We start from the raw sequence: 144179 nt of genomic DNA, 5'->3' as shown, positions 1-144179 counted from the left end.
AAATCGTTCCACTAAAGTATCTGCTTGTGTGTCACCATCTGAAAAACTTGGTGTCACCAGTGTCAACAGTGAGAGGAGTTCTTCTGTTCAATCCAAACTTTAGTTTACCTTTAAGGAGTTTGCTTTTGGTTATAAAAGAGTCTCATCTTTTCTTGCCGGTCCAAGAATTTAACCGTGCGCGCGGAGGCTCATGGGAAATGTAGTGTGAAAACACTTCACTTTCTGAAAGTCCTCATAGTCACTTTAACTATGGTTTAGATTTCATGTCAAATTATCTTTTCTTTTTAGCTGAGGAATAATATCAATATCAATATCAAGCCACATGTTAATTATGAGTATTGGTACTGAATACAGTAATGGTTTTGAAAATGGTCTCGCTTTGGTTTAGTCTTGGTCTTGACTTGGTCTCGGGTTAGGTGGTCTTGACCACAACACTACAGGTCAGTATCTATCAAAAGTTGGTCCAAGGAAGGAATAAACAGTGGCTGACCACATTGATACATGCTGGTTCTGATAGAAAGGTGTCACAATACACAGAGCATCACAGTTTGTTGTGTATTTGGCTGCAAAAGAGGAACAAACATAATATGAGGCAGGTGGTTATAATGTTAGGCCTGATCGCTGTATAGCCTATGTATTTTCATAAATGCATCATATATAAATAGGCTAACACTACAATAAATGTAATCTATTATCCACATTAATGTCATGTTATAGGCTTATATTGTGACATATATGGCTCTAATTTCTGTTGGATGGAGTGAATGAAGTGAAGCAGGACAGGAAAGGAGTTTCTCTCTTCTCTTCCTCTGTGCGTTTCCTCTCGTTCACTCTTTTCACTGCGACCTCTCCACTGTCATGAGCAGAGTCTCCCTTATCTGAACTCTGCTCTTCCCCCCCGACACATCCCTGCTGTCAGCGAGGCATCATCACAGCCCTTCCCCTTGCAGCAGCCTCTTGTCTCTGCCAACCTGCCCCCCGTGACACACACACACACACACACACACACACACACACACACACACACACACACACACACACACACACACACACACACACACACTAAACGCCTGGCTCCCTCTCTTAATGTGGCGACCTCTGAACCGTCACGAGCGAAATATCCTTCACGTGAACTTTCCTCCCTGCTTAAACGTTTCTCTGCTGTCACTGAACGCTGATCCGTCTCCTCCCTACACACACACACACACACACACACACACACACACACACACACACACACACACACACACACACACACGGACACACACACACACATACACATACACACACACACACACACACACACACATTCCTGAACCAGCTGCTTCATAGCTGCCATTAATTTTCTGGTATTTTGTAAATGAATCTGAGACCTATCGCTCGTCATTGTTAATCACGTACAAATTCTACCAGTGACCTTATGTAGCTAAGTAAACATGGCTCTTCTCTCTCTGTGTCTCTCTCTCCACAGTGGTCATCATCAAGGAGCTTGTTGCCATAGCTACGGTGCTCATATTGAGTGTGTGTGTGTGTGGTGTCCCTCTGTTGTTGCAGGATACAGACATTCATATCAGCAGCTCAGCTCATTCTCACACAGTAGAGGTGAACACATGAGCTAACGGCCGATTGCATGTAGACAACAGTATAGCCTATTATTATTTAAGACTCTTCCTGCTTCAGCTCCATAAAAAGAATATGAGTCAGAATTTCCCCAAATTGCCGTCCTCCCCCTTTTTTTTTTCTTTTTTGCCAGTGCAGTTTTTCTTTAGCATGGATTACCTCACTGCCTGAGGAGCAGAGAGAGAGAGATGTGAGGCTGCTGCTGTGGTGGAAACGCCTCTGACCACAATAAAGTCTGCAAGGTATAAAAAAAAAAATGTATAATGTGGAACCAACTAGAAATTAAAGAAGGACAGTGAGATGTTTGGGGAAGTTTTTCTGGGGGAAGTCCCTGAATCTAATCTGTTTTCTTTGTAAACTGAGCAGCAGTGACCACACCAGAGCTGAGATCTGCTGCGTGCATTATTATTACGATGTAGATACACAGCTATGGATACGGTATATGTTATTTACGATGATGCATTTAGTTCCATTATGGTCTAAAACTAAAGTGTGTCCATTACGACCATCAATGTGGTGAGCTATCATATTTATTTCCTGACAGATGTACTCATCAGCCGAGTGTTTCCTGGCATCTGACAGATGAAACATTGATCCCACAGGAGTTCTATCTATCTATCTATCTATCTATCTATCTATCTATCTATCTATCTATCTATCTATCTATCTATCTATCTATCTATCTATCTATCTATCTATCTATCTATCTATCTATCTATCTATCTATCTATCTATCTAACGTTCGCTCTATCTATCTATCTATCTATCTATCTATCTATCTATCTATCTATCTATCTATCTATCTATCTATCTATCTATCTATCTATCTATCTATCTATCTATCTATCTATCTATCTATCTATCTATCTATCTATCTATCTATCATTCGCTCTTTCTATCTATCTATCTATCTATCTATCTATCTATCTATCTATCTATCTATCTATCTATCTATCTATCTATCTATCTATCTATCTATCTATCTATCTATCTATCTATCTATCTATCTATCTATCTATCGTTCTATCTATCTATCTATCTATCTATCTATCGTTCTATCTATCGTTCTATCTATCGTTCTATCTATCTATCTATCTATCTATCTATAGTAGCAATAGTACTGTATGGGGAGTGTTTCATTGAGAGAAGCTGTCAGAGTGTGAGTCTGAACTCGGCCACTAGGTGGAGCCACTTCTCTGTGTAAACTAGTGAAGTTCAGTGTGACTGCTCATGTTGGATTGAATCAGATTCCTCCACTTCTTCTGACTCACACACTGTGTCAGGTGAGTGATGTGTGTTACACTCTGACAGGTGTCCATCCATCCACAGCGTTTCGAGCTCTTCTCACGCTGTCAAACTGTTCACACTCGTCTCTCTGATCTGTGTTTGTGTTTCTCTCCCCCGTCCGTCAGACTGCAGCTACACCTGTCACCTGGAGTGTCAGAGCCAGGTGCAGCTGGACTGCAACCAGAGGGACAGACAGCCTGAAAAGACTCCATCTCCCAGAAGCACCGGCGGCTCCTCCTCCTCCTCCTCCGCCTCCTCCTCCTCTACAGCTCGGCTTCGGCACAAGGTGAGCAGCACTTCAAAGACATAAAATAAATAACGAGAGGTTATTTCAGGAAAAAAAGCAAGCAAGCACATGAGTCAGGATTGGGTGATGTCAGGGTTCGTTCCGCAGCATCTCTTGAAGCCTACAGTACACTTTTACATAACCGTCCTCCTCTTTCACAACAAGCTGCCCCAACTCCTCAGCTGTCTGCTTATAAATTTATACATGCGCTCATTTTTGCTTTTTGTGGTCACAGAACGTTCTGAGGACCGAATCTGCTCAGTCACATTACCGTCTCGTGTCTCTCCCTCCCTCCCTCCTGCTCTCCACCTCCTCTCCTCTCCTCTCATCTCTCTGACTGTAGATCTGAAGCCTTTATTACGACATAGTAGCTGCATCGAGCCATTATCTGTTCCCCTAGTGTTTTGTTTGCAAGCGGAATATATTTAGTTATCCATGATTGTAATGTTAAACTCTAAAATCTATCATTTTGGCTTTCAGACTCACTCACTGTACCGAGCTATTGGATTTCCAGTGATACAGTATAATTATATGCACCCACTCTTTATGTGTTTGTGTTTGTGTTTGTGTGTGTAGGAATCAGATAGAGTGCAAGCCTGCATACTGTTCTTGGCATCCAAGCCTCAGTCACTCATGCAATGCAGTGCACACACACACACACACACACAAATACAAATACATTTGTACAGAATCCCGTGTCATGCACGAGAGAAATCCGGATAACCCTGCCGGCCTGCAGCAGCGCGTTGGCAGCGACTTTATACTCAGGGGGGCGTATAACACAAAATTAGACCCCTGGTTGTTTGCCAGGTATTACTCCTCTTCTAGAGAGTGTGAACACATAATACACAATCCTGCTGCTCTGATGGGGATGGCGAGAAATGAAGCAAGCGAAGAGGAAGAGGAGGAGGAGGATAAATAGCAGAGATTTGAACCAAATGTGTTTGATGCTCTGAGACATTGCCCCTTTCTTTTAATGTAGAAAATGTACTGGAACAAAAATAATGAGTCTTTTTTTTTATTTTATTTTTTTTTAGCTTTGTTAGAGTTAAGTGAGCGTTGATGATGTCTGTCTCGGAGGTACATATGAACTCTGTGACTAAGCGCCTCCTCCCTCCACACTCGAATTTGTTTCATGGAGTGCACTCGTGCTGCAGACAAGAGGAGACATGACAGTTCATTTCCTGCAGAACCCCTTTTCTTCCCCTCTGTTTTCTAGCTGCAGCTCTGTGTGTGTACTTGTGTGCATGTGTGTGTACCTGTGTGTAGTTGTGTCTTTCCAAGTCCTTATTGTCTGTGCATCAGCAGAAATTGATCCCCCCCCCCCCCCCCACCTCAATACGCTGCAGTCACAATACACACGCAGGCAGCAAACTGTCCATGCTTCATCGACTTACAACCAGCAGGAGTGTCGTTCAGTATGCATGTGTGTGTGTGTGTGTTTGTGTGTGTGTGTGTGTGTTTGTGTAGCATCCCACCCCCTTGCACACTGCCTCCTCCCCATAGTGATTACACTGATGGAAGGGGGCAAAGCTGCAGGTGATCAGTCTTCAGCCGACTCCAACCTGACAGAGAGAAAGACACTGGCTGAAAAAAGGTGATACAGTGTCTGTTTGTGTGTGTGCTGCAGCGTTTAGACTTCCATATAATCACGTCCGAGTAGATTATAAAATCAACTCGGGAAATATATTGAGGAGCAACCTCATTTACAATATAGCCGAGACAAAACACAAAACATTTGAGGACAAGGCATAACACAAATAATGCTTGAAATATACAAACATATCCATGGACAAGACACAACACAAAACGTTTGAAGCATACAAGCATATATCCGAAATCCGAAATACCAAAAAGTAAAGTGACAAAGATAAAGTGAAAACAGAGAAGTCTAGTTAAAAACAGGAGCAGTTGGAGGTCAAATAAGATGCAGTTATGGATTTAAATGGTCCTACTGATAGAAGTGTGGTAAGTTTCAGATGGTTTTGCAGATCTATAACACACATACACAAAGAACCGGCGTGTGCAGAGAGACGCACACATGCACATGCATCAATCTCACCAGTAGCAGCGGCATTAGCTGCTTTTTGACAAGGGGGGGTCACTGCCAGAGTTAGAGGGCAGAGCGTAGGGTCAGTGTGGGGTTAGAGGTCACGCTAATCTCTATCGTCATGGTAATTATTCATTATTTTTTTAATCTCACCTTCACCAACAACCCAGCAGCTGCCTCTCAGTTTTATTACCCCTCTATCTGTCCCTGAGTGATTTTAATGTTGATTACTAAGCACCAATTATGTTGTGTTCCTCTATAAAAGTACATAAAAGTGCGACATGTTTACAACAGCAGGTTGTAATATAATGGGCTCTGGTTCCTTCGCACGCTGCAGCATAATGTCAGCGGCAAAGCAAAGCAAAGCAGCCATCTTCTTCAGCCTGCGAGCTGCTTCCTGTCACTGCTGCTCTTACGTATGTAAAACAGGAGCTGTGAGGCTTCATATCTCTCACTCAGCATCGTTTCTCTCTGTCTCTCTCTAGCTCTCTCTCGCTCTGTGTAAGAGGAAGTGGCCGTGCTCTGCAGGGTGCAGTTGCTCGCAGGAAGAGAGAGAGAGAGAGAGAGAGAGAGAGAGAGGAGGGAGAGAAAAAGGGGGAGGGTGCTCGCAGGCTGATAACACACTCAACCACAGATGGTTGAGCAAGGCGGCGAGAGGAGAGTGAGGGTGCGTTGACGGACAGAGAGAGAAACAGAGAGAAACAGAGAGGGAGGAGAAGGAGAGTGTAAGAAACAGCGGGAGGCTGAGTGGGAGGCATCTGTAGTATTTTTGCCAAAGCAACGGAGAGAAGAGGAAGAAGAGGAAGACGGAAGAAGGAGAGGAGTGAGGAAACGGTGCAGCGTCTGTGAGCGTCTTGCAGCTGCAGCCAAGAGATCTGCTGCTACTGTTGACGCCGCAGACTCAAGGAAGGAAGGGACGGACGGACGGATAGATAGATAGAGAGATGGACGGACGGATGCTCGTGCACACTAACGACAGGATAACTGAGCGTCTCGCTGCTGCTGCTGCTGCTGCTGCTGCAACCAGGACTTGAACTATATAAACCGAGCAGAGCAGGATGTTGTGTGTGTGTGTGTGTGTTGTGTGTGGGTAAACAGGTGCTCTCAGGTGAGCGGGGTTAACCTGAAACCAAACTGTAAACTGACTCCAGCGCGTGTCTATGTGTATGTGTGTGTTTGTGTGACACATTGACAAGTTGTGTGGTGTGCACTTCTGCGTGTGTTTAGCTACACATGACCAGGTGCGTATATACTGTATATGGTGTGTGCGTGCCATACACTACACACTCTCTCACACACGTCAGGAGGAGGAAGTGACACATCTGTGCGCTCGCTTGCTCGCTCTCGGATTTCCTGGTCTCCTCTCCGGTGGCAGGCGAAGCTGCCGAATCTGAGCCGGGTTCACCTGTCTCCCCCCCCACCCCCCTCTCAGGTGGGACTTCACCTCTCTGGATGAATCGGCAGCAGATGACGAGGAGCGTTGACGTTTCCCGGATGAAGTGACGGACGCTCAGATGCTCGTAGACTCTGATTGTGGCTGAGGATCACACATACATCAGCCCTGCCTTTTTTTCTTTTTTTTTTCTTCTTTTTTGTGTTTCGAGATACAAAAAACCCCCCAGCACTTCCTCAATCCATCTCTGGACCTCTCCATGACTGTCAACACAGTGCTGACCCCCTCCATGACCAGCAGTAACAGCATGAGCAGCGGGTACTGCAGCCTGGACGATGAGAGCGAAGACTTCACTTTCTTCACCGCCAAGACATCGTTCTTCCGCAAGCCCAGGCCTGCTGCAGCGAAGGTACAGACCAGCGAACAGAGCTGGACTCAGGAGCTTCTTTCTTCTTGATCTAGATTCTGATGTTGTTGTTGAATGTGTTGAGTGTGTTGTTGAGGGATGATGATGATGAAGACGAAGGTTGTCGGAGCGTCGGTGTTTCAGTTGGGGGCTGGGAACCAAACTGCCATTTATATCAAAAACATGCTGTCAGAAAAGCAGAAGTGTGGAGAGGAAGTGGTAGTGTTTGCTTTAGTAGGCCTCTAGGTGTGTGTATGTGTGTGTGTGTGTGTGTGTGTGTGTGTGTGTGTGTGTGTGTGTGTGTGTGTGTGTGTGTGTGTGTGTGTGTGTGTGTGTGTGTGTGTGTGTGTGTGTGTGTGTGTGTGTGTGTGTGTGTGTGTGTGTGAATATGTATGTGAGAGTGTAGAAAGAGGTTACAGTCAGTCATGTTTTGTCTTGTGCAACGTCGATGTGTCGTCCCCGGCGACCTTTGACGCCTCCCGGCAGCTCGTTGATCATGAGAAGAGCCGTTAGCATCACAGCAGGAGCGCAGGCCGGTTTCATCCTCACAGATCATGTGTCAGCCGAGCTAACGGTGTTAGCCTACAGATTCCACGGAGGCATCTTCTCTCTACGCTGCGTGGGAGAGGTTTCCGTAGAAACACAGCTAATAGTTTTTGCACTGACTGGAACGAGAGAGAGAGAGAGAGTGTGCATGTATGTGTGATAGAAATAGAGAGAGGGTGTGTGTGTGTGTGCGCGTGTGTGCAGGGCAACTACTTACTCACTGTACCAAAACCATTTTCCTAGTTACCATAGCAACTCATGGTTTTGTTGGCTCCCCCGTGTGCACTTCCTGAGATTCTGTTTTGGTCCAACTGTACATTCAATTACTTAACTCACAAACTGTGTCATCGTCGTCAGACACAGAAGCTGTAACTGGAGATAAGAGCGCTGCAGGGTGTCAGCACATTATAGGTGATTGATTGATTGTTTTTTATTTTAAAGGGATAGTTCAACATTTTGGCAAGTTGGCTCATTGCCATAATCCCTATAGTCATAGCAGTAGGTTCGTTACCTTTAATTGTCGGTGCAAGCTATTTTTAGAACGGAGGAGCAGAGCCGCGAGCTGCTCAGAGCTACGCTAAGGAGGTTCATGGGATTTCTTGGTTTCCCTCATCAAACTCATCAAATACACAATCCAACAACTCCAAAACGCTCTGGTGGTCAAGTTGTGACCTGCACATTCACCACGCTATGAGATAATAACACAACGTTACCAGACAGAATTGTTTTCGAGGTAAATTCATGCAAAGCCGCTGATGCGCGTTGCCTTCAGGGACAGTTTTTCAGCAAGCAGTCTCTGCATTTACCTCTAAAACAACTCTGTCTCTTAATGTTCCGTTATTATCTCATAGTGTGGTGAATGTGCAGGTCACAACTTGTCCACCAGAGCGTTTTGGAGTTGTTGGATTGTGTATTTGATGAGTTTGATGAGGGAAACCAAGAAATCCCATGAGCCTCCGTAGCGCAGCTCTGAGCAGCTCACGGCTCTGCTCCGCCGTTCTAAAAATAGCTTGCACTGACAATTAAAGGTAACTAACCTACTGCTAAAACTATAGGGATTATGGCAATGGGCCAATTTGCCAAAATGTTGAACTATCCCTTTAACATTTTATTGACCAAACAAATCGACAGATTAATTGATAATAAAAAATAATCGTTAGTTGCAGCGCTCAAGCAGAAAGGTGACCCCGGTGATGCTGCTTGCACCATAAACCTTTAGATGTTATTCTTGAAACTACAAAGACATTTTCATCCATGCAAAACATTTCCAGGCCCAGTTATATTCTCCCTGTCCTTGTCCTGGCTGTGTGCCGCTGGTGTCTGACTTGGAGAAGGTCTAATCTCTGAATAATTGACCAGCTGTGTTTGTCAGCGCGAGGAGTTAGGATAGCTGCCACCACGCTGCCCACACACCAGAGTATTGGGGTTAGTTTGTCTGGACTGGAGCTGGAGCTGCCAGCTGATAGAGACTGATTTCTCTGGCACCACGCAGGCACAGAAATGTGGCGTGAAATATAATATAGCTGCATTATGAACTGGTGAACACGGAAAGGGGAATTGCTCTTCATCCTCCGCAGTAATTGCACTAAAAGTGGCCTAACCCTGCAGTGGGATGCTTTTTTTCCCAGAAAGCGTCCTCGTGTTTCCCGTGTTTGAATATGGAAATGAGGATATGCAAAGATCTGTGTGGCGTCCTGTGAATACAGACATGATGCTGCTGTTTATTTCTAAAGGCTTTTACAGTAAATATGTGTCACTGTGTTAAGTCTTTTTCCATCCATGCGTTGATGTACAGTACACGGACACATAGGGGAGAGACTTCCATTCATCAGACAGTGGAAGAGGAGGTCACATCCTCTTTTCTTTATGAATTATTTCCAGAGCTGAGCCCTTTTGCTCCAGATTAAGCCAGCCAGCTTTAATGTGTTTTGTATGCATGTGTATGTGTGTGTGGACCTGTGTGTATGTGCGTGGGAGTACCACTGTAGAGCAGTGTGGGGTTTGTGCAATTTCTCCTCTGGTCTGCCTTTTGATGCAAGTTACATCGCTGTCTTATTACTCACAGTCGTCATCATGTACTCTGTGGTTTTGAAGAACAGATAGCCTACTTAACCTGAGTGTTTGTATTTTACACAAGTTTCCACCTCATTTTTAATGTCACAGATGAAGATTGTTTGCAGAAAACAAATAATAATCTATAAGATATGCATGCATAGTTTTACATTTCACTTTAAATAGCTTAGTAGTTGAACTGGGACCAGATACAACGAATCCAGTAAGATGGATCAAATGCAGTGAACTTGCATTTGTACAGTGTAATGTTCTCGTTTTAAAGAGTCAAAGGGTTAAAATATTTGTACTGTTGTGTATTTGCATGTGTGTGTGTGTGTGTGTGTGTCCTGCTGTCAGTGCTGGCCTGTAGCAGTCTCTGAGCTGTGAAATAGAATCAGCGTGCGTTTTCTCAATTGTGCTTCTTCTCTTCGACACTTGACCCAGTAAAGGCGTCGTTATGCGAGTGCAGGCTGTTACTGTAGCAGTGTGTGTGTGTATATTTGTGTAAATGTGTTTGTGTGTATCATCATATTGATGTGTGACTGTTTAATTCTTTTCGGCTTTTATTCTGTGACTGTTGTTGGATGAACTCTGGCAGAACCAATCATGTCCTCAGACTCACAGGCCACTTGTAATAGATCCCGGAGTCTAGTGTTCGCTGGAGATCATGATGTCAGTGGCACACACACACACACACACACACACACACACACACACACACACACACATAGACACGCACACGCGCACACACACACTTACAGCTTTGACCGACAAAGTCAAGAGTAGTTTCAGGTTAAGGAGGAGGAGATCGGATTAAAGTCGTGTGTCACAGGTTTTGGCTGAATGTTGTAGTTTAAACTTTTCCAGGGACATTTCCAGCCGTCATGTGACCTCTCCTGTCTGATCTCATCACTGTGAGAGCAGCAACACCGACCCATGATGTCACCCCGAGGCTTGTGTGTATCTGGATGGCATGTATTGTATAGATGTGTGTGTGTGCATGAGTATGTGTGTGTGTGTGACCCTTATGTAACAGTCCGAGATATCTTACACATCTCGGCTGCCTCGCATCTTCCTGAATTACGAACATTTAACTGGAAAACCTGTGTTTTTATCAGACAGTATCATCAGAATGACCTTTTATTGTCATATTCACTCAGCATGAACAACATATTTCTAGTTTAAGTCACATTGTTTGTGTGGAGTTCAGTGTTTGCAGGGTAAAGTAACACAATGAATACAACAAATTCTGCAAAAACAAGAACTTGCAAGAGAGCTGGCTTCCAGATAAATAGCAGCAAACAGATAAAATGTTAAATGCTTTTCCGTGAAATGTGACAGTTTTGTGCAGATTGTGTTGGACGAACTGTCAGAAAATAAACACATGAACAGTCGAGGACGATACAAGAAGCACCAAGAATATGACCCCGGCTGCATCACTGCATCAATGATATGATATGATTATTATTATTATTATTATCTGTAGGTGAGGTCGGTCGTGTTACTGTGCACATTCGTAGCTTCTGTATCACTTTAGTTTATTCTGTGAAAAGCGAAGAAGAAAACAAAGGAAGTCCCCTCGGTCCTCCGGTCGTTTCCTCAGTGCAACCACAGAGCAGACAGTTTCAGCTCTATCACTCCTCACATCTCTCTGTGTCTGTGTCTCGTCGGTCGTTGCCTCTCAACACACACGCACACACACACACACATCACCCCACCATCCTAACCCCGTCGCCCCGGCACCCCCAGGTCCAGGTCCAGGTCCAGGACCGGTCAGTCGGGCCTCTGTCCCAGGACTTTGTGGAACTCTCAGGGGCGGAAACTGAACTATTGTCCGTCTCTATTGTCCTGTGACCACTCTCACTGGTATGCAGAAAGGGAGGGCAGGGCACTGCCTCGGATACATTTAGAAACTCGCATACAAACACAGGAATTCCTGCATGGTTCTTTTCACTTTGTTGATTTTAGACTGGGGGGGGGGGGGGGGGACTTTCAGATACAAGTCCTCCGCTCCTCCGTGTCCCTCCGGTTCTCCTCCTATAACCCCAGACTTCCACCGTTTACATTTGGTTGTTGGTTATTTATTTTATTTCATTTATTTGAAAGGGACAATACACATTAATGAACATCAGAGTTAGCAAACCCTGCTAGTTTACACCCGCAGTCCCTTGGCAGGTAATAAACAAACAGACAGAGGAATAAGAGGTAGAGTTCAGAATAAATAAAAAATACACATAGAGTTAAACAGTGATTCACATCATATAAACATTCATACGAATACATAAAGTGCAGTAATGTCAGCATGAGTTCTATAAAGTGCCGGGTATAAAGTGCAAGTGCAAGTTTAAATAGATTGGCCTAAGGTGCATGAATAAATGGATGGATCCAAATGTAATGGACTGGACCAAGACATTGGAGACTTAGCAGCGGGTATAAGTCCCATTCTCACACACATACATACAAAGACAATGTCCACAGTGCAATATAGAAAAATATTGTTATTATCCAACAGTTTTGTGTTTTCTTGCAGAACCACAACCAACCAGGCTTCTTATATCCATCTTGATTTATTTGTGACGTGCACTGATCATCGTAGCAGATCAGTTGCACAGAGGAGTGGCTGCTGATAAGAGCTGATGTAGTGATATAAAGGCAGTTATCAAAATGAACTGAGATACGTGGGCGGAAAAATCCCCCCAGTTCCCACTCCAAACACCGACCTTCAGTTTCTAACGTTGTATCGTTATCTCCTCTTCTTATTTTTCTTTTATTTTTTATTGCTGACTGTTCAGCAGCAGGAGGAGCTGAGCTACACTTGTGCTCTGTGTGTGAATGTGAATGTGTCATTCAATCTATAGCGCACAGAGAAACACATGCACTTACACACATACACACACATGCACACACTGCATCTGTGTTGAATGAAGCGGTGACTTCATCACACAACCTGAGGACTCCCCTACAGAAACCATCCTGCCCTCTATTCTCTCTCTCTCTCTCTATCTGTCAAACACACACACACACATACACACACACTCTTACTCTCTCTCTCTTTGCCCCAGAAATTGCACATAAACAGGAGAACGGGGGAGAAAGAAAAAAAAGCAGCTATTGTGAGATAGAGAGGATGCATCCCACTGTACTATAAATAACCTCATCAAACTCTGTGTTGCTAAGGCTGGCTCAGCAGCCGCTCTTTCATCACTCCTTACCCCTTTCTCACATCTTTCTCTGCCTCCCCCTCCTTGACACCCTCCGCCCCCACCTCCTCCTCACATTATTCCCTCCCTTCCTCCTTCCTTTCATTGCTTTTCCATCTCTCCTCTCTCTCTCTCTCTGATTCCTGAGTAACAGCGAAAAACCAGAGGCTGTGATGCTGAATGTGTGATTCGCTCCATTCACAACAATTTCCTTTCCCCCCTCCTCCTCCCGTGTGTAGAGCTGCAGAGTTGAGGAGGAGAAAAAAAAGGAGGGGAAGGGGGGTTAGTGAAGAGTCTTTGAGGAGCTTCATTAGATAAAATCAGGGCAGCTGAGATGGAGGACAGGAAGAGGAAGTGCCATCATCATCAAGTTGTTAATGAGAGAGGCCACACAGAGCTCAGAGTTCAGTCTCTTTATCGACCGAATGTGAAGCTTGAAAATCAGATTTTTGTTTTTAATGCTTCAGAATCAGATCAGTCTTATTCAGAGATCAGTTCATAAACTTGAGCCAAACAGAGACATTTGGTCATGTTGTTATTCTACAGGACTTCTGCAGGAGGATGTAGCGCCATCTGCTGGTAAAACATCCATGCTATAATACTAAACTACTTCCTCTGATACTGACGCTTTATCTCTTTCTTTCTTTGATGCTACAGCAGAATGAGACGAAGGAGGAAGAGGTGGGAGGGACAAAAGACCTGTCCGAGGAAGAGGTGCGGGCCAGGATAGAAGAGTACAACGCTCAAATCACTGAAAACGGCATGACACCGGTGAGTGCTCGGTCTAATGTCAAGCTCACAATGAAAGTGGACTTTCTGAGCTTCCTTGCTTTCTTACTTCACACAATAGGAACAGGAAGTTCAGACATAATATAGCAAACAAGCTTAGAACAAAATGTAGGATATTAGTTTAAAGGAGATGAAGATGAGAAGATCAGTTTTAGTTTCATGAAAGTGAGTTTGTTTATTTTGCAAGATGTCAAATTATTTCTATATTAAAGGGATAGTTCACCCAAAATTCAAATGTCGACTAAGGGCTGGGAGAAGTTTCAGAGTCCTCCGTGCCTTCTCTGAGTTACAGCGGGGCTCCGTGCAGCACTGCATGTCTATATGACGGTTGCGAACGGAGCTCACTTTTCTTTGTCCAAAAAGACACACCAAAAAACATCCAAATACCTCCATGCTGCTCGTCTGTAATGTCCCTCTTGTATTGAAGCCCCGACATGAGAAATTGTTCAGAAAAAAATTAAATAAGTCTATATTTTAAGCTTGTTTGTAGCGGAAGCTCTCAGTGTTGCTCTGCCGAAATCTCGCGCGATTTGCGGAGCCGTGAACTGGGTGTCAATGCAAATTGCGCGAGATTTGCACAGACACAGGCAAAGCAGTGAACTGAGACACTGGGAGCTTCCGCTACAAACAAGCTTAAAATATAGACTTATTTAACTTTTTTCGGAACAATTTCTCATGTTGGGGCTTCAATACAAGACACAATCACAGACGAGCAGTATGGAGGTATTTGGATGTTTTTTGGTGTGTCTTTTTGGACGAAGAAAAGTGAGCTCCGTTCACAACCATCATATGGATATGCAGTACTGCACGGAGAAGGAACGGAGGATTCTGAAACTTCTCCCAGCCCTTAGTCGACATGAGGGTGAGTAGATAATGAGTGAAATTTGAATTTTGGGTGAACTATCCCTTTAAACCACAAACCGACCTCATATTTCTGCTTTGGTCCACATATCAACTCTCTGTCTTGTTGTCTCTGTGCTCTCCAGGCTTCAGATGGATTCACAGGTTTCATCAAGGTCCACCTGAGGCTCAGTCGGCCGGTCACGGTGGCCGCCGTGGAGCCCGTCGGCTCGGAGGGGGCGTCCAGGCTCGCGGCGTCGGGTCAGAGCCGAGCGCCGTCGGGAGGAGGAGCGGAGGAGGACCAGGAGGGGACGGACGGCGCGCAGGGCGAAAAGAAATCCTCCTTCTACCTGCCGTGCGACTGCGTGAAGCAGCTCCACATCAGCTCTCTGACCACCACCGGGGAGGTCATCCAGGGCCTGCTGAAGAAGTACATGGTGCTGGACAATCCCCGCAAGTTTGCACTGTACAGGCAGACGCACCGTGACGGCCAGGGTGAGGGCAGATGAGATGGTGCTCAGCATCAGCATGAATATAAAAAGATAATGATAATAATAATCTGTTTGGTTGTTTGTGCAGATCTGTTCCAGAAGCTTCCTCTGTGTGAGCGTCCTCTTCTCCTGAGGTTGATTGCAGGACCTGATCCACAGCAGCTCAGCTTCGTCCTCAAGGAGAATGAAACCGGAGAGGTGGAGGTGAGGCAGCTCAAAAAACACTAACACTAACACAAGCTTCTTTCATTGCCTTCACATTGCACAATCAATCTTTCCAATCTCTTTGCATCTTCGTGCGATTTTTTCAAGCATATACTCACAAAGTAAACAACAAATATTAATGAAAACGGACAAACAAACAGGCAACCTGAGGTACTACCCAAATTAGGGTCTCTAAAAGAGAAAGAAAAGGAAATATAATAAAATAAAATAAACAAAAGAGAGATAAATGAATGAATTCGATAACAAAACAAAAACACAACAGTCAACACACGCAGATATACGTACAACACAAGACATGATACACCACTTGTACAATACAATTAAGAATCCGTAAATATATGCATGCAAGGGGAAAACAATATATATTATACATATTTATGGCTTGGTAATAAAATAATTATATATCTTGCATTGTTATACGATGCGATACGATGCGATGCGATACGATACGATACAATGCGATACGATACGATATGATATGATACAATGGGATACGATACGATATAATACGATATTATACTATGCGATGCGATACAATGCGATGCGATGCGATGCGATACGATACAATGTGATACGATACAATGCGATATGATACGATGCGATGCGATACGATGTGATGCGATACGATGTGATGCGATACGATGTGATGCGATACGATGTGATGTGATGCGATGTGATGTGATGCGATAAAGTTAGATTAACCCGTTCCTCTTGTTTCTTCACTCTTATCACAACAGTGGCATGCGTTCTCTGTCCCCGAGCTGCAAAACTTCCTGGTGATCCTGGCGAAGGAGGAGGCGGAGCGCGTCCGGACGGTGCAGCACAAATACTCCATGTACCGACAGAAACTACAACAGGCTCTACAGAAACAGGACCCCTGACCCCCTCACCCCCCACCCCCCACCACCTGCTACCTTACCACCTCAACCCAGGGAGAGAGACTGATGATGATGACGATGGTGATGATGATGATGATGATGATGATGATGACCCTCTGAACACTGACCCCTGCAGACTCCGCCCCCCCCGCGATCTATTCAGAGACTGGAGCTGAACTTGCCTCCACACACACAAACACACACACATATATATATATATATATACAGTATAAACACACATGCACACACATAAACACCCACACACAGATGCATAACCTTTCTCAGGACGCATATACAGTAAGAAGCCCCGCCCCCACCCACCCTCACCCCCACCCCCTACCATCCATACGTCCACTCCCTGCAGAGAGAATCAGGGGTCATGAAAGACTACAGGGTGTGTGGCTGCTGGCTCACTGGACAAGTTGTGTTTTCATTTGCCAAGGACACACACACACACATACACATTTACACACACATTTACACACAGAGAAAGATCCAAAATCTCGACAACTCATTTGGGACCTGGTGTGAATCAGTGGTGTTTTTTAAAGACTCTTCTGTCTTCTTCTGCTACTGCTGCTGCTGCTGCTACTGCAAGTGTTACTTATGCATGAGTCTCTTTCAGCTCATCCCTCTCCTGCACATAGAGTTTAGAATAGAAACAGAAGGCATGATTTACTTTTTCTGCATCTCTTTGGGATGGAAGGACAATCATACTGTGCGTTTCTTTTCTTTTTTTTCAAAAAAAAAAAAACTTTTCCATGGAAGAAAATAGAATGATGTATAAGGGGGTTATCATCAAGGCATGGGGTGTTTTTATTACTGTGTGAGCTGGTGTGTGAGAGGCGTTCAGGGACAGGAAGAAGGAAGCATGTGTTTGGAAAAAGGACAAGAAAGTGAGATCCATTCTCTGATTTTTCTCAGGGAGCAAAGAGAAGACTTAAAAGGAGGAACAATCACCCACTTCCACCTTAAAGGGATAGTTCAACATTTTGGCAAATTGGCCGAGTAGCTCCGAGCAGCTCGCGGCTCTGCTCCGCCATTCTAAAAATAGCTTGCATCGACAATTAAAGGTAACGAACCTACTGCTAAGAGTATAGGGATTATAGCAATGGGCAAATTTGAACTATCCCTTTAACTCCATCCTATTTCAGAACACACGTCTGTTCTTATTTGCCTCCATTTAGACTACCAGGCTTCAATCCGACCCAGTTACCACCTCCCTCCTCCTCCAAACATACACACACACACACACACACACACACACTCCTCAGCTCTTCTCAAATGATGATAACTGTGACTTCATTTCCACTGTCCCACCTCAAATCCCTCATCCAACCAACCGTGCATGAACGCCACTAAAGCCCACTGAGGGAAGCTAATTTCACCTTTACATTTAGCAGATTTTCCACTTTCACACACACACACACATACACAACACACAACACACACACTGGTATGGTATATAGGTTGCATTTGAATGTGAGAGGGGTTTACACCAAAGCTTTTACGAGGGACAGATCTGCTTTTAAAGATGATTTTAAAGGGAAGAGAGACATTTGAAAGTTTTTGAATTAGAGGTGGTGTATGTAAAAAAAGAAAGAAAGAAAGAAAATGACTGAACCAGCTTCTGTTTTGCACATATTGATGCAGGTCACTGGATGGCCCACGACTCCTGGGGCTGGGCATGCATTTCTGTTTTTGTTTTTTTGTTCTTTTTTTTTTGTTTTGTCCTCCCCTACCCCTCCCCCTCCACCTTCCACCCAAAAAAAGAAACAGAAAATATATTAAATTCATGATAATCGCTATGATGTACCAATGATGTGTTTGCAATGCATATGTATTATGTAGACACTGGAAAAAGAGTGACAAGGTTTAACTTTGTTGTTATAACAGATATTAATATTCTTTTGGTTTTATTCCTACTGGTTTGTGTGTGTGTGAGTGCGTGCGTGAGTGCGTGTGTGTGTGCACGGTCTACTACGGTGGTGAGGAAACTGTGAAAAGTGTTTTATATAACGAGTGTGCGTGTGTGTCATCAGAGCTCCCTCAGTGGTTCTCACTTATCAAGTATCCACTTAGTGCACATGTAATATAATATAACAACTGCAAATTAGGTCAAATTTTGGAAATGAATGCATTTAATCATTTAAAAACCACATCAATGCATTTATTCCACATGCATACTGATAAATGAGATCCACTGTCCATAAGCACATGCTTCTCAGTGAACCCAGACCTGTTCTTTTATTTTTTATTTTTTAATCGTCACCACCCAAAGCCCAAGCTGTTCCTGCTGGCAGTGCCTTTTGTTTCGCGTGCCCCCATGTATCTATGTAAGGTGTGTTTCACGCACACACGGTGCCTGAGCGTATACGCATGGGTGTTTTTTTTAATGCATGCGTTTCATGGGTGGTGGTGTGTTGTTTTGTTTTTCTTCTGTACCCTCATCCTTAACGTTCATGTGTCGGTCCATCAAACCCTCTGCGTGTGTATGTGAGTGAGTGAGTGAGTGAGTATGTATGTATGGGCGTGTGTGTGTGTGAGCGAGCAAGCGAGCGTGTTATTTATTTCATGGTTCACATCATCCACATGAAATTATGTGAAGGGTGTTGAGACTTTATGCTATTTTTTTTGGCAATTTATTTTGTTTTATTTGAAGAGGTGTGTAAAAAAAATATATCAATAGAACTGTACAGATCTTAAAAATGAAATAAAAAGGTCGTCCCTTTATCGAAATGGTCTTTATTTCCTCGTGTGTTTCACAAAAGTCCTTAAATAACTAGAAAATATTACTTGAAATGATGGTAATGAGAGCTAATCTTCATGTTTTAGTTGTCTCAGATTCCAGCATTTGTCCACAGAATTACTCCCAGTGTGTACGTCTTAAGTCTTACAGAACAATTTGAGAAAATAAATGAAGCTGAAATGACTATAATTAGTTCTGTTTGTTTGCCCTGCTTAGAGAAACAGATGTGCACCTCTGTCTGGGTGTTGTCCACATGACCAGAGCAGGAAGTGCTGCAGCTTCTCATCTTATTTTTTTTTTTATTATTTCTCCACCACCTTGTGTTGCTTCAAACTCACCAGCAGGTGGCAGCACATCATCTGAACTGCAAGTGCCATCTTCACTATGCAGATGGTAGCACATACTATACTGTATGTGTGTACGTGTGTGAGTGTTAACACCCAAATAGAGGTGTTTGTGGTTTGTTTTCATATGCTGTGATACATTTCACACGATAAAAAGCTTCTAGGTTTTTGTTTTGTTTCACAGTTCTTGTCCAAATACGGCTGTTGTTGTTTTTTCAAAGGGGCGTGCAACATCAGGTGTTCAGACCAATAAACCCACAGGTGTCAGTGTCCGTCACACACACACTCTCAGACCAAATACAGCCAGAACCCCCCAGCCAACCCAACCTCCTCTGGGACCTATAGGTAGCTTTGCACCTGGTCCCCATCTCTTGCTGTGATTAGAGTTCACACACTTATACTACCTTGAACTCTTTGAAAGGAAAGTGCAATAAGCAGATCAATTTATAGGCATTGTCACCCTACTCTCTTTATGCAGCACCGTCTAAGAATAATCTTGCACGGCCGAGCTGGCCTTAAGAGCTGGCTGCCGCCCAGAGGACCACCTAAAACTGTGTCAGTATGCTTATTTATGGCAGCAAATATAGACAGGCCCCTCTTCTCACCTCTGAGAAAGAGCTAAGATTAGCATCACCCTCTGCCCAGCATGTATCACTGTCTGAATTTAGCCTGTTCCCCTGCCTGGTCTCACTTCGTCTGTCCTCTGCCCTGCCCCTAACTATATCTAGACCTGTATAGATCGGCAAATCCTCTCCAGTTTCAATCTACAGGCTCAGCTTTCCTCACAGGGTATGCAAAGTGAAAGACCAACAGCCTTGGTTTAAGGGCCTGAGGAGAGGTCCTCTTAGTGCTCTAGGGCTGCTGTTTTCATCATCACTTAATCTGCAGATTATTCTCTAAATTCTTTGTCTAGTTTATAATACATGTCAGAAAATTGGATGAAAATTGTCCATCACAACACCCCTCAAATCCAAATTGACACTTAAATTGTCAGTTTCTCTGACTAGATGCTCAGTTTACCACAACAAAGACTTAGGAACACCAGCAAATATTTATATTTAAGATGTCAGAACTGGTGATGTGTTGGCACTTTTGCACAAGAATGATAGCAATTACGTAAATAACTATCAAAAAAAGTTGCACATACCCGAATTTAGATAGATAGATAGACAGACAGATAGATAAATAGATATAGATAGATAGATATGGAATTGTATAGTAAATATGACAAAAAAGTGTTACCTGCCTAATCCCAATTGAAATGGTTTGGGATGAGTTGGACCGCAGAGGAAAACCATTGCAGGTGACGACGGTCCGTGCATGAACTATAATTCAATTGCGTTGTTCACTTTGTGCCATGAAAAATGCAATTTTTACGACCTCATGGAATCAAAAGTGTGCAAAAAGCTGCCATCAAAGCAGAAAGGTGGCTGCTTCGAACAATCTAATAGCCTATACAAAATATTAAGCTTTGTTTACTGCGTAACTCCATATGTATTCCTTCATAGTTTTGATGTCTTCTACAATGTAGAAAGTCAATAAAAATAAAGATGTGTCCAAAAAATGTTTACTGCTAGTGTTTGTGTATAATTCATGCTTTATAACAGTCAGTTTTGTGGCTGTGTGAGTAAACTTTTACACTGTGTTATTCTCTGCAGCTCCTGCAGTTCCCCTGTCGGCCGCAGAGGGGGCGCTGCGCCGCCTGTTCTGCTGGCCGCTAAGCCCCGCCCCCTCCTGTGTGCGCCGCTGCTGACTCCGGGCTTAGTGAAGACGCCCTTAGCAACAACACACAGCTGAGTCGAATAAGATAGTCGGACGGCAGAGAAGGAAGGATTTAAACACTGCCGCTTGCTTTACCACCGCCGCACCGATACAGGTGAAGAAGCTTTCCTTCCAGCAAAGAAAAAAACAAGGAAAAGGAAAGAAAAGATGCTTCGGTTGTTTCTTTTACTCTCTCAACATGGGGCAGACTACTACTAGCTAGCGAGCTAGCCTCTCTCGGCTAGCCCCACATCCCCATCCATCCCCCCTTGCGAGCGAAGACGAGCGAGCGAAACCCCCGGAGGAGGACGCGATCCTGCGGGGTTTTCTTTCCTTTTTTTTTTTTTTCTCTTCTCCACACAGCACCGTTCGTCTGTCCGTTCCGCTACGAAGCTACAAAGTCAGCTAACTTAACCGGGAATGGTGCTCTGGATTGGGATCGACTCCACCGAGCAGCAGCACCACCACCGACAGAGAAAGGAGGCGAGGGGCAACCGGGTCAGACCACCACCGAGCTGCTGCTGCTGTAACATTTGGACTCAGACTATTTTTAACAGAGGGAGCGGCGACTGTTTTTGTGGCTGTGGCTGTGGCTGCTGGGCGAAGCTAGCTGGGCTAAGCTAAAGGGAAACGACCCCCCAACCGCCTGCTCAGGTTTTTTTTTTTTGTCTTTTTTTTTCTTCCCAAGGCTCATGCCAACAAGGGCGAGTGTGTAATAATAAAACTACGGATAAAATAACACACAAAGCCAAGAAAGAAAAGAAAGTAACTGGAGTTTAGTTGAGGTACTGGGACTCTCCTTCTGTTGTAACTAAATGCTGTGAGCAAAAGTTTGCAACGTGACTTTTTAGTTTGAACCTTTTGCTTTTTTTTTGTTTGTTTTAGTTTTGCACTTTCTTTGCTCGGGATCTTTCTTTTTTCTTTTTTTTCCCCTGCTTCGGATGCTGGCATCACACATTATTATTCTTATTATTATTAATAGCAATCATGATGATAATAAGCAGAAAACCAGAGGGCCCAATCACAACAGGTAACCACAACAAAGAAGAGTCGCATTCTTTTGTTGTTTTATGTTTCCCTTCGTTGTTACAGTGCTTTTTATTTTGTCTTTTGTTTTAATGCAGACCTGTTTGAACTATATGCAAATCAGTCATGGCATTAGTGTCATCTCCCCCACCCCCACCCCCACCTCTACCCCTACAAGCAACAGCAGCTTGGCATTTACAGAAATACTTTGAATCCTTAATGTCTGTCTGATTGACACATATTTTTTTTTTAACTCGTCTTAAATGTCACTTCGTGTCAGTGTAATGACTGAAAACAGACAGGTGGAGCAGATGTCACAATGGGGATTTCACAAGAAGCCGACTGTAAACATGTTTTTTTTTTTTCCTTTTCCTTTTTTCTTGTGCTTTGCAGCTCCTTATCAATCACGAGACTTGTGCTTGTTTAGGCTATACGTTTTGGGGGGGTGGGGAAGGGGGATTTGATAAGCCTCCATGTCTGTCAGCTACTTTTACAACTAGTTTTTGGAGTTTGCACCGTGACTGTGATCACATCAGATGTTTATGGTTTTATTCTTCTTCTCCTTATCATTACATTTGAACTCTTGTCAGGTTCATTTGTTTGTCTGCAATGGCACGTGTTTTTATTTTTGGAAAAAACTTTACTCGTGCCTGTTACTGTACAATCAATGTACATATTGTCTATAGAGACACTTTGTCTAGGACAGCAGGAAGAGGAGGACAAAAAGCTGTGTCTTTACCCCCACCGACACGTTTTATGACACATGATTAGCTGTGTGTGTGTGTTGTGTTTGCTTGAACCTTGTTCTCTACTCTTTGCTGTTGCAGAAGAGGGGGGAGACCTCAACACCAGCTGCATGTAGTGAAGTCTGACTCTGGACTGGATGTTTGGTTACATAGAAGTTTGGACCCTTGTTGAATTTTTCAACACTCTCCCCTCTCCCCAACTTGGAAAAGTTTGCTTGGACAACAAAGTCAGACGCTGTTGCACCGAGAGTCGCTGCTGAGCCCCCACTGCGTGATTACAAGTTTGCAGAGGGCTAATGGGGTCTGTGCTTGCCTAATATTGTGTGTGTAGAGCCCTAATGCCTCTGTTTGCTGTGCTGTGCAGGTCTAATGCGTCTGTATCCAGGCAGCAGGTCTAATCTGTCCCGGAGCTGCTCTGTTGACGAGCTAACGCAAAGGGACACGGGCTCTGACGCACACCTGCAGCACATGGCTACAGCGCCGCTCTCATGGGGGAGGGTGGGGTGAGGTGGGGGGGAGGAGAACACCAACCCTGTTGCAGTCTGGGGGTTTTGCTAATGAGCGAAACAAACTCACACACAATGGCTGTGTAAATGGCCTCATTTCAAGTTTTTATCAGAGATGATTCTGGCAGCTTTCACTGACAGCTTGTTTATGGAGTTAAACGCCTGCTGAGATGAAGAGCAAGGCTGATGGGAGTTTGTCATTTGAGTAACTCGAGGCTTCCTCCTCCTCTGCCTCCTCCTTCATTCCCAAATGCTCCTTCCCTCTCGTCCCCTCCTGTATCGTGTCACGTTGGGGGGGGGGGGCGTTTGGCGCGTTGCCCCTCAGAGGTGAACGCGCACACGCAGCACTATTGAATGGCAAGCGCCCCGCATCCTTCCCATATGAGCTCTATTTCTGAGCACACCTGGCGTGCGCACTACATGACTCGGCCTGAACGGACAGATGGGCAGACGGAAAGATGCTGTCGTCACAGAGGCATCTGTTACCCCCATTAGGCCAATAATACCACTTGCAGCGCTAGCGATCTGAGACCCTAAGCCCTATCTAAGCTGGTCAGGTCGGAGCCCTGGCCTTGGGTACAATGTATTGGACACAATGGATTCAATGGTGTAGCTGCTTAATAATGGGCTTTTCACAGTAAATGTGGGTTAGGATGTTGCTGCGGACAATGTGCGTCGTCCCCACGGGTCCAGGCAGAGCGGTGCAGTCGGGCCTGCTGTCCTGCTGAGGCGAGCTTCACTTCGCCCAATCGATTGTTTTGCGTCTCAAGGTATTTATCGCAGCAGATAGGTCGGTCGATTGATGAAATAATCAATCACACGTTGCCCGCTTTGGACAAATAAGGGATTTTCTGTCTCTGTGGAGGAGATTAGATAGCCGTTATCCCCCTTGAGTGCATCTTGTGCTGCAGGTTTTTTCTTTTTTTTTTACCATTCCTCGCTATCACTTTGATTAATTTTTATTATTTTTTCGTTTTTTGTCCCGTCAGCTCGCCACGGAGACGGCCTCTATGACTCCTACATGAGGACAGACCACATCCTTAAGGACGACGCGGACACAAACAGTCCGTCTGGGCTGCCCCCGATGCCCAAACACACAGTGAGTATACACAAAAACAACACAAACACACGCACACAAAGCCTGCAAAGCCCTATTTCCTGTGCCGAAGCACACTCTGTCTCCAGACATCCTGTTCCTCAGGAGAGATATTCCCCACTCAGCTCTCTCTCCCTCTCTCCTCCTCGGCCCTGCGTCAATAGCTAATCTCTTGTCTTATCTTTTTTTCCTCCGACCTGTGTAACTCAGTCAATGTTTTGTAGCATTCAGTGAGAATAATGTGATCATGTGAGTTGTATTGATAGGCTGCAGGAATGTGTGTTGGAGTCACACGTCTCTGTGACTGTATCACATCATAGCTGAAGCAAAGTTGCAGTTTCTGTGTCGCGCTTTAGTAAAAAAACCAAAAAAACCCCAACAGATCCAACAGAAGTAACAAGATCTGTAAACATTTGTTATTTAAATGTACAAATTATTCAGTAACTGTGCATTTTAAATCGCACATTATCTAACAGTGGAACTATCCTCATCTGATCAGAGCAGTAGCAGAAGAACCAGGTAGAAACAGTTTGTTGATCCATAGCTATACTGTAGTTACTGCATAGTCAGATGTGTTTATTTCTATATTTTTATTATTTTATTTGTAGCTTCTACCAACATCGTTATGTTATAGTGTGTTATCATCCCTGTTAAAAACCCCCCTGGCAGAAAAAGCACACACACTGCCAGTGATCCTCTCCGGCCTCTCACACCAGTAGAGCCTGGTTTGATAAATTGTAAAGATTTATTGGGCTTGAAAATGTGACCCACAAACAAAATCGCCAATCAACATTCCCCTCCCGTCCTCCCCCGTCCTCTGTCTCGTGTAGTCCTCCATCAGAGGTTAGGCCTAGTTTTTCTATTCTAGTCCCGTCCCTTCTTCTTCTTCTTCCTCTTCTTCTTCTCGCTCTTCTTCAGTTCTTCACCGAATGTGACCGACTGACGGGAACTTGTCCCAGTTCAGCGTTTTACAGGGTTCAGAGTTGGCGACTGTGAGCTATTAAAGTTATAAAATAAATGATTCATCGCTGTTCTGTGGAAGAGCAAATGGACAAACAATAATGTTATCATGGTTTTTTTTTATTTTTTATTATGATATAATAAAAAGAACAGTAGCAGGTTACTTCCTGCTGCAGATGACATCAGTTTGTTATGAACTTCTGTCCATGATTTGTCTGCATGTCTCCTGCATGTGTCGAGTTGTGCAAGTGTGTGTGTATCTGTGTGTGTGCTTGAGACTAGCAGAGCATACTTAGCTTCTCCCTGACAGCGAAGAGATTAGCTCTCCTCCATCTGTTGCACCACACAGATTTACACACAGAGGACTCTCCACCCCCAATATTACCTGTGTTAAAGACGACACACATACGTTTTTCACTCTTCTGTTTAAAGTTGTATTTCCCCTCCCCCGCCCTGTCGATCAATACTATGACATAGTTGGTGCTCCACATGTAGAAGGCTTTGATTTTTTCTTTTGTAACACGTGTGTGTGTGTGTGTGTGTTTGTGGGTTAAAGGGCTCAATCAATGACATTCAGTGTGTTTGTAGCACAGCCTTGGGTCAGCAGCTGCCTGTTGTAATGAGTTAAGACTATACGGTTTCACGTATGGAAACCCGTCGCTGCATTCCTGCTCTATTTTTAAAGGACTCAAACACACACACACACGGCCCCGATCCGAGTCCTCCTCTTTCAGTGGAACATGTCAGCACCTACTTTTTTTGTATGTATGTTTTCCTCGTTTGTGTTGTGTCTTAATCAGCTGACATCGCCTTCCCTCCCTCAGAAAATGAGACAGTGACACACAGACTAGGGATGTGCCAAAAAATCGATTCACATGAGAATCGCAATTCTCATTTAATACGATTCAGAATCGATATAAAATGTCCAAAAAATGTCGATTTAAAAAAATAAAACAATGAAACTAATTCTAAGGAAAATCCATTTCCTTAGCATTTAAAAGGCAGCATGTTTAATTGCACTACTCTTTAAAAATAAAGAGGCACTTTTAATTTTGATACTTATATGTGATATTGCTTTTATGCAACAGTTTCAACAATTCCATCTAAGCATGGATAAATGTTTAAAAAGACACTTTAGTCATTCTGTCTTGCAAAGCAGACTGGAGTAGATCATGAGAATCGTTTGCACACCGATAGACTGAAGCAGAAACATTATGAATCAAATCGTTTTGAATCGAAAATCTATTTTGAATCAAATCGTAGCCCCCAAAAATCAGAATCGAATCTAAATCGTGAGATAGTAAAAGATTGCCACCCCATCCCAACACGGACCCAGTGAAATGTCCACGCTGAGTTAATGTCAGTGTGTCTTATTAACAGCCACGCTGCTTCTACAGTTTAAGAGTGTAATCTAACTTTAATGACTGTCATTTCCCTCGCGCTCCATAATCTTGTGGAGGGTTCCTTTCCGCTGTGCGAGAAGGAGAGAAGGAGAGAGAGAGACGAGAGAAGGAGAGACAGAGAGACAGAGGAGGAATGAATTCCTGGGGTTGCTGAAGTAAAAGCTGTTTACTGGCAGCAGCAGCGAGGCTCCACAGCTTTCCATAAACTCTTCTAACCTTTCCGGGTCCTGCAACGCAAAAAGGTCCATCAGTCACTTTTTAAAGACCGGCGGGAGGACGATTGGTCCAACTTTTTTTTTTCCCCTCCCAACTTAATTCACAACAAATTAGTTGGTAGGGGTTTTTATTTTTAGTGACAATGGCGAGCTAGCCGCTGTTAAACCCTGGATTTAACAAAGCAAAGGATCTTTTTTTTTTTTTTTTTTTTTCCTCCGGTGCTGCCAAGGGTTGCGTGTGCCTCTTATCAAATTGTTAGCAACTATAACAAACAAACACGTAGGCAGGGGCATGGGATGTTTTGCATGTTATCGGTCCGGGCAGAGAGAGAGAGGGGGGGGGGGGGCGGGCCTGTTGTTCTCTTGAATTTCCGGTTGCGCTGGTTGATCCGCTGCTAGCTGCATCCAGCTAACTGTTGGTATCAGTGTAAACACAGAGGAAACCATGTGTTTTTATCTTGCGGTGCGTCTAGTTAGCTGCACATTTGAACTTATTGGTGAATCACCGCCAACGCTCTGTCTGTCTCTGATATCTTGTGTCTGTTCACATCCAAATCACTTCTCTTGGAGCTTCTGTGTGTGTGTGTGTGTGTTTGTGTGTTTGTGTGTGGTGCTGATATGTAAATAAACAGATCCGGAGGATGCCGTTGCCAGTTTTCACCGTCCCCTCCCCCTCCTCCTTCTCACTTTGCTTACAAAACAAGCATGACAATTGCAATCGCTCCATTTTCTGTTTTTGTTACATATGAAATATTGATACGGTTCACTCCAACAAAGGAGCGTTTTGTTGCCTCTCGGTTTTTAGCTCTCACAGACTTCAAGGAGTCGCTGTTTTTTACCCGATGAAACGCTGATTCATGGTCGCCGTCAGAGATCCTTCCTTCATAAAACATAATAAACCGTGTCCTCTCTACACAATAAAACACAACACACACCCTGTTCAAAGACTGGATCAGTGTTTACCAAGTGGATGTCCTAATGCCTCTCCATTGTCTCTCCTTCTTTCTCTTTCTTTTTCTTTAAATAGGTTGTCAGTAACAAGACTGTAATGCGGGATCAGGTGACCGTGCGCGGAGGCCAGCTGAAGGTCAAGTACCTGTACGAAGATGCCGCCAACAACCGCAAGATCAACGCCATCACTACGGCGACCACTCAGAACAGCGGGACCACCGGTCAGACGCCCAGCAAACCCGCCGTCGTCACCAGCCTGTCCAAGGAGCACAGCGTGGAGAGGTGAGTCTCAAAAAAAACAACACTCTGGCCGAGCTGCTTTCAACTAGGGATGTCATGATTATACATTTTCTTGGTACGATTATTGTCAGAGAAATAATCACGGTATACGATTATCACGATTATTATGCACAAATTAATTTCACAACACTATGAATGTGTAAAATCAAATATAGTCAAAATATAACTACATTACTCATTGTTTACACAAAATATTTCAAGTATCTATTAATATATGACCAATTCTTAATCCCCCAGGGGAAATGTTCAGGTCTTGAATTGTCATCTATACCAAATGTTTGCGTTTATTTTAATCGTTTTTTTTTTTTTTTTTAAATTTAACATTAAAATTCCTACCAATTCAATGTTAACGTTACTTAAATGGACCAGTATCTGTGCATTTACCTTTATTTTTGCTCACATCTGCCGATAAGGTTCCAACATAAAGTTTTTGTGAAAGTAATGGTATTTAGGAACCTTTACGATTAATTAATTGTGGCGTTTAATACCACGATTAATTGTGAAAACAAGTAATCGTGACATCCCTAGGCAGAGCTGCTTTCAACAAAACAAAATCCACATGCTAACTGGTTAACATTCACGCCACCCGCGCATTTTACCTCTGTGGTGGAAAATTGCTATGATTAGTATTTTCCTTGTAATGAGTAGTAACGTAGTCATGTCCTCAGTTGTCACTCGCGATTGTACTGCTATGAGTGATTCAGAAGGGGAAACATTAGCAGTGACATCAAGCATTGCATACAATTTGTCGGAGGATGCTGCTGCTTTTGCTGCTACATCTGCCCTTGCATTTTCCGCGACACCTCTTAACTGCTCCTGCTTTTAACTACACGTATGTTTCAATTTATCCTTGTCACCTTTAACTTCTGGTATTCTGATAATGCTTTTGTATGTTTCAAATGTCTTGTCTTCTGTCCTTCGGCTATATTGTAAATGAGGTTACTCCTCAATATATCTCCGAGTTTAAATAAAGGTTATGAAATGAAATGAAATGACCCGCTCGTTTCGCCCCCAGCAGCACTGAATCCAGCAAAGGCTCCTCCACCGAATCCTCCGGTACGCACGGCAGCGGCGGCAGCGGCAGCGGGAAGCTGTGCGGCCCGCTGACCCCCGACCAGGCGCTGAGGCTGTACCGGTCTCAGCTGACCACGCTGGAGCACACGGAGATCCACTCGTACCCCGACGTCTACTTCGTGGGACCCAACGCCAAGAAGAGGCCCGCCGTCGCCGGTGGCAACAACAACTGCGGCTACGACGACGAGCAGGGCGGTTACATCCACGTGCCCCACGACCACCTGGCGTACCGCTACGAGTTCCTCAAGGTGAGACAGCTGTTTATTCTCACCATGTAGACGTGTTTTGTCTGTTTATTTTAGCTCTTTTAAAATTCTTATTGTTTATTTGCACGATTATAAAAGCAACAATGAAATAGAAAATAAAATAAAAACATGTGCGGGTGAGGTAGAAACCCACTACAGGCTTATGTTTAAACCTCACCCATAAAAGCAACTGCACAAATAACAAAGCAAAACAAACGAAAGAAACATTGATATATCTTGAATAGCATTATAAACAAAATCATACAAAATAAGAATGAAATAATAATAATAAAACATATGTTTTGTGATCAGAGCATTTTTTTAGTCTTGATTTGAATCTGGGTAAAGACTGAGAATTAGTAATAATGATGATAATAATAAATAGGGACAGTGCATATTAATGAACATTGGTATACAATACTGCAGTAAATACGCGGATTGTAGCCGAGCCGCTAATTTATGTCCGTAGTCCCTAATTAATAAATAAATAAAATACAACTAAATAAATGCATATTTTTGTTCTATAACTGGGCTTCACGGTATCTTATTGAAAACTGTCCACGAGAATGTATGATTCAAAGTTAGGTATAGGTTATTGATTTGTCTAGTGGAATATTGATGAACCTGAGAAGTACAAATGAAATGTTTAGACTTAAATATAAAAGTACATATTTGAAAGATGTTAATATCAAAAATAGATAATACATTACATGTCAAGAAAAGTGGAGCGGGGGCGTCATAATGTTTGGAAAAAGTTGCCATTCTGACAAAACGTTTCTGCAGTAAAAATATTTTCTGGAGATCTCATCTTCCTTTTCTTTGTGTGGATTCCAGATCATCGGTAAAGGAAGCTTCGGCCAGGTGGCCAAGGTGTACGACCACAAGCTGCAGCAGCACCTGGCGCTGAAGATGGTGCGCAACGAGAAGCGCTTCCACCGGCAGGCGCAGGAGGAGATCCGCATCCTGGAGCACCTGCGCAAGCAGGACCGCAACGGCACCATGAACGTGGTGCACATGCTGGAGAACTTCACCTTCCGCAACCACATCTGCATGACCTTCGAGCTGCTGAGCATGAACCTGTACGAGCTCATCAAGCGCAACAAGTTCCAGGGCTTCAGCCTGCCGCTGGTCCGGAAGTTCGCACACTCGATCCTGCAGTGTCTGGAGGCGCTGAGCCGGCACCGGATCATCCACTGTGACCTGAAGCCGGAGAACATCCTGCTCAAGCAGCAGGGCCGCAGCGGCATCAAGGTAACGCACCCGGATCGCTCACTCACTTGAAAAAAACAAATTATGGCTTTAATCCGACTTTAACTGGACAACTGAAGTGAATGTAAACGCGTTAGTCCGACTAAAACCGGACTTCTCCAAACCCGGCTAAAACACCCAGATAATTCGATTGGAAACGGGTTTTCTTCACCTTAATCGGACTTAAAACTGGACAATGCATGTGTGCATGCTTCACAACAGATGAGACGGCACAAAGTGGAGCGTAGATGCAGACCTGAACCTGCCTGTGGTGATGCTTCAGCGCTAATTCTGTGCATTTCACACAGTGCAACCAGCGAGAAGATGTGTTTTATGAAAATAAACAAGGACAGAACTCCGACGAGACGCTCAAATCAAGCCATGAGCAAAAGCTCTACTAGGCCTGTTTGATTAATGGGTTTTCGAAATTTGATTATTTAGTTAGGACGATGTTAAAAACTATTTTTCACTTTAGACTAATGGCCAATGGTTACAGCTCTACTCGTCTCGGTTTAGGTCCGTTTCCATCACAGCTGAGTTCTTCATTGCGGGCAGGGTTGTCATATCACGGCGGCTACGACCGCATCGTCTCGCTCTCTTTTTTTCGATCCTTTCGTCAGCTCCAAACTCACTCGTCTGCACCTCGATTACGGACCACACAACGTGGTTTTCCACACAGCTGTCATTAAACTCAGGTGACAGAATAACAACAGTCTCAGATCAGCAGGCGTGGCTACCGCTGTGTTTTTAAAATTAGCGTTTTTGATTCTCGTGTCGGACGTCGCATTTGTGACTCTTCCAGTGGCGATGCTCTGGCCAATCAGTGGAAAGCAGTCGGTTGATGTCACAAAAAATTGTAATCGGAGAATCGGGTTTTGAGAGAAGAAAATCGTGTCTCTTAACGCTGACGTTCCCTCTCCGTTTCCTCCAGGTGATCGACTTCGGCTCCAGCTGCTTCGAGCACCAGCGGGTCTACACCTACATCCAGTCTCGCTTCTACCGGGCGCCGGAGGTGATCCTGGGCGCGCGCTACGGCCTCCCCATCGACATGTGGAGCTTCGGCTGCATCCTGGCGGAGCTGCTGACCGGCTACCCGCTGTTCCCCGGCGAGGACGAGGGCGACCAGCTGGCGTGCGTCATGGAGCTGCTGGGCATGCCGCCGCAGAAGGTGCTGGAGCAGGCCAAGCGCGCCAAGAACTTCATCAACTCCAAGGGCCACCCGCGCTACTGCGGCGCCAACACGCTGCCCACCGGCGCCACCGTGCTGACGGGGACGCGCTCCCGCCGCGGCAAGATGCGCGGCCCCCCCGGCAGCAAGGAGTGGAGCGCGGCGCTGAAGGGCTGCGAGGACCCCACCTTCACTGACTTCATAAAGAAGTGTCTGGACTGGGACCCGTCGTCCCGCCTCACGCCCAGCCAGGCGCTCCGGCACCCGTGGCTGTACCGCCGGCTGCCCAAGCCGCTGCCCGGCGGGACGGAGAAGACGAGCGCCGCCGCGGTCAAGCGGCTGCCCGAGCACCACGGCACCTCGTTCCCCTCCATCCTGGCCAAAGGGGGGGCCGGCCTGGGCGCCGCCGCGGCCGCCAACAACAAACTGAGGAGCAACATGATGGGAGACGCCGGCGACGCCATCCCTCTCCGCACAGTCCTCCCCAAACTGGTCTCTTAGGACGGACGGACGGAGACAGAGAGAGAGAGAGAGAGAGAGAGAGTCCTGTTATCTCCTCTCTCCCTCCTCCTCCTCCTCCTCCTCCTCTTCTAGACTCCTCGGGAGGAGTCGGAGCGATGGAGGAAGGAAGGAAGGAGGATCCTAGGTTTTAAAACTTTGTTTGGTTGTTTCTTTTATTTGTTTTCTACTGCGAGGTGTCGACACCTCCCAGTTGTTGTTCCTGGTTTTTAAATATTAGCTGAACACAGAGAGAGAGAGAAAAAGAGACAATAAAAGAAAAAAGAAGTGTAAAAAAAAAAAAAAAAGTTTTTATACAGAGGATTTCCTCGAGCGGCGGCGGCTGTGGAGTTTGTGTTCAACAGCCCCGCCCACCTCTCCCCCTCTCCCACGTGAAAAAAAACGAACTGATGAGGTTTTGATTTTAGATGATGATGCTTTTTAAAAGAAATCTTCCTCGTGTGAGTGGACAGCTTCGTAAACGAGCAAATGTTTTTAAAACCTGTGTGAGTGTGTGTGTGTTGACTTGAAAAAGGGCTACACAGATCATCATCATCAGTCGTATCGGGTCAGAGACGGAGAGGATTCACTCCGCTGACTTCAGGTCGTAGAAACACAAACCAACTGAGTCTGTCTGGTGTTGAGGTCCTGACACACTGACACTGAGTTTATCCCTCGTGTATTTATGTAACATGAGATGCCTTCACACAGGTTGATAACGGCGAGGGAGGGGGAGGGCAAGGGGGTGGGGGTGGGGGATGGGGAGGGGGGGAATCGGCATTACAAAGTCGATTATTATGAAAAAGAAAAACATTTCGTTAAGCAATAAGTCGTCACTTCCTCACGTTTCTGATCGCGTTTGTTCGTTCGTTTTTTTAATTTTTTAACCTTTCCTGAACCCTGGTGCTCGCACGTCGTCGCTGGTATGTGTGTGTGCGAGTGTGTGTGTGTGGGTGCGTGCTTCGGCTTCGCATGGAGGAGGACAACCTAGTTACATCCCCCATCCCCCCTTCTCCTTCTCCTCCTCGGGTTTGAGTGGAAAGAGCCGAGGAGGGGAGGAGGAGGAGTAGCTCCACTCACACTCGGCCTGTCCCAGGTGTCGCCGCCGCACATCGCCACATCTGGTCTGGAGTTTGACTGACAGGAAAAGTCGCATTGCAAAGTTTAAAAAAAAAGTCTGTTTGAGCGTCACCTGCCCCAGGTTCATGATTATTATTGGCTGCTGTGACTGTTTGGCTGAGGTGCGTTATCATTATAATAATTATAATTATTATTATTAATCCCTAAATGGAGGAATGGTAGGACGGATCATTGGGGGCAGTACGTTTTTAAAATGAGCCAAGATGTTTTATTTTATTCTTTCCTCTTGGATGGATGGACGGACGGATGGATGGACGGGTGGGGGACAGGACAGGCCAGTGATAAAGGAGGTGCAGGAGGTTGTTTTTTTTTTTTTTTACGGTACTGCAGAAAGTGGTGTTTTCTCAGGGAGACATACTTGATACATCCCTTAATCTTCTATGAACTGTGTGTGTGTCCACTTTACAGTCGTCTCTGTCCTCACTGTAGATGAACGTGCATGCAGTCGTGTCCACGCAGAACGAGCGAGTCTACGATGGGGCGGGTGGGTGGGATGGGTGGGATGGGGGTGGGGTGGGGGGGTCTGACTCTGACTCTGCTGCATGCTCCACAATCTGACCTAGATTCTCTCTCCTCCCCTCTCCACCACCACCACCACCGACCTCTTTCTCTCTCGGTTTTCTCACTCTGGTCTCATGTAGGGCAGGGAACCTCTTCAAACTTACACACACATATTATATATATATTTATATATATATAGTGAGTTATGGTGCTGCCCCCCCCTTCCCCCTCCCCCAACACACACACACACACACACACACAAAACAAACAAATGCGCACACACAAGACACGCCCCGGTGCATGTTGGTATGGACCACACCGCTCTCAAAGACGTCTTTTTCTCTTTTTCGTCCCGCCGCGTTTTCTCTGTGAAACTGTCAGGGATTTCTACTGTCTCCATTTTTGTTTTTTTTCTAAAAATAGAAATGGTTTCTATTCTAATTGCTACTACTACTACTACTCACTCCAGAATATCAAGAGAGGATGTACGATTTTGATGCAAAAGTGGAGGAAAAAAACGAAACAAAACAAAGAAGAAGAGAAAACTGTATAACTGTCATGTTGTTCTAGTGGTGTGTGTGCGTTTAGTAGGAGAGAGAGGGTGTTTGGTGTTCCAGCATGAAATGAAATCACAACCTGTTATCAGACTGAGTGACTATGAGAAGAGAAACTGTACAGTAACCAAAATGAAGTTGTGATAGTTTCTTTTTCTAAAGAAAAATAAAAATGATTATTAACTGAAACTGAGCTGCTGTCGGGGTGATGATTGATGTCTGCAGAGATGCATCACACTGCAAAAACTCAAAATCTCTCCAAGAATATTTGTCTTATTTCTTGTCAAAAATGTCTAATTTCTAGTCAAAACTAATCTATGTCTACATAAAGTAAGACTCATCACCTAAAAATGAACTTGTTTTTAGATAATTTTCACTTGTTTCAAACAAATATTCACTTGAAATAAGTAGAAAAACCTGCCAGTGAAAGCAAGTTTTTTGCGCTTGATCCACTATCAGATTTTTCTACTTATTTCAAGTGAAAATATCTTTGAAAGAGTTAAAAAGTGTCTAAAAACAAGCTATTTTTTATGTGACAAGTCTTATTTTGAGTATCATTACATTTGTTTTGACTAGAAATGACATTTTGACTAGAAATAAGACAAATATTCTCGGTAAGATTGTGAGTTTTTGCAGTGCATCAGAAGGATGAGAAGAGAGATCAGCCTCTCTCCTAACCTGAAGCTCCTGTAACCAGCGGTAACCGGTGTTTGCCAGCTGATACTAACCCTGTAGTGAATCAGTATAAAGTGAAATGGGGGTGAGGGTGGAGGAGGGGGGTTGTGGGCTGCTGCTGCAGTCGGGCGATAAGGTTTCAGATTCTGTCAACATTGGGACGCTGATGAGTCAGTGGCCTGTGACACGGCTTCCAGGCAGAGTGTGATACTGACACTGGCTTGTTATTATTCCTCCGTCCGTGATGAGAGTCAAGAATAAGGAGAAGGAGAAGAACACGGGACAAAGCGTGTAACGTGCGTCTGTAAAGATTTTTTCAGCCCTTAAAGTCACAAGATATTATCTAAGAGTGGTTACGTCAACAGCTGCAGGTCACTGTTTTCTTCCACTGATCACTTCAGATAAGTTACTGTTGTTGTAGTAGTGTGTTTATTTTAAGCTGTATTGGTTTTTAATGAAGGATATACACAGAAGGTTTGTTTAGGAAAGTTTTTTTGCTTTGCTTACCTCACTGTGATGTGTGAAAATGATGTGTTGCTGTCACTGACTGTGGGAAATTTCCACTCTGACACTGGTTTGATGCCCTGCAGCAGGTCACGAGGTCCACGTCTCACATTTTAAAGGTTTAAAATTTTAGTCTAAATGCATCTATCTATAGATGGTTTTTAGTACCTATCTGTTAAAACACTTTGCACCTCTTCATGATTTGCCTCCTTCAGTTAGTTTGCCCTGGGTGGGGGCAACAGAACAGAACAGAACAGAAGCTTGGCACGACCACAAACACAGAATTCAATTTTTTTTTTCAATTCAATTTTATTTATAAAGCGCATTTCATGCACAGGGCAAACTCAATGCACTTTACAATAGTTAAGCAATTATAATAGAATGCAATAATAGTGCAAACAATTAAAAAAGTGCAAATTTAAAGGGACAACGAGGAGTTTTGGAAAAGCGAAGCGTTTTCCACTACATTTTGAGCCTCCGTGCGCACCGTGAAATTCTTTGACCGGCGAAAGAGAGGTTGGAAGAGAGGTTGGAAGACGATCAGATACTGTCGTAGTCCTGACCATAAACGGCGATTCGGCGGCGTTATTCTCATGACTCGCCACGAAACCGAAAGTAAAGAAAGCTGGTCGGCTCGACCAGCATCTCCGCCACCACTAATAATAACAAAATAACGATAGAGACAAAACAATATATTTATCGAAAATGGGCCCATTAACAAGTGTGGGTAACGTAGATTCATCCACATTAACGTGATACTTTTTTATAACCAAATAGAAACTCCTCGTTGTCCCTTTAAAACAAAGCGAGTCAAAACAGTATCACATAGCTACACGTCTACATACATGCTCAGGGGACACATTGGCATACACACATACACACACACACACACACACACAATTTAATCAAATGCAGTTGTGAAGAGGAAAGTTTTTAACTTATGGTCACTGATATTGCCTGTTTTACTATCTCAGGCAGCTTGTTCCAGATGCGTGGGGCATAGATGGAAAAGGCCGACTCCCCTTGCCTAGTGTTACTACTACGGGGGATGACTAGATTGCAATTATTTGTAGATCTAAGGGTTTGTGGTGGAGTGTAGTTGATGAGCATGTCGGTTATGTACTGAGGTGCAATGCCATGTAAAGATTTATAAACCAGGAGGGGCAGAATTTTGAAATCAATTCTTGTTTTAATGGGTAAGATGAAGATGAAGAAATGTGGGAAAAGAGGGATGACTGATCTGATGGTTAAAATATTCTGACGCCAGAGTCTGAGTGATCCATCTCGTGTGAACGCCGCTGATGATTCATGGATGTTTACACTTTGCAGGCCGGAGTCGGAGTCACAGGGGAGGAAAAATCATCAGGTGTGAAAGCAACAAGAGGAGGAGAGAGGGAAGAACCGGTCGAACAACATCACCGACTGCAGACGACAAAGGAGAGAGGTGGTGAGTGGTGAGTGGGTGGTTGGGCAGGAGGAGGAGGAGGAGGAGGAGGAGGAGGAGGTGACACAGGTATTAAATGCCAGCTGATTTTGAAAGTACAGCAACTAGATGGCAACAAAAAAAAAAGAAGTGACGTGTGTGTATTGTTGTTTGGCATCAGCCTGCATGGGCGACTGGGCGAGGCTCATTCTTTCCTTCAACAGTCAACTCACTGTCATTTTTTAGTCAAATAACTACGAGGTCAAGTCACAGGAGACACATGATGATTTTATTGATATTATTTTCTCTTTGTATACTACCAAAAGTTTTGGTACTTCTCATTCAATGGTCTTTCTTTCTTTATTTGTTTTATTACTTTCTACATTGTAGATTGAAACTGAAGACATCAAAACTATGAAGGAACACGTATGGAATTGTATACTGAACACAAAGGTGTCAATTAAAACAAAAGTGTTCCAGGTGACGACCGCATGAAGCAAAGGCAAAGGCTTTCATCAAAGCAAAAGGTGGCTACTTTGAAAAATCTAATATATAAAACATATTCTGCTTTGTTAAAGGGATACTTCACCCAAAATCGACAATTCACCAATCATCTACTCACCGTCATGCCATGGAAGGGTTTGGAGAACTTTTGGAGTCATCAAAACGCTTTTGGAGTTGTGGCAACGGGTTTTCATATAATGGCGGCGGATAGAGTTCACTTTTGAATCGTCCAAAACACACACTATGAAACATCCAGATACCTCCATACTGCTCGTCTGTACTGACCCAAGTGTCCTGAAGCAGCCACATGGAAAAGTTGTTTGGAAAAATGAGCGTGATCTCTGCTTTTATCCTTGTTGTAGCAGTAGCTCCCAGTGGTTCTGTTGATGTTTGTGCACATGCGTGAGATTTGCTGCCAGATGTTGGTTCATCGTTGTAAACCATTGGATGTATGATGTAAACACGGAAGAACAACTCGCAGCAAATCTCACGCAGCCACTGGGAGCTACTGCTACAACAAGGCTAAAAACAGAGATCAAATTATTTTTTCCCAACAACTTCTTCATGTGACGGCTTCAGGACACTTGGGTCAGTACAGACGAGCAGTATGGAGGTATCTGGATGTTTCATAGTGTGTGTTTTGGACGATTCAAAAGTGAACTCTATCGGCCGCCATTATATGAAAACCCGTTGGACCCCCCCTGGAACTCCTAGAGCGTTTTGATGACTCTGAAAGTTCTCCAAACCCTTCCTTGGCATGACGGTGAGTAGATGATTGGTGAATTATCGATTTTGGGTGAAGTATCCCTTTAAATACTTTTGTGTTTACTACATAACTCCATATGTGTTCCTTCATAGTTTTGATGTCTTCTATTTGAATCCACAATGTAGAAACTAACAAAAATAAAGAATAAATGAGAGTAACATTGAATGAGAATGTCCAAACTTCTGACTGGTAGGCCTATGTACTGTATATTTTTTAAATCAAACCTCACAGCGACACCTGAAGTTGTTTTTCTAAATGCAAATGACTCTGTCTTTCTTCTCTCCTTCTCTATTAACGTAAAAGTAGATTAGACCAATCCCATTAGACGCCAACCCAGTCACCTTCTGACCATATGGTCTAAAAGCTCCTTCGACCCTACATCCACTTTGGCACACTGACTTCTATTCTCGCTGTTTGTCCTCCTCTTCCTCCTCCCTTTCCTCTTCCTCTTCTCCTGACCTGCTGGTGGTGTAAACATCTGCCTGTTTTCTCACTGATGTCATTATGTGATTTATTACAGTGGCCACGAGAGCTTCATTTTTTGTTTTCAAGGGACAGTTTTAGCCCAGTTACATAAAAGCAATAATTTCCCACCTGATCACAGCCGTGTTTTGATTTTATTTGTCCAGGTTTTTGAGAGGGCGAACGAAGCGATCCTAGGTCTTCAACCTCAAACCTGATAATGAAAAAAAGAAGGAGGCTCATTGAATTTTGTTTGTGCGTCGGCACGGTAGAAGAAAGAAGAAAAACAAAAAATTGCATTTGAACACTTGAATAGCGACATTCAAGATATAACATCCTAGTTGCACTGTGTTGATCAGAGAGCTCCCTGTGCTCATTGGAGCGGCTTCAGTCTGAAGTTGAACGTGTGTCCTCAGTGAATGTGCCACAACCTGAGCAAATAAAGTGTCCTCACCACTAGATACCACCTTTGTTTTTCTTTGACACTATCCCTTTAATTGCATCAGTTCTGTCTCTGCAACACTTCAACCCTAGAGCTTCTTTAATCCTGTTGTTTGAGGACATATTTGATTATGACTTAACACTGCTTTGTTCAGACGTATTTTAAATATGTGAATATGTGTTTTACTTTCTTTATTCTCATTGTAAATCCTATATGACAGGAGACTGAACAGGCTCAACCTGTAGTTAGGGGACATGACAGTGACTCATGTGTCTCTGGGGGTCGCCCCGAGGGCCTCGCTGCTCTCAGGATGTTTTCTTTGTTTGCTCTTTTTTTTTTGTTATTATAATTTTTTTATGTAACTGTGAGGAAGTCAACCTGTAGCTCACCTGAGGGTCGTCTGTGCTTCAGTCCTCCATGAGCCTTTTAAAGGGATACGGCAACTTTTTTTTTGTGTGTGTCTTGCCTCACTCCCGAGTCCATGACAAGCAGATAAACACCATCCTTTCGACTGTGCGTGCAGTAACGAGGGAGATAGAACCCGTATCGCCCGTAATTAGCTTAGCTCAAACGCTGGAAGTGTATAGGTAGTGTTAGTCTGCCTCCACCTAAAGTCATCAGAGAAACTCTTCAGCAACTCTAAACGGAAACCGGCGGGCCGATCTTCGCCTCAGAGCTGACAAAACTCTCCGGTAAGGCATCTTGAGTGGTCAAATGCCGGTAACGGGACCAGATCGGTCAAAACGGAGGGTTCAAGCAAAGACGGTTTATTTTGGTTCAAGCTAGCTACATCGAGGCTAGGTTAGCTTCCTATTTCAAAGTAAAAGCACTAATTCTATCGTCATGGTTTTCTGTATGTAAAGGGCAACGGGTGTTTTATTTTGTGAAAGTAACCGGAAGTGTGTTGGTCACAAAGGCTAGCTTAAGTAGCGCCGAATTTGTCCGAACAAAATTGTAAACAGCTGGTATTTAGACAAATGAACGACACACTGCTGATCTAAACGGCTACTTTCTCGCCTAAAAATGTTTGGGATGTCGATAAAGTGATATATTTACAGAGTTTAGAGCTAAAATGAAATCATTTCGGCTCGGGTAGGAGGCAGGCTAACACTACCTATACACTTCCAGCGTTTGAGCTAAGCTAATTACGGGCGATACGGCCTCTATCTCCCTTGTTACTGCACGCACAGTCGAAAGGATGGTGTCTATCTGCTGGTCATGGACTCGGGAATTTTTTTTGGCGTATCCCTTTAAAAACGAAATAAATACATACATTTTTTATTTTGCTTGATGTTGGAACGGACAATACACTCACACACACACACACACACACACACACACACACACACACACACACATAGTCCTGGGTCAGGGAGTGCAGACACACCACACCAGAGCTATGTGTGTCGTCTGGCTCGGGCCCAGTGGGACAGCTGAGGTACGAACCAGGCGATGGAGAGCAGCAGGAGAATGCCACATTAGTCCCCCCCACCCACCCCACCTCCCCCACCCCCGCTGCTGCTGCTGCTGAGGCAACTCACACACACAGACACATACAGAGTGACAAAACAACACAGCACAACACAACACATGCCCCCACATGCACAAAAGCAGACTTCAGCGCACTGTTCCTCCTTACTCATACGTACGCACACAATGACACGCTCACAGCTGAGCTACCACTAGTCACTCACACAGACACACACACAAATGCACAGCTGAGCACATGTCCATACAGGCTGAACAGATGCAGATCGTTGGGAGAGGTGGGGTTGTGCTCCAGGAACATTTGCCCACCCAACCCACCAATCTACATTCCTCTCTGACTGCAGGGTAGAAGCAGAAGAGGAGGAGGAAGAGGAGGAAGAGGGGGCCTGGGCCTCTGCTGCTGCTGTGGTGGTGGTTGTTGTGCACGTGTGCATGCAGGGTGATTTTTCTGCAAAAGGCATCTTGTTGAGACCTTTAAAGGGATAGTTCAACATTTTGGCAAATTGGCCCATTGCCATAATCTCTATAGTCATAGCAGTAGGTTCGTTACCTTTAATTGTCGGTGCAAGCTATTTTTAGAACGGCGGAGCAGAGCCGCGAGCTGCTCAGAGCTACGCTACGGAGGCTAATGGGATTTCTTGGTTTCCCTCATCATCAAACTCATCAAATACACAATCCAACAACTCCAAAACGCTCTAGTGGACAAGTTGTGACCTGCACATTCACCACGCTATGAGATAATAACAGAACGTTACGAGACAGAGTTGTTTTAGAGGGAAATTCATGCAAAACCGCTTCAGTCTCTGAATCAGCAGTCTCTGAATTTCCCTCTAAAACAACTCTGTCTGGTAACGTTCTGTTATTATCTCATAGCGTGGTGAATGTGCAGGTCACAACTTGTCCACCAGAGCGTTTTGGAGTTGTTGGATTGTGTATTTGATGAGTTTGATGAGGGAAACCAAGAAATCCCATGAGCCTCCGTAGCGTATAGCTCTGTATAGCTCGCGGCTCTGCTCCGCCTTTCTAAAAATAGCTTGCACCGACAAATAAAGGTAACGAACCTACTGCTATGACTATAGGGATTATGGCAATGGGCCATCCCTTTAACTTCTTCCTTCTCACTGGGCTGAAACTCTAGCTCCTCTCCTCTGTCCACTCTGCACCTACAGTTGCCGCTGCTGCGTTCGCTGCCCCGGCATATGCAGCAGCAGCAGCGCCCATATTTAGGTTTTCAGTTTCCTTGTCTTGTTTACATGACCCGGCTGGGTCACAGTGGGGACTGGAATAGAGGATGACTCATCCCCTGTCTACACAGACGACGAATCTGACTTGTCTGTCTGTTTCTCTATATGTGCATGTGTGTTTACGTGTGTCTGTGTGTGTGTGTTTTTATGTTTGTGTCTTTCCATTTACTCTTATAGCCTGGAGGTAGCAGCTCTGCATAGCAACACTCTGAGAAGAAGAAGGACACATCAAAGCAGTTTCGCAATATCTGTGAACTCACCTCCTCCTCAAAAGCTCCACAGAGGTTTTTTTTATTATCATATTATCATTATGATTATTTATTTCTCCACAGTCTGGTGTAATGTGAGAAGAAGTGAGGAGGCAGATGAACATATTCATCATAAAAAGACGCAGTTTTGTGACTCTTCAGAGTGTTGTGTCATAGTGACTCAAGTCTAGACTCTAGTGCCACCACGTTTTTTTTTACACCTGCTCCCACGTTAACATCCTCACACAAATATTCATTCATAACATCTGACTCATCTCGTTTCCCACCAATTCTTTTTTTTTTTTCTTCTTCCTTTACCATCCACAGGAGAACAGGGACGGGCAGATTTACAAACTATGTTGCATAGCTGTTGTACATACGACATACGGCGCCAGAACTAGATGTGCAGGTGGAACAGGTGTATGGACGTATAGTGCAGTCGCTCTGTACGACCATATAAGGCAAACAGGAAATGTTAAAGCAAGGTAGAGACACATTTAGGGTAATCGATCTCTTCCTGTCTGTTCCCAGAGAGAGAATATCCTCGTATGTGCCAAACTATACTGTCCTCAAAAGATGTCATTAAAGGGATAGTTCACCAAAAAATGAAATACAATCATTATTGAGTCACCCTCATGCTGATGAATAGTAGTAGTTTTTTATTCCTCAAAGTGCATCTGGCGACCCGGGAGGCCGGTTCATAGTCCAATTAAAACTTGATATGGGATCAATAGGGCCCGACACAAAAATGCCCATAAAACTACACAAAAAAACATTTAATATTCCTCCACACTGCTCGTCCACTGCAATCCAAGTGTCCTGAAGGGAGATAGTCCAGAGTTTACCCGAAACAAAGTCATTGAGGCCAGGTAAATTCAATACAGGACTGTTTAGGCCGTAAAAATGTCCTAAATGACGTAATTTCAAGTAAACTCTGGACTATATCCTTTCAGGACACTTGGATTGCAGTGGACACGCAGGATGAAGGAATATTACAAGGTTTTTTTGTAGTTTTATGGACGTTTTTGTGTCGGGCGCTATTGACTCTCATATAAAGTTTTCGTTGGACTACGAACCGGCCTCCCGGGTCTCCAGATGCACTTTGAGGAATAAAAAAACTACTCCGGACTATTCATCAGCATGACTGAATTTAATTTTTTGGTGAACTATTCCTTTAAACACAATTCAATCACACACACATACACACAGCATGTCCTGATAAGCATGGAGACCTAAGACCGTCCTTTAAAACCTGTCAGCTCTGTTGTGTTGTGTTGTGTTGTGTGGCTGTCACCATCCGAGGTTATCTGTGGCCGTGAAGCTGCTGCTGCTGTCGCCCATTGTCCCGTCAGGCTCCTACGATCTGGACGCTGTTGTCACAACCTTTTCTGTTGCTGGGTAAATGGGATATTTATGGTCGGTTTCAGGTTTCACCGAGAAGACATGATGTAGGACAACCTTTACCAGGGGAATTTTTAGGAGTTTGAGAGACGGTCATCATCTGCTCGGCACTGAGTTGCTATATGAGCTACCTTTAACTTCTCTCTCTCTGTCTCTCTCTCTGTCTCTCTGCTTCTTCTTTTTCTTCTCCTCCTTCTTGTTGTTATGTCAGAACTTGTGTTCAGGTTACTGCGCATTAATCGACCCAGTTTCTGAGAATTTGTAAATTAGGGGAATTGCATTTGTGAAGCAAGACGAGATAAAAGCAAAAAAAAAAAAGCAAAAAAAAAAAAAAAGAACAAGTGTCCACCCCCTCTGAGTTTGTATCTGTGTGTGTGTGTGTGTGTCTGTGTGTGTATCTGTGTGTGTGTGTCTATGTACACAAAACTGACCCATGTGCTGTGTTTGCATCTGTGGATGCACAGAGAGTAAACACAGACAGTTTCAGTCACATGCTCCGTCTTGTTTGTGCTTCTGCTGAGTTGAACTGAGCTGAGCTGAGCCACTTTCCAAGTATGGATTCAGTGCATCGCCAGAATTATTCGGCGAGAACAAACAATTCTGTGAAAAATTGCCATTTTGTGCCAGTGCTGGTCAGCAACAACAACAACAACAAATTCATTCTGAGTGCTTCTCTCGGAGCATCTGTGCTTTGATTGTGCTAATTATAGCAAATTGAGTTTGAAGAGGACGACACACTGCGTTACTTTGTCACAAGGGACAAAAGCTCCATTGAAAAGCTTCCCTGAAGTTATTAAGCAGAACATTATATGGCACTGTTTGCAAGACAGGATGGCACCAGCAGCAGAGATACATGGTAAAGGCTGCGGATCTATATGTTGATATCCTTGTATGTTGCAGGGAGGGAGGGAGGGAGGGAGGGAGGAGGAGATTGGCCTCATTCTCTCTCTCATGTCCTCTGTCTTTCATCCCTCTCTCCCTCCTTGCAGCAGCTGCTGGGAGAATTGTTTGGAGCTTTTTTCCACAGCCGAGTCGAGTGCCAGTTTCCGTCTGCTCCTGACAGGAAACACTCTGACCTACTGAGGAGAAGAGTTTCCCCTCAGCAGCCAAAAGCCATGATCACACTCAGTAGACGCTCTTTCTGTCTGGCCCGTCTGTTTTTCTGTCTGGTGCACACACACACATACACACAGAGACACACACACACACAGTGGAGGAGACTGGGAAAAATGTTTGAACGCAGTGCATCAGCTGTGTGCATCAATAATTCAAATCATTCTGCACTGCGTTAATGTTTACGTGGCTGAACACAGGAACTCTGAGCTATATTAAGAGCTGAAGTGCAGCGTCGAGAGGCTGCTTTGTAAAACATCACACAAAACTGCTGAGGCTGTTAGAGCCAATGGGATTTTTTTTTCAGCATGCATGCAGGTGCATTCAGGGGCCACGCGGTTCACGAGCAGCTTTTACCTCAGAAGGCAAAGACAAAGACGGGGAAACAGCTGGTTCTTCTGTCAAATCGTAACTAAATCTGTCGACTCGAGAATTGAATCAACGCTTTATATGTTTGTTAAATTCATACAGAACCCAAGGGGCAGAAGTGACATTTAGATTTATGTGTCCGACCAAACGCTTCCAGGAGACGGGAGCTGGTCTGAGCCAGGAAACAATCCAGCGCATAAACCCCCAGATATTGTTACCTGTGATCAGAGCCAGGCTGTTTTTTTTTTTTATTTCTGTTTCTGTTTCTGTTTCCAAATAAATGCCAAGTTAAGCCGGCTGATAGCTTTTGTAATTAATGGACAGATTATGTGCATCCAGCTCTAAATGAGGACATGGTTTCCCAGAATTGCTTTATGCTATAACACCAGTTGTTGTTTCACATATACACCACGCAGGCCAGGGCACCTGAGTCCACGTGTGTGAGGAAGGTGAAACTTTGCTCATGGCGGCCTGCAACGCACACACACACTAGGTCAAGGTCAGAGTCAAGATCTGAAAACACACACACACACGCACACACACATGGACATACAAACCAAAACAGTGGGAGGCCTGCAGGATTGAACTGCGGTAGACAGTCCACCCACCATGTTCTCTGGCTTCATTAAGTCCAGAGTTCAGGAGTTCACGGCTTAATGTTACTAATCCTGTCCTGGTGAAATGTACACTGGAAACGTGAGGCCGGCTGTGCAGCATTATGTATATATACAGTATGGGCCGGATAAACTGAAGGTTTCCATAATGACGTCTATTTGTGGCGCTTGTGTGAAAAAAAAACTGCGTGGTTTCACATCTTCTAGCTTGAGCAGGTGTGTTATGTGCTGCTTTTCCCACTTACATGTGTATGTGTGTGTGTGTGTCAGGATAAAGGGCAGCTAGTGGGCATGAGGCGTGACACGACGTGATATTGGCTCAGGGAAATGTATGTTTGAGGAGTGGGCTCCAGGAATGGAAATCCACACCAGTGGGGCATGCTGCTGGTCTGTGGGTCATAACAACCGTACAAGGGCATAGTGGAGGCAGAGCACTATGTGGATATGTGTGTGTGTGTATGTATGTGGTGGAGGAGGGGAGGAGGAGGGAGTGACGGGGTGGTAGTGCCAGCTGGGCAGCTTAAAAATAGTGCGGAGTGCAGGATTGCAATTGCACGGGACTCGAGGAACACATGACCGTCGGTCCAATAGTAATTCACAGCGGATTTCTCTTCAGCTTTGTGATGACTGATAAGACAAGAGAGGACGGTGATTAAACTGACTTGTCTGATGTGGCCGTATCTGGGCTGTCTTGTCTGTCTGTCTGTCTGTCTGTCTGTCTGTCTTGTCTGTCTGTCTGTCTGTCTGTCTGCACTGCAAAAACTCAACATCTTTCCAAGAATATTTGTCGTATTTCTTGTCAAAATGTCTAATTTCTAGTCAAAACTAATCTCTTTCCACTTAAAATAAGACTCATCACCAATGCATTGTTGCATCTTCATCCATTTCATCCATCATAAATAGTCCATCTCACCTAAATCAACTAAATTGCACTACACTTCTTGTTTCTGTTTTTGTTGTATAATAGTGTCATGTTAATTGTCTTTCTTTGTAGTTTTTATGTCTGTTGGTTTCTGTTGGATACATGTGTTTGTTTTATGTGTTTTTTCCTGTTTTATGAATTATGTTGTTATGTCCTTTGTGTTCATTTTAATGGCTTTTAACACCTTGCCAGGAGGACTACAGTCGGAAACTAGCCGTTGGCGAAAACTGGCACCTTTACATTTTATTATGTCCATTACTGTAATGTGCATTGTCCTCCTTAAAAAAAAAAAAAAAAAAACTTGTTTTTAGATAATTTTACTTGTTTCAAACAAATTTTCACTTGAAATAAGTAAAAAAAAATCTGCCAGTGAAAGCAAGTTTATTGTGATTGTAATAAGAAAGAAAAACTTGCCCCACTATCAGATTTTTTCTACTTATTTCAAGTAAAAATACACTTGAAAGAAGTAAAAAGTGTCTAAAACAAGCTACTTTTTATGTGATGAGTCTTATAGTATAATAGAAGTATAATGAGGTTTGTTTTGACTAGAAATGACATTTTGACTAGAAATAAGACAAATATACTTGGTAAGATATTTGAGTTTTTGCAGTGTGTCTCAAAAAAAAAAGAAGGGGAAGGAATTAAATAAAAATAGGACGAGGTGAAGTGAGTGCATGTGGGTGTGACAGGTAGGTGCGTGTTAGAGGTGTTGCAAAACTTGTAAAGGGAGGCGTATGGAGTCTGCTGTGGAGCAGACATGAGGGGGCAGTGGGGCAGTAGGTTGAGTGTAGGAGGTGAAACGTGATGGGGATCAGACTGGCAGGATTAAAGAGCACCGGACTGAAGAACCAATGGGAGGCCACACGAACACCTGCTCATTAAAGAGGGACCAGCACGCACTGTTATATACCATAACCCCCCTCCCCCTCCTTTCTCTTTCTCCAGCACATACACACTAATATACAGATATATAAATAGATGTATATAACATGTTATAGTATATGCACATACAACATACACAAACTAATTTGAATTGCAGGATAATCTCGTGCACAAAGTGGCTCTTTCACCTCACGTAATCTCAGTTTATAATGGATTATTGGATTACAAGAGCCTCCTGCAGGGAGGGAGAGGGAGACAGAGGAGGAGGAAGAAGAAAAAATATACATGGATCACTGGAGAAGTCAAGAAACCTGCACTATTTGATCTGTATTCAGTATTAGGAAGACATATTGATATTGAAAGCAACATCACCCTGTAATCCATCCACATGCGTCCATCCAGGGGTGCAACATCAAGAGATCAAGAGAGGGCATAATGCTCGGTGGCCCCCATGGCCCCCCCTCTCCCACAAAACCTCTTAAACCTCCCATAAAGACACAATGGAGTCTCTGATGTTGCCCCACAAACAGTGGGGGCAACTAACATCTACTGATTACTACCACACAAACAGTATCTTGTTTTAAAAGCAGACTAAAAACATTTCTTTTCTCACAAGCTCTTAGTTTTTAATTGTTTTTTTATTTGCAACATTTCCTTCTTTTTGTGCTTTTATATGTATTTTATGTGTATTCCATATGTAATGTTGCGCTTTGTTTTGTTTTTTGTGAAGCACATTGAGTTTGCGCTTGTCGCATGAAATGTGCTATATAAATAAGATTGTTGTTGCTGTTGTACTGTGAGTTTTCTTCTTTCTTTAAAACAAGAGTTGAACATTTTGGGAAATTTTCAAACACCTATAAATTCTCAGTTAATAAAAATTTTTCTCTGGACTTCTGCTTTATTAATTGCATTTTGTAGCTTTAGGTTATTGGTTGGTGTATCATTCTTACTGATCTGCTTATTGTATGTTATATCCTACTTTTACACTTTGTATGAGACTGTTAAGTTGTGGACAGATGTCAAACTTACTTTCATTGTGTAGGAAGGTGATAAGGTAACAAGTCACCTGCACCTATCAGCTTTTTATTTGCACAGCAGAAGCTTTGAAACACGTGCACTGCAACAAGGGTGTTCCCTGGTTTCTTCTCCAGGTGTTTTGGAGCATTTACACAACCTCTTGTTTGACACACACCACACCTGGCTGGCAGTAAGCACAGGTGTGTGGTTTCGCTTTACTTACCTGTTCACTTCTGCTATTTTATACTTATAGTCATGCCCTGTTATTGTTGCACTTTACTGTTCTCGTTTTTGTATATATTTGTCTCATTTGCCCTTTTATTGTGTTATTTGTCTTTTATCGATTGTCTGTCTGAATGATTGTGCCAAACAGAATTTCATTGTACAATCTTCTCAGTCTAAGTTCAAACAAAGAAGGCGAGTGATGCTTTCTGTTTTGGTTTAAGTTCTCTGACACCACGACTGCTGATCACCACCTGTTGTTTCAGATAAACAGAGTCACACTCACAGAGACAAACCAACGCTGTGTCATCATTAGGAGCTATAGCCCACTCAGTCAGTCTGCTGGCTGCGGCTTCCTTCAATGGACAATTAGTCGCGGCAGTGGGTCAACACAACACAGCGGTAGGGGCCTGGCTGCGGGACTGAACTTCAGTGTTTGCGTCCGTCCGTGTGTCAGTGTCCTGGACCGGACTGGGTCAGAGTGAATCACGGAGCATGAGGCTGTTGTTGTGTCTGTGAGGAGGAAGTCGGTCGTTTTGCCAAAACACCAATAAGTGCGGAGCCTCTTTCTGTGCAGGAGAACTGGAGCATCCTGCTGCTGCCTCACATCACTGGCTCAGCAGAATCAGACCTGCGTATCTGCACCAGTGTGTGTGTGTTTGTGTGTGTGTGTGTGAGAAAGAAACAGGAGACCGAGAGCGACAAGTGTGTGAGTGCAAAAAGAGAGGTGTGTGTGTGGTTGTTGGTATGAAATTAGGGCATTCTTTACAGCTGAGTAGGGCAGAAGACGAGCTGGCAGCAGAAGTAGGCTAAATAATCGTCCCCTATCATTAAACGCTCTCTTGTTTAGGGGGTTGGGGGGGTTGGGGGGATTCAGGGGGGACAGGAATGTCCATGTGACAAAAACGTGAGAGCAAACTGCGCTCACACACACAACTCCGCTGTCCCACTAACCCCGCGAGGAAGAAAGAAACCGAGTGTTTCTGGTCTATTTAACCAATTTGCTCTTTAACTTTCCAAACACTTTATTTGTTGTTACACCACATTTCCCTCTCTCTCACTCTTTCTCAGACATCCCACAAACTTTCCCTCTGAGCTCCAGTCCAGAGCAGGCCTGGGGTCAGTCTGAAAAAAAAGAAAAAAGGCAAGGCAAAGCACACAAGACCCCGACGAGTCGACGAGGGCCCTCATATGAGCTCTGCAGGGATCTACACTACAAAAACTCAAAATCTTACCAAGAATATTTGTATTTTTTCTAGTCAAAATGTCATTTCTAGTCAAAACGAATCTAATTATACTTAAAATAAGACTCATCACATAAAAAGTAGCTTGTTTTTAGACACTTTTGACTTATTTCAAGCAGATTTTCACTTGAAATAAGTAGAAAAATCTGATAGTGGGGCAAGTTTTTCTTTCTTATTACAAGCACAAAAATAATTGCTTTCACTGGCTGATTTTTCTACTTATTTCAAGTGAAAATTTGTTTGAAACAAGTGAAAATGATCTAAAAACAAGTTCATTTTTAGGTGGTGAGTCCAGAGACCAGTTTTGACTCGAAATGAGACATTTTGACAAGAAATAAGACAAACATTCTTGGAAAGATTTAGAGTTTTTGCAGTGTGATGTGGACTGTGTGGTTCAGTCTGTGTTCAGAGATGAAAGGGGGATTCCAGTGGCGGTCACATGCTCCCTGCAGAGCTATAATAGAGGAGGCACCGGCCATTTCATGGATCACAAGCCATACATGGTTTCCCTTTGTGTGGATGCATGTGCAGACTTCTATGGCATTGTGCAGTTCTTTCTGTCAAAGGCAAAAAAAAAAAAAACCTGTGCAGGACGGACGGATGGATGGACGCGTGCCTTTTCATGTTTGGCTTCGCATGTGCAGGTGAAATGAACATGTTTGTTCTCCTTGAGGCTTTGAAGTGCAATGCACAAGCAGGAAAAAATGTTCCATGAGAATAATGTGAATGAACCACTATTGCAGTTGTGCTTAAATATATATGAGATGTATTAATAAATTATATTCAATATCCTTCAGCACATACACACACACATACACACTGATCTCCTGCAGGCTGTGGTGCACTGCGTCCGCCCCCAGAGGCCCGTGTGCTGCACAGAGCTGTGATTAGAGGCGACTTTTGCACAACACTCTGTATATCTCGCCATCACAAGACTTAGATTGCCTCGGAGCTGATAATGTCCGTGACTCCTTCTTTTTTTTTTTTTTTTTTAACGACCTCGTGCACGTGTGTGAAAATGGAAAATGGGAAAGAGAGACTGGGGAGTGTGAGATAAGAATAAAGGGAGGAGAAGACGAAGAAGGATCTTTGTTACAGTAAACACTGCTGTCTCTGAGGAGGAACCGTCCGTCCTTCTCCAGTAAAAAAGCAGAATAAGGAAACTACCTCTCTCTCCTCTCTCCTGCCCTCAAGGAGTTTTTATCATGCTTCACTGAGGTGAACCAGGCCAGGGGCAAATCAAGACACAAATAGCCCAACAAGTAAACAGGCTGACAGACAGACAGACAGACAGACTGAGAGACAAAGTTTCTAGTTTCTAGCTCTACGTCTTCTGCAGTGTCTTTTAAAGCTAAGTTAAGAAAAGTCCACGTGTAAACAAATGCACTGCGAGTGGTTGAAGGATGCCGATGAAGTGGGACAAAGTGAGATCATATGTAAATATAGGTTCTTGGTGCTCTGCTTAGCAATTACAGAGAGACAAAGAGAAAAGAGCAAGTGAGAGTGAGAGATCATGGGAGGGGATCATCAGGGGAGTGTGTAGTGTGTGTTAGTGTGTGTGTGTATCAGAGGGGTGAGCAGGTTCAACAGGTCCCATGTTGGGTGGGGTGGGACTTGTGAGTGTTCAGGTGCTAGAATCCTATATCAGAGCCAGTGCTGCTGACCATGGGTCTATATCAAGAGCCGGCTTGGGTTTCAGCCCCCGGGCGCTGATGGAGGATTATTCTGAGAAAGACGGGTTCTGGCCCGGCCCTGAAATAACTGATCCAAACTCTGACTCTGACTTTCGCGCACTAATGAAGAGCAGAGGGAGGAGAGGAGAGGAGAAGAGAGGAGAGGGGAGGAGAGGGGAGGAGAGGGGAGGAGAGGGGTGAAGCCAAGGGAGATGCACCTTCTGCCCTTCCTGTCAGGAAGTTAAGGCGAGACACTACAGGCAAAAGCACTGTTTTTTCATGCACTGATGAAATTTTGAGATTTTGGGCTATTTTTCTTCCTTAATATGTCTTCTTTCAGAAAAATGGTAGAAAATCCACATAAAGGTGGTTATTTTCCTCATTTTGTCTTCTATCATCAGTAGATTTCTCCTAAATTCACCAAAAGTTAGCAGCTACTGTGACATACTGTGCTGTGCTTGTTGTCTGACCCATGTCATGTCAGGTATCATTGTAAAGCTCTCTCTCTCCTGAACAATTATGTAGGCTCCAAAAATTGTCATCTCCTCCATATCCGCAACCAATCGTAAAAGTATGATTTACATTAACAATCTATGGAATTTCACAGTACAAGTCTTTAAAGGCCGTTTTCTCAAAATGAGTTTTTCCTCAGACTCTGAGCCCGAAATCTCCACTTCAGCAGCACTTACAGTAGAGAAACCAAACCTTCCAGTTTTATTTTTACAGAGGGGATTGTTGATATCATTCAAAGCCTTATTTGTACAACGTTTTATTCCTAAAAACAAGGCGAAATTTGATTTTTTTTGGGCGGGTGACAGTATTTTCTCATTTACAGAGTGATACAAATATAGATATCCAAAATCCCCTCTGTAAAAACATCTGACTCTAATATGTCAACAAAATAAAACAAGAATTTTGAAAAGGGGCTTTGTCCATTGTTCAGATTTTGGTTCTGGAAATATATGCAAATTAGCGCATATTTCATCAGATATTGCCTCATTTACACATTTAAACATAAAATTTGACAAAACTTGTAATACAAAAAATATTTGTCTTAATGTAAGTGATAAACTTGGGGAGTTTCATGGTGATATGTGTTAGTTAAAATGTTTACCCTATTCACCTGTAGTGTCCTCCCCTAATAACAAGTGTTGTGTGAAACAAGAGAGAAAGAGAGAAAGAGCGTCAGGGGAGCATTGGTTCTGGGAAGGAGAGCAAAGGAGAAAAGCTAAAATGTCATCATGCCACATTCTGCAGAACGTTGTGTAGACCAAGACAAACTCTGGGACACTGTTACAAATAACATCATCGGTTATGGGGGGGCGGTCATAGGAATCACATGGTCTGGGTGTTACACAGGAGCATCCCCGCTCTCTTTCTCTCTGTGATAATGAATATAAAAGAATAAAGGTTGAAGCCATGACACAGACACACACACAGACACACAGAGAGATGTTCCCCAGGGAGAACGCTATAAGGAACACGTCGTCCTGAGTTTCTAGGAGCAGTTATAAGTGTACGCCTCAGAGCTATGCAAAGCAACCGTAACTCTGAAGCTTGTGTTAATTTATCAACACAAAGCTGTCAAAGCTCCAGCACCCGTTTCCAATTTCAGACACCCCTCTTACATAGTGTCTGTGTGTGTGTGTCTGTGTGTGTGTATGTCCGTAGGTGTTTTAAAAAGGTGTGCCCTGAGTGTATATATGGTATTTATGAGGACATGTGATGTGATTCTCTTACATAAGTGAGGATAATAACAGTGAAATGTATCTAAGTGGAACCTATGCAACAGGACCATGTCGCTCCTTCATGCTCTGCCAGCAACTTCTTTTTTCTTTTTTTTTCTTAGTTGGGAAGGTTATATAATATACTTATATATTACAATATTTTATCTAATATCAACAGGAATTTCACTATTATGCCTAATCTGGTGGGTGGCAACCTGTTTGGTCATTAATAAAAACTGTGGATTAATCACTGGATTAGAGGTTTTGACGTAATGTTTGTCCAAGATTGTAACAGCATTTCTCAGATCGTTACGTGTTATGTGTTCATAATGGATGATGAAAGCATAAAAGAGACAAAGTGACTCAACCACATCAGTGTGCAGGCGGGACGATCTGCTTCTCTTCTACCTGCCGAGCAACACAGTAATTTAAGGAATACTTTCTCATTCTCTCATGTTATTTACAGGACAGCTGTTGCTGCTCTGCAACACATGGACTCCTGAACTATTCTGGACCAGATGCAACGGTAACGTCACATTTTTTTAAGAAAGAAAAAAATAAGTTATTAAAGGAGCGCTCCTCATCAAGATCGGTTTACATGCGTCATGCGAAATTCAGAAACAGTTATATAATGTCCTCGTCGTCTGCTGCTGCTGCTCAGGAGGAGCTTTCTAAAGTCATGATTGGCATCATCAGAGATATATTATCGGCCTGCTCAGATTGGATGCTATCAAATTGCATTGTGGGAATTTTAGCGAGTAGCATTTTTGGATCTTGACAGATACTTGGAAGTAAAAGTCAGGATAAGCTATAGCTTTTGTTGCTTCATAATGACGACAAGTTTATCCCATCCTCTATCAGGCTTTTGAATAAGATTGTTTTTTTCTCCTTTTTATTTTTACTTGCTTAAGTGTGTGTGTGTGTGTGCGTGTAGGGGCACACCATATCTCTGTCTTATTTTCCCTGGCTTTAAAATGTTGAATGTCAATTTGAATGTGTTGCTGAGACTCTTTTCATGTCATGATGGTTGTTGTATTGTACTGTCCATTGTCTATTTATGTATTTATTCAGCATGGCTAGGTGCAACTGCAAACTGAATTGCCCATTGGGATCAATAAAGTTTTCTCTCTCTCTCTCTCTCTCTCTCTCTCTCTCTCTCTCTCTCAAATTAACTCAATTATAATCTAATTTGTGGATTTTTTTGTGATTATTTGTAATGTATGGATGTATGTGTTTCTTTTTCCTTCTTTTTTTGTTACTTTGTACTGGTCTTACTTACAGTAATCTCACATGCACAATCTGCTTTTCTTTTTGACGCCTTGTGTGTTTTTTTTTTAATTGTGCAAATAAAACAATCATGCAATCAAACTCTTCCCATAACTGCCTATATAAGTGTACTGTAGCGCTAAATTTCCATTGAGTTCCCCTTAGTAATAAACAGAATTAGTTCCTGGAGTCATTAGTCATTTAAGATAAACATCACATGGACGTCAAATAAGACGAGACAGAGGACAGAGTCCACACTAAAAACTGTTTCCCAGGAATGAAACAGTGAACTCATTTTGATCAGGATGATACAACTGGGAGAAAAGTGAAGTGAAGTGTTGCAGTGGACAGGCCGGGGGGTCTTTCTTGGCCCCCTCCATCCTATTTATATATTGTATTACACAAGCCCTGGTGTTGCACAGTGGGAGCCTGTGTGACAATGTCATCATGACATGTCTTTATTTTCCTTGTACTGTGAACTCAACACTTGACATTTACTTTACTAGTTCTCCTAATGCTGTGAGTTTTCATTTAGCGCTTGACGATGTGACTGTGACGCCCTCTGAGGACGTTAATGTGATTAACTACTGTACAAATGAGCCGAGGGTTAGCCCAGTGCACCGCTCAGCAGACGGCAGCAGCAGCAGCAGAAACCAAAGCATATGCATTGTTGGGTAAAATGAGGGTTACCGACATTTTTCACATTTTTCCTTCAGATTCTTCTGGCAGCAGTTTGACCTACACGCACACAACTGTGTTGTTGTTGTTGCCCTACATAACTCAGACTTTTTCAGCAGTGGAACCTAAACACTATCAAGGCAATAAAGGCTTATCGACAGCAACACAGGGTCAAATGTTTCTTAAACTGTGTCACCATTGAGAATGAGGCGTTTGAAGCTTGATGTTGGAGCAGGAAAAATCAATGTAGCTTCAACAGTGTGAGACAAATGGTCAGTGATGATACAGACAGACACTTTTATGATTATGTGACTCACACTGTGTTGTTGTTCACTGTGGGAAAACCCTACAAGTGTTTAAAGGCACTCATTACACTCTGGTGTTACTGAAGGTATAGACAACTACTGGTGTAATAAAAATGTAGGCTGCTCTGCCATCTAGTGGTTAGAAGAGACACTGCATTTAACTTCCACATGGATTCAGCCAGTGAGTGAACAACACAACTATCAGGTGTGAGATAAGATTACATTGAAATGTTAGGTAGGATTTGATTAGAGGCCGTTTTTGTAACTATGTTAGCTTTGTCCATGTTAAAGCACTTTTTCTGATCTGTATTATGCTTTGTGTCAAGGGTCCTACTACAGGTTTTTTTTTTTTTCCATTTTGTGGTTTACATTGTTCCAGTAGGTGGTGGCATGTTATAGCTACACATTTCCATTTACACAACCCCCCCTTGATATTACATAACATTATGAGGGTGTTCACTTGATGTTTTTTTATGTGATATTCAAGGTGTGTCAGAATATAAAGAAAGTAGAAAAGTAGTGAAGAAGAAAATAAGTATTTATACCAATGTTATGTCTGTATGTATACGATTTTTTTTTCAGTATAATATATATGCCCTTGTATAAATGAGTTGTGTGTGTATATCTGCATACGAGGTATTTTTCCTGCTACTTTTTTTTTTTCCAGGTGACAGATCATGTGTCTATATCTGCATATAGAGATGGAGGTGTGTCTCCAAATTGCTCGATGTCTGATGCTTTTTATGTGTACATGTTTTTCAATTGTCAATGTTATTATTTGTTGCCTCTGGCCCGGGTCGTTATTGCAAATAAGAACTGGTTCTCAACTGACTTACCTGGTCAAATAAAAATAAAATAAAAAAGAACGAGTGTCTGAAACGTCACACACACATACATGTTGTAAACAAATATTAAAATGCAACCTTAGGAGTAGTTCCTGGTGTGCAGACTTTATTTACATTTTTGTGCTTGTGTCTTTGTCCAGCACTGAAATGCATTAAAACCATATGAGATAATTATGATTATTTAAACCTCAGATGATTTTTATGATGCACATGATAATTTACAATTTATAAAGGAGATCTACCTAATTTAAAGATGAACATTTACTTTAAAAAAAAAAGGGGGGGGGGGTTTATTCAGTGGTGATGGTAACTATTTACGATTCACTAAAGCTACATGATGTCATGCATAGTCAGTGTGTTATCTGCAGCATGCAGCATACTGCCACTTAAAACTCTGAAATTCTTGAATATTTCTAGTGCTTTATCTTCTCATCTATTTCCAATTCGCTAAAGCGGCAGCATAATACAATGTGTGTGTGTGCGTGTGTGTGTGCTTGTGCAGAAAATATGTCAGCTCAGTGGTTGAGGAGTAAAGTGCTGCTGTGACAGGTATTTAAACGGGTATTTGGGCGTCTTTTAAAAAGTGTCTTAACATGTTTTCCTGTTGGTCCCATTCACAGTGGTTAGTACACAGACGGAGAAACAGAACAAGTCCCGGGACAGAACCCTGAGGTTCCCCACATGACATGAGGCTCTGTAGCTCCAGACATGATCTGACTCGCCAGAAAGGTAGGATGAAAACTATTTTGAGAGCGAACCAGACATCCTGAAGTCTGTTAATCACAATGCTGTGATCATCAGTATCAAAGGCAGATCAAAGGTCCAACAAAACCAGAGCTGTGGTTCTCCCTCCAGAGTCAGCTGACACCTTAATGTCACCAGAGACTTTCAGTAATGCAGTTTTCGTGGAATGCTGTTTGTAGAAACTAGACTGAAACCTTTGCCTCTGACTCGAGTGCAGATTGATTGAGTCGGCTATAATGACTTCAACACAAACGACACAGTACATCGAAAGTTTAAATGCTCCCAATTTAAAATGCTTGAAGCAATTTGCTAATGAGACAACGAGCTAGAATTTGACAAGGTTGGCTACACTGAGGTCAAATCTTTGGTTTTTTTCTGCATGGTAATTTGGAGCTTTAATCAGGTAAAACACACACATGCAAGAGTCTTTTCTTTTAGGACAGATATTCTGGTATGTGTTGACCTTTTGGGCTGTCAGCACTGTCACTAAACTGGAAAGAAAGTGAATAAATTCTCTGGAAAATCACTGTAGCTCACAGGATCTATTTCTCTTTTTTTAATTCCCTTCCCCTCCATTATCAAATCACTGCAAGTGGAGCTCTTCAGAGCAGTAGAGAGGTTTATCCACCGACTTCAAGTCTCCACGGTGATAAATTGGATTTCCGTCTCTTGCGGCCATCAGGGTGATAGAGAGAGTATTCAGCTCCTTTAAAAGCACTAATAGTGTTCTGACTGTATAATGAGGATATCAAGTCAAAGTACCAGGGTGAAAGTAGAAAATGGTCCCTGTGATTGTAATGATAGTTTATTATATAACTAGTTTTTACTTTTACTGGTTGAAATTGAGGTATTATATGCTTACGACTTTCAATATGTGTAAATTCGCTGGTTATTTTCATGATTGATTGTTATGAGAAATGCACATCACAATTGACCAGAGGCCAAAGTGATTACTTTAAAATGTATTGTTTTTTCTTTATTTTGTCGTTATTTGTGTTTGGTTATGTATGAACTTGTACATAATGTATGAACTTGTACATATTTAGCTATCTCTAACAATGTATGTATTTAAAGGGATACTTCACCCAAAATCCTACCTACCTACTGTGTAACATGTCAAATTGTCATAAGAAAAAGAAAATGCTATGTCAAAATGTAAAAAGAAAAAGAAAAAGAAAATATTATGATGAAGATAATTATTCTGTGGGGAATGGGGGCGGGACTAGATACGCTTTTGCTTCTCCCGCTTTCCCTTTCGGCCATTGTATTATTTGAACTGAAGATGAAGTGTGATGATGATGATTTAATTGACATGCCCGAAATAAACAAATAAATTAAAAAATTAAAAAATCGATAATTCACCAATTTTCTACTCCCCGTCATGCCAAGGAAGGGTTTGGAGAACTTCTAGAGTCATCAAAACGCTTTTGGAGTTCCAGGGGGGGTCCGGCTGGTGACGGATTTTCATATAATGGCGGCGGATTGTGCTCACTTTTGAATCGTCCAAAACACACACTATGAAACATCCAGATACCTCCATACTGCTCGTCTGTACTGACCCAAGTGTCCTGAAGCTGTGACATGAAAGAGTTGTTTGGAAAAAATGTATTTGATCTCTGTTTTTAGCCTTGTTGTAGTAGTAGCCAACCCAATACAGCAAAAACACAGGTCATCAAGATCCACTCCAAAACCAGCAACCCTATTTACATTTAGCACTGCCTTAAAGGAGGTAGAGGCATTTACCTAGGCAGTGTGGTGGACATCACCGGAGGGACAGATGCTGACATAAAGAGCAGAATCAACAAGGCAAGAGTGGTGTTCAACATAGTCAGGAAGATCTGGAGCTCCAAAAACATCTCAGCAAACACCAAAATACACATCTTCATCTCCAATGTAAAACAAGTGATGCTGTATGGATCTGAGACTTGGAGGACAACAAAACACACAATATGCAAGCTGCAAACATTCATAACACCTGCCTCAGGAGAATATACTGCACATCTGGTGGAGAGACCAAGTGAGCAATGTGGACCTGTGTGGAAAAGAACAAGCCAGGATCCCAGTGACTTACAACTTTGAAGGAGAAAGTGGAGCTGGATTGGCCACACCCTTATAAGAAAACCTGCCACAAACGTAACCCGACAAGCCCTGCAATGGAACCCCCCAAGGGAAAAGGAAACGAGGTCGCCCCAGGAACAGCTGGAGAAGAAGTGTTGAGGCAGAAATGTCAGGGAGTGGGCTCAACTGGGGTGACCTCGAAAGAACTGCCAAGAAACCATGTGAAGTGGAGGACAGTCGTTGACGGCCTATATGCACCCAAGAGGAGCTATGGGCTTAAGTCAAGTGTAGTAGTACTGTAGCTCCCAGTGGCTCTGTTGATGTTTGTGTGCATGCGCGAGATTTGCTGCGAGATGTTTGTTCGTCGTTGTAAACCATTGGATGTTTGATGTAAACACGGAAGAACATCTTGCAGCAAATCTCACGCAGCCACTGGGAGCTACTGCTACAACAAGGATAAAAACAGAGATCACATTAATTTTTTCCGAACAACTTTTTCATGTGGCGGCTTCAGGACACTTGGGTCAGTACAGACGAGCAGTATGGAGGTATCTGGATGTTTCATAGTGTGTGTTTTGGAGGATTCAAAAGGGAACTCTGTCCACCGCCATTATATGAAAATCCGTTGCCAGCCGGACCCCCCCTGGAACTCCTAAAGCGTTTTGATGACTCTGAAAGTTCTCCAAACCCTTCCTTGGCATGACGGTGAGTAGCTGATTGGTGAACTATTGATTTTGGGTGAGGTATCCCTTTAACTTTCTTGCGTTTTGCACTGTAAGTCAAATTCCTTGTAGGTTAAATGACTCATTGTCAATAAAACTCTGATTTAATGGTCTAATTCTGGATTATGGCGACATTTGTGAATTTTTCTACATGACTTTTATTGTTGTTCATTATTATTTTTGTTTGTATTTCCTGACTTTTTTGTACAAACTCAACATTGCTTTAGAGTTAAAATAAACTAATGAATAAGAAATGTATGAACATTAAATGGCATGAAAAGAAAACACTAATGTAAGGCAGAGGAGCTTGATCTTACAATAACATAATAACAATAACATACTACAACATAAAGCAGAAATTCAAATACCAACAGGCATGGGTGTTGAATGTATTACATACGTATGAATGGTTTACAATAATACAGTCCTTCCTTCCTTCCTTCTCGCCTTCCTTCCCCTTTCTAAAGATCCTGTTCAGCAGAGAAATATGTTAGTTCTGCAAAACTCAGCCATAAATGTTCAAGCCGCCACAGTCAGAGCCAGAGTCAGATTCAGATTCTGCACCAGAGGAACCAGTGACCTTGTTCCTCTCAGTCTGCTACAGATGAGTTATTTTTTCCTGTGGTGAACGAGCAACAGGTGGAGGGAGATGGTCGGTTCGACTCAGTTGGTTGTCACATCCATGGAAGATGCACTTTGGGAGAGAAGACAGATCTGACTAAAGACGAAAAACGAGCCTCTTACATACTTCTATAATGTTATATCTTTAAGGGAGGGGTATGCTATAGGGCTCCACGTGCGTCACTACTAGTTCCTGTTTTGCCACATGACCATAAAATCCTCCATTCAGAAACTATGGAATAGTTTAACGGTCTAATTCCTCAATGAGGCAATAATACATTGTTTGTTTAGTGTGGCCTATGTGATATTCTTATAAACAAAATGCAGCTTTACTATTTTTTTTCACTTGTTCCAACCCTTTTTTTAATCTCTTCTTAGCTCTCTTTATCTTGTATAGACTCTACATCCCGTTTATTATGACCTTTATCTCATTCAGCTGTTTCTTTACTTCTTATTTTGGTTCCTCTCTGCTGCATTTGTTGTTGCTCTGTATTTTATGGTTTTACAGCACCTGTCTTTGCTTTTGTTTTCTTTTTCTTTGTCTTACTGTTTTTTTTCCCTCTTTCTTTTTTTGTCAAAGCACTTTGCAAACTTAAGTTTTTATTTATTTATCAATTTACTTACTTACTAGCACCACTACATTGTGCTGAAACCGGACTGCTGCAGTATACACACTGTGTACACTATAAATTGACTGTTTGCACAAGCTGGTGCTTTACCAATATGTTTTATGTTTTTATTCTTTTATTATCAATTCAGCCTACTTTTGATTGTGCGTTTCTGTGGAAGGAGCTGTTGGGAGACTCGAAATAAAGTTTCAGTTCAATAAATAATGGGGTTGTTTTGGACAACTTAGCTTTGTGGATGTGATTTTTTCCCTAATAAAATGAAAAGGTTAACAATGTTGCGTTTATTACTTTGAGAGGAAAAAAAAACCCAAATAATGTCTTTGTCTTCAAAAATTATCCTGCCTAACTTATTTATTTGTTAAATAAAAATGTCTCTAAGTCCTTCCAAAAAGCAATACAAAATGAACATTTATAAAAAATATATATATATATAAATAAATGTATGATATTTTCAGATTCAGTTTTCACAAAAAGTGCATTATTTGTTATCAGTCTCAGAGCTTTGATGATCTTTGATTTGATCTTGATCTTTGATCACGCACACAATCAAGCTGTGACAACGTCAGCCTAACTATACTTGGGTGACAACAACATAAAGAGAAAAAAAAACAATGAATGTTTTGTAAAGCTTAAAAAGATCATATGTTTTAACAGCTTTTTTTATTTTCACAATCACATATAGAGGAGATATAGTATTGTTTAACATATGCAGACAGTTCCAGAAAATGTAGCTTCTTGCCTGAAAATTTAGATTGTTGTAGCCTTTTGTAGTAGAATTTGGATAAAACTATTAACAAATTAATCAAGTAAAACTAGGAATTTAGTTTATTGTCAAATTCAGTGTAGCCAACTCGTACTTCTCCTATTTTTTTGTCACTTTTCTTATTTATATTGAAGAAGTATAATATACAGAACCAACAGTTATATATATATATATATTACATAATTATGTACATTATATTATTATATTATATATTATAATATATGTACATTATATTATAAATAAGCATGTCAAAAAACACAAATAGTTAGTGTATAATAATAGATCATTACAAAAAATGTTGTTAACCCTGTAACCCTAAAGAAAAGGTCAAAGATGGGTATGAAAGGGAAAAAGAATAAAACTTTTCATAGTCACAGTGACTCAATAGCCTAATGTGTTGCCCTTTTTTGTTGTTTATCAAATTTAAACACAGTGTAGTTCCATTAGAAAAGGAGTGACCTTAGGTATTGATCTAGCTTTTTTTTCTTTCTTTTTTTTGTGAATAAAACATTTTGCATAGGCTACATGATGATAAAGTTCATCAGTGTTCAAGAGCGCGATCTTCTTCTGGATTAACTTAGTAGCAAATACTATCTTTAAAGGTTAATAAAGCGGTTAGAAGAAAGGTTTAGCAGTAGCTTTAGCCTACCTACCTAGTATTGAAAAAGTGAAACTCAAGATCACTCCCAAATCTTTTCACTCGCAGCTACTTCTCCTTTAAGCGGACAAAAAGCCCCCGGCTGACGTCAGCAGTAAAACCTGCTCCGGCTGGGTGTCTCTCTGTCGGTCTCTCTGTCCGGGGACTCAACTCACTTCGGCGGCGTGCGGTGCGGTGCGGCTAGTGCTACACTGACTGGTCTCGGAGTTTTTTTTTTCTTTTCCTCTCTCTCTCTCCCTCCTCCAAAACCAAACCCGTCTGTTGTTTGTCTTTTCGTTTGGTGGTCGTGTTTTTTTTGTTTTTGTTTTAACTTACCGCTATCGTGTCACCTCGTCTAAAAAAAAAAAAAGAAGCCGGTCCTGTCGCCGATTTATGGGATGTTTTAGGGAAAAAGTTCCCGAAGTGCTCTTTGAGGATCCGGTGGTGGTGGTGGACGGCGGCGGTGGTGGCAGTGGCGGCGGACACACACACCGGAGATGGATAAGCTAAAGCTAAAGCTAAAGCTAACCGCTAGCTGAGTTGTTAGCCGAGAATCCCAGCGTTCGGAATAGGCTCGAGCCGTAGCATGCTAAGTGCGAGCTAATTTAGCATTAGCTTCAACGGCTAACTTAAGTGACTTGTTAACCAAGTAACGGCTAGAAAAACAATAAGTAAAACAGAAATACCACTAACTGTGCCTGGCTGAAGAGTTTCTCAAAGGCCAGCTAACCCCACCACCAGCAGCAGAAAGACCCAGCTTGACTGTGTGTGTCTGTTGTGTGTGACGAGAGGGGGGAAAAAGCCAAGAGGAGGACTATTACTATTACCACCACCACCGTTCAAACAGAGACCGTTCAACAGCCAGCATGTTGTCCAACGCACAGCCGCTGTTTCCCGGCAGCAACACGGCCGAGCAGCAGCAGAACCCGGCCGGGCAGCAGCAGCAGCAGCAGCAAAACCCCTCGGGCCAGTTCCTCGCCTTCTTCGCCAACCCCAGACCCAGTTTACAGATCAAGAAAAACGCCATCACGGACGACTACAAGGTAACCAGCCAGGTGCTGGGGCTGGGCATCAATGGCAAGGTGCTGGAGATCTTCCAGAAGAAGACCGGGGACAAGTACGCACTAAAGGTGGGTGATATTGTAATGTAATGTGAAATGAGTGTGACAGATAAATTAGAGATTAATCCCAGGCAGAGGTCAAAGGCTGTCAAGTCAAGTCAAGCCACTGGCTGACTGCGGAACAGAGGCTTATAGACAGGAAGTCATGATGGCACCACTACTTTTTTGTTGTTGTTGCTCTAAATAGACAGTTTCCAGTTGAGATTTTGTTTGCTTGTTTGTTTGTGGAGCTGTCACCACTGGAAATGACAGCAACACTACTCAAATTATGCTTTCAAACTCAGCTTTCAGACTAAAAAAACCCCCAAAATAAATAGAGTTGAGGGATAGAAACTTGACCTGAAGCTTGTTGATAGCGGTTTGATATAGTAAACACTATCTGTGAATTGAATATACAGGAAAAACAGACCAGACCAGACTGATCATACATTATGTTAATCAAATCTTCCATTCATTAAAACAATTGCCAGTCATTCAGCCTTTTTACATGTGACTTTCTCTTCCTATAGTACTTTTAGCTTGTTTGGGCCACTCAAAACAACCTTATTGACAGCTTTTGGGAGATGTTATTGTCTGTATTTTCACTTTTATTGATTGATTGACAGATCAAAGGTTACTGCCATGTTTTGAGTTATTGTCTTATGGTGGTTTACTCACATTTTACAGTGTTTATTACTACGCTATCTAAGAAAAACAACCTGCATGTTTGCTTCTCGGGAATTGTAGTTTGAACTCACTTGATTTTGACACAAAGCGGGTATTTTAAAACGCAATCAGTGTATTAATTCACAACAGGTACACGACCATCTCACTATGACTGTGTGTTGCTCTGCAGGCTGAGTCTCATATTGCTCAAGCCTCTCTGCATCACGTGCTGTAATTAATGTCCATAGCCAGTCACTCTCATGAGATAAAACTGCAATAGGCAAATAGTGGTGAATGGACACAGCCCTCTGTGATTTGAATATAAATTAAGATTAAAGTGCTCCATGTTAACCTGTGTACAGCCTGAAGTCTGGCTGGCACAGGACCTATACCTGTGTAGACCTCGCACTCGCTGCCGGACCGGTCAATGATTGATAAAGCAGAAGTATCACATTAGTTAACCATAGACTGATGACATAAAACGTGACCCTGTTGAGGCCTTGTGTGTTACTTAGGCTACTAACTGCATGATTTTTTTTCTTCTTCTAATTTTTATGAAAAGGTTATCATGATAGAGAGGATCATTGTGTAAACTTTGGTCAAATGACTGTTAAATAAAAGCTTCCCCAAGTGAATCACAGCCTAGGAGCATCCTGTGTGGTGGCTCAAAATGAAATTCAGCTGAAGTAACTGGGTCACAGCACTCTGCATAAGAGTGTGTTTATCTGTGTGTGTGTGTGTGAGAGAGAGAAATATAAAATGTAGAGTACATTGCACTTCTACCTAAACCCAAATCTGGCATCATGTTTGGTTGTGTGTTGGTAAGCCATGTGTTTCCATGTTGGTAGGCCATATAGAGGCAGGGTTAAACCTAGCAAACCATGTACAATAATAAACAATACACACCACATGGTAGAAGGCTGCAGCTTGTGTGTTATATCATTCATTTTTAATTGCAAATAGATGTGGATGTGTTATGAGGGAAGCTTTTCTGTGGTTGTTTTCCAACTCCAGTGCAGGAATAAATCAGGGAAATTAATAAGAATCCACATGCTGAGTAATGCTCCTTGAGTTTCTATATCATTTGAAATGATGTATAAATGAATTATATAGCATTACTGAGTGTTTACAATGGTAGTGCGATTAGCAAACACTTAGAGTTGACACGCAAAGGCAGCGACAAATTGTAATGACACTGTAATTTTAAACAAGGAGTAATTAACTACAAGCAACTGTGATTAAAAAGTGTAATCTCTGCTAAATCACATAACGACCTACTCACAGGGGCTGAGTGCTGCTTTAGTGCACTTGTCAGTAATTATTGTAAAAAAAACAACAACCTATGCTTATGGAGACAGTCTTTTTTTTTTATAAACAAACGAATAACTGTAGATGTGTGCAGCTCAACATCATTATTATTCCTGCTCCTGCGTCACAGAGAATGTCCAAAAGATGAAAGAATAAATGGCTCTGCTGAAAAGAGACATTGGTCCATTAAAGGGACTACGAGGACTCTCGGAAAGCGGAAGTGTTTTCACACTACATTTCCCATGAGCCTCCGCGCGCACGGTAAAATTCTTGGACCGGCATAACACGGATGAAAGCGAAAGCATTTGCCAAGAATGCTTTCATTAATCAAGAATGAAAGTTGGAGGTTCAAAGACGATCAGATACTGTCGTAGTTCCGACCATAAACGATGCCAAATAGCGATCCGGCGGTGTTATTCCCATGACCCGCCGGGCTGCGTCCAGGAAACCAGGGAAATACTGGGCGAGTCGACCACTAAATAATAATATCAAAGTAACTATAAAGACAAAATTATATATTTATTGAAAATGGACCCATTAACAAGTGTGGGTAACGTAGATTCAGCCACATTAATATGAGACTCTTTTATAACCAAAAGCAAACTTCTCGGGGTCTCTTTAAAAAAACAATCACAATTCTATCATGATAGTGAAAATACCATGGCATACAGTCACTGAAAATGTAAATGGTGAATATTTGAGCACAAACAGCACCTGTGAATGCACACGTGTACTAATAGACACTCTAAGGTTCCTGGATGCTTCAATCAGTTCCTTCCAGTCGCTCCGTACTCCTAAAACCTGTAACTTTCCTTCTAACAGACTGGAGGCCAACACATCGATGTCTACACTGAGTGAACTAATGAACTAATGCCCTTTCGTGTTCCCTTCATTGACGTCAGCTGAGTCAGCTCTGTCTCATCTTTTCTATTCATTAGGGTTGCACTAGGTGCCAGCAGCACTAGGAACCTGCCAGCCTTAGCCCCAAGGTGACATCACCTTGCGCAACTTTCTCACCTGTGTCTGGGATGACACTTTACGCTAACAATGCAGCTACGAGAGACGGTTGCAGAGAAACGTAAAAATCAAAAATAATACTTGACTACCTTGTAATGCATCATACTTTTTGCATGTCAAATCAATAGCTTCTACTTGAAGGAGGCAGCTACTGTATGTTCCTCTCTGTTGATTGGTTCTGCCTGCCGCAGTCATACTCTTAAAGGCTGTGAAGCATCTGCAGGTATCATCTTACAGTGGACTAAATTTATATGCACACAAGAAAACCAGGTTATTGGGAGCGATCAGGACGGATATGGGACAGATTCAGTCATAAACCACGCTGATTTTTTTCCCTTTTTTTTTTTTACTAAAGGGCTGCAGCTCAGTCCCCATTAACTACACCACATGGGCAGGAGGAGGAAGTTATTTCATAAAAATCCAGTCCAGCCATTAGTTTTGAAGGAAGACCACATGCCAAAACACTGCATGATTTTACAACTTAGGAATGTCTCAGCCAAAAAACAGTAATAGAATCATAGAGTTCACGTTACAAGGAAGGTTTCCTGTCTGCAAGCTGCACTTGAACGCCCCACACACTAATGGTGCCAGATATTGTTGCATTACGCCGCTGCTGCTGCAAAGGCTGATCAGTGTTTGGACTTCATTTCTAGTTTATTACAGTTTATTGATAAGAAAGGTTTAACTCACAAGGGAGCAGTGGAATAATCAGGTTTTTTCAGGCCTTTGGAATTTTTTTTGTTTTTGGGTGGGACTATAAATATGACTGTATTAAGAGATTTATTTTTTCTGTGAGGAACTTTTTCTGGCAGTGTCCTCTACAAACACATCTCTTCTTTTTTTTTTTTTTAAACTCCACACGTGTTTGAATCCTATGATCCGTCAACTTTCAGTTTTAATCCAACTCTGCATTAATATGATTTGGTTTGATTTAATTAACCAAATTTCTCTCTCCATCTTTTTTGTAATGAAAGAATCAGAGTCTCTTGTTTACATGATGTGGAAGGTCACTGTTTGCACAACTCTGGAAAAAACATTTCCTTTCCTATTGGATGTGCACACGGTCACCAGACCAAGACATTGTATTGAGTGTGTCTCACCAACACCACCACCAAAAAGATTTCTGTCTTTATGCAACAGCGTTTTGTTTGACCACCGACTCCTTTAAGTTTAGTGTTTCCTCATCTGGAAAAGGAGTTCAGCAGCAGCAGCAACTGCATCGTTAAGATGATGTAACCATCCGCACAGTGACTAAATGTTTTGGCCACATTCTGCGAGTCGTTGAAGTTGCGCTTCCTGAAATTTGGAAAGACGGTGCAAGTCACTATGGTGAAGTAAACACACCTGTCAAGGGTTGGCTGAGAAAAGGGGAACTGGAACCACTGGCCATTTTTTCCCCCCCTTTCTGTTTATGGGGTTTGGATTGCAGAACTTTCCTCTTGGTCTGTTCTGTTGTCGTCTACCAATCCAGACACCACTTTAATTGTGTATTTAAAAAGCGGTGTCCTTTCTCTAACACCCCCACACCCTGTAAATCCTCTGAGATGTTTTGCAGTCAGGCTGTCATGTGAATTAAAGATTCATGCAGAGATGCGTGTGAAGCGCCCGGGCTGTTCGTCAATCATGAGACGACGACGGTGAGAGAAAGGAAGGAAAAGCAGGGAGGGAGAGAGAGGAAGGAAGAGGTTGTGTGGTGGTGGTGGTGGTGGTGGCTCTCTTTGAAAGAAGAGGAGAAACAACGCAGAGTGGCATCTCTTTGAAATCTCTTGGTCATCGGAGGAGGAAGAGGGCTTACTCATTTTCCACCATGCTGTTGATTAGCTGCTCGAGCGGAAGCAAAGTTTCCGTCCTGTCATATGATCATTGATTTTTGCCTCGTGGAAAATGTTTTGCCCCGGCTTTGTGGTCTGTGACTTGAGGTGTCGCAGGTCAGCCGCGTTATATTCATAGTCGCACTCTGACAAGAAGTGTCGATGGTGAGAAAATGTCGTCAGCGTTTCGTTACATAACCCCCTCAATTTATCATAGGTGCAAGCTGTTGTAGGTGGTTGGAGGTATGGCTATTTATCAGGACGTTAGAAACAACAGCTTTGTCTGGAAATACAAATATTGCTACTGTAACAAAGTCTATATCATTTCAAGCAAAATATATTTATAAAGAGTTGAGGAAAACACCGTCTATCCATCCATGCATACATCGGCTGTATCACTTATCCATATAGGATTGCAGGGGAGCTGATGTCACTCCCAGCTGACGTCGGGTCGACATGCAGAGTTCAACCACCTCACACACTCATGTTGACACCCACCGGTGATTTAAAGTCACCAATCAACCAACTTAACATGCAACACGTCTTTGCACTGTGGAAGGAGGCCGGAGAAACCGGAGAGGAAACCCACACGGGCACCTTGGTAAAACATGCAACCTCCGCTAAGACCTGATTTAAACCCAGAACTTTCTCTCTGAGGGCGTTTTCACACCTATCTCGTTTGGTCCGGACTTTTGGACTTTTCAGTTTGATCCGAACCTAAATTCCAGGTGGTAAAGGTGCCGCGGACCACAGGCCACAACAAAGGACCGTAATTTGGTCCGACCAAAAGAGGTGGTCCAACCAAGGTTCGTACCTTTTGCAGTGTGAAAACTTTTTGTATGGTTCGGACTGTCGTATCAATGACAATTTACGGTACAGGAAGTTACGTCACGTGAACCAGCTGACTCGGCAAAACAAAACTAGCCGAGCAGCGTAAACAAAACAAAATCAGAGATGTTCTATATGACAAAAGGAGGAAATTAGGTGCTTGAGTGAAATCTGGTCACAAAAGTATTACAACAAGGAAAAAGATGGCTCGCTCGATTCATTTTCTGTAAACAGGAAGTAGCACTGATTTCAAATGCCGGCCGGCCGGTTGGCTTAACAATGCAGCGAAACCAAAACAAAATGACACGGAAGTACATAGGGAGATGATGCGTCCAGCAGGTTTGTCTTGTAAAGCCTGTTATTCCATTTGCAGAGTGAAACCAAAACCAACAGGACCAAATGTATACTGTACAGTATAACAGAACATGGACCTTGGTTTGGACTCTCAGGTGTGAAAATGCCCTGAGTTGACAGCACTGCCTGGAAAAATACCATTGTGAATTTAAAGTGGGGATGCACAGATCCAATATTATCGGGCAGCGACCCAGAAATTGACTAAATAGCTGGATCGGGCGTGGGATAATTGGGCTTATCCATATTCACTTATATTTTATCTTTGTGACGCGTGCTACATCACACAGTAAAGTAATTTAAGTCAAGTGTGATGCCTTCACTCTCCTCCACATGGGATGGTCTACGGTTTATTAATTCAACAGTGGCATCGGATCAGTAGCGGCTATTGGCTGATGCATTGGGGCTGAGAAAGCGGGATTGGTGTATCCCTAGAATTTAGTGGTTGTAATTGGTTGATCAGTTAAATCAGTGGGCAATTATTTGGTTAAATGGGTTTAATGTCATCCTCTTTTTCTTTTTTAAACACCACAGAGTTTGATTTCTGGCACCTTGGTCGACTGGAGCTCCACCTTTTGACGCGGTGTGAAGTTTAGACTCACTGTCAGGTTGTAGAATTGGCTAGTGACCTCCAAAAATGTACCGGCCAAACATATTTTTCACCGGCCAAATGAAAAAAAATCATGCCTTGTTTGAAAAAGCTGCACATCCTGGCAGCTGAGAATATTACTGTCAGTTACTGTTTTTGTTTTACACGCCAAACTAATTTTTTACCTGCCGTCGGCGCTTGGCGGTGTTAATTTTACACCCTGCTCACTGTGATTGTCATATGTGACGGTGCTGCACAACATTAGAGATGTTGTTGTCTTCTTATATCTGCTCTTATTGTCTTTGTCCAGTGGTTGCACTAGTTATAGGAGTAGCTATAATTCAGTAATCAGAGGAGATCTGTGTTACAGTCTATGATGTTTAAATCTCTACTTTTTTGTCAACATTAAGGCAAAACTGTGACGGATCAGGCTGCACAATAAGATCTCACATCTCCCTTCGGATTATTAGAAAAATATTTGTTTGACGTTTGTCACAAACGAGATAAGCTGAAGTCAAAGCCTCTTTGATAAACATGTGTATCAGTGTCGTAAGCCTCTTTTGACATAATGTGATTTATACCGGATCGTAATTTACATGGGTGTAGTCGCCATCCCCATCACCAACCCCCACACACTGACCTCGTCTTTCTCTGCTGCCTCCCTTTCTGTTGAAGGAAGTCTATCTGGAAGGATGTGGTGTTGTGTCTGTCTGTAGATGGATCTACAACTATTTAATTTCCAATTACTGTGTCATAGTGAAACAGCACAGAGTCACCAGTGGTTGTGTGTACTTCCTGTCCTGAATGAGCTCTCAACAGACAATACTTTTTAAAGAATGATGTTGTATAGAGATATTTTCTAGATCTGGTCTCTCCCACGTTTTTTTTTTCTTTGCATGAATGTGTTTTTTTTTTTTTCTGTAGATTTTCGTGAGTAGTTCCCTAATAAGCCGGCAGTGCGGTTGAACAGTGCTGAATGGTGCTTAACGGTAAAGGGAAGTGAATGTTTGTTCCATCCAGAGTTCATTCATTCATTCAACACACTACATGGTCTGTTGCTCCTGTGTGATTTACTTGCTAGAGAGGAGGACGCCATTGTTGAATGAATCTAAAGCTAAAATTAGGTTATGGTGCAAAGAACAGCAAACAAGTGCTCGATTTACAGGCGGCTGGATGTTTCTTTTTACTTTACTGTTGCTATGTACATGTTATATTGATTTAAATGGCTGTTTTTTGTAACTATGATGTCTATACCTACTGTATATGACCTATAGACGATGGGACAACATTAATGGCATAGATCTACAGTTTGAAGCTTGTTTACTTCCTTATTTCACATATCAGCTTTTCTCAAATTTTTAGGAAAAGGAAGGAAGATTGATCTGACTAGAAATCTGAGTAACGTGCAGACTGTGTTTCTGTCGTTATTTCATAAATGCAATATCATACATTGTATGAAAACATTATATACAGTATCTCACAAAAGTGACTACACCCCTCACATTTCAGCAGCCATTTTATTATATCTTCTCATGGGACAATACTAGAGAAATGAAACTCGGATATACTTCCCATACCTATACTATAGCTTGTATAGCAGTATAGATTTGCTATCTACTGAGAATTACTCAACACACAGCCATGATTGTCTAAATAGCTGGCAACACAAGTGAGTACACCCCTAGTGATACCTATACAAGTCATTTAAACATGCCAAGCCACCTGTCCTATCCCTCATGTCCATGTTTTTGCATGCGTGACCAGACCATACAAACTTGTGTGTTATGGATTAGAGCTATTAAATTCAGTTCTATGGGTACAATTCTCTCATCAACATGGCCCCTCAAGGCAAAGAAGTCTCTGAGAATCTGAGAAATAGACGCGTTGTTTTCTATGAAGACGGCCTATAGGTTATAAGAAGATCGGTAACACCCTGAAGCGATGGCCACGGTCTTACAGCGGTTTTTCCAAGACGGGTTTCACATGGAACAGGCCCTCGCTGGGCTCGACCAAAGAAGTTGAGTCCTCGTGCTCTGCGTCATATCCAGAAGTTGGCTTCAATAAACAAGACGCATGAGTTCTGCCAGCGTTGCTGCAGAGGTTGAAGAAGTAGAAGGTCAGCCTGTCAGTGCTCAGAGCTCACGCTGCATCAAGTCAGTCTGTATATGTTCACTCACTGTGAGGTGTACTCACTCACACATGTAGACAATAATGGCTCTGTGGTGAATTATTTTCAGTGGATAGTAAAGCTGTACAAGATGTATACTGACTATAAGGTATATTGAAGTTTCATTTCTATAGTGTTGTCCCATGAGAAGATGTAATAAAGCGGTTGCTGAGATGTGAGGCGTGTAGTCACTTCTGTGAGATCCCGTATATGAGCACAGAGTGTAAAGCAGACGCACACACACACCTACACACACACACAGACCTGGGGAGCCAGATGTGCTCTGCCAGGTGAGTCACTGTTATTCCTGTTATTAGGAATCAGCTGGAAACGCAGGACTGTGTTTGTGTTTATACGCTGAAGCTACAAGTCTCATCTGTTGCATCAGGCACTGAGAGGGAGATTCACACCATGAATCATCATGTGTCAGAGACAGAGGAGGGGTGGGGGGGGGGGCATCAGAGGGAGGGCAGCACGCTACAAACTGTCAAATATGGCAAATGCCTTTCAACTCTCTAGTTGGCTCCTTTTAGAAACGCTCGTCTTTTCATCGTCTTCATCCGTCAGACGCTGTCTCCTTTTCACTCGTGTCCATGCACATCTTCCAGACCTGAATCAGGAAGTGAGACAGTTGCCTCTGGCTGTCGCACAGATGTCGTCCTCTCTCACTTCCTCTCCCTTGACACAACTTGTTTTGTTTTTTTATGAATGTGTCTTAAGCACTGGGACACCTGCTGGCTGATAGAAGAAGAAGAAGAAACTCACTTGCAACTGAGCTGTTTGTCTTGAGAGTCTGGATGTCAACATTAATCACCAAAGCTTTATTCTCACTGGTGATAGATACTTCACACATCCAAGACAGGATGAAAAAGTGTGTTTTTAAAAAGAAATTCACCTCATTTTAGAGACGTAATTCACACAGATTGAATGTTGTTTATTTACAGGGATTTACAGTTTTAATTATGTCACTAGATGGCCAGATTTCCATGGTTACCATTTTGAAATAGTGAGGTAACATGGGAGTTTCATTTAGTCAATTTAACTTTCATTTACTCAACCGGCTCTATCATCTGTGATTCATGGATTTCAAGCAACGACGTCACTGAAATGTTTAGAAATCGTAGCACAGCAGATGTTTTTATGCACCTGAACCGAAAAACCACATAAAGATCAAAAAAGCTTTTTTTTTATTTTAACTTTGTAGGAGCCATGAATTGGGTTTTCTGTTGGTTAAGCTTAAGGGTTGTTTTGGTGTTGTTTTTTTTGGAGTATGATTTAGTTTGTTATTATTTTAGTTAGTTGAGTACATTTTGTTTGGTTGCTAAACACTTTGATCTTTAGTTCTGAAATCTCAGTGAGTTTTTTTTTGATAGCGCGTAGACCTGACAATCTGACCCATGCTTTTAGCCTCTCAGCGGCTCTTTTGGCTGAAGTCGCTACAATATTTTTTTGAAGGCTGTTTCTCCTTCACACACACACACACATATATGCACGAACGCACACATGCACACATGGGGTGTATGTGACGGTGTTGTGAGGCCTTCCAGATGTCTTTAATCAGATCATGTCCTATTGACACACAAACATGTTTGCTGCTTCACTGAGCGCTCAATGAACAGGTCAAACAACAGCCGTGGCAGAGAGAGAGAAACAGAAAGACAGAGAGACAGAGACACACCTCCTCTGGGAGATCGTTGCTTTTTCTTCAGGTTAGACGGCTTCTGTGATTGAGCTCAGCTTAACCTGTCACCTCGCCGTAATCCTCAACCCTCCGCACACATTCACTCACTTCTGCTCTCGACTCGAGGCTGGTGGTGGTGCTGAGAGAGAGAGAGAGAGAGAGAAGCAGGTGGAGGATGGGGGGTTGCTTCGTCAGCTTCCACCCTCCTGTCCCACCTCCCACTGTCCTGCCCCGGGCTGGAGGGGCAGGGGGTTGGTGTGGGGCTTTTGTGTTGGCTAGAGGAAGTGTATTGTATGCCCATCTGCCCCCCACCTCTCCCTCCTTCACCCCCTTATCTCCCTCCTTCTCCCTTAAGCTTCAGTGTTTAGCCTCAAAGGGCCGGTGGCAGCAGATGGGGGGCTATGCAGCGGAGTCACACCAGCACCAACAGACAAGTGGCAGGAGGAGTGTGTGTGTGTGTAATTGTGCATGTGTTAAAAAGACAGTGTGAAGTCTTTTCTTTGAGGAGGGAAGTCTGTTTATATTTAGACGTGCTAATGCATGATTCTTGTTTCCAGTACATGTATGCACAGCACACATGTCATCCATCCACTTCCTCCTTTGTGACAGTTGGACTTTTTAACATCTGTTTAAGAATTAATGAGGAAATCTCCATTAGATAAACTTCCCTCTACGTATCTAAATGACTTTTACTGTAAATGTGCTGCCGATTTAACACAGACATCAACGGCAACCAGCAACAATTAGATTAGCGTTGTCACGGACGATCTGTGGCCTGAAATGTCCGATAAGACATTCAAACAGTTTGTTTACCACCTGATCTGCCATTGATCCTACCCTTCCTCCTCCCACACACACACACACACACACACACAGGCGATTAAGAGAGTTTATTTGGCTGTCGACCGCACACATTGACTCAATGTGATGTTGTTTACTTTGTAGGGACTCCAGCTGCAGCAGGTTGTGTGTGTGTGTGTGTCTTTCGTTATTGGTCTCAGCCAAATGAGATAAAGGAACGTTTGAACATAAAGTTAAAAACAACGTAAACGAGGATCTTAGGCAGTCGGGTTTTATCTTTCAGGAGCTTTTTATTGCATCGACATCTGTTGTTTTTGGCTTGAGCTGCAACACTTCTGGATCTGCTGTGGTGCTGTTGTGGTTGTAGAAAGCTAAATGTTTAAAACTTCAGCCATATAATTTATTTGATCCATCTGCGATCTGTGATTTGAAATTGCTTCTGATTCTATGCAGCCTGAATCACTCCTCCCGATCAATAACCATCCATCGTCAAACACCAGAGTGAAACAACAGAAAGGAGGGAAGGAGGGAAATGAGAGGATTGCAGGACCTCCGTGTTGTGAATAGAAAACCTCTGGTATCACACGTGACAAGTCCAAATACAGGGAGGAAAATCCAACGTTATAATGCTGCTGGTCTATCATTTGTTAGATATTATATAAGTTAAACTGAGACCAACTTAACTGGTTTTTCCATTTCTCTAATAATTGGTTTGTCTGTGTAAATTTGTCTTTTAAAGTGAACAAACAAGGCATAATTAAAATTATACTGTAGCACTGTTGTGTTTTATAATTGCAGAAAGGTCAGCAGCATGTTTTATTATGTTTGTCTACATTGTTATAGCCACACCAACAGTTCACATGACAATTTTGTGCCATTTTATGCATTTTATAACAGAGAAAATAGCTGTTGTTATTGTCTGTAAATAGTTACAGAAGCATATTTCGTACATTAGCATCCTCTTGACAATCATTTACCCACTTTTTTTTTTTTTTTAAATGTCCACAAAAGTCCAGCCCAGTTCTTTTATATTTTGGTGAAAGTGTCATAATATTATAGTACATCAGTTTATGTCCTTTGCTCCCTTCAGCTTTCATTCATGTCCACAGGTTCATGACATGTGGACACAAAAGCGTCAGTTTGGATGTTTTTTTTTTCTTTCTTTTTTTTTGGGCCCTGTTGTGACGCAGGAAGTCAGACCCACCCTTGTTTGTTCGGTCCCTGAGAGTGGGGTGGTTGACCTGCGCTGTGTGCTCAGTGACGAGATAAAGCAGAGCGTCACACAGCTCTGCACCACGCCAGCTCCTGGTAACAGAGACAGTCACGTTTAATCACAGCCACCGCCATCGATCCCACACTTCTCACCTAATGCTTAAAGGGATAGTTCACCCAAAATTGAAATTTCACTCATTATCTACTCACCCTCATGTCGACTAAGGGCTGGGAGAAGTTTCAGAGTCCTCCGTGGCTTCTCTGAGTTACAGGGGGTCTCGGCGTAGCAGTGCATGTCCATATGACGGTTGCAAATGGATACCAACTGTCTTCGTAACAAAAAGACACACCAAAAAACATCCAAATACCTCCATGCTGCTCGTATGTAATGTCCGTCTTGTATTGAAGCCCCGAAATGCGAAATTGTCCCGGAAAAAATTAAATAAGTGTATTTTTCAAGCTTGTTTTGTAGCAGAACCTCCTCTTCCCGGTTCTTCAAATTTGGACGAACCAGGGTCTGTCCTCTTCCCAGTTTGTCCAAATTTGACGAACCGGGAAGAGGAGCTTCGAGAAGTTTCCGCTACAAAACAAGCTTGAAATATAGACGTAGGCCTATTTAATATTTTTCGGGACAATTTCGCATTTCGGGGCTTCAATACAAGACGGACATTACATACGAGCAGCATGGAGGTATTTGGATGTTTTTTGGTGTGTCTTTTTGTTACGAAGACAGTTGGTATCCATTTGCAACCGTTATATGGACATGCACTGCTACGCTGAGACCCCCTGTAACTCAGAGAATCCACGGATAACTCTGAAACTTCTCCCAGCCCTTAGTCGACATGAGGGTGAGTAGATAATGAGTGAAATTTCAATTTTGGGTGAACTATCCCTTTAAAGCTAAAGCTAACTTACCGTGAAAAGAACCTCTCTCTCTGTCGGTATCTATTAGTCTTTGATGTCTTCTTTTTGCTGTGTCTCCACCTTTCTTTGGCACTTCCTTCTTTTTCGTAATTTCCTTTTTACAAGTTTTTTTTCTTTTCATTATCAACATTGTCATGAGATCACACGTTGAATGAAGGTGCACACAGTCGTGGCGTCGCCTCTCCTCAGAGGTCGTTGTCACAAGCTGTGCTGTTGCAAACATGGATCTCGTCAAATACGGAGGAGGCTCGCTCTGATAAACGCTGCGGTTCACCAGCTCGGCTATCAGAGACAGAAATAAAGTCAGGCACACAACCTACAGTACAGAGCTGCTGCCTGTGGTGAACTTTAAAATGAATGCAGTAAAGCATTGAAAAATCTGGCATGCAAGAGTGACAGAAACATTAGCAGCCCTTCTATAAATCTAAAAACAAAGTGTGTAAAAATAAACCTCGGCTGTACAAGTAATATGTGTCTGAACTCTGCGCTCTACGCTGTGAGAAGAATAGCATGCTGGTCTGTTAGCGTCTGTTAATGTGCCTGAATATGGTAATTGTTAGCCATAGTGATAAAGAGGCCTACTGCCTCAAAGGGATAGTTCAACATTTTTGCAAATTCGCCCATTGCCATAATCCCTATAGTCATAGGAGTAGGTTCATTACCTTTACTTTCACTTTCACCTGTCCCTCATCAAACTCATTAAATACACAATCCAACACGCTCTGGTGGACAAGTTGTGACCTGCACATTCACCACGCTATGAAATAATCATGTAACATTACACAACACAAGTTGTTTTAGAGGCAAATGCAGCCGGAACTACATTCCAGACACGGCTGCTGGGCGGAGGGATTTCAAAAGCGCAAGTAGTTCCGAGTGTTTGCTTCATGTGTCATAATGTTACATAATTATACATAGTTTTTTCATAGCGTGGTGAATGTGCAGGTCACAACTTGCCCACAAGAGCGATTTGGAGTTGTTGGATTGTGTATTTAGTTTGATGAGTGCCTCCGTCTCTGCCCCGCTGATCTAAAAACAGCTTGCACCGACAATTAAAGGTAATGAACCTACTCCTAAAAGGGATTATGGCAATAGGCAAATTTGCCAAAATGTTGAACTATCCCTTTAACGAGTTCATGGATAAGTTGGGTAACCTTTTAATTTACAGGCCGTTAATTACGTGATAATGTCAAGAAATAACAATTATTTGCATAGTAATGTCAAGAAATAGCCTAGAAATCACGCTCAATGTCATAGTAATGTCATGTTTTTCATAAAGACAAAACATTACTCATTCTTTTCATGCTTTGAATTTTTTGGGAAAGGCCAGAAATTTTCTCCACCAAGTCCTTGGAATTGACTGATATTTCTGGGCTGCAATCAATCATTATTTCTTGGCTATGTTTTTCCGACATTACTATGAAATTTCCCCTTATTTCTAGACATTACTACGCAATTAACTGTTATTTCTAGGCTATTTCTTGACATTATCACGTAATTAACAGCCTGTAAATTGAAGGGTTACCAAAGGTTGTAATTGTTTGTCTTCGTGCATGATTAGTGTGACTGGCTGGATATTTTTGAAGTGACGGCGATCACTGCTTGTGCTGTTATAATGTCCTGTAACAGCAGCAGCCAGCAACTCTTCTTGACTTATTAGGATTGAAAGTTGCATGCAGCACACAAACGAGAACAGAAAGCACGATATATGCGTGGGGTTTCGGCTAATGTGGGTTGGAGTTCAAGCCCTTGGTTGTCCTGGCTGAACTGGGTGGAGACGGTTTCAGTGGACCAGAGTGAAAGGACGTAATCATCACGGCTGGAGTTTAGGGCGGAGGAGTCGGGCCAGAGTCAGAGCTGTTGATTTATTTCCATACACACAAGCAGGTTGCAGACGTCTCGCTGCAGTTGCCTCATTTCTTAAAAAACATAGCTTTTTTTGAGAGAGAAAACCTAATTTCTGTGATTTAGGAAGGAGAGGGATTAGAGAAACCAGTGAGACAGCCAATTCCTTGGTCATGTATAGGTGGGTTTCTCCATGTATGAAAAAATAAAAAGACCAGACAGTGTCGGCTTTAGGATCAAAGGCTCAAATCATCATTACATTTCCAGAAATGCATTGAAATAACTAATGCTCTTTAAGTCCAAATAAAAGTGACACAAAGAGGCTTCTTGTAGTCTAAGTAAGTCATTTCCACCGCTGAACATTTCAGCATTTGTAAAGTTCACACACAGCTTCCCCTGTCCTCTCACTGTGCCATTAGCTCTCTGGCATCCACACACACACACACACACACACACACACACACACACACACACACACACACACACACACACACACACACACACACACACACACACACACACCCACACACACACGCATTCACAAACAAAATCAGACGTTTATCACTTGTCTCTGAAATAACGTAGGGGGAGAGATTTGACTACGAACCTGCGGCTTTGCAGGAACCAGATTACTGTCCCGCAGCAGCGAATGTAATAATCACATTGTCTAATTTCCTGTGCAACCTGAGTTCCTTATGCACACACACACAAAAACATGTTGTTAATGCGCCGATAGTCCTGCTGCTGCGTCCCAGACAGGCCGACTGGATACCGTGGCTCCCCCAGCTCTCCCAGCGCACACTGGAACCAGGCCCAGCGTTGTGTTGTGTTGTGTTGTGTTGTGTTGAGGCCGTAGGTTGGGCTGGAATGTAACACACAGTGAGATGGACAGACGATGGCGCATTGTCAAAGCTCAAGCTGCAAGGCTGAATTCTTTCCGTTGACTGACAAGGATATTCTTAGAGTTACATAAGTCCAGATAATACAATTAAGTCTATAAACAAACACAGGTGGCTACTCAACTCAGCGTTGAATTCCCACTGTTTCACAGCCAGGGAGCGTTTGATGTGTCTCAATTTGATGAAATAAATGATCTATTAAAGAAAAGAAAACTACAACAACTACAATTCTGAACTTTCCTCTGTTTAGATGATTATTATATATTAACTTTTTGAGACCGGCTGGAGCCCAAAGTTCAACAAGGTCAGGCCTATATTTGACCAGGCAGCTTTTTACTTCTGTCAGGGAGTCTGTGAGTTTCCTGTGTGGCATTTGCTGTGTTATTTACAACTGGCAAGGTCATAACACACACGGCCGTTCAGCTTCCTAAATAGCAGCGCACATCTCAGAAACTCTGTCTTGGCTTGGATGAACATAATTATGCAAACTAGTTTTATTGAAAAGTAGGGCTGCAACCTACGATTATTTTCATTACTGATTAATCTGTCGATTATGTAAACAATTAATCGATTAGTTGTTTGCTCTTGTTATGTTATACATGTTGAAAAACGTCAATCAGTGTTTCCTCAAATCTCTTGTTTTGTCCACAAACCAAAGAGAGACTCAGTTTATTGTCATAAAAGAACAAAGGAACCAGAAATATTCACATTTAAGAAGCTGAAATTAGAGATGTTTGACTTTTTTTCTTTAAAAACCACTTTAAAAAAAAGTAATATAATAATGGATTAATGGTTGTGGCTCTATTGAAAAGATAATAACAGAAAAGTGTTGTTTATCCCAAATAATCTGATGTTGAAAATATGTTATTTTGATCTTTGGTGGTGTTTTGTTGTTTAGTTTTACAATCCCCATTAGCTGATGCTGTAACTTCAGCTATTCTTCCTGGGGTCCACATTGCAATTATAACTAAGGACTTACATTTATGTTAATACATAATCATAGTTAATACATAATTGACATTGAATCGTTGATACGCAATGTTTAGTTAATAGGAGCAGGAAGCATTCAGATTAAATCAAACGTAAAAAAAAATAAAAATATTTGGGTTATCTGCTCTCAAGTAAACCGTTTAACCTAATATACACTGTTGAGCATGAAGTTGGAATAATTTTGTTTTCAGACACATTGCCCTTTTTTTCCCCTTATTCATACACATCAGTAATCACCTTTGACCAGGTGCAATAATCAATACTGTGTCCCAGTTACCAGATACACACCGTTTCTATCACATTGTGACAAAAATTTCATGAGAGGAGGTAAAAGAAAATAATTTATTCCAACTTTATGGGCAACAGTGTTTGTGAACAACACTAAAAATGAAATAGACATTCAATAAACATACATATCACTTCACAAAAGCAGCAATTATTTGCCTACTCTCTACCCTGATAACGGACATTGCTTGGATAAAATTGCCTATTTAAATTCACTTTAGTGAGAAGTGCAGATCTGAATTAAATGAACACCTGGTCATAAGACCTGAGTCACAGCAGACGTCATCAGGTGAAGGATCCTGAGTGTCCTTGAGCCTCGTACTGAATTAATTTCTGCTGCAGAGCCTTAACTTGGTGAGCAAGAGAGGCGATGAATGAATGAATGAATGAATTAAGAGTGCGTTGACAAGCTATCACAAACAGAGGGCGCTACTTTCCTACAAGACATAATTAGAGGAAAAAACAAAACATCTTTACAGCCTATAACCAGCTGATGGCAGCACTGCTCCCCCCTGTTTAATGAATGTTGATGAATCAATGTGAATGTTTCTCTAGATCAGGGGTTCTCAACTAGTCTCACTCTGGGACCCACATTTTCCCATGGTCATTAAGTCATGACCCACTTTTATAGAATTCAAACCAAGATTTTTTTTTTTTTAAGCCTTTAAAAACTCATTTTGCTCTTTACTGAGCAAAGTGCATTTCAGAGCACATGAATGAAACGGATGAGGACCATGACAACTGCATGAACGGAAGTGAATAAAAAAATATCGAACTGCACAAAATGGAGACCAGCAACATATACAACACATATTTGACACATATTTGACTTCTAATGCATCTCTGCATTCAGAGCATATTCACAAAAGTGAATAAATATCAAATTGCACAAAATAACGACCCACAAAACAAAACCAGATTCACTGCATTCAGGCCACATTAATAAGAAACTGATATCTTTGCATTCAGAGCAAATAATAAGAAACTGAGGAGGACCATTACTACTGCATGTGTTCACGTGATTTCAATATAAGTTATTTTTCAAAATAAAAGACATGTCCAACATCAGATGTGCATTAAATATTATTTACTTTTTTGACCATCCAGAACGGGTCCGCGACCCACTTTTGGGTCCCGACCCACCAGTTGAGAACCACTGCTCTAGATCACTTTAGACCCCATCTGATGTTGATGATAATGATGAAATAGATCATAGGTGTCCAGTTTTTTAATAGTGATAATAATAATAATATAATTGGTATGTGTATATATGTATATATATATATATATATATATATATATATATATATATATATGTATATGTATATGTATATGTATATATATATATATATATATATATATATATATATATATATATATATATATATATATATATATATATATATATATATATATATATATATATATATATATATATATATATAAAATTGAGCTGATTATATGTTTATATTTGATGTTAATGTGTCTAACTCTCTTTGCTTTTGTCTTGTTTTTTTTGTTTTTTTTACAGATGCTGCAAGATTGTGCCAAGGCCCGGAGGGAGGTGGAGCTCCACTGGCGGGCGTCGCCTTGTGCCAACATAGTGCGCATTATTGACGTCTATGAGAACCTCTATCAGAGCAGGAAGTGTCTGCTCATCGTCATGGAGTGGTGAGGACGCACACACACACACACACACACACACACACACACACACACACACACACACACACACACACACACACACACACACACACACACACACACACACACACACACACACACACACACACATACAGACACACATACAGATAGATAAACACACAGATGAACTCTAAAATAGCTTTTGTTTGTGTAGTATATTGTGGTGAATAAAAATATCAGTGTAAACACTTTACCACCAAGCTGCAGGTTTTGTTTTGTCATGTTTTACTTTTGATTGTCTGTGGTGTGGCTGTGAAAGCGTCTCTCTCTAAATCTCAGTCAGTTTTTTTTTTTTTTTAATTCAGTCAATGGTCCTTTTTACAAGCTTTGTTCTAAGTAGCACTCTTGGCCAAGTAAATTATTGTAAGTCTGCCGCGAAAATTACCCATTTCTCCTAAATGAGCTTATTGTAGTTTCCACACCTTTGCATTTCCATCCTGCAGCGCTTTAAAAGAACCACCAAACCCACAACTTGTCACACACGTGCACTCAATTAGGTCTGCGATAACCACTGTGGTGCAGAGGTAGTGGACTCGCTGCACATGCACAATGCACTTACAATATGTTGAAGGGGATGACTAATTTCCTTGAGAAAATGAGCTAATGCCAATAAAGAAAGACAGCTCTTCTGACGAAACTAAAACGTTTCCTAGAATATCACACCAGGTAGATGCAGTGGCACCATTATTCAGTGTGCTTCCTTTTTTTTTTTCTGACAGAAATTGGGTCAACCTAATTTTTGCCGTGTCAGTTTACCCTTTATGTGATTCGCAATGGGTCACTATGTCACTATGTCAACTCTCCTTCATAATTTGGGAAATTTCAGTGAAGATGAGCGAGTAAGTTGCTGATCTGCCGTCTCAAACCACTTCTGCTACTGTGGCACTTGATGAATGAATCAGTTTCACCTCACTGATGTGTTTGTTTATCAGCTGTGATGCAATCGATCCTGTAAACTCTTGTACTCGTACACGGTATCTTATTATCAGTAACACTTGTGGAGTCAGAGATGCTGAGTCAACTCTGTTGTCACTTTGGAGGCCGTAGATCGCAGCGCACTTGACTTATTGTGCACTTTTCATGGCGGATTGCTTTGTCACTTGCTTCTTTTGTAATGTAAAAGCTGTGGTGCGTAACTTTTGACATGTCCATTACATACAAGCCACAGCGCTGATTGAACTATTATTTGTTGTTTTTCGGGCTTGACCTTGACATTACTTTCCTAACTTTGTAAATCGTTGTTGCAATGTGTTTGTTGTCTACGTCATACATACTGCGTGTGTGCTGCTGCACGTGATGTAGCATACGTCACAAACATATTCAGTTCAATTCAACACTTTATTTCAGACAGAGGCGGTCCATAGAACAATAAAAACACACACAAAAAAGTGACAGATACTCAAAATATCATATATTTACATATAAGCTAAAACACCAATGCCTCCAAAGCCTTGAAGTGAACCTAATAGAATAGAATTGAAGTGAATACATAATAATTCTTTATTTATATAGCACTTTTCACAGCATAAAGTCACAGAAACAGAAGACACCAAAAACATGAAACAGTCAGAATAAAAGGTAGGAGGGACGAGTGGTTATTGAAAGGCTTGACAGAAATGTGAGTTTTTAGTTTTGCCTTGAAAATGTGTTCTGAGGAGGAGGCTCTTAACTCAGGGGGGAGGGCGCTCCAAAGGAAAGGCAAGACAATTTTATTTGAAGTATAGCCCGTTTTTACAAACAGTTTGTCTCAAAGGTCTTTACATGGCATCGTAACAACATCCTCTGGCCTTAGACCCTCACATCCACTGAGGAAAAACTCCATAGAAAAACCAAACCAAAGCCTCGGGGCCGCAGCTTGGAAAGCTCTGCGTCTTGGATCGATACCCGATCTAGTTATTCAGTCAACATCTGGGCCGATTACGATCTTAATATCAGATCGGCTCATCTCTACCCAAGACACGGTTCAGAAGTGGATTGCACTACATGGAAAAAACTTGATCGTTCAGCAGAAGGAATACAACCAAAGAAAGAAGACAATCAGACTGAGGACAGACTTTGATGTCACTTTACAGCTGTTATGAGTAGGATGTGTTGCTATATATGTACTGGACCTAGATAATGTAGAAATGGTGCTGTGAGTGTAATAAGATGTTAACAACCTAGTGTTTCCACTCAGTGTTGCTGCTTTGGTTCTTGCTAAACCTTTACACACAGTTTGGTTCAGTTTCATGCTGTATTTTTTTTCCGTAATCCTGCAAACACACAAACAAATGTTGCATGTGGGCAGTGCAGGATGTGACCCTTTGCTCACATAGACTGGAATATCCACCACTGTTTTTTATGTGTGTGTGTGTGTGTGTGACCTCAGCTTCGTCAGATGCAATGCAGAAGCGCCCAGCAGTGTTTTTGTAATTACATAGAATTCCTCTAGAGGTAAACAGAAGGTATCCGCTGCAGCTTTAATAGACTAAAGTCAGCAGGGCCTTGTTTGGTCAGGATGCTATTAATAGGAGACAAGTCTGAAATTGCGTATCAAGGGTTAAATCGTGTTAATGACTCTGTAACACATCGGAGGATCTACGTGCCGCCTGAATGCTAAGAGTGCAATATGTGGAAAAAGAAAAAAATGCATGGAAATAACAGCGGCACTGAATTCATTGCACAAACACATGCTTATCTTTGTCTCTGCATCTGTTTTGGAAAACAAATCAAAACTAAACTAAAGAGCAACAGCTGTGTATTTGGGACTTTTTGTGAACGGTTTGATATTTCCATTGGGCGCAGAGGTGTTGTCACAGCGAGCAGCGAGCCGTGAAAGACGGCAGCAGGTTACAAACGTGTCAGGGTGCTTCTGGTGCAAAAAAAACGATGCAAGATGTGTGATCTTCATACCTCCATTCTCATCAGCATCATTAAGTATCTCTATTCTCTTCTACTAAGAATTCACACGCCACCTGTAGACGCTCTCGGAAACCCAGAAAGCCAGGGTGGGGTCGGGAGACCTCAAGCTCGGCTCTACCTTCAGCCACATGAGAGGAGCTGTCAGACCGGTGTGAACAGAGTCAGCAGAAGTGAGGGATTCTCTCGCTGCCGGTGGTTAACTCAAACCGTGCACACCATCCTGGCGTCAGCAGCACCTTGATCCATTCGTAATTCTGAGTCTGTTTCTCAGTTCGCCCCAAAAGAAAAAAAAAAAAATGTGCATGATTAATTATGAGAAGTTTGAAGTGTGCTGTGGTTTCTCAACCGCCGTCCCCAGAGGCTCTCGAGTCTGCAGGTCCAGCGTCCCGTTAACACACACATGCCTCTCCTTCACGCATCTGTAGTCACACACACACACTGACACACAAAATTGGACCTGAAACTCACACAGTCATACTGAGCGAAACGATTAAATGAAACTTATGATGTACGTCAAAGGATTTTCTCATGCTCGGTTGAATTCAGGTTAGCAACATGTAGCTTTATAACTTGACAATGCATCAATGCTGTTTTGTTAATCTTTACTCTTGGATGCCACACGTTGTTACTGTACAACATGTGTTGTCTTCAAATGTGCAAATCTTTTAATGCATGAGCCAAACTCTTGGCATCATAAAAATGAATTATTTCTTCAATGCATAATGTTTTTTGTGCACCAGTAAAATTGAGAACTTGGTTTTAACACTGCCAGTGGTGTGGTGTTGGTGGTCGGTGGTCAGTTACAGAAAAAAGGAGCACAGTTCCTGTAAGATAGAGATAAAGATCACTGTGTCCAGATGCAAAACCGCCGAGCTACGCTTTTATACCCTTTTCCTCTTTTAAAGATGATTTAATCTCACGCCTCAGTGAGGAGAAGCGTATGTTGTCTTTCACTTCAAGCTCATTTAGTCAAATTTTAGTTTGATTAAGAGTTGATAAATATTGCTACAAGCTCTAAAATTAGTATTTCAAGGTCTTTGATGGTGCAGATAAATTCAACACAAAGACGATTCCTGTTCATATCAGTCCCATGCACCAGAGCATCGCGCGCAAACACGTTTTAATTAAACCGTTTATATTCAATTTCATTTTCGAAATGAAAATGGAAAATTGTCTGTTGTCGGAGGTTTTCCACTGAAGTGATAAGGCAATAAAATCACCACACGGAAATCATCGTTTCCTCTTGCGCTTGTTTATTATTTTGAATTGTGCACTCGTGTTTTCGTTTGCAACCGACTTGTGGGATGTGCACTTTGTGTCCCTTTGTCAGCGTCATGATTCACTGACTCATTTTACTCTGTACAGTAAAGTGATGGTCTGTCTTGTAGCCATCATGGCGTCATTCAGTGCAAAGATGTGGTTAAATCTTTTGATTTCATGTGCGCTGAACATTTAAAATCATATGCAAAGCAGCTACTGTACATTAGTAAAGTAATATGTCAGAAATAGGACTGCACGGTTCTGGGGAAAATGTGAATCAAGATTTTTTTTTTGCTTAGAATTGACATCACGATTCTCTGGTGCAATTTTTTCCCCCACAAATTTCAATGTTTATTATTTATTTGTTAAAGGGATACTTCACCCAAATTCGATAATTCACCAATCATCTACTCACCGTCATGCCAAGGAAGGGTTTGGAGAACTCAAAACGCTTTAGGAGTTCCAGGGGGGGTCCGGCTGCCAACGGATTTTCATATAATGGCGGTGGATAGAGTTCACTTTTGAATGGTCCAAAACACACACTATGAAACATCCAGATACCTCCATACTGCTCGTCTGTACTGACCCAAGTGTCCTGAAGCCGCCACATGAAAAAGTTGTTTGGAAAAAATGAATGTGATCTCTGTTTTTATCCTTGTTGTAGCAGTAGCTCCCAGTGGCTGCGAGATGTTCTTCCGTGTTTATATCATACATCCAATGGTTTACAACAACGAACAAACATTTTGCAATAAATCTCGCGCATGCACACAAACATCAACAGAGCCACTGGGAGCTGCTGCTACAACAAGGATGAAAACAGAGATCACATTAATTTTTCCCAAACAACTTTTTCATGCTTCAGGACACTTGGGTCAGTACAGACGAGCAGTATGGAGGTATCTGGATGTTAGTGTGTGTTTTGGACGATTCAAAAGTGAACTCTATCCACCGCCATGATTATATGAAAATCCGTTGCCAGCCGGTATAATATTAATCGATCCGCTCCAACTGCCTGCTGTCTTCCTTTGTCAGTATAAATAAAAGCTCTGATGGTGATACATCAATTGTGTTTTGTCAGTGCAGAGGAGAGGTGGATAAAACGGCCTGTACGGCGAGTTTCCTCCTCCACTGAGTCATGGTGCTTAGTCATAGGTGGAGGGACGGCAACGGCGGTGTGGCGTTTGGGGACACCGGAGAAACTCGTGTTTATTTTTGATGCAGCTCATGAAATAAAAATGCAGAAGAATCGTTGCCGTTTAGAAACGATATCACATGTAGGACGTGAATCGAGATTGCAATTTTTTTTTTACGATTTATCATGCACGTGCAGCCCTAGTCAGAAATATAATGTATCATGCAATTTAGAGCCATTAATGAGGAATGAGGAATAGCTGCTTAAACATCTTCTCTTTTTTTTGCAGCATGGATGGAGGGGAGCTTTTTAGTCGAATTCAGGACAGAGGAGACCAGGCCTTCACGGAGAGAGGTAATAAAAGACAGCATTTTTCTTTCTTCAATACTGTAATATGTGTATGTAGCCTGCAGCCTCTCTTAAAACATTTGTTTTTCTATCTATCTCTTTCTGTCAGAGGCGTCCGATATAATGAAGAGCATAGGAGAGGCCATCCAGTTCCTGCATGCAATCAACATCGCACACAGAGACGTCAAGGTTTGTCTTTTCGAGGCGTTTCCCCTGCTCTTTATTTATTGAGAAATGCCTGAGAGGGGGCGACTTCCATAGCGACAGTAACTAAACTAACATCATGTTCTTCACTTTGCTTCCTGATAACCCCCCCCCACTCTCTCACCCCCGCAGCCAGAGAACTTACTGTACTCGACGAAGAGGCCCAACGCCCTGCTCAAACTCACAGACTTCGGTTTTGCCAAGGAAACCACCTCACACAACTCTTTAGCTACTCCCTGCTACACGCCCTACTACGTCGGTAAGGATCGGGTTTCGTGGATGTCCTCACGTACTATTAATAGACACAACATGACGCCATACAACAACGTAACATACCACACTCTTCTGTTTTTTTTTTTTCTATTTGCAGCACCAGAGGTTCTGGGCCCAGAGAAATATGACAAGTCATGTGACATGTGGTCGTTGGGTGTCATCATGTATATCCTGTAAGTCTGTCAGTCAGTCAGTCATTGCATAACTGCTCTTCTCACGCCTCCACCACTTGCACTAATCACTGCTGATCCTTCACCAGGTTGTGCGGGTATCCTCCTTTTTATTCTAACCACGGCCTCGCCATCTCTCCCGGGATGAAGAGGAGGATCAGGATGGGCCAGTATGAGTTCCCCAACCCTGAATGGTCTGACGTATCAGAAGAAGGTAAGGCCAGCCCCCACGTTATTATGGGTACTCGTATACTTAAAGGGATAGTAGCATTTTTTTAAAAGTGGGGTTGTATGATCTACAAATAGCCCCTAAGTACTTTAATTGCAGTAGAAGACTCTCTGCACTCCTCCCGTTAGCAATGCCAGCCCATAGCCCTGCCCAGAGATTTACAACATACAGTGTTGTGAACAGACCCAAAGAAACGGCCTATTTTTGCGGCCTAAAAGAGGTTTTACCTGAAAAAAATACACAGTTCCATTGTTCGCTATAATACAATTTTTTCCAGCCCTTCAAAGTGCAGGAAAAACGCAGTTTTTATTTGGACCTAACCAACTGCTGATCGGCGGGCGCTAACCCTGGGCGGAGGGATACGTGAGTTGGGTTAGGTCCAGATAAAAACTGTGTATTTCCTGCACTTTGAAGGGCTGGAAAAAATTATATTATAGCGAACAATGGAACTATGTTTTTTTTTTTCAGGTAAAACCTCTTTTTTGCCGCGAAAATAGGCACTGTATGTTGTAAATCTCTAGGCAGGGCTATGGGCTGGCGTTGCTAACGGGAGGAGTGCAGAGAGTCTTCGACTGCAATTAAAGTACTTAGGTAGGGGCTATTTGTAGATCATACAACCCCACTTTAAAAAAAATGCTACTATCCCTTTAAATGTGGTAAAATGAAACTTAAAGGATTAATTTTCTTGTGAGAACTTAACGTAATATGTGCAGATTCAGCCATTGAGCTGCCGCCATGTGTCTGTGTTACATGAACTTACTTTCATACGTGTCAGAAACAACTTTTCATCACATTGTTGGTTTCACAAGCTTCTCTGCAGGCACACACCCGAACCTGAGAAATTCTTAACTTTCTTATCAAGAAATTGAAACCAACCCCATGCTTCATTTGTCAACGTCAGTCATTTTTCACTACAATTGAAAGTGGTGATATTATCTGTGTTTTTGAAGGTGGAGGGAAGGGGAGGGGCAGGGGTGACACACAGTGCAAAGTGTTTTATCTACAGGTATCAGCAGGTGCAACTGTGGTTAAATGTGGTGAATGCGCTGTTTTCTGACCCCTTTCACCTCAAGATGTGTCACTTCTGCTTCAGAAAGTGAAGCTTCAGCCCCCGACACTATTCACAAAAAAAAAAGAAAGAAAAAGCTTTGACAGCAGGTGGAACAGCAGAGTCAGTGTTAATCCATCTCAACGCTGAAATTCTCACAGTTCAGATTGATCGTCATTTCCAAAAAGGGGAGAGTGTCTCTGTGTAACATAATAGAGAAATAAGATTATCTTAGAGATTAGATGGATAGATCAACAAACACCTGACACAGTCACTGCAAGAGTCTGTATCAGCTAGTTCAGTTCTCGTTTCCTACAGAAAGACATTTATGCACACATCAGCACCGCGCAGTCCAACAGACATTTAACGAAAACTAAACCAGCAAGAAATGAAATGTAGTTTCTATATGTCTGAAAAATACTAGAATAGATGGTGAAACTCTAAAAGTTGTTTACAAGACAAGACAAGTTCATTTCTATAGCCCATTTTTACAAACATAACATCCTCTGCCCTTTAGACCTCTCGCATCGACTGAGGAAAAACTCTGGAGAAAAAAACCCTAAAGAGATAGTTCAACATTTTAGCCATTTTAATTGGCCCATTGCCCTATATCCCTATAGTCATAGCAGTAGGTTTGTTACCTTTAATTGTCGGTGCAAGCTATTTTTAGAACGGCGGAGCAGAGCCGTGAGCTGCTCAGAGCTACGCTATGGAGGCTAATGGGATTTCTTGGTTTCCCTCATCAAACTCATCAAATACACAATCCAACAACTCCACAACGCTCTGGTGGTCAAGTTGTGACCTGCACATTCACCACGCTATGAGATAATAACAGAACGTTACCCAACAGAGTTGTTTTAGAGGTAAATTCAGAGACTGTTTGATGAAAAACTGCCTCCAACAGGAACGCGCATCAGCGGTTTTGCATGCATTTCCCTCTAAAACAACTCTGTCTGGTAACGTTCTGTTATTATCTCATAGCGTGGTGAATGTGCAGGTCACAACTTGTCCACCAGAGCGTTTTGGAGTTGTTGGATTGTGTATTTGATGAGTTTGATGAGGGAAACCAAGAAATCCCATGAGCCTCCGAAGCGTAGGAGGCTAATGGGAGGGCAGGTTGGTTCAGCAGCAGAGGAGAGGAGGTGATGGTGACGGCCGTTGTTTCAGAGACATGATGAAGCTCTGGAGTTGGAGAAATCAGAGAAAAACAGAGAGTGTACGAGAGGAGAGTCGACGATGTTTTCTGTTTCTATGTTTTCGATTGACATACGCGGTCAAACTCTTGTTTCTTTTTCTTTGTAATGATATCAATAATTGTGTGTTTTGCAGCTAAACAGCTGATTAGGACTCTCCTGAAGACTGAGCCGACCCAGAGGATGACCATCACAGAGTTCATGAATCATCCATGGATCAATGTGAGGAGTGGACTTGAGCTCATTTGCATTTTTCTAAATCACTTTCGAAACCTGTCTTTTTTCATCAGTTTTAATCAAACAATTTCGTGTGTGTGTGTCTCTTCCCTAAAGCAATCGATGGAGGTTCCTCAGACTCCACTTCACACCAGTCGTGTACTAAATGAAGAGAAGGACACATGGGAGGAAGTCAAGGTCAGACATCTGAGGGGAAAAGTTTGCAACATCACAGGAGTTCCTGTTCTGCACACAACAACACGCTGCAACAGGGTGAATCACGTGACCTCATGATGTTCTTCTTTCTTCTCTTTGCGCCTCAGGAGGAAATGACGAGTGCCTTGGCAACGATGAGGGTCGACTACGAGCAAATCAAGATCAAGACCATTGAAGACTCGACCAATCCACTGCTAAATAAACGGAGGAAGAAAACCAGTAACGCCATCGCAGACCCGCAGTCCGCCGCCCACTGAAAGATGCACGCATGCATGCACATATATAAACACACAGGTTGTAAAAAGGAAGCAATAATTTGTCGACGTGTGAGTCGCATTGCATGGATTTTCTCAGTGTTTTATTTTTCATGGCAAATTCTAATGTTTTGTAGAAGTGTTTTTTGTTTTTATTACTCTATACCATTTTAACAGGAAAAAAAAAAAAACGAAAAACACAACAAACCCGCCGCCTGCAGAGGTCGGATCGGTCGATCTGTGTTTTCACACCAAGTGAAGAGATTATGAATATTTCTAGAAAAGGGGAGGAGAGGGAACCGCTGGAGATCTCTCTCCCCTCCTTTCCCACAAACGATATCAGGTTGTGTCCTCAGAGGGGCTCGAGTGTTGGAATAGGACATGAAGCCTTAGCATTAGCAGTAGTTCTCCCTCTTATCTCACCCCACAGCCCTATTCTAGCTCTTGTCCCCCCCCCACCCCCCCACTCCCCCACCCTCACCCCCCCCTCACCTGTGAATGTTTAAATGAAATGGCTAAATCCCCAAAAATAAACAAAAAGCAAGGGAAGGTTTCTTTATACGTACATGCAGAAGTAAGCAGCAGCAGCAGATGTATTTTGAACTGACACGTAGAATGTAAAGGACTCCTCTTGTCCCCCCCACCACCCCCCCGACGCCCCCCCGACTGTTGTAGTAGCTCCTCCTCCTCCTCGTCGTGTGTGTGTGTGTGCGCGGGAGGATTTCGGACGCGGGAGTGTCTGTCAGCTTCAGTTATTAAAAGTCTTTTGTGAATGTGGAAACCGAGGCCTATATGCACTCACAAGGGTCATGTGCCATTCAGACGGAGCACCTCACTCATGGCCCCTCTCTCCTATTTTAATCTATGCTTGATTTATTATTATTTTTTTTAATTTTCAGGTACATAGTGTTTAGAGCAGAGAAGGAGGAAGGGCCTCGGTGGAGAACAGGAACTGACTTCGTCTTTCTCCTGCATGTAGCTCATAGGAGAGTAGGAGAGCCACACGATACTGTATTTTTTCATGAATTTTATGAGACATTTTAGCGCTAGGCCTTATTACCGTTGTGTCGTTTAAAGCAGCGAATTACTTTTTAACCCCCAAACCTACCTACACCTACCTACCAACCAACCAACCATTTGGGTTCAGGCTTTTACCAATGTTATGCTTCAGAATTTATAACATTGCCAGATTATATTTCAGGTTAATGCTATGCAGATGTGTTTGTCAGCTTTGAAATACTGCTAGGGCCTTTTTTTTTCTTTTCTTATTTTCTTTTGGTTAGCATTGATTTCTGTTTGCAAAATGTGTCGAGCAACAATAGGGAGCGTTTTGTGTTGTGTTTTTATGTAAAGCAGTAGCAGCAGCAGCAGCAGCAGCAGCAGCAGCCTCCTCCTACATGGTCCAGACTGATCATCTTAGTTACTGTTGATTACACCAGCTCAGCTGTCAGGGAGTCTCCAAGGGGGGATGGGAGGAGGGGAGGGGCGGTCTGGTGCAACGTCCTCCTTCTCCTCCACACTTCCTGGTTGACACAGAGAGGAAGTGTTAAGCACTTAAAGGGATAGTTCAACATTTTGGCAAATTGGCCCGTTGTCATAATCCCTATAGTCATAGCAGTAGGTTCGTTACCTTTAATTGTCGGTGCAAGCTGTTTTTAGAACGGCGGAGCAGAGCCGCGAGCTGCTCAGAGCTACGCTACGGAGGCTCATGGGATTTCTTGGTTTTCCCTCATCAAACTCATCAAATACACAATCCAACAACTCCAAAACGCTCTGGTGGACAAGTTGTGACCTGCGAGTCTGGTGAATGTCACCACGCTATGACATAATAACACAACGTTACCAGACAGAGTTGTTTTCAAGGTAAATTCATGCAAAACCGCTGATGCGCGTTGCCTTCAGGGACAGTTTTTCATCAAGCAGTCTCTGTATTTACCTCTAAATCAACTCTGTCTGGTAACATTCTGTTATTATCTCATAGCGTGGTGAATGTGCAGGTCACAACTTGTCCACCAGAGCGTTTTGGAGTTGTTGGATTGTGTATTTGATGAGTTTGATGAGGGAAACCAAGAAATCCCACGAGCCTCCGTAGTGTAGCTCTGAGCAGCTCACGGCTCTGCTCCGCCGTTCTAAAAAATAGTTTGCACCGACAATTAAAGGTAACGAACCTACTGCTATGATTATAGGGATTATGGCAATGGGCCAATTTGCCAAAAATGTTGAACTATCCCTTTAAGAGCTCGTCCTCTTCCCTCTGAGCAGACGCTGACATACACCACCAGCAAGCTGTCATCACATACAAAGAGGGGTGGTGTGATGGTTTTGTCCCTCTTTGGCGTTCTGCTAACGCCGCGGGACGCCCCCCTTCCCTGCCGCTCACTTTTAAGGATCGTGGGAAATTATTTTGTTACCTTTATGTCAGTTTTTTGGTCCACTTCACTTTGTAAAGTCACATCTACCACCTGTCGCATCGCAACAACAAGTCTCACTGTAGAAATGTTCATTTGAATGTGTGTGGGGGCACTGTTCCCCCCTCTTATGCATTTTTATTTTGTTATTACTATCTACCCCTCAACACTTTTTTTTGTAGTGGCAGCACATGTTTGTCTTTTTTCTTCCTTTTTTTTTCATCCTTGTCATCAAGTCTGTTCAGCTCCACCTGCCGTACTTTTGTCTGCTTCAGCTTTGGATTAAAAAACCACATAAAGCACAAACCTGCTCATTTTTCTGTTATTTTCTGCACATGAAATGACTGTGACGAGGCTTTAAACCTCTGGAGAGGAGCTCTGTTTCTGATTTATTTATTCATTTATTTTAATCTCATTGAGACATGGGGTCTCATTCCAACATAGTACGAGAACAATTAGTTACGGACAATACAATACATAGAAAATTTACATTAAAGGTCCAGTGTGTAAGATGGGGGTAAAACCGTGATATCTGCCGTTCCGTTCCCTCTTTTTTCTTCTTTCCTTCTGCTGTCTTCGTTGGTGTATTTAAGAATGCGAAACCTGTGAAACTTGCTCTCCGGTTTGCTGGATTTTCAGTACAAACATGGCAGCGCAAGATGGTGACGCTCTCTAAAACAATATTGCTATATGTTCATATAAAAGAAGAATTATTAGGCTTCAAAAACCAAACAAATTTTTATTTTATAGTCATTATACACTTATACTAATACTGTATATTCATGAGTAGTTGCCTATATTCAGATTTTGCCAATAAACCTCGCCAATTATTACACACTGCACCTTTAAAAACACGAAATATGCAGATGTTTGCTGTAGAAGGGAATCCTACTGTTTTTAATCCCCTTTAAACGTTAATATTTGGTCTGTCCACCTTTTGTGGCAATTAACAGCAGCAGACTTCTCTGGCATAGTGTCGCTATATTTCCTGAGAACTTCAACACTAATGTTACAGTATCCAATCATGACTTCTGCTACTCAAGCCAAAGGTTTCCCTTAAATGTAGAATAGATCTGTCCAGTTCATCAGTTCATTTTCCAACTCGCCCCAAATTTGCTCGATGGGGTTGAGATCCAGATTTAAATAATCCAGATGTACGTAAATAATCTGGCTTCTTCTGTGAAGGAACATGATTGTGTTTGTTTATTGTAAGGAAAATGACCTAAATCTTCTTATGACGGCTCTATTTTATGGTTTAAGGAGCATAATGATGATTAATGGACGATTCAACAAAAACAACTGAAACCTCTTAGATATGCCAAGGGGTAATAATGATATTAATTAATATATTATAAAAATTGGCTGCCACTGTGAACATAAATAAATAAATATATATACTAGAAGAAAAAATCTGACCTTCAACCTGTGAAGAATTAGAGAAATTATCTTCTCAATTAAATTTTTTCTCTACAAAGAAGTCAAGTGATATTTAAATGGTTGACGTAGTTTATAGTTTAGTTACTTGATATTATCTCAATCAAAAAATGCACCAAATATTTAAATCTAAAAAGATAAACCAAAAACACTTCTAACTTATTGACGCTTTGCATTTCATTTCTGACCTTTGCCTCCACTTTTGACTTGTTCATCTCGGTCACGTCACCATAGCTATGACTCAGGTCACGGCCCCGGTTTGGGAATTGTGGGTTTTCGTGCTCAGACTCAACCTGTGACAGGCGTTTATCATCCAAGCTTAGCTGGAATACACGCATTTACGTAGCACACAACAACACCGTGTTGGGATTGAGTCAACACGGTCATTTGCCAACACCGGGGTGTCGAGAGCAGTTTCCCGATAGTGCACTTGTTTTTTTTGTATGTTTTGTTTTTTTTCTCTCTCCTTCTCTGTCTCTCCAGGTGCGGGTCAGACATTGACTCTCAGCCTCCAGCTCTGAGTGTGTGTGACGAAACCTACAGTCATCTCTCCCCCCCACCGTGCAACTTAACCGGGTACAAGACGAGACAGGGGGTAAATGGGGCTTCTGGGGATTCCCTCTGCTGCTGCTGCCCCAACCCCCCCACCCTCAGGACGCCTCCCCACCCACCAGCGCTCACCTCAGCAGAGGAGAAAGGAAAGGGTTTCACTGTCAGTGCGAGGAAACGAGACGTCAAGGTGAAGAAACCGAATGAAGGTAAAACTCAGAGAGGTCGGCCGGGGTATACCTACTATACCTCCTTCTGAAAGTCATCATCAGGTTTTATCATGATCGGATTTCCACGAACAATCATTCACAAATGCAAAAACAAGTTTAATTTATGTTTCTAGGCTGGAAACTTGAACGTGTCAGCTCGGCAAAACATAATGTACGACACGACAGGCAGCCCTTAGAAGAAACATGTGTATGTGTGTGGGGAGTGGGGGAGTGGGGGGGGGGAAACATGTCGGATGAAGATTTCTCAGCTGAGGTGGTGACACAACACCGACTTCTTTGAAGTGGTGTGCCATCCTGCTTCACATACACACACAAACACAAACACACATCCTCTCAAACCAGACGAGACACACACACACACACACACACACACACACACACACACACACACTGTTGTTGACTTGACCCTTTCCAGACAGGTTAGCGATACTGAGATGATGCCACACACAGATACCTCAGTAACTCCTCTTCAGCAGCTTCTCCAGTCATCATCATCAAAAGGAAAAAGCCTTTTTTTTTTGCTGTGTTTTTTTTTCTTTTTTTTTTACACATTGCAGCCACCGAGTCTGTCAGCGTGCTGGAAATCTGGTCGTTGTTACTGTCAGGTGCAGCCTTGAGTTGCATGTTGTGGTCGTTGTGGTCTCTTTGATTCCTTTTCCTCTCTGTGAGTGATTTTAAAAACATGCTTTGGCACACGCCTTTAGTAGGAACACCTTCACTGTTTTCTAAGAAAAGTTGCGGTAAGGAAATGTGTGAATTTAGAGAGAAATCATCAATGTGAAGATCATCATCTTTTCCCCCCCTACACTGATGAAAACAGAATTTATTAAGACAAGGGGAAAACTGAAATGCCACATTGACATCAGTATTCACATGTATACCTACCATGACCTTTTTTTTTTTAAATGTCTCTTGATCATCTCTGGAATATTTTTGCACCATCTCATCTGATTTGGAAAAGTGCACATCTGTATCTGTATCTGTATGAGGTGGCCTCCATCACTCCTAAACGGACGACGTTCATGACTTTATACGGAGCTACAGGTGGAGAGGGATGTCCATCGTTATTCTGGCGGAGAAACTTCCTGATCTGGGATTTATTATATATTATATACAGTATATATATATCTTTATTTCAGACTCAATAAAACAATAAAAGAGAATAAAGCTAAAACATAGAAATAGGGATTTACATCGTTGATATCAAAAATAGAAATTACTATAAAGTTAAAAAGAGACAACTGTACCAGTGTCTCCAGAACAGAGATTGATACCTGGTGGAATTACAGTTAATGTGGATCAAACTGTTAATTACTGTTGATTGCTTTACCCTTGACACAGAGGATGGGACTCCCTTGGAAAAGGGTTTCTTGTTATAAGTACTTGGGTATTTGGTTAGATGAAAATAAATTGTCTTTTAATTTACATGTTGCAGAACCTTTAAAGAAGCTGAAGTCTTTATTGGCATTCCTTTATAGAAATAAATCCTGTCTTCCTCAGCACTGTAGATGGCAGATAGTGCAAGCTACAGTACATTTCTATCCGTTTTAGATTATGGTGACATTATTTACATGGGGGTCAGCCCTATGTTCCCACAGCCCAATGATCCCACAGCCCTATGTTCCCTCAGGTTTATGTTGCCTCATTTCTAAGATATTTCTTATTTCTAAGAATTTTCTCAAAATGAAACTAAATCAAGTCATTTTTATTTTAAAGGGATGATTCGGAGTAATTTCAAACAGGGTCCTTTGCACCATGACCTACAAACTTTCTAATGCTTTGTTTACTACTACTAACACTATTTTTACTACTGTAGAAGTTTGTTGTCTAAATTGCACTAACTCATGGAGGTGAGTTTGAGGTGAATTTCGGTATCAGGGTTCGTCACTCAACCCTTTGTTGGAGTAGCGGTGTTGGAAGGGGTCAGCCCTATGTTCCCATGGGCCCTATGTTCCCAGATTTAGCTAAAAGCTACATTACATCTGTAGTCAACTGCTACTGGATAATGGGTTGGGTGTAATTGACTATCAAATTGGGAGAAATGGGGATAAAATCTGATGCAAATTGATCATTCAATTCAATTGAATTCAATTTATTTAAAGTGGGACAGTGCAAGTTCATGAACGAAACATAAAATCGTAAACAAGCCGGATTGTAGCCACAGGCTAATTTCCATCCGCTGTCCCATACATAGATGTTCCCTGGTACAAAATACAATAAATAAAAACAAAAGCATGTTTACAACAGTCAGCATGTTTGTTTATAAAGGAAATGTGGGAACATAGGGCCTAATTTTGGAAAGAAAAAAAAAACCTTAGAAATGAGGGAACATAGGGCTGTGGGAACATAGGACTGTGGGAACATAGGGCTGAGGGAACATAGGGCTGAGGGAACAAAGGGCTGAGGGAACATAGGGCTGTGGGATTATAGGGCTGTGGGAACATAGGCACGCTCCCATTTACATGCATGCTTCTCCCTCTGTTCTTAAACCACTCGATACAATTTGTCATTCAGCTATTAGATTTATTACGACATCACTGCCATCTCTATCAAAATGTGGGCTGGACTTCCCTGGCTCTAAGAAGGGAGCAGCACTGTGTATTGTTTATATATAAAGGCACTACTAGCCTACTGAGTTTCAGATCTTTTAAATATCCCACTCGTACACAAATCCCACTGGCTCTTACTGTAATATCCCAGCTGTTAAAACGGAGGTAGGGAAACTCGCTTTTTTAAAATTTTGCTCCTTTTAAATGGAATAATTTACTGTCTCGGCTTCAGTTGGATATACTGATTCCTTTTAATAATTTTTAATACATTCTTGTTGATCTCATGATTTCTGAATGTTCATGTGCTTCTTGAATTCACTTTGTGCTTCTGTTGAGTGTATATTATTATGGATATGTATTGCAATGTGTTCGAATTGTATTGTGCTGTAATCAGGGCGCCATTGGAAACGAGAGCTTGGCCCCCCTGAATAAATAAAGGTGATGAATGAATTATATGGTTTTCCAAGGCTTCAAGCCGACACATAAATCTATACAGGTTTCTGAGTACAGCGTTAAAGGTGCATTTACAAACATTTCACCATTATTTCATTCATGTCATTCAGGGAGGGTCGACTCCACTGTCCCTTCCCCTCAGTGAAAGTTTGCAGATTCTCTGTGAAAGACGAGGAGTAGCTGCGGGTAAAAATGAATTCCTTGTTCTGCTTATTGGTGCCAGACAGTTGTGAGAACAAAACTTTTTTCTTCTTCTTAAAAAAAAAAAAAATCATTATTGGCAGTTTTGACATTTGTGCTTTTTTTGAAAATGTACCCTAATATTGGTCATCGCCACAATCAGGAAGTACCCAGACTGCCACTGGTTGCACAACGTCATAGTCAACATTGTTTTGACGAGCGATGGGTTTCCTTCAGTGGTGTTACTACATCATGTTGGTGGTCAGAGAATTTTTCCATAGAGCGAGACGGACGTGCCGCAAGGAAAAAGGGTGAGTGTGACGTTTTTTATTCATTCACAATTAAATCTGATCTTTTTTCTTTTTCTTTTTCTTTTTCTTTTTCTTTTTCTTTTTCTTTTTCTTTTTCTTTTTCTTTTTAATAAGTGGGATTGAGATTGATTTTGAGATATTGGATATTTGTGTTTTTATATACGGTCGCATGGGGCCTTGTGTGTGTGTCATCAAATGAAATATAAGATTCAGTCATCTTTTTACAAGGATGTCTCATGATGAGCAAGGAAGTGGTGTGACGTGGTAAATCCATATTGTAGATACTCGTATTCATCATTTTTAATTAATAATCTAAAATTCACAACATAAATGTGAGTGTGGAAGAGTCAGTAAGTAACATGTGCCCGTTCTGAGTAGTGTATTATTGCTTCATGATGGCACCACTGACAATGGTTCTCCATTTTTTACTCAGAGAGTCGAAACCGTAGCTCAGCGAGCGTAGGCATCCAGTCATTACATAAGAAGCAGACGTGATCTTAACCACTAAAGAGACGAGAGGGAATTCAAAACGTAAACACTCAACTCCCGAATCGACTCTCTAAGTCTCTAAGAAGGACATACACCGCTCTAATTGACATGATTCATCTCAAAGAAAACTCATATTAACATAATAAAGTAAAAATATAATTAAAATGTCCATGCTCCATTAGTCAAATGTTATGAATGATATCTTTGCATGAGGTGAGCCGTCATCGCCGTAACGAGACTCTTCAGATCGTCCCACACTGACTTGAGAAGTGACTGGTGAATTGTGCTCGAGTAGTTTCAGCACAGAACCACTGAGTCAAGTCAGGACTCAGTCAAGTCTGGAGCAGACGCTAACGCACAAATGTTGTTACTAGATGCAGCGTACGTCAGGGTGCCATTTTCATTTTACAGATTCTTCACACACACATTCGTCCCAGACTGTGTGCGGTGGTAATAGCCGATGACTTCAAGCCCTGACAAACACTTCTCTACCTTTAGCCCAGTTTCTGTAAACACACCAACGGCACACAGATACAGTAGTTTCTCAGGCCTGTGCTGTGTGTAGTACTACTTCTGTTTTTATACAGTGAATATCAAAGTGTGATCAAGTGAGCTTGTGTATGTGTGTGTGTGTGTATGTGTGTGCAAATATGCATATATGCCAATAGGGTGAGACTGGCTACTTACAGTTACGGTAAGTTAAGATACAGCAAGGCTGCTGCTGGTAAATGTATATGGGTCACGTTTGAGGTTAGTACATCAGCCGACTGAGTTTACACTCTAGTGGTTCCCACATACTGACTGCAGCTCTGCAGGATGTGAGACACTCAGCAGGTGATAACAGCTGTCATCATCTTAAAAAAAATAAATAAAAAAAAAAGAATTCAAAGGAGGCATGCATTATTATTAGTAAGCAATTTCTTTAATTAGCAAAAATAAAACAACAATTTGATAAATCTATAATAAATATATTGGAACATAAATAAATATATATAAAAAAGCAGTGAGCATTTTGGTCCATTTTGGTCCAGACTCAATATGGTCCTACATGTGCTCAGGAATAGGTAGGTCAGGTAAAACATATGTCCACAGGACAAGACAATTATGAGGAGTAATTGAGTTCATCGTCAGGCTGAAGTCGCTCTGTTTCTGTGCCGATTGGACGCCAGGTATCCCTCAATGTAGTTAAACAGCAGATCCAGCTCGCCCATGGCTTTATACAGGCCTTTACTCTGCAACTGCACACAAACACATGTTTCACTTCATTAACATGCAATGTAAATAAAACAACAACAACAAAAAACAAGCATGCATGTGCTCAACAGAAATTCTTCCACTTAAGATGAATCTTGACACTCACCTGGGTGTAACTGGAGTTTAGGTTTCTGATGTCAAAGTGTCTTTTGCAGGAGAAGTAGTTTCTCTGTTAAGAAGAAAGAAAAGAAAGATGTTACCACAGGGGTTAAAAACCTTCTCTGAGTTTCTACTAGCTACCAATCTGGGGCAAACCCGAATGAGTTAAGGGGCTGTAGTTTGGGATTTGTCTATTGCAATCCCTTAAAAGTGGTGAGAGACCTGAGCAGCATGAGATATAAACTTGATGAGCCTCATGTTCTCTACATCCCTCCTGGATGATGCAAAATTAGGAATCACTGTCTAATGCCAGATTAAAATCCTGTAAACTCTTCACTCCCCTCCTTTTTTCTTTTTTTTACTGGGGGATGCTGGGACAGATTTTGGATGCAACACAGTCAATTGACCCACGTGGTCCCGGTGTCTACATTAACCCCCCTCGGTGCAGTGAACACAACTCAACTCCCTCGTGGAGCAGACGTGCAGCTTACAGTCAAAACTGAGACTTTAGACTACGAAGTTTCGGATCAATCTTATCTTTGATCACTAAAATATTCAACAACAACATCAATCAATCACACAGTCTCGTCCTCAGCTCTTGAACCCACGCGCCACTGACTGACTGACTGACTGACTGCTGCACGTATTTACATCTCCTGCTGCTCTGCCGTAGGAGGACACACACAGACACACACGTGCTGCCTGCGGATATATACTCACACATTTGGTCACATCGCTCTTGAGCTGATCGAAGATCTGCTGTATCGACTCCATGTGAGGCTTCAGGCTCCTGGTGTGCTCCGTTACTTCCGCCATGGCCGTCGGCAGCACCGTGCTCAGGTAAAAGTCCAAGATGTTGTTCATGGCGTAGCAGCCGAACTGGCTCTGAAGAAGAGGAAGGAAGCGACCAGCCGGTTACATTAACTCTTTAGTCGGAGGCTGCTCTGCTCTGCTCTGCTCTGGTCTGGATGCTTGCTTTTGTCGGAAGTTAGAGGCTCTGCGTATTTTCTATTATATCTCTCTTTTTTTATATTATTTAACACAACTTATGAACTTATTGGAGCGTTTAAATAGAAAAAAACTTACATTAAAAGAATCCTCGACGGTCTGGTCCAGCAGAAATGTGTCTAAGTCATTGTTTGCTTCCTAAAGAGAAAGAAAAACAAAAGCTGAGTGAGTGTGAGGCTGCAGACAGACTGACTGACAGACTGACAGGAGAGTCCAGCAGCACTGACAGGACGCCTGGCTGCTGAGCTCTGTCCACATGATGCTGCACCTCCTGCAGAGTAGCAGCTGCTGCTTGAGGTTGTAGTAGTAGCCTAGTAGTACTCACATAGTAGTCTCTGATCTGGGAATAGTCCTCTCTGAGCTTCTTGAGCCTGACAGGGAAACCCTCCACGAATCTACAGCACTGGTTGTTGCACATCGGCACGGCCCGGCTGCTGAGGAACAGAGACAGGAGGACCAGGACTGACAGGAGGAGGACAGACTGAGGAGGATTCATGATGCTGCTGGTGGAGCTGGTGGAGCTGGTGGAGCTGGTATCTTCTGGCTGCAGACGAGAGTGTAGAAGAGCAGAGTGGGTCCTCAGGTGCTGATGAGCTGCTGCTGCTGCTGCTGCCTGGAGTCAATCTGACGTAAGTTTGACCTCTGAAGTTTGACCTCTTCTCTGTATGTTTCTCAGAGGAAGTGCATACTTTTTGGCTCATCTTGTCTCCATTTTATAGTGAAAATTTGTTCTAAAGGTGTGGGCGGGACTAACAGGAAGAAACGGGTTAAACACACGAGGGGAAAATCTCTTTCAGCATCATACATTACACACACATGGGTTTGTCCTCGTATGAGGCGAGCTGGTGTTATTGATGATTATTGATCATGACCCAAGGAAAAAAAAAAAAACCTTCTGACTTTTTGGAATTTTGATATGGCATCATTGCATTGCATAACTACTTAAAAATACCACCCAGTCACACACACACACATACACTTACACACACACACACACACATATGAATATATGTATATAGATATATATTTATTATTATATTATGAACATTTTTTACATTTTACTATTATATTAATATACTATCATCACATTATATCATATACTACTAGTCTTTATCCACTACACTAACACAGATATGAAATTTGCAGAAATATGTTTTTAAAATGATATTTAAAGTAGTAAATCAAGTAAATCATGTAAGTAATATAAGACATTAATTCCATGCACTGTAACAATAACAGAGGAAATCAAACCACCCACAAAGAAATGATATTAAGTTGCGGTTGAGATTCGATGACGCTGTGGATTCTCTTTCTGTGTTCGACATACGCAACGAGACTCCCTCAAGAGCATATCACTGACGTTGCTGAAAGTGACAGTGATGCAGAGATTCCATTATCGGCGTGAAAGACAAAATAGTTAATGAATTTTGCACATTTCTATATTTTTTAATCTATGAATGAACAGAGGGGGAAGAGAAAGGAGAAACAGAGCTGAAGCAAGGTGCATGGTTGATCAACACGTGCCAACAGAGCAGCACATGGTTGCCCTTTGCCACTTTAGGGTTTTCCTCTGTTTACATTTCCTCATATATGTAACATATATACACAAACATATCCTGTAGGCCTAGAAAAGGAGAAACCCCCGTGGAGAAGTTGGACTCTTGGTGCCCTCAGCTGTGGCAGCATTAGTGGTATTTTCCCTGCAGGACAGTACTTTTTCTGGTGTACAAACGTCCACTCACATTCACACTGTGTCTCAGACTGTACTGTTCACATATTCATGTTGGGCAACACTGGTGTTTTGAAAAGTACAGGAGGGAAAATTAGTCCAAGTTAATAATAATTATTCATCCACAGTCCGTGCGAATGAACTGCAGGATGATGAGCTGTCATTCATTCAGGATAAAGTTACAAATACTGTGGTAAGTTTTTGAGTCACAACATTAGCAAATAAACAAAACAAAAGGCACCAAGGGGAAATATGGAAGACCTGAGCACCGGTACTGGACATTTAATAACACTTACCGTCTCTAATATTTGAGAGTTCATTCACACAATGTAAACTAAATACCGAAACAGTCAAGAAACCCAGCATTCATTCATACTTGGAAATGTAGGGAGGGGGGGTCAGTTTGAGACTGTAAATCGGAAAAAGGGGAATTAGTTCCCAGAGAAATGTGTCAATTGCGAAATAATACATGTAAGAGTGGACACAGAGAAGTGCAGCTACATGCAGAAAAGTCGAGGTTATTGCACATGCACATGCAGATTAACAGCAGACGATCAAAAGGATGAGAATTTCTCTTATTAACACACTTTTTATGGGCTGTGATGACAGTGCAGAACATAAGGATGCAACAGCTTCTGGGGTCTTTGAAGCAATATATATTTAAATATACATATGAGAGAGTTCATTTCAGAAATTTAAATGAGTCAGCATGTGTGCAGTTTATGGGAAACCCCTCTTAATGTGAGCAGCGGCATGTAAACGAGAAAAGAGAGAAGCATATACGTTCTCTCTTCGCCAATAGATGTTTGATTTCACGATGTGCGGTTGAAGTTGCATTTTTAGATGCTTCTACATCTGCAGATATCCCACTCACTCTGCGGCTTTGTTTATGTGTATGCAAGAGAGATTTTTGAGTTGTCATTTATCATGACATACAGTTTTGTTTTGTTTTTAATCTTTTTCACTAAGCAGCAGCCTCTCTCATTTTTAGCTCTTAGTCAGTGTGGCTCTTCCCTTTGCCCACAAGTATCACTCAAAACTGGCGTGTACCAGAATTGACCAGAGAAACTGCTGAGTGATAAAACCAGAGTCACACTAACCAATGAGACAGCTGTTCACAGAAATGGAGAGCTGTGGCAGGATGAATAAGAAGTCAGTGTGGCAATAATATGCTCTAATAAGCCGATTATTAATAATTTCTATTATTGGCTTGTTGCTTTATTTAGAAACATTAGAATAAAACTCTAAATGGTGATTCATTTTTGATGATTCTTTTTTTTTTTTTTTTTGTGATTGACACCAAAGGCACGTGAGTCTTTTTTTGATTGTGTGAATCTCTTCTGATGAAATGAGAGCTATTAATAAGACTCTGCCAGTAAACTGTCGCTCCTTGTGCCCCGTTGCACACGGCCTCCTAGAAATGGGGGCCGAAGCCTGAAGGCTGAAGCTGAATCATTCAAATCTTATCTGACACGTTTCACTTTCCACGTCCGATTTGGAGACGATCATATGTTAATAGCCGTGAGTGTGTGAAAAAAAAAAAAAAAAAAAACGAATTTCTGATGATGATTACTAAGCAACTGCTGCAGCACATTACCTGAAACTGCTGATATCATATCCAGTTGAGTCAACTACCCCCATTTTCTTTTTTTTTTCTTTTTTCTCTCTTTGCGGCACAAACCACACAGCGGAACACCAGATTACAAACGAATTTTGAATTTACAAATTGACAATAATTGGATGTGGAGTGGAGCAGTTGTTCAGCTGTTTTGTCCTCCATGGGTTTTTGTCTTCCGCCTCTCCTCTCCGCTCGGCTCAGGGTGACATTGTGAATGTTTTGTATGTGCATGTACATTTTTTTTGTGTCTGCATGGCGTGCAACTGACACCTTTAGAGGAAACTGATCCGTCTTTACAAACAGATTCACCACATTTCGTCTTTCACTTTCACACCGGTCGTCTTGTTTGACACTCCATGTGACTGTGTGTTAGCATCCAGTCCTTCCACAGGTCTGTTTCTGTTATTGTTTATGTCGAGTGCTTATTGTTGTGCGTATACGTATACATAAACACTCCTGATAAAGTATCTGTGTGTCTGTGTGTGTGTGTGTGTGTGTGCTGCTGTTTTTGGTGTTATTTTTCGCATCAGGGTTAAAGAAAAGAGGAAACTATATATGTGAGGTGTCCGAGGGTCATGGTGATGGTGAATGACAGCAGAGCGAAACTGTCCCGTCCCTCCTCTCGCGCGCTCACTCATTCTCTCACCACTCACATGTCAGTGGATGCAGTGATCGGTCGTATGATGGCATGGGTGGACGCCTGTGACCAGGATAATGCAGAAGCGAAAAGGAAACATTCTTGGAGTTTTCATCAGGTTTCTGCGAATGACCTCCAGCGACTCTTCTGGACTTCACATGAATCCTTTTAGTCATTCATCCTTCCTCTCACATCCGCCCATCATCATGGCAGAACATGACCTCTATGTTTAGTTTAGTTAGTGCATTTCTTTATCTACCCTGTTGATCTCAACAATTGCATATTCGTGGCAGATCTTTAAAAAGAACAATTTTCCTATGATACTGAAATGTAGTAGGAAACTTGAACGGAAATTGGAAAACTGAAAATGGCATTCAAATGTGACCTTAAAAAAAGATAAGTTTAGACTTCCTCCGAAACCTTATCGTCTCTGTGCCGAGCTGAGCCAGCACTTAAGACGAAAGTATCACTGTAAATCCAAAATAAAAGCATCCCCCGTTCTTCTGCTGACCCAGTGTCTTTTTGGGGTGGAGGTGAAATTTTGAGATTGCACAATGTTCCACAAGTCTAATCATGGACGTTATCGATAATGTCAGATGTAATCTGCCCGTATCATGTCATCTGAACGATGCCCTCATGGCACTTTATTCTACATTCTTTTTTTTTTTCCTTTTTTTGATGTGTTTTGGTACAAGTGCGTAAGCACAGGCGTACAGTTTGTCCATTAGCATATGTGCCTGTGATGGTGTTAACCACACTTATGCAAGCACTGCTCAAATATGACAGCTCATATTTTTTCCACAGTGTTCAAACATCCAAATGCTGCACTAGTGAAAGTAAAAAAAAAGAACCCATTTTCTGAATGCAATTTTTTTCGACGGTGAATCACAGTTTTACTGATTTATAATATCACATTCGGTTCTCGGTTTGTTGGCCCGATGTGAGACGATGACACTCCTGGTGAATCGAATGCAAGATAACACTCCGACTTTGGGCTCATTTATTTGAAAGAAGAACTAAATTAGGGAGGACCTGACAGGACATACAGTAGGACGCCGACGCCGTGACACACTGACATCTAAATTTCAGTGTTAGGCTAATCTTAAAATACTTAGTGATTCATATGCAGCTTAACGTTTGGAGTTTGGAGACCTTGGACAGCGGTTATATGAACTTCCAAACTCTCTGATTCCTGTGGAGTTAAGCAGCGATGTGGCCTCTTCCCCTTTAGCAAGAACTGTATGATGCACATCCACAATATTATGAAATACTTTGATCTTTCACGCCATCGCTGAACTTTTCCCCTTCTCTGTCACAATCCGCAATGTGCCTCATGTTAATATTTGCAGATAGGAAAGGGGGATATTTGGACACTTTTTTGAATGTAGTCAAAATGAAGGTGTTTTTTTTCCGGGGTGGGGTCCGTTATGATTTGGATCAAGTGACAGAAATGACAAATAATCACTTGTGTTCCTGAAAGGCACAAGAAACAATTAGGGTGTTTTTGTATGAAAACAGAAACTAACTTATGTTGTGTTTTCTATGAACCACAGCTTAGTGGAGACCAGACACATGATCTTTAGTTCCTCACAGCCCTAGATACACACATACAGTACAAACAATGGCCATGTTTAACCTTCATTCAGAAGGAGATATCTGATGAGTTTTAAATGTACAGTGATTTAAGTTGAAGTTTTCATCCCACTAAATCCCCTTATAGTTAGTTTTCCCTTCTCTTTCCCTCTCTCTTATCACACAGCAGTACATCATTAACCTTCTGTCTCCTCTGTCTGTCTTCAGTCTGCAGGTTTCAGGATCCAGATGTGATGCTGCTGCTGCTGCTGCTGCTGCTGTGAAGGAGATTTTTCTGACTCTCGACACTGTGAAACGGAGCCTGTGAACAATAGGCGGCCAACTCGAGCTGCGCTGCTTCAATTACATTCACACACACACACACACCCCTCCCAATTTGGCAGAAACTTCAAATAATCATGTATAATTATGTAACATTACGACACATAAAGCCGGTGCATATTCTCATTTGCCCAGGTCATAGTATTTCAAAGGAGGTTAAATCGAAAGTAACTGGACTCAGTTATTTGAACTGATGAAGCCTCTTGGATGAGAGGTGAAAGAAACGTCTTCCTAGACAAATAACTAAGTCCAGTTGCTTTCGATTTAACCTCCTTTGAAATACGACACATAAAGTAAATACTCAGAACTACTTGCACTTTTAAAACAACTCAGTCTCGTAATGTTACATGAATATTATACAGCACTTGTCATTAATAACATCATTAATGGGTTAGACTCTCACCAACACTGCGCAGCTCTTTTGATTGATTTGTCAAAAGCCTTTGACACTGTAGACCACACACAACATCCTGTTACACAAACTCTCGTCCATCGGCCTTGATAGCCTCTCTCTCAACTGGTTGTCCAACTATCTCACTGGGAGAACGCAAGCAGTTGCTGCAGATGGATTTAGATCCAACTCGCTTTCATTGCACAAGGGTGTTCCGCAAGGGTCCATTCTTGGTCCCCTTCTATTCTCTCTTTATGTTAATAATATTGCTCCCTCCTCCCCAGCCTGCAATATCCATTATTACGCAGACGATACTATCTTATATACAGTAGCATTGCTCCTACTCTCAACTCAGCTGTTGATCATCTACAATCCGCCTTCAACCGTTTCCAGTTGTCTCTTGTAGCTCATAAACTTGTACTGAATTCTGGCACAACTAAATAAATGTATGTTGTTCACAAGGTCCCACGAAAACATCTCCACTCTCAGTATTCACACATTAGATGGTCAACTTATCATGTGGATCACCTTATCAACAAGTTTAGGTCTAGAATTGGTTTCCTATATAGAAACATGTCCTGCTCCTCATCACAGAGTAAGAAGATTATTGCTCACGCCTCTGTAATGTCTCTTCTTGATTTCAACGATGTAATATACTGTATATGCATGCCTCAGCCTCAACACTGAAACCCCTAGACGCTATCTTTCATGGTTCCCTATACGCTCTATCACCGGGGACCCATAGGCTATTCAACACACCACTGCACTTTATATAGCAAGGTGGGCTGGCCATCTCTCACCATCCACAGAGAACAGCACTGTCTACTATTCTCTACTCCCAGTCCCACATCAGACTCCACGTCCCTTACACCACAAACTCAGAATTAGGATAAACTGCCTTCTCCTTCTATGCCCCACACCGATGGAACAAATAACAAAACTCACTGGAAATCGATAGACTTATTATCTCAAAGTTGTGCTGTGCGTGGCCCCATGAAATAAAAGTATTTTTCGACACTGTTCTCGATGGATACTTGGAAACACTAGTGATTGATACATTTTACAGCCTATTAGTCAGATTGGCATGACAACTGTTAACTATTCATTATTTCCTTCTGCAATAAACGACTTCTGCCTGTGACATCCGGACGCCTGGTCATCATCCTGTTTTATCCACCTCCACAATAATATCACTTATAATTATTATTATTAGCTACATGTGGTTATATTTAGATGCTTAGATCATAATAACAATAACTGCTGTCTTGGCATCTGTTAATATTAATCACACTAATGCATCTATGAGTAGTAGTAACGCAGTAATTCTCCTTCCTAATTCCACCCTTCTTGTGAGAAAATGCGTGTTGTGATTTGGTGCCGTGCAGTTTTATCTGTAAATGTTACTCACATGGGACGCATCTGATGTGTCACCGCTGATCGAAGGCCTCCATGAAACGACAGCACTGGTTGTTGCACATCTGAGTAGAAGATGTGGTGAAGAGGGACAGGAGGACCAGGAGGAGGACAGGCACACCAGAAGGTCTCACTTCCAGACAATTAGCTCAGTGAGTTAGGAGCTGGTTCTTGGTGTCTGAGGTTGTGGGTTCAAGTCCTAGTGAGGTTGGACACTTCAAAATACCAGATGTCCTCAATGGTGGTGTCACAGCACTTTCCTTATTCTTACGAGGAAATCCTACTGTACTTCCCATGCACGTTTAAATTTTTAAACTTTGAAAATTCCTACCGAACCAACGGTACATGCTACAGTTTTGCAACTTTCACCAAAATGTAGCCCCAATACTGCTGATCATTAAAGCAGAAGTAAGCGATCCGGTCGTTTTGGCTAATGCTGCGTTCCAGGCAGGCTTTTGAAACCGTAAATTACAGCTTCAAGTCACGACTTACGACTTTGTAGCGTTCCAGGCAACCCACTCGTGTTTTTCCGACCTGTTTTACCGGTGAAAGTCACTATAACGGCCACTCGTAACTTCTGACCCGTGAACTCGTACCAGATCGAACTGGTACGACTTCACAGGTCGGAAAAACACGAGTTACGGGCTGCCTTGAACGCACCATAACAGTCCTCGTCCCTACGTCACCACATTCACGGCGTCCCTTGGCTGCACACACAGCCCTGCATGCCGTTCTCTCTCCTCATTGGATAAAAACTGTAGGATACGAGAAATGTTTTCTCTTCGGCTCAGAGCAGAGCAGAGGGACTGACAGACCCGTGTTTCAGTCCAAACACTCTATGTAAGTGATTGCTGTCGGAAGATATAACTATTTAAGACTTATATTAACACAAATATTCCACTTACTTCTGCTTTAAACTCATTACAAACTAGAAAAAACATTTTCATAAGGAAAATGCGTGTGAATACTGAAAATGCACGTGATTTGCTGCTGTGCAGTTTTATCTGTAAATGTTACTCACATGGACGTGACTGGTTTGTGAAGAATCACCGCTGATCGAAGGCCTCCATGAAACGACAGCACTTGGTTGTTGCACATCTGAGTAGAAGATGTGGTGAAGATGGGACAAGAGGACCAGGAGGAAGAGGAGGAGGAGGAGGAGGAGGAGGAGGAGGAGGAGGACAGGCTGAGGCGTCATGGTGATCATATCTTGCTGGTTCAATGCAGTCAGTCAGAGTTGGTTTTCTGAGCTCTGGCTGGAGAAATATTCGTGTCTCTGTTCTGCTCTGGAGGTTGGAAGATAATGAATGCCTCGGCTTTTAGTCCGAGTTGGCTCTGTAAAGGTGTGGGAGGAGACTAACAGGAAGAAATGGGCTAAACACATGAAAGGAAAACTTTTCCACCATCACACATTACACGCATGGGTCGGTTCGTCCTGGTATGAGACAAGGCTGGTACCAGCCTGTGTGTGTGTGTGTGTGTGTGTGTGTGTGAGTGAAAGAGAAGTGTGATTTGCATGTGGTTTTGGTTGCTGTTGACATGTTTCTACCCACTTTAGAGTGTCTTTTTCATGTGTGTATCACGTGTGTTAGGCTACTGTATGTGTTAGGTGTGTGTGTGTGCAGGGCCGTTGCTAGGAAATCTGGGCCCCCTGAAAGAATACCAAAGTGGGCCCCTGACTTTTGCACTTTTTTTCTTAGACTACGTACTGTACGTATTATCATTTTTTATTTAGCCTACTTTATTTTGATGCTAATGCAGCATTACTATGAGTATTAGTCAGGGTCTTATGCAGAATAATTCAGTCATACAAAGATTAGACTACTGGGGTGTTTTGTGGGCTCTACTGGGCGCTGGGCCCCTAGAATTATCATCACCTTTCTCCCCTATACAACGGCCCTGTGTGTGTGTGTGTGTGTGTGTGTGTGTGTGTGTGTGTGTGTGTGTGTGTGTGTGTGTGTGTGTGTGTGTGTGTGTGTGTGTGCCATGTTATGTACATACTCATCACACATTGCCACACGCTTTAGCTCTTAGAGAGAAGAATCCAGAAGCAACACAAGTCATAGTGAAACTCAGAATACCAGGAATGACCAGAGAAACTGTTCAGTGAACGTCTCACACTTCAGATCGCTGTTCACGGAAATGGTCTGTTGTGACGGCGCGTGCGTGCGTGTGTGTGTGTGTGTGTGTCTGTGTGCGTGCGCGCGTGCATGTATGTGTGTGGCATTGTATGCAGCTGGTCTGTAAGTGATGCAATCTATCACAAGATTTACTCATTATCACATGTACTGAACATCATCACTGCAGCGGTCAAAAACAGTGACTTACTGTTTATAAATGAAATAAACATAACTAATAAATACTAAAAGTGCAGTGGATTAAAAACAGAGTGGCATGTGTAACCTTTAAGGTGCACAGGGGCTTCAATAAAGAGGCTGCAACAGTCAGTGTGGGTCATATACATGCCATTTATTATACAATAACTAAAACTCTCAGAACATAGACAAGAAAGAGCAAGAGGACAGACAGTGGTATACGGCTGGGAAACCAACCACTCACTGCTAGGGCACTGGGAGTATACGACTAAGTATTCAAAAGAAATATAAACCAGACACACTTCAAATAAAACACCACACTAATAACAATGTGCAACCACAAACCATATCACCATCTAAAGTGAACTCCCAGCATCCCAACCGGTGAATGGAGGACCCCACCAGCCGCAGAATGTTAAAAACTCAAACTCAAATCCTACTAAACAATAAAAACAAGCCTCTTGATTAACTATCTTGCACTGTATCATATTGCACTGTACCTATTGGTTTTCGCTGTGTATTATTGTCCACTGTACACTGTTTTATGTATTATGACTTTTGTGTTCTTGTCTTTGTGTTTTTTAATGGCCTGAGGTCTTTTTTTTTAACATCATCATGGGACTACAGTTGTAAGTTAGCTTTTGGCTAACACTGGCACATTTACAGCAATGTAAAAAGTACTGTAATGTGCAGTGTCCTCTAAATAAATAGATAAATAAGACTGAAAACAATAAAATCAATAAGGCTAAAATATGTGAAACTAAACTTAAAAGAATAGTTCACCCAAAATTTCATTCATTATCTACTCACCCTCATGTCGACTAAGGGCTGGGAGAAGTTTCAGAGTCCTCCGTGCCTTCTCGGAGTTACAGGGGGGCTCGGCGCAGCACTGTATGTCCATGACAGTGGCGAACGGTGCTCACTTATCTTTGTCCAAAACACCAAAAAACATCCAAATACCTCCATACTCCTCGTCTGTAATGTCCCTCGGACCAGGAAGAGCAGTGCTGGGAGCTTCCGCTACAAACAAGCTTAAAATATAGACTTATTGAATTTTTTTCGGAACAATTTCTCATGTCGGGGCTTCAATACAAGAGGGACATTACAGACGAGCAGCATGGAGGTATTTGGATGTTTTTTGGTGTGTCTTTTTCGACGAAGAAAAGTGAGCCCCATTCACAACCGTCATATGGACATGCAGTGCTGCGCGGAGCCCCCCCCCCGTAACTCCGAGAAGGAACGGAGGACTCTGAAAATTCTCACAGCCCTTAGTCGACATGAGGGTGAGTAGATAATGAGTGAAATTTGAATTTTGGGTGAACTATCCCTTTAACCACTCCCTTCACACGCCTAAACCCAACTGACAGAGTAGAGGGCATCGTGATAAGCCAATAGTAGGCCATAGTAGGAAAAATAATTTTGCAAACAGGACGGCCACTCCGCCTCAAATTTGAGAAACTGCGGCTAGTAAATGATTAGGATGACGTCAGCCCTGGTATGTCGGGGATAATGTCTGTGAAGGTTCTCAGTCATCCAGGTCATCTTATTCTTCTTCCTCCCCAGGAAGTTTAAACCCCATACACACAGTCACATGACCACCCCTCCAGTTTCGGGGGTGTGGTCCATCATGGATCTATAATAAGAATAATATAATACATCTAAAACCGTCTTTGATACATCCATGGTGTGGTCATGTGACTCGAGTCTCGGGGGTGTGGTCCATAGATCTATAATAAGAATAATATAATACATCTAAAACCGTCTTTGATACATCCATTAGTGGTCATGTGACTCGAGTCTCGGGGGTGTGGTCATGTGACTTTGGTTTCACCAGAGACCAATCATAGGACCACCCACTCTGGGTTTAAATACCTGGGTTTCTGGCATTAGTTTCAGAACTGAAGACGCCTCTTGGATGAGGATGAGGGGTGAAACGTCTTCAAGCAAGAGAGGAAGTCCAGTTGCTTTTTACTATCAGGGTTTACACACACACACGGGGTCACAGATAGACACACAATCAAACACACACACCCCAAAGAATACATTCTTATTAGGGCAATGGCCTGGTAGGAGGTGAAGACCTCCTAAGGGGCAAGGGAAAACTCATCACTGGGGGATATCAGTCACAGCACGTTTATTACTATTATTGGACTGTTATCATATTTCAATTTGAATAAATTAATTTCCCTTGGGGATTAATAAAGTATTCTTATTCTCAGTCTTATTTGTTCTTATATACTATTAGTAAATATTAATATTAATGATAATAACAATAATTGCTGTCAAAAAGTTTGGGGACCCCTGGTCAAAATTTCTGTTAATGTGAACAGTTAGAGTGAACGATGAAATTATCTCCAAAAGGCTTAAATTTACAGATGACACATTACCTTTATACATTTTAAAAATATTGTTTTTTCTTCTTTTACATTTTCAAAATGAAAGAAACGGAAAAGGGCCTGCAGCAAAGGTTTGCCCCCCCCCCCCCCCCCCCCCCCCCTGGAAACTATCACAGTGTAAATAGTAGTAAATATCTTGTCTGATACCTTGGTCAAAGTTATCTGAGCTCAAGTCTCCTGGGTTTCCCGTTCTTTTGCAGGCTGCTGCTTTGTTTCCCTTTTTCACTCTAAAACTAAAACAAAAATAATACACTGATACTGATTAAAATATTGCAAAAAGTGCTTCATGACTAACTTTATGCTTTTTGGAGATCATTTAATCTTCCACTTGTTTAACTGTACTTTAACATGGGGTGCTCAAATGTTTTCCTAGCTGCAAGTATTGACCACATGCAATACTCCTATGAATAGTAGCAATGGGTAATTCTCTCCTTACCTTGAGATAATGCAGGTTTCTTATCTGTGAAGAGTCACCACTGAGCTTCCAGGCTTCCAGGAGAAGACAGCACTGGTTGTTGCACATGGGAGTAGAAGCTGTGCTGAAGAGAGACAGGAGGACCAGGAGGAGGACAGACTGAGGAGTCATGATGCTGCTGCTGGTGGAGTCGTCTTCTGGCTGCAGAGCAGAGTGGAGAAGAGCAGAGTGGGTCCTCAGGTGATGATGAGATGCTGCTGCCTGGAGTCAATCTAACTGGGGTTTGACTTCTGATGAGAGAAATATTCTTCTCTGTAGAGGAAGTGCATACATTTTGGCTCGTGTGGTCTCCTTTATTTATAGTCAAAATTCCTACTAAAGGTGTGGGCGGGACTAACAGGAAGAAACAGGAAAATCTTTTTCAGCATCATACATTACACACACACATGGGTCTTCACATGCATGAGCTAGTGTTATTGATGATTATTGACCATGATCCAAGTGAACAGAAATGAAAAAGGGATGTGGTCATGATCTGATGATGCTGTGGATTCACTCTTTTTTTCTTTTTTTCTTTTTTTGCAAACACTGTGACACACAAACTTCACTTATATATGAAGTCATCATTCTGTATTTCATTCACACAGACTGAATGAATTATCACTTGGAATAATTTTCCCCACTGGTCACCAGAAGATGTCTAGGCTACTGTCCAGCAGGGAAAATCCACAATAAGAAGGGTTTCCCACTGATGACTCGTTTAAATTTCTGAAATGAACTCTCGTATGTACAGTATATTTAAATCCAGAGACTCCAGAAGCTGTTGCATCCTCATGTTCTGCACTGTCATCACAGCCCATAAAAAGTGTGTTAATAAGAAAAATTCTCATCCTTTTGATCACCTGCTGTTAATCTGCATGTGCATGTGCGATAACCTCGACTTTTCTGCATAGCTGCACTTCTCTGTGTCCACTCTTACGTGCATTATTTCGCAATTGACACATTTCTCTGGGAACTAATTCCCCTTTTTCCGATTTCCAGTCTCAAACTGCCCCCCCCCCCCCCCCCCCCCCCCCCCCCCCTCCCTACATTTCCAAGTATGAATGAATGCTGGGTTTCTTGACTGTTTCGGTATTTAGTTTATATTGTGTGAATGAACCCTTTAGATTAGAGACGGTAAGTGTTATTAAATGTCCAGTACTGGTGCTCAGGTCTTCCATATTTCTCCTTGGTGCCTTTTGTTTTGTTTCGTTGCTAACGTTGTGACATATAACCTTAATTACCACAGTAGCCTATTTGAACTTTATCCTGAATGAATGACAGCTCATCATCCTGCAGTTCATTCGCACTTTCGCATTTACAAAACACCAGTGTTGCCCAACGTGAATATGTGAACTGCACAGTCTGAGACACAGTGTGAATGTGAGTGGACGTTGCGTACACCAGAAAAAGGCCTGTCCTGCAGGGAAAATACCACTAATGCTAAGACGTATAGGTACAAATGCATGCGCAGATTATAATGTGGGAAACACAATCTTCTTAATCTACCTAACTCAAAGCCGTAAGATAATAAATAAACAGGAAGAGGATTTAAATGAACCCATTCCAGGTGTAACTTGGCAGAAATGTATCTAAATCTACTCAGATTGCAAAGTGACATGCTATCATTCATGATTATAATAATATTTCACTCCAAAAGAACAGATCATAACCCTAACCCGATATTTTGACATGTCTTATTGCTTGATTTTTTTTTTTTTTTTGGATAAAGAGAGTCTCTGGAGGTTCTTGTCAGGTAGACATAAACCAACCAACCATATTGGATAATTCCTCATGTCACCAACTATCTTCTCAGTCCTCCAACAAACTTCTCCACGGGGGGTTTCTAGGCCTACAGGATATGTTTGTGTACATGTTACATATATGAGGAAATGTAAACAGAGGAAAACCCTAAAGTGTGTCAATGAGATGTAGGGGCAACCATGTGCTGCTCTGCTGGCACGTGTTGATCAACCATGCACCTTGCTTCAGCTCTGTTTCTCCTTTCTCTTCCACCTCTGTTCATTCATAGATTAAAAAATATAGAAATGTGCAAAATTCATTAACTCTTTTCTCTTTCACGCCGATAATGGAATCTCTGCATCACTGTCACTTTCAGCAACGTCAGCGATATTCTCTTGAGGGAGTCTCATTGCGTATGTCGAACACAGAAAGAGAATCCACAGCGTCATCGAATCTCAACCTCAACTTAATATCATTTCTTTGTGGGTGGTTTGATTCCTCTGTTATTGTTACAGTGCATGGAATAATGTCTTATATTATTTACATGATTTACTGCTTTAAATGTCATTTTAAAAACATATTTTTGCAAATTCCATATCTGTGTTAGTGTAGTGGATAAAGACTAGTAGTATATGATATAATATGATGATAGTATATTAAAATAATAGTAACATGAAACATTTTTCATAATATAATAATAATGTGTTTGTTTATGTGCGTGTGACGTGTGTGTAGCCAATGTCATGACCCATCATCATGAGTCACAAGCACCGACCCTTCATACCTCCAGCCTCTAGGGGGCGCCCTAGTGCCAACCAACCACCTGTGGCCTCATCCTGGATTTTTTTTTTTCAATATTATTATTATTTTCTAATCGATATCCAGGATTGATACGAATGTGCACAAGATTATTTGCACACAAAAAAAGAAGGAAAAAAAAGCATCTGTATCATGACGAGTGAGGTCAAAGGTCAAGTGGGAATCTAAACGTCAATGCGCCAGGTGACGAGAAACGCGTCGTAGAACATCGTGGTAAACAAACGTGGGAGGTGAAACCATAGATATACAGTAGCCTATATAAGAAGGATGAAACAGCAGAGAGAGAGAGAGAGAGACAGAGAGAGAGAGAGACTATCAATGAAAGTGACGTAAGCAGGTCTCTAGTTCACGAGCCCACCGTGAGAATTAAACATGATCTGAGAACAAGGAGGAGGAACTCTTAATCATCTTCATCATCACTGGACTTCACTGAGGAGTTCTCCAGGTGAGAGGCCACGAGGAAGAGCGTCACATCTGGTAGGTTTCCTCTCATGTTATTAGGCTATTATAATTAATTATTATGGTCTGTCCTAATGGAGGCTTTATGTTCTGGTCTCTGAGGCTGTTGGGCTCATGCAACCTGAAACAGCTGACATGCGTTTGGTCTGAGAACTTACTCAAGTGGCTTTGTGTCTCTGTACCAGGATGGTTGATGTGCATGATGCAGATACAGTGTGTGTGTGTGTGTGTGTGTGTGTGTGTGTGTGTGTGTGTGTGTGTGTGTGTGTGTGTGTTGGTCCTGGATGAAAAACTCAGATGTTTCCATTAACATCTGCACTGAGAATTTTTGAGAAGTGGTGGATTTTTGAGAAGTGGTGGAGTTGTTTGGAGGCTGGAGGCCTCAGAGCAGAGTTGAAGGTAAATCTGCAAAAAAGCTGTTGAAATGTGCTTGTTTGGATATTTTAAGGAACTCATCTGTCAATTTGTGAAACTGTTGGTGCTGGTTGCACAGACTGGAGGCTGCCATGTCTGTGCAGATATGGAAACTAAGTGTGCTGGGAGCACTGGATGTGTTTCTTTTGCAGGTTTTGTGTGTTATTCCTGTGCATAGCCATAGCCCATAGTGTTTTTATTCCTTGACCTTACGCTATAAGAGCAAAAGTGTCTTGTGTGGCAGCTGCTCTCAGACAGGATCTACTGTAAGTAGTTCCTCTTCTTTCTTTTTTTATTTTTTTATTCTTCCCGTCTGCAATTTCTTTGTGGGTTTCTGTGATCTCCTCCTGGTTTCAGCACAGACGGCATGAGCAATAAGACTTTTCGATTTGGCAATCTTTGAATTTTAGTTTCATCTTTATAATTTTCAGCATTTTTTTTTAAAGCAGCAAAGTGAGAAGCAGAGCAGCTCAGGAAATTTCCTGTGGTTCATCAAATGGCTGGAAGCTGAGTTAGTTAGTTTCGTTTATTGCACTGAGTCGACTCTGTATACCACACTACACTGTCTTGTTCTTTTGTATCTCTGGCTATTGTCAGTTCAAGACAAACCTCAAACAGCACAACGCTCCCTTTGTAGTAGGCTACATCATAAATGAAACTGACACAACCATCACATCACATGACAAAGATTTGCTCGGCCTGTACTCTGCACCTCCATCCTGATGATGATGATGACCTCTATTCACCACATAGCGGATGTGATGCGTCACTAATGATTACCTCACTCACATGTGTGTGCAGATTTTCTATTTCTGTTTATTGTGCGCCTTCTTTTCAGATGTTGCAGCATTACAGATATCAATATTACTATATTAATATTATGTCAGTGATTTGTTACACCCCAAACCTTTTCCTCTGCAGTGTTGATGGAGAGCATGCACTGAGTATATTGATGTTGTGTAATTTCATAAAGCACCACTAGATGGTGATCCAGAGCATGCATTACTCAGCAGGTGAATGAAAACACTCACAGGTAACCAATTTCCCTTTTTTCCCTTTTATTGTGCCAAAAAGGGACAGACAGCATTTACAAATATGAAATAAAAGCATTAGAAACAACCAAGTAAAGTTAGTTTAAATGGCACCTTTCATACATTTAAAAAACAATAAAAGTGCTTTAAATTAATCATAAATAAAAGCATTAGAAATAACCTTTGTTCACTCATATGGCACCTTTCATACATTAAAAGAAATATCAAAGTGCTTTAGACAAATCAGAAATAAAAGTATTAGGAATAACATTTGTTCACTCATATGGCACCTTTCATACATTAAAAGAAATATCAAAGTGCTCTGGATAAATCATAAATAAAAGCATTAGAAATAACCTTTGTTCACTCTTAAGGCACCTTTCATACATTAAAATCCAAGTGCTTTAAATTAATCATAAATAAAAGCATTATAAATAACCTTTGTTCACTCTTAAGGCACTTTTCATACATTAAAAGAAATATCAAAGTGCTTTAAATAAATCAGAAATAAAAACATTAGAAATAACCTATTTTTATACATTTAAAATCCAAGTGCTTTAAATAAATCTGAAATAAAAGCATTAGAAATAACATTTGTTCACTCATAAGGCACCTTTCATACATTAAAAGAAATATCAAAGTGCTTTAAATAAATCTGAAATAAAAGCATTAGAAATAACATTTGTTCACTCTTAAGGCACCTTTCATACATTAAAAGAAATATCAAAGTGCTTTACATCATGCAAACAATACAAGAGTTCAGAAACAGTTCAAATTCATATGGGGCGCTGTGCAGCTCACTGGGCTGAGGAGGTTCAAATCCCCTGGTGGCCCTCTGCTGCACGTCATCCCCGTCTCTCTGCTTCCTCGTTACCCTGTCTATATCTCAACTATACTATCAATTAAAGGCAAAAAGCCCCCCCAAAAAACACAATATGTTTTAGGTTGCATAGTGACCTTACAGTATAAGCTGCTTTCACACATCAGATATCCATGTATAAAAATTACAAAACAATAATAAATACTCTGTTTAAATCATGTTGATTATAAATATTGAAATAAGGAATCTATTTTCAAATGTCAGTGTATATAATAATAACCATCACATTAAGTCAGTTCAAGTGCAAAGTCTGGATATGCTAATTGGCACAAGTGTGAAGGAGAAGTGGTGCAGTTCAGGCGACGTGAACTCAGCTCAGTTGTGTGTTCTGTGTCCGAGCTCCTCCAGCCACCCGAGCACGGTGCCCAGCTCCCCGACGGCCTTCACTGCCGCCTGGTTTATGTCAAACTGGAGGGAGAGAGGAGATGGAAAAACTGGTTTTAAAGATGAGAACACAGAGAGAGAAGAGCTCAGTTTGCTTTGTCTTGGTTTGATTAATGGAAGCTGCTGCTGCTGCGTTAGTTTGACTTCTAACTAACAGAACTGGATATTCACCGCCTCAAGGAGGAAAACACTAAAGCACTTTAGCACCGTGCACTTTATAAATCTTACTGACTTCTTCTCATTGTGGAAGATTCAATATTAATATTTCTCTTGTTGCTGCCTTGTTTTCTTCTAAGATTCACACCAACCTGGGACTGGAGATGGAATTAGCCATAGACTATAATCTCAAACATTTACATATTAGAATTACAGATTTCCTCAGTCGCTTTGATACATTTCTTGAATCATCCTCGACATTTGCAAAACAATAAAGTGCATTTCTCAAAACAATCCATGCAAAACACCATGGATTACTGTCTCTCTTGCTCACAATCCTTAGTTGATCTCTCAAAAGTAAATATAGCCTATACCGGTATGTGTCAATCAACATGTCAGTGCCATCAGAATGACAAGTCCTTGTGTCATCGTGTACAGATAAGACAGTCAAATTGCTGAGTCATGTTGTCAACAGTGTACTCTGGAGGGATGTTCTCATGTAAACTATGGCTAAAACTTTGATGACAATTACTGTATTGTACATGTTAAAGGTGTTCAGAAAAGAAAATTGAATTTGAGCCCACTATGGGTCTTAACATTAATGTAATAACTCGTCTATCAGACGATGTAGCCCAAACTTTGTGCAAAATTCTATTTTCGAGTAAATCCGGGATGAAAGTGTGGTCGTTTTGTTCCGCATTGGATAATGCAGGCGCACGAATTATGTGTCACGATTCATCAGCCACTGATATTGGATCCGTCATCCGTCAGTCAAACGTCTGAGACATGCACACACACACGGAGCTCGGTCTCTCCACCAAACATTGAATATCCCACCCGCTCGACAACGTCCAATCAAATTTGTTTTCCTTACTCGTGGAAGGAGGCACGACAAACAGGGCAAACGGCCATTTCTGAACACCTTTAAGTTAGTTAGTTTGATTTGATTGACTGCAAGAGACTGGACAAGATTCACATTCACACTGCTTAAAGAAAACAAAACCAAAGTAGAAATGTGAACATAGGACAATCTCCGGAAAACTGTACATGCAGTGCAAGTTCCTGTCTAAAATTCCCGGCAGAACATTTGCTGCTGAAAAATCAATTACATTTCTCTCTCTTTAAGCTGCTTGTAAGATATAATAGCAGAGTAGAGTGAGTTATAGCATAAACTACATACCTTGTCAAACGAAGCGTGGATGGAGTCGATTGTTCTCTGAGTTTCCTCTCCACAGTGGCAGTGCTGCACAGAGCAGAGCGGAGCAGATTACATCATCAGTCATCAATCAATCATCATTCACCTTACTGTACAGCTGACTGCAAAATCTCAGAGTTTCATCCCAGAGTTTCATCTTACACATTTATGCATGTCTCTCCTGATGCTGACGAAGGAGTTGGCCAGAGCGCTGGAGCCGCGCTGCTGCCGCGGCTCCGAGGAGGCGAAGTTGCTGAAAACTCTCTCCACGTAGAAACGCAGCAAGAGACGCAGGAAACAGCAGGTCTGACCATCCTGATGGAGACGGACACACACACACACAGAGGTCAGATTACACCATTATCTCATGCATTACTCACCCGGTGTAGTTTACAGTCTGTATTTTACATGTATGAGAGAATATTTAAAAAAAATCAGATGAGGATGGAGAGCAACACAAAGACTCACCTGCACGTCCTTCATCAGTGACGTCTCCATGAGTTTTACTCCAATCTCTGTGTCACTGGCCATCTGTGCAGTAGAAAAAGAAAACATCAAAGATCTTGTCAGATGTTTTATAATGTAACAGAAAACCTGCATAATATGTTTTTTCTCCTCATCATACACTAGAGAACCTGTTCTTCTTATCACCAAACGAGACTGCTCTCTCCATGAAAGGAAAGCATAAGAAACATCCATCTGTAAGTGAGACCAAAGATGAATTTCCTGCCTTAGTGGGACAATAAAGTTTTCTAATCTAATCTAATCTAATCTAATCTAATCTAATCTAATCCAGATCTGGATGTTTCTTATGCTTTCCATTCATACTGCTTTTATTCCAAGCAAAAAAGAAAAAGATGCGATTAATCACAATTACCTCAGGAGATTTTGAGGTTAGTTGTGTTTAAAAATGTTAATCGTTTGACAGCCCTAATATTTTATTTTTTATGTCTAACTTTGTGCAGTTCAGTTTCTATTCTTCTGGATGCGGCAGCCGTGACTCAGACTCACCGCATGGTCTTGTACGGGGGAGTAGTGTTTGCGCAGCTCCTGTGTGTGGATGTGGACGGAGCAGGTGTCCAGATGCAGAGTTCGACCCTGAGCAGGTTCACTCAGACAGATGAGGAGGAGAGGGAGGAGGAGGAAGGAGGTGAGAGGGAAGCCGAGCATCATCTTCATCACTGTGGGTGTCCGGTGGCTGAACTACTGTCAGAGAAAAGAGAGTAAATGATGTTAAAGAGCATCCGAGAGATAAAGACACAGCCACCACATAACAAAGCGTCTTTGGGTCACTGAAAAGCGTTATATTAAAATAAACAAATAATATATAATAATATATAAATAAAAATATTATTATTATTACCACAAAGCTCAGAGAGCACACCTGTGAACTCACCTGTGTGTGTGTGTGAGAGCCGTGTGTCTCTCTGTTGACATGCTGCCTCCTCTTATACCGGAGCGAGGGGGATTTTTCTTCTTGTACCGGGCATTGCACACACACACACGCACGCGCACAGGCACACGCATGCACCTGCACAAGGTGTACACACACACACACACACAAAAAACAAAACAAACCAGAATGGTTTCCGGGATGAGGAAGTTTGTTGCTATTAAAAAAAAATAAAATAAAAAAAAACATCTTCCAATGAATGTCTCAATGCTGGATTGGAAGAAAGAGAAAGGAAATGATCAAAGACTTCCTCCTCACTGAAGTGAAGTCTATTCACCTCCACTGCCTCGGATGTTGTGTGTACTGTAATTGTTCAATGTGTCACTCATTGCGGTGTCATCATCGCTCTGCAATTTTAATGTATTCAGCTGTGTGTGTGTGTGCATGCTTATGTGTGCGTGTGTTCCTCATTGTAAAGTGCTGAGTGCTTTGTTTCTCTGATGAGCTTTTAAAATATGTGGCTCTATTATATCAGCATATAAGATGTTCTGTGTCTGTGGTTTGTGTCTCTGTGATTGATTATTACTGTATATAAAATCTGCACGTGCACAGTGTGAGACGCCGCCGTGCACGTTTTCTCTTTTGGCTGTGTGACCTGAGTCCTGTTTGACAGGCTCTGATCGGAAGCACCTACCAGACCTGCTCAGCCACATGTCTGGCCAAGTTTTTACTTTTGATGACTGCTAAAAAAAAAAGACTTACAGCGGAAAGAGTGATGAGCAGGCAAGTCAGGGATAGAAACAGGAATAGCCTGTGTTTGTAGAATATTGAGAAATCAATCAATAACCTCTAGGAATATAACAGTAGATCAGGGAAGTGGCAACTGTTTCTGCAGGAAGTCAAAAATCCATGTGAACTGAGAGAGATCAGTCTGTTGGAGCCCACTGTGCACTTCAATGTCTGCAGGAAAACTAAAAAGAAAGGACACTTTCAGCTCAGGAATGTTTTAGTTTTTGTTTCTCACCACTAGAGGTCGTCACAAAAACTCAGCAGCACCTACCTGTCAGATCTGCACTACTTTACTACAAATTATGAGTTGTATGTAGTATGTATTTTTCTGAGATTAAGTTGCATTTACTCAGCACATCTTCTCTCTGTCTTCTACTTTAATTACCAATTTGATTAAACTTAAAACTTTAAATCTACTTACAGGTTACAGGTACTTACAGGTTACATGTAGAGATCATGTGGAGATCAGTTCATCTACAGAGTGATGTCACTTTGCCAGATTTAAAAATAAAATAAAATTGGGGTAACCCTTTAATTTACAGGCCGTTAATTACGTCATATTGTCCAGAAATAACCAAGAAATAGGAGTTAATTGCGTCGTAATGTCAAGAAATAGCCTAGAAATAATGGTCAGTTTCATAGTAATGTCGAGAAATATAGCCAGGAAATAGCATTTAATTGTGTAGAAATAGCCAAGAAAATAATGGCCAATCCTATGTTGAGAAATATAGCCCATAAACAACTATTAATTGCATAGTAATGTCAAGAAATATAGCCAAAAAATAAAAAATAGACGTAATAACAAGTTGTAGTAGTAGAATTGCCGTGAATTACTGCTAAGTATTGGGTAATTACAGAGCAAATAGTCGTTTCTACAATAGTTGTTTCCCAAAAGCGAATGGTACAGTAGATGTGGCAACTGCTGGATATGTCACCGTAGTTAATCTATAGTTACCTTTCCGCTGCCTGTGGGCTTTGTTCCTTAGAAGCTAATGAGTAGTTTCAACGTAACTTACACGGTAATCAACACTTCCACTGTAATCATCTTTTCTATTTTTTCCTTCCTTTAAATAAAGGTTTGTCAAATGTATCAGTAAAATAACAGCAGGCAATCACTGAAAAACCTGAAAGGAATTAGATTTAAATGAAGGTTTTTTTTAGTGCAGGTATATGAAACTTTACAGCTTCTTTTTTGTATTTTTTTCTGTCACTTTAATTGAGATGTGTTGTTTATACATCATAAACATGAACTGTGTTATGGATGCGTCACAAGGATGAGCTCACTGTCGCAGTGGTATTATTTTTGAAAGATAGTCGCTATATCAAGTGTATATTAAAGGGATAGTTCAACATTTTGGCAAATTGGCTTTTGTTTTGTTTTGTTTGTCGGTGCAAGCTGTTTTTAGAACGGCGGAGCAGAGCGGCGAGCTGCTCAGAGCTACGCTACGGAGGCTCATGGGATTTCTTGGTTTCCCTCATCAAACTCATCAAATACACAATCCAACAACTCCAAAACGCTCTGGTGGACAAGTTGTGACCTGCACATTCACCACGCTATGAGATAATAACACAACGTTACCAGACAGAGTTGTTTTAGAGGGAAATTCATGCAAAACCGCTGATGTGTGTTTCCTTCAGGGACAGTTTTTCAACAAGCAGTCTCTGAATTTACCTCTAAAACAACTCTGTCTCATAACGTTGTGTTATTATCTCATAGCGTGGTGAATGTGCAGGTCACAACTTGTCCACCAGAGCGTTTTGGAGTTGTTGGATTGTGTATTTGATGAGTTTGATGAGGGAAACCAAGAAATCCCATTAGCCTCCGTAGTGTAGCTCTGAGCAGCTCGTGGCTCTGCTCTGCCGTTCTAAAAACAGCTTGCACCGACAATTAAAGGTAACAAACCTACTATTATGGCAATGGGCAAATAACTATCCCTTTTAAATTAAAGAATTGGCCGATCACAGTTTATATCAGACAGTATGAACTTATGGAGTGGAACTTATGCGATTTGTTTACATCCATGCTCAGTGTCGTGAAATAAATTTAGAGCAGTAACAGGAACGTTCGTCTCTTCCTGCTTGTGTTTGCTGAAGGACACACCTCAAAAACTCCTAACACAGATTCTTTCTTACATGGGAAATCACAGTCTCCTCCAGGATGACGGTGACGTTAAATGTGTTGTTTGGAGTTCCCACAGGAAGAAGAAGTCAAACAAATCAAATGATCAAAGGAGAAGGTTTTATTTTACCATTATTTGTACACAGCTTCTTTATACAGAAGAATAATATACAGAAGACTAAGAATAAAAAGAATAGAATAACTTTTTTTTTTTTTTTACATGGAGTACCTTGAAAATCACAGGCACATGTGGGACAGTTTCAACTACATGGTAGTTATGTTTTTTTTTTTTAAATGACATTAACTGCGAGGATGTTTGTTCTTAATGGTGGCAGCTCATATACTCTGATCACATCTGCAAGCAAACATAACTACCCTCTGCTACACATCTGTAGCGTCTGTCAATGTACCTGCATTTTCAGGTTTTACTCAATCTAGCTTTTTATTAACAAAAACAATAAAAAACAATCAAAAAAAAAAAGTGGATAAACTGTAACTCCATAGAAAAACCTAAACCTTAAATGTCGCTGTATTCACTCTTCCCACATTTGTAGTTCACTGTTCTTCAACCTTTCAAAGCTTTACAGTATTTATTTTTATTTTTTATTATCATTTTCATACTTATCTGGAGCTCCTCTTCCAATCGCACAATCCCACAGTGTGTGTGTGTGTGTGTGTGTGCATGTATGTGTGTGTGTGTGGATATACATTGTGCTTCTTGAAGCATGTTTTGCTCAAATAAGCAACTCAGCTTGTGCACTGTTAATCTGTATGTGTATGTGTATAATCTAGGTCTTAGGTCACGTTTCTCCTAAATAACAATAGAGTGAAGGTGTCTGAAGCACATTATGACATCCAGGGGGATGGGGGGGCTCAGGTGGTTTCCATCCAAACGCAGGTACCTGAGGCGACAGAACAGAAAAGTGTTTAACAAAAAACAAAACAAAAAAAACTCATTAGTTCCTTGTACCTTGCTGCTAATTTTTGCTTCCTATGTAACAAGCTGCTGCTGCACCTGCCAAGCTATGACATAATGTGACCTACCTTAGTCTGGGCCCCAGGCTGTGATCGTTCAGGTCGGCCTGCAGGCTAATAGGACAGATCTGGGTCCCATTGATGCCTGTCAAAAGGAAACAGTCACAGATTAATTTAAAAAAGTAAATCATAATGGTAACACTTTAGATTAGGGAACATATTCACTTTACATTAACTATGTGCTTATTAATATGCATAAAAGTAGCTTACTAGCTCCTTATTAGTAATTATTGAGCATGTATTAACACCTTATTCTACATAGCCTTATTCTACCTCTATTACACCATGAATTAAAATTTTTCTTGATATTAACTCCTAATTATCGCTTATTCATTGTAAATTAATGCATTAATGCTATACTAAGGCCCCAAAAACCCACTGGTTATTCACATCATTATTCACATCTAACCCTAACCCTAACCCTAATTTACAATGAATAAGCGATAATTAGGAGTTAATGGAAAAATCTTAATTCATGGTGTAATAGAGGTAGAATAAGGCTATATAGAATAAGGTGTTAATACGTGCGTAATAATTACTAATAAGGAGCTAGTAAGCTACTTATATGCATATTAATAAGCACCTATAGTTAATGGTGAATATGTGTTCCCTAATTTAAAGTGTTACCATAATAATCTAAAAAAAAAACATAAATTGAGTGAGATTATTTAATGAATTTACGATTAGAATGATTTAATTTTGGTCATTTATTAGCACTCACTAAGTGCTAAGTGCTTAGGGGGAAGACTGGCTGTGAGAAAACAAATGAGGTCGTGTTCAGTGAGAATGAAATAAGTGAATGAAACACGGTTACGAAGTTATAATCAACTCTGCCCTGCAAGAGCAAACCCGTCCAGCTGCAGAGAAACAGTCATAACTGAGCTGAACGAGTCTCTATGACTCAAGTAGGAAGAAACAGTTATCTAGTTTATGTTGTCAGATGAAACCAAAATGACTCTGGTTTATTCTGAGTAATACAAAAAAAAAAAAAAGCTGCTATGAACCCGTTGACCCGTGCAGCTCCAGGTGATGTTCAGAGAAAGTTCACTCTTATAAAATAAATGAATTACAATTGATTCAAAGTTTAAATCTGCATTAATTATTCTATCCACTAGTGGGCAGAGTAACTCAAACAAAACACCACCCATGTATTATCACTTTATAATAATAAATACAATAGTTTTAGACAACCTTTTTTCTATATATCTATTTATGAATCTATCGTGGACATGGAGGGACAGTTTTTGACAGTCACTGTCTCTTTACCTTTGTATTTGTCTCTAATGTGGTGCTATACTGTCTGCTCTTTTAATTTGCTTGTTTACACCTTTTATCGTTCCAGTTAGTACGTGGAGTTTTGTGACCTTGTGAAGTTCCCAGAATACCCACAGAGAGGAAAACTCAATAGAAACGTCCAATAGAAGTCAATGGAAACAAGATATAAACACACAGAACTGATGACATATGATGTCATTGTGAAGTCAGTTAGATGCACAGACGGAGACATCAGATCCTGATTTAACTATTTGTCTCTTTAGTGGCTAAATCTCAAAGGAATTTTAAATTGAAAGCAACTGGACTTGGTTATTTGTCTAGGAAATAAGTTGCTTTCGATTTATAATTCGTTTGAGATACTATGACCTGGACAAATGAGAATATGCACAGGCCTACACTGCAAAAACTCAAAATCTTTCCAAGAATATTTGTCTTATTTCTTGTCAAAATGTCTCATTTCTAGTCAAAACTAATCTCTTTCCACTTTAAATAAGACTCATCACCTAAAACTTAACTTGTTTTTAGATAATTTTCACTTGTTTCAAACAAATTCTCTCTTGAAATCAGTAGAAAAATCTGACAGTGAAAGCAAGTTTTTTGTGCTTGTAATAAGAAAGAAAAACTTGCTCCACTATCAGATTTTTCTACTTATTTCAAGTGAAAATAGACTTGAAATAAGTAAAAAAGTGTCTAAAAACAAGCTACTTTTTATGTATAAATATACTTATTTAGGTATAATTAGATTTTTTTTTTTACTAGAAATGACATTTTGACTAGAAATAAGACAAATATTCTTGGTAAGTTTTAGAGTTTTTGCAGTGTAGAGGCTAAATGCTTCAGTCTGACTGCAGTTTGGACAGGTGTTGAAAACATCTGCCCACTGCATCTGGAAACAAGTTTGCTGAGAGAAGAAGTGTGAGTGAATCGGATGCTAACTCGCTCCGTCAGGGAGTTTAGTGTCGGTGCACCGTCTCAACACTTTGTCAGTTTCCCGTCCGATGGCGTGATGCTGCTGCTGCTGGACTTACTCTCGATGCTGTTGTGGTTGAGATGCAGATGCTCCAGGTGGCCGTTGAAGAGCGGCACGGAGGCGAGCTGGTTGTGGGACAGCTGCAGGTCGAGCAGGGTTGAGATGTTGAACACGGCCTTGGGAATTCCTTTATCGCTCAGCTGGTTGTAGTTCAGCCTCACAAAGGCGAGATGAGTGAAGTCTCTGAAGTAGTTTCTGCACAGGGGGGGGGGGGGGGGGGGGCAGGAGGAACAGAAACACTTTATTTGACGCCTATGTCTATAATGCATTATAACCATACTTATAATGAGTTATAATGCAGTTATAGCACTTATAAACACTCATAAACGATCATAATGCTTTATAACAATAATCATAACACACTATAAAGCATTTTATCTTGACTTATAAGGTCTGGTATACGTTATAATTGTTAGTAACTCTCTGACAATGCCCACATCAATAATACATTATAAATAGAGTTATAATGTGTTATAATTGGCTTATAAACGTGTATAACTATCATTATAAACACTCATAAATCACTACTTTATAACAATAAACACAACACATGATAGAGCATTATAACTATATTATAATACTATGAGCTTATAAGCCATTATAAAATGCTCTATAATGTGTTATGCTTATTGTTATAAAGCCTTATGATAATTTATGAGTGTTTATAATGATAGTTATACACGTTTATAAGACAATTATAACACATAACTATATTTATAATGCATTATCGATGTGGGCATTGTAAGTGAGTTAATAACAATTACAACATATTATAATACCTGACCTTATGTCATGATAAAATGCTTTATAGTGTGTTATGATTATTTTTATAAAGCATAACTTATAACTATAGTTATACAGTGTTATAACTGCATTATAACTCATTATAAGTATGGTTATAGTGCGTTATAGAGATAGGCGTCAAGTAAAGTGTTATCGGAGGGACAAATGAGACCCAGCGTCCAACTACTGTTGATGATACATGCAGCCGTGTGTGTGTGTCTCTCTCTCTCCATCTTTGCTGCTACGTGAACCGTGTGAAGTGTACAGTATACTTGCCTTGGGATGTCATCGATCCGGTTCCTGTCCAGGAAAAGCTGGATGAGACCGCTGGGAACGCCGTCTGGCATCTTCTTCAGAGTGTTGTGAGCCAGGTTGAGCTGCATGAGACTCTTCAGGTCCTTGAACGTGTTCTTCCCCAGGTCACTGTCGCTCAGCTGAGGGGAGGAGACGGATGACAGATGATATCAATTACACAGTTACGTTTGCACGCAGGTATTTGTCACTGTATAGTACATTGCTAAAGAGTGAGGTAAGTTGTTTTTAAATGGTGCTGCACTGTAATGGAGATGATTTACCTGGTTGTGATACAAGTCAAGCAGAGTCAGGTTTCCCATCTTGCTGAAGGCACCAGAGGGGATCTTGGTGATCCGATTCTTAGCGAGGCGGAGCTGCTCGAGGCTTGCGGGAAGACCGGAAGGCACCTCCTTCAGCTGGTTACGGTGCACGTAGAGATAAAGCAGTGACGGGATCTTCTCAAACACCTGCATGAGTCATACACAGAACGGTTTTAGTTGCATTTACAGTACGAGTCAAAAGTTTGGACACACATGCGATGGTTTTTCTTTAGGGCTGTAACTAATGATTATTTTCATTATCAACCCATCTGTCGATTATTTAAATGATTAATCAATTAGTTGTTTGGTCAATAAAATGTTAAAAAATGTTGCAAAATGTCAATCAGTGTTTCCCAAACCACAAGATGATGACTTGTTTTGTCACTCACAAATCAAAGAGAAACTCAGTTTATTGTCAATAAAGGATACCAGAAATATTCATATTTAAAGGGACAACGAGGAGTTTGTATTTGGTTTTAAAAAAGTCTCATATTAATGTGGATAAATCTACATTACCCACTTTAAAAACTCTTTAAAAAAGTAAAAAAATAAATAAAAAAAACCTGATAATTACATTATCAGAATAGTTGACGATTAATTTAATAATCGATTATTGTTTGATTCATTGATTAATTGCTGCGGCTCTATTATTCGTTATTTTTATTATTTTCTACATTGTAGATTCAAACTGAAAATGTCAAAACTATGAAGGAACACATATGGACTTATGTAGTAAACAAAAAAGTGTTAATTAAAACAAAATTGTTCTCTGTCACCTGACCTAAACCCAACTGAGACGGTTTGGGAATCGGATGAGTTGGAGCGCAGAGTGAAAGCAAAACAGCCAACAAGTGCTCAGCGCCAGTGTTTCTCAATATGTGTTTCATTGTCATAGTTGCCTTTTTGTGTTGTCTACTTTAAAAAAAAAAAAAGTATCATGTGTAATGTGTACTGCTGTTGAACTGTTTTTATGTTAATGGGACTACGGACGGAAATCAACATCTTGCTGTAATCCGGCATATTTACATGTTATGTCCATTAATGTACACTGTCCCATTCAAATAAACAAATAAAGTAAAGTAAAGTAGCACTTCTAGGAAATCCTTCAAAACAACCTAATGAAGCTGATGACAGAAAGTCAAGAGTTTGCAAAGCTGCCATGAAAGCCAAAGGTGGCAACTTCAAAGAATCTAAAATATAAAACATATCCTTCACTTTTTTGTTTCCTACATAACTCCATATGTGTTCCGTAGTTCTGACATCTTAAGTATGAATCTACAATGTAGAAAGATATGAAAAATAATGTGTGCAAACTTTTAACTGGTGTTGTGTTTGATGATGGAGGAAGCTTTGACCTGTTTGTCTATTCGATGAATCCGGTTGTTTGCCAGGTTGATCCAGCGGACGTCGGTGGCGTTGTTGAAGGCCTCGGCCGTCAGCTCTGAGATGTAGTTGTTCTGCAGGTACAGGTAGTGGGTTCTGGACGGGATGACCGGGACCACGCGGATGTTGCGGTTCTCACAGTTCAGAGAGTTGGGGTAGCTGGGGGAGCAGGCGCACTCCCGGGGGCAGTCGGGGAAGACGGACGGAGGGCCCAGGATGGGGGGAGGGAAGTCCGTGGGCTCCTGGGGCTCTGGCTGCGCCGGGACAGGGGGCTTGGGGACGGCGGGCCGGGGGACAGAAGGCTTGGGGACAACCGGCTTCCTGGTGGGCTTCCTTGGCCGAGGTCTCTGGGTGAACACTGCCCCCATCAGGAGGAACAGAGCCAATGCAGAGAAGAGTCCCGCGCCGGCCTTCATTGTCCTGCAAACGGAGCACGAACCAGAGGTTGAGTAAGAGTACAAATACTACTGGTCAAAATTTACTCTGTTACAAGTAAAAGTAGCTCAGTCGACATGTTACTCCAGTAAGAGTAAAAAAGTACTTGCTTTTAAAGTAAGTAAAAGTAAGAGTAAGAGTAAATTTCTTATTTTTCACATTAATGAACTACTATATTTTTTTCTAAATGAATTTAAGGAGCTTTTAACTCTTGTTTCTGAGAATTAACTCTTTGAAACCAGCTGCACTGATGTGCTGCTTTTAGGGGTTAGGGTTTCCTTCTTTGACAAACACAGCTTGTGTCCAATAGGATTTTAGAAAAAAAAAAGAAAGAAAGAAAAAAAGAGCAGACCTGAAAGTAACGAGTACTTTTCAGCCTTCCTAGAAATTAACTCGAGTAAAAGTAAAAATATTTGTCTTGGAAATGTATTCAAGTAAGAGTAATAAGTACCAAAGAAATCTAATACTCAAGTAAAGTACAAATCCTCAGTACTCAAGTAAATTTACTCCGTTACTGTCCACCACTGGGTAGTTCATCTTATGTGCTCAGCTGCATGAGCTAAATAAAGACACACAACACGCACACACAACACGCACAACCTGTTATTGCTGGTCTACACTGCAGCCAATATGGTCGACTGATTGGACAAATAAAGAAAGTTTAACAACTGGAGCACACTGCTCCTTTTTTCTGTGTCTTGCTCTGGGGCAGAGCTGATTCTCCAGCGTGTACAAACCCTGCACACAGCTGTTTGTATTTTGATTGTTCATATTTTGGGAGGGGTTACTCCTTTTTTTTTTGACTTGCAGCAAAAATATTCCCAAGACCCACAACTTTTTTGTTCAAACTGTGTTGCGATAGGGCTGCACAGGCTGAAACAGAAGGATCAAGACAAACATGAAGCAGGTTTGTTCTGGACCTTCACCATTAAAACATTGATTGTAGTTTAGTAAACCAAAACCTGCAGAAGTCTGCTACCTGAACTCTTATTGTAACATCTAATGTTCACTGTTGGGAGATAATCTGTCTATTTATCACTTATCGTGCACTAAAAGCAGCTGATATGTAACTTTTGGATGCAAAGTTTCAGTCCTGATGAGCGAACACAGTATAACGTTGTTTGGTTTTGTGGGTTGTTATTGTAAGAGAGAGACAGGGCGAAGGCAAAGTCTGAGGCAGAACGAACGATCTGTTTGATTTAATTCAGTTCAAGTGTGGGACGGGCCGATGCCGATCCAGGAAATTAGTACTTATGAGGAAGAGGAGAGGAGAAGTTTTGGGGGATAAAGGCCCCATTGTCTCCACTCTGTCCGGTGGGAGAGCCGTCGGTGCAGAGGGTCGAAGCTCCTCGATCCACGTTGGAGACGAGTGAAGGAAACCGAACCAAACCACAGATGAGACTCTTGACTGATCATATGTACAAGAATAAACACACAAACTGCACCTTTAAAGGGATAGTTCACCCAAAATTGAAATTTCACTCTTTATCTACTCACCCTCACGTGGACTAAGGGCTGGGAGAAGTTTCAGAGTCCTCCGTGGCTTCTCTGAGTTACAGGGGGTCTCGGCGTAGCAGTGCATGTCCATATAACGGTTGCTAATGGATACCAACTGTCTTCGTAACAAAAAGACACACCAAAAAACATCCAAATACCTCCATGCTGCTCGTATGTAATGTCCGTCTTGTATTGAAGCCCCAAAATGCGAAATTGTCCCGAAAAAAATTAAATAAGTCTATATTTCAAGCTCCTCTTCCCGGTTCGTCCAAATTTGACGAACCGGGAAGAGGAGCTTATTAAATTTTTTTCGGGACAATTTCGCATTTTTGGTGTGTCGTTTTGTTACGAAGACAGTTGGTATCCATTTGCAACCGTTATATGGACATGCACTGCTACGCCGAGACCCCCTGTAACTCAGAGAAGCCACGGATAACTCTGAAACTTCTCCCAGCCCTTAGTCCACATGAGGGTGAGTAGATAATGAGTTCATTTTGGGTGAACTATCCCTTTAACGTGTTTCCAGTGTGAGTAAGAGTGTCAGAGTTGTTTAGATTTGGGAGTTTGATGAACTTTGCTGTAATTAGCACGTTGATGGAGATCTAACTTCCACCAGTGGAGCAGATGGGGAGTTCATTTTAGGTTTTACACTGTAATTGATGACTTACAAACATCTGTTCGACATATTTTTTTTTTTAACTTACATCAGCCTAGCTTGTGTGTGTGAGTAAAACCTGACCTCCATCTCCTCAGGCTGGAAGATGGACTCTCTCTCACACACACACAGATGCAGATGCAGATGTTTGACCTATGATCACAAGAATTCAGTGGAGATGAGCTCGTCTCTTTATCCCAGTGTTGTGAGTTTACACAGAACAAATCTCCGTGTGCATTAGTGTCTTTGAACTGTGCATTGTCTCCCCATCATCCATAAGCCTCCTCCTCGTAAACAGTCTCCGCACAGCAGCTGTCAAAATAACACTGTGCTACAAATGAACTATTAGTTTCCAATCACACTTCTTTTTTCTTTTTAGTGCTCCAGTTAGTGAAGGGAAAAAAAGAACGTATCTGGCCAATTTGATAAACATCACACACATGAATCACAGGGCAGGAATGAGGCCGAGGGCCAGAAACTGTCTCGCCTGGAAAAACATATCTGCACTGTTCTCTGACGGTGTTTCCCTGGCACTGCCCTTCCTTTTCCCTCTCAGCCTCTCGGAGCCTCCCAGGCCCTCCATCACACACAGCCACACAACCAGCCCCCCCACTCCTCCCCTTGTGCCTCTGTTGTCGTGACCAGTAGTTTGGCAAAAAGTCCAACTGCAGTCACAGATGCTCGACTGACTGACTCACTGGTTTGTTATTTGTGACCTCAATAAGTAAATCCGATGCATATCAGTGTGAGAACTGCATGCACTTATTGCAGCGGTTCAGAGATTCCTATATTGATTCAGTCAAATCTCCTTCCTCATCTTTGATACACATATAAAAACATCCCATAATCACATCATCATCATTAACCAGATGGAAGTCGGTCCGGTTGTCATCACAAACTCTGCAGTGTCACAACAAATCCAACCAAAATCCATCTTCTGATGCAGTTTCCAGGGTAATCAATGCATTTTATTCTGTATTCCTGTATTTTAATGTTATACTGTCATGGACTTTATATTGCACAAATCCATTTTATTGTTAAGCACCTTGTAACTTTGTTTTGAAATCAAATTATTATTATTTTAACTTTTCTCTAAATTTCAGTTTTAATGATCTTGAATAAACTTTCTCTAAAATATTTACTAAAATTCACAATTGTATAGCAAAAGTATCGACTTCCTCTTTATTAAATAGGTTTCTGTTGTGTTTAATCTTATATATCAAAGACCAAAATCTGCATCTCCATCATATATTTTTTACAAACTGTGCTTATGCAATCTCTTCCAACAGTTGTAAATTTATTAATGACAGCGGAAGTTTTGACTAATTTTTATGTGTCACAATCATCCGTCTCATTTTCGATGAGCAGCTGGAGAAATAAAACCTTTGTCACCACGACGTCAGTGGTGATGAAATCTTTTCCATTTCATCAGTTTCTTGCCTTTTTCTTTTTTTGGGGGGGTGGAGGGGGGGGTGGCAGAGCTGCTGCACCAGTGCTTTGTAATGCTTCTAAAAAAGCCATGAATCAGAGCAACGTCACGCAGAGCAGAGTTCACAAATCTGACTCAAGTTATGTGAAAATATCGGTGACTAATCGATCGATCACAGAAGTTTCTAAATATTATTCATCGTGTGCGTGCCGGGATAAATATCTGACACAAAACAAACTATTGTCGGACGTCATCGTGACTCATCTTTAGAGTGAATAATGGAGCTAATGGAGATGTAGTCACGGAAATGCCTTATTATGTGTTACAACGTGTTAATACGCAAGTTTCAGTTCTGATTTGCAGCCGTAGATGTTTTTAAAGGAATCTGCAGCAGATATTTTTTTGCACTGGTGCCAAAACGTGTCCTCATGTGGGTGTGGCAGCCGCTGGACCTCTACATCCAGTCTGGATGGTGCAGCAGTGAACCAGTTGGAAGAAGCCCAGAGTAAAAAAAGAAAAGGTTAATGAACAAGAAATGTGATGGTCGTAATCCAAACACTGTCGTCACCGACCGACCGACCGACCGCCGTCTCTTTGTCCTGATCATCAATCAGCTGAGAACTTTTCCACACGCCACTTAAAACACAATAACTCAGTGCAGCCTGTGCTTTTTAGAGGAAGAAGGAGAAAAAAAAAACATGCACGCCTTTTTAATACATATCCAGAGAGAGTATTCCTTTTTTCAATTTTGGGTCACACCCATCTGATGAAGAAGATCCATCTGAACGGTTTAAATTACAACTTCACATCTGGATTAGTATGATTCCTTTCAGCAAGGACACGAAAAACCCAAAACAAAACTGGCTTTAAAACTCTGAGGATCCATGAGATGAGCTGCAAAAGAAGAAGATCCTTCTGTGAGCTGCAGGCCAGGTTTTATAGCAACGACTGAAGCTGCTCTCTCTTCATATTCTAACTTTTCTGCAGCTTCAGCTTCAGCTTCAGCTTCAGCTCCCTTCACTCACCGATGAGAGAAGCTGTGGTCCAGGTGAGCGTGCAGCAGCAGCAGCAGCAACAGGAGGAGGAAAACGTCAGAGTGGCAGCGAGCAGCAGCAGCAGCAGCAGCAGCAGCTCGGTGCAGGACAGAGTACCACTGTGTATGGCACAGCGTTTCTATAGAAACACACCAGCATGGCCCAGCTGTGCCGGTGCCAGGATTCCTTCTCCTCGCTCCATATAAACACACGCACACACTCCTGCTCACACTCAAACACACTGCTCGTACACATACACACACAGACAGACACACACACAATCTGGTCTTTTCTTATCTTGTTGATCATCAAACCCCCCCCCCTCCCTCGTCTCCCTTAAACTTGAAACAATAAAGTTTTCTTACCTGCCTCTGGTACCTGCCCTCTTTTGTCAAGTCACAAGTTTTGTGTCTTTTTCGTCTCTCTGCCTCTCTCTCCCTCTCTCTCCCTCTTGTCCTACCCCTCCCTCTCTCTTCCTCTGTTTCTCCCCGTCCATAACCCTCCTCTCCTTCCCTCCCTCCCTCTCTCTCTCTCTCCTTCTCTCTCTCTCTCTCCTTTGGTGGACAAGTCTGCCTGTTGGGTTTGTTCCCTGGCTCTTTTCCCTCTGAAGGTCACAGTGGTTCTTTCTCTCCCCCTCTGCTCGGCTCGGGGCCAAAGAGAGAGAACGAGAGATTTAATCTTAATTCCTTCTGGAAGACTGCGGACTCTTTCATCTGTCTAAACTGTGTCAGAGGTTGTTATCATTTTGTCCTGAGCAGGAGCGAATTCCTATCGAAAAAACAAAAGAATTTTAAGAAATAATAAAAGCAGGCATGGGCTTGTTTGTATATTTGTTTTTGCACGAGCGTGTCTTTCTATATCAGACCTTTTTGTGAACACTGGACCTCTGTTGAGGAAAGCCCAGCTGTAATTGCATCTCCCACCCACTCCGCTATTGTTTAGATGAGCGTGGAGAAGCACACAGATCCAGTCATGTGTTTTTCATTAGCAGCATCTCTTTGCTGACTCCATGGCATCTTTTCTGTGTCAGTTAAAGTGTCCAGGGGGATTTTTTCTTTTTTTTTTTTTTTCTTTCTTTCCTCCTTTCTTCCCCTGCAGCATCAGTAAACTCAAACACTCTGATTGCTGAGGTCCAGCTGGAGCATGATGAGTGTGTGGTGGGGGTCGTAGTCGTACAGGAAGTGGGACTGTGTGGCACTCTGATTACTGTAACAAAGTGTAGTACTACCTCTATGTATATACATATATATGTGTGTGTGTTTGTGCGTGTGCATGCTTATAAGACTCAGGGGGATCATTGGAGGTGGACATGTGTTTGCTGCCCTGCATTCCTGCAGAGTGAGCTGCAGCAGCTCGGCTATAATGAGGCAAACATATGTGGAGGGAAAGTCTCAAACACACATGTATGTAGCCTATATACGTATGTATGTATGTGCAGCTCTTTCCCTTCAGATTCTTTCCCATTTCATGACTCCTCCACCTCTTGTTCATCACCACTGAGCTCAGCTGGGCCGAACATCTGGAGCAGACAGGTCCCGACCGACGACACTGCAGCTAATAGAAAAAAGTGAACATGTAACAAATATATCACTTTTTTAAATTTTATTTAAAGGAGGTTGAAGTCTCTCACTCACCAGGCCTGTGAGGAAATCGTTTAATGACTCAGCTCCTCTGGTCGACTGCAGCTGCCTCGTTTCTCTGCAAGAGGTTTTCTCTCTGTGTTGTGCCGGAGTGAGTGACATCACTGGAAAGAGTTGCTCATTAGCAGCGATGTTTCACGGTTTCATGTCCATAATGTAATATCATCAGACATGAATTTAGAGCCGCACATTGAAAACCTTTAGATGGAAATTAAAGGAGAGACGATCTCTCTGAACGAGGTGGTCTGCCACTAATTGTCGGCTTCTCTTTGGCAAAGCGCTGATGCTAAATGTGACGGGATGAGTCTGTGGCTGCAGAGCTTCCTCTGCTGAACGGGCCAACGGATAAGTCAAATAAAGAACAAATAAAAGAAATTTATGTTTATTGTGATATTATTCATTGTTTTACTTTGCCTGCAGATGAAGTTGCCAGTGATTTAATTTCTCTTTGCTGGAGAAGAAGTCATTGAGGCCGACCAACAGGTTTTTTTTTTTTACAAAGACGGGTTTAATGCGATGACGACAGAGAAGAGACGTCTATCTTTTGTTTACATGCAACATGGCGACCACCGAGGAACAGCTCGACCACATGAAGACAACAGCAGACGATGTGGGCTGCAGTAGAGTTGGTATCCAGGAAGGTGCTCAAGTTTAACAGAACAGGAGCCAAGGCAACTCTTCTCATTCATTGTGAACATTTACAAACACCAACATGTTTCAGCCATGCTCTGTGCATGGCCCTGAACTAGCTGCCTAAGTTAAGGCTTTTTAACTTTGACACCAGAGAAGAGTTGCCTTGGCTCCTGTTCTGTTAAATTTGAAAAGGAGCTATCGTTCGATTCGGCTGTCCTTTTTTATTTTGAGAGACTGTAATATTGATTTTTCACTAAAAAGCAAAAAAACAAAAAACAGTTTTGTTTTTTGCTTTTAAGTGAAAAATCAATATTACAGTCACTTCACTTAAAAGCAAAAAACAAAACTGTTTTTTGTTTTTTTGCTTTTTAGTGAAAAATCAATATTACAGTCTCTCAAAATAAAAAAGGACAGCCGAATCGAACGATGATTAGCATTTGCTCTGTATACGTCATCTGGATTGTTGCGCTAATTGTTTTTTTTTTGTTTTTTTAGAACTTATTATTTAAACATTTTAAAAAACATTTCCTGACATACGTATATGACTTTGAAAATGTGTGATAGACTGTACAGTAGAAGGAGTTACAATAAGAATATATAAACAAGTAAATCAATAATAAAATAAATAGATAAATTATGAGGGGAAAGAAGGAGGGGGGTCAAAATAAGAACTAAATAATAAGAGTAGAAATGAATAAAACAAATTAATTGATGAAATGATTAACTAGATAAATAAAAATAAGTAATAAGACACACATGGTGTACATCTATGCATCATATCCACATTCATGTATACACCTTCAAACACATATGTATACTGTAATTAAATTAAGGTAAAGAGGTGTATTAATGCGTAAAACTAATGTATTAGAACAGGATAAGTACATATAGCGCTAATTGGTTTGAGGTCGGAGGTTAATACACCTTCACCAAATCTGTACTCAATCGCAGATGAAACTGAGATGCGTTTTGGTGTTAGTACGTTTAACTCCACGACCCAGTTCGTTACACTGTGGTGGAAACACGACATGAGATGAGTGTCAGCTGAGGACAAAACAAATCAATCAATCAGCCATTAACAACATCATCTTGACTTTATCTTTGGGGCAGCGTTTAACGACTTCATCTTTCACATGCACGAGTCTTCATGGACATGCAGGAGTGTTTATATCATCACCTTCACTTTTCATCCTGTGTGTAAGTCTCCCAGATGTTTACAGCTGTGCAGTCACATGGCCATCGCCTCATGATGTCTCTCCACCAGAAAAGATTTTGATGTATCATGTGTTTGTTTGTCATTTTGTTTTTTGTTTTTACTTATCAGAGCTTAAAACCTTAGAGAATCGAACTGTGTGGTTTGAATTTACTTGTGAGAACTGAGTCACATGCTCCAGGAATGTGAGCGCTCGGCCTGCAGCAGCTCTCCTCACATGCACCACCGACCGAGCCTGCATGGCAGAGATGATGGGATGTCTGTGTTCTGTTTTTCAGGACCTGTTGATTCGATGTAGGAAGGAAAGAGAGACAGGTATTTATAGTGGCAGACAGACGAACCTGTCTCTTCATACTGCAGGAACGCTTCTCCCTCCTCACGGCCGCGACTACATTTTGCATCGGCTTCTTTCCAGGCCAGACTCAGACTCGGGGCTCGGGCCCAGAATGACTCGGTGTGTATAATAAGCTGAGAACTTTCCAAGAACGGCATGTTCTGTCATCTGCAGAGTGATTTGGGTGATTGAGCTGTTTGGTTTTAAAGGAGACGCGCATGAGTTTCAGTTTGAAATGTTCCCAGAAGAAAATGCAGCCAGATGAATATTAATACCGCCACAACATTTATCTGACAATTTTCTAATCTGTTTCACAGCATCTTGTGTAAAGGGGCCGTGCCCAAAGCGCTGTGCAGGCCACGCCCACTTTTTTCTCCGTTCCTTTTCCAAAGAAAACTCAAAATCCACAGCTTTGGACGCTCACGTTGGCGAATGTCAACAGGCTTTAATAAAACAGTGTTTTTACAGTATGTCATTATCTTCGCCCTCGAAAAGGTTTTTTGTTCACAGTAACTGTAAATTTATTGTCTCATAATTTACACAAAGTACGTTATTATTATTATTATATCAATCACAATGAGTAAACGTTATCCACTGACAACGGCGCCGGGTGTTTACAGGAATACGACAGCCAGATTTAGTGCATAAACATCCAGAAACATGAAGTTGAAACAGACTCTGCATCTCTTCGCTGCGGGTTTTATCCGCCGTAGATAAAGTGGATGAACATGTTCAGTCTTTTTTATTCTCTGTGTTGGTACTGTAACACTCCTCCACCACCCACACTCCACCTAAAAATAGGCCACGGCATGCCTAACAGCAGGAAGTTGGACGGCTCTCTGTTTATCTATGAAGTCGAATGGAAAATATTTACGTCATTTTAATATTTGTAAAAAATGAATCTGTCAGTCAGGGTGAGAGCGAGTGAATTAAAACAGTTGAGCCTCTTCAGGGCACAGCTGGTTGATATATAAAATAACACTAGCAACATGTTGTTGTGTTCATTGAAGCATCTACGGACACCAGAGGTTGTGGCTCCTGCAGCTGCTACAGTAAAGGCCTCATGAATGAACTCATACAACAACACGTGCTGTTGTATGAAAAGTGTCAGGAGAAAGAAACCACCTGCACAGAGGAACGTTTCCAAATCAATGCGTTAAATTAAACATTGTGCAGCCTGTAACATACCACAGCTCATGCACTATACACTATCTGATCAGCTTCATTTACAACCTGATCCGTGACAAGTTCCTTTTGATTATTACAGTACATTGTTGGGTTTCTTTTTCCCCTTTCTTTCTCCACCAATGTTTTTCTTCGCGGATGACTTGAAATTCTTGACCTTTATTATTCCCTTTGCTTGTGACAGATGTGGGTGTGACCAGGTTTTAATCCACAGCCGACTCTGATCCAAAGCCTCAGCGGTTGATTGAAGACATCCTTCTGTAGATTACGTGCACCGTCAGGGCCAGAAACCGCCGTGCAGCCAGCTCGTCTGGTGACATGTTGGTTTGTTTAAACTGGGTTAAATATATGGGTTTCTTTTCCCCCGAGCCTGTCAGTGAAAACATCCAACGCTTGTTGGAAGTGATTCTCAT

The 144179-nt window shown here is 41.8% G+C and overlaps 6 protein-coding genes across 12 annotated transcripts in view; 3 read left to right on the top strand and 3 right to left on the bottom strand.

The window, feature by feature from the left end:
• The window catches only part of rassf5 (Ras association domain family member 5), a gene marked incomplete at its 5' end in the record, with an annotated part of 35442 nt that extends 16667 nt beyond the window's left edge, over window positions 1–18775 (top strand). The window contains 5 exons of the mRNA XM_083971242.1: window positions 3033–3193; window positions 13498–13611; window positions 14616–14964; window positions 15049–15164; window positions 15923–18775. Coding sequence (XP_083827368.1) covers window positions 3033–3193; window positions 13498–13611; window positions 14616–14964; window positions 15049–15164; window positions 15923–16066 — 884 coding nt within the window. The 3' untranslated portion in view covers window positions 16067–18775. The remainder of the gene's footprint in view (window positions 1–3032; window positions 3194–13497; window positions 13612–14615; window positions 14965–15048; window positions 15165–15922) is intronic.
• Window positions 18776–20942: 2167 nt separating this feature from the next.
• dyrk3 (dual specificity tyrosine phosphorylation regulated kinase 3) lies at window positions 20943–34241 on the top strand. Of its 6 annotated transcripts, none has more exons than XM_083972786.1 (6): window positions 20943–21571; window positions 24185–24294; window positions 27897–28102; window positions 29136–29442; window positions 30274–30690; window positions 31619–34241. In XM_083972786.1, exons 2-6 carry the CDS (start codon window positions 24217–24219, stop codon window positions 32354–32356), a joined length of 1746 nt encoding a protein of 581 aa, XP_083828912.1. In that variant the 5' UTR covers window positions 20943–21571; window positions 24185–24216; the 3' UTR covers window positions 32357–34241. The 6 variants fall into 6 exon arrangements, with proteins under 6 accessions (XP_083828912.1, XP_083828910.1, XP_083828908.1 ...); XM_083972784.1 differs by having other exon boundaries at window positions 20943–21702; XM_083972782.1 differs by having other exon boundaries at window positions 20943–21947; window positions 29139–29442.
• Window positions 34242–62908: 28667 nt separating this feature from the next.
• Window positions 62909–94014, top strand: mapkapk2a (MAPK activated protein kinase 2a). Its single transcript, XM_083972780.1, has 10 exons — window positions 62909–63886; window positions 82762–82901; window positions 88517–88581; window positions 88685–88764; window positions 88912–89038; window positions 89150–89225; window positions 89312–89436; window positions 91829–91914; window positions 92026–92106; window positions 92232–94014. Exons 1-10 carry the CDS (start codon window positions 63623–63625, stop codon window positions 92379–92381), a joined length of 1194 nt encoding a protein of 397 aa, XP_083828906.1. The 5' UTR covers window positions 62909–63622; the 3' UTR covers window positions 92382–94014.
• An 8049-nt stretch (window positions 94015–102063) lies between these two features.
• il10 (interleukin 10) lies at window positions 102064–103814 on the bottom strand (the record flags this gene model as incomplete). The annotated part of the gene is made up of 5 exons (XM_083971241.1): window positions 102064–102219; window positions 102342–102404; window positions 103055–103219; window positions 103421–103480; window positions 103668–103814. Coding segments are annotated over 5 exons (546 nt in total), but the record flags the coding sequence as incomplete, so codon positions are not given.
• An 18056-nt stretch (window positions 103815–121870) lies between these two features.
• On the bottom strand, window positions 121871–124469 carry il19l (interleukin 19 like; the record flags this gene model as incomplete). Its single annotated transcript, XM_083971240.1, has 5 exons — window positions 121871–121963; window positions 123276–123338; window positions 123453–123605; window positions 123759–123821; window positions 124302–124469. 5 exons carry the CDS (start codon window positions 124467–124469, stop codon window positions 121871–121873), a joined length of 540 nt encoding a protein of 179 aa, XP_083827366.1.
• Window positions 124470–127735: 3266 nt separating this feature from the next.
• On the bottom strand, window positions 127736–139228 carry prelp (proline/arginine-rich end leucine-rich repeat protein). Of its 2 annotated transcripts, none has more exons than XM_083971126.1 (7): window positions 138753–139001; window positions 133684–134131; window positions 132290–132475; window positions 131991–132148; window positions 130930–131126; window positions 128636–128711; window positions 127736–128493 (listed from the first exon to the last, which is right to left on the bottom strand). In XM_083971126.1, exons 2-7 carry the CDS (start codon window positions 134125–134127, stop codon window positions 128403–128405), a joined length of 1152 nt encoding a protein of 383 aa, XP_083827252.1. In that variant the 5' UTR covers window positions 134128–134131; window positions 138753–139001; the 3' UTR covers window positions 127736–128402. The 2 variants fall into 2 exon arrangements, with proteins under 2 accessions (XP_083827252.1, XP_083827251.1); XM_083971125.1 differs by lacking the exon at window positions 138753–139001 and adding an exon at window positions 139127–139228 and having other exon boundaries at window positions 127737–128493.
• Between the last annotated feature and the right edge of the window lie 4951 nt (window positions 139229–144179).

The sequence above is a fragment of the Trachurus trachurus genome (genome assembly GCF_905171665.1).
Source record: "Trachurus trachurus genome assembly, chromosome: 5".
Lineage (NCBI taxonomy): Eukaryota > Metazoa > Chordata > Actinopteri > Carangiformes > Carangidae > Trachurus > Trachurus trachurus.
This window is presented reverse-complemented; position numbering and strand designations above follow the sequence as displayed.

What these genes read in the sequence shown, in the direction of transcription:
- mapkapk2a (XM_083972780.1), top strand. Translation starts at nt 63,623, where the DNA reads ATGTTGTCCAACGCACAGCCGCTGTTTCCCGGCAGCAACACGGCCGAG. An exon ending in GGTGTCATCATGTATATCCT is followed by an intron (nt 89,226 to 89,311) that starts GTAAGTCTGTCA and finishes ATCCTTCACCAG; the next exon opens with GTTGTGCGGGTATCCTCCTT. An exon ending in TGAATCATCCATGGATCAAT is followed by an intron (nt 91,915 to 92,025) that starts GTGAGGAGTGGA and finishes TCTTCCCTAAAG; the next exon opens with CAATCGATGGAGGTTCCTCA.
- dyrk3 (XM_083972781.1), top strand. Translation starts at nt 21,905, where the DNA reads ATGATGATAATAAGCAGAAAACCAGAGGGCCCAATCACAACAG. An exon ending in CCCCGATGCCCAAACACACA is followed by an intron (nt 24,295 to 27,896) that starts GTGAGTATACAC and finishes TTCTTTAAATAG; the next exon opens with GTTGTCAGTAACAAGACTGT. An exon ending in ACCGCTACGAGTTCCTCAAG is followed by an intron (nt 29,443 to 30,273) that starts GTGAGACAGCTG and finishes TGTGGATTCCAG; the next exon opens with ATCATCGGTAAAGGAAGCTT.
- prelp (XM_083971125.1), bottom strand. Translation starts at nt 134,127, where the DNA reads ATGAAGGCCGGCGCGGGACTCTTCTCTGCATTGGCTCTGTTCCTCCTG. An exon ending in TTCATCGAATAGACAAACAG is followed by an intron (nt 132,476 to 133,683) that starts GTCAAAGCTTCC and finishes TGACTCATGCAG; the next exon opens with GTGTTTGAGAAGATCCCGTC. An exon ending in CGGATCGATGACATCCCAAG is followed by an intron (nt 131,127 to 131,990) that starts GCAAGTATACTG and finishes CCCCCTGTGCAG; the next exon opens with AAACTACTTCAGAGACTTCA.